We start from the raw sequence: 144,179 nt of genomic DNA, 5'->3' as shown, positions 1-144,179 counted from the left end.
CTGCCCTGAACTTTGGGAATGATATGCACAATGGAGTTTCCAATCTGTCCCCAGAAACTTCCCCATTCCCTGGCTTAATTGAGAAATTAAGTCTGGCCTGTTATCTGAGCCGATGGTTTTAAGCACACCAAATTGAGGAAATATTTCCTCAAGTATTTTCTTCATTACCACCTGAGCAGTTTCTTTCTTGCTGGGGTAGGCTTCTACCCATTCAAAACGTATCTACAAAGATTAGAAAGTACTTATATCTGTATTTTCCTGGTCTAACTTTAGTAAAATCAACTTCCCAAAATACTCTAAGACTTTAGCCTTTTGTCTGATGGTGACTTAGTGGGATAGGCATTTACGTTCTGACAAGCTTCACAATTTCTAGCTGTCATGTCTGCTAATTTCCCTAGATTTAAAATAACTACACCCAGCCACGTGATCGCCTGTTCTAGTTTTCTACTACCAAGGTGGGTCTATCTGTATTTTTGTAAGCAGTTCAAAGGCCTGCTGTTATTGTAGGATTGTTTCTCCCTCCAGTGTCTTCCAATGTCCACTTTTGTCCAAATAGTTGGTGGGACACCCTATAATCAGCTAAGCTCATTATCAGTATACACAGGTGGCTAACCATTTCTCAAGTTCCAGTCTGGGCTCTCTCCTCCTGGGTGGTGGTTTGTCAAGAGGATAGTCTTTATTTAACTCTTCAATACTTTGTTTGCCACCCAGTCTGCTAGGTGGTTCCCACTAGCTATGGGATCCTCACCAACACAGGATTAGCCAGAGTCTTAAGCTCCGCATACACAGGGGCTTGCAGACACATATGTCCTAGGCCAGCCATTTTAGCCCAAGCAAGAGGAAACTTTTCCAGCCAACAAGCAGTATTCTCTGTCTTTTGGGTTTTGGTCTCAATTTGTATTCATCCTCCAGCCTAATAGTAAGGACATGAACAGGTTCTCCAGTGGGCTCCCTCAATTGAGGGCCCTCGGGAAGGACGTGGATCTGAGCCTCCTTCTTGGAGAGCAAATCTCTCCTGAGCGAGGGATAGGAGCAGCCAGGGATGACCATGAACGAGTGGGATACCTGACTTACGCTCAGGTCCACCATTTTTCCGGTAGTCTGTGAATATTGTTTAGTCCCAGTAAAACCTTGGACCCACATTTTTTTTCTGGAGACTGGCCCATGAGTTTGAAGGAGGGCTGAATATTAGGCCCCAGTATCCACCAAGAATTGGGTGGGTTTCCCCTCCACTTTCAAGGTTACCCTGGGCTTGGGAAGAGGGTCCTAACCCCATCATCCCTAGTAACTGTCTTCCTGCAAGGCTAACACTGTCACCATTTGGGGGTGCTTTTCCCAAGTCCTGGGATTTCCCACCCCCAGCTTCCATTTGTTGGGGAACTCTATTTGCAATATACACACTGGTGCTTTTCCAGGGTTTTTCTGTCTCTCTTTGGTTGGAGTCAGTCTTTTCTGCTTTCCCTAAGTACTGTAGCTAATATTCTCTATAAATTCCTTACCTTTTGCTTTTCCTTCTTCATCTCCCTTTCATCTTCTTCCTTTCTCTTTCTCTGCTTTCTCCTGCCTCCCTGTTATGGTAGACTTTCTCAGCAACCTGCACTAAATCCTTCAATGACTTACCTTGTAGTGCCTCTAGCTTCTGAAGCTTTTTCCTGATATACCTACTAACCTGGTCTATAAAAGCCATAGTCACAGTAGCTTTGTGCTCCTTGCTGCTTGGTTTCATAAGTTATATATTGGTAAAATGCCTTCATGAGCCACTCTAGAAAGGCAGATTATCCCTGTCTAACCTCACATACCTTGGTCAAATTCGTGGGCTGTCAGGTGGCTGCCTTGAGACTTGCCAACAGAGCCTGGGAGTAGACCTTAAGGTTCTCCTTACCTTTAAATTAAAGTCCCAATCAGGTTGGGTTAAAGAAAATTCTGTGTCCAAGGGTACATTTTTGGGGGGGGGCTCATTAAGGATCCCTTCTCTCTCCTCAGTGGTAAAGAGGACCTTTACAAGCTGTTGTATGTCATCCCAGGTGGGCTGATGGGTAAACAGGACAGTTTCAAAGAGATTAATCAAAGCCTTGGGATTGTCTGAGAAAGGGGATGCTGAGACTTCCAATTGTACAGGTCAGAGATGAGAACGGCCAATACTGCACAGCCTGATTGCCCTCATCATCTAGAGGCCCACATGCCCTCAGCAGGAGAACCACTGTGGTATCAGGGGAGGTGGCTCTCTGACTTCAGGTCCCTATGGCAGGACATGGAAGTTAGGGGTCTCTTTCTGCTCCTCCCTCTGTTAAAGGGGGCTACAATGGACCCAGTCCCATATGGGCTGAGGATCCTGGGTCAGGTGCTACATTAGTGAGACCATGGGGGCAAGGGTGGGGGGATATGAAGGAGGAGGGTCTTGGATGATCGACTTCTTCTCAGGCCCGGATCCCTCCTCTTGTGTTTCCTTTTTCCTGACTGCCAGAACCTTCGAGGTGGGTCTTGGGAAAAGAAAGGCTTTTTTTCATGGTGGGGGAGGTGGGTTCTCCACTAGATTCTTCCAAGTTATTATACAGGATACCTGGTCAGAGTAACCATGCAGTTCCTCTCTAAAAATCTTCCCTTCAACTGCCCTGGTGACAGACAAGTCGAAGGTTCCTGTGTGGGGTCAACCTACACCAAAGCATGCCACTCTGAGAAAAATAGGGTGACTAATTTGCCCCCCCTTTTTTTTAACTACAACAGACAGGTTCTCTCCTCTTTCCTTAACTTCCTTCCATGTGTCATTAATATATTCAGTGGAGTAAATTCAGTCTCTCCCGTGTCCAAAAATAATGTCAGTCTAAATCCACAGGCACAGAAACCAAGTTATAGCAATACTTGGTCGGCTCTGTAGATACTGTGTCTTGCTGTTTCCAAAAGGACTGAAGTCCTTCTGACCCCCTCTGGGGACCTGAAGCATCCTCCAGATTCCCCATGGTCATGGTGTCAAGGCACAAACGGACAGCTGCCTGCCACAATTGACCACACTGGACCAGAGGCTTTCCAGCAGACACTCTGTTCATGAGCCAATAGTGAAAGCAAAAGACAGAGAACACCTCTCAGTAGGCACCGTTGTCAAGCTTGGTCTATTCCCCTCTGATTAGTCTAGTCGGTGGTCACTCAGGGGGTCTCCTCGAATCCCGGATGAGCCCCCAAATATAAGCCTCCCCCCCGCCCTTCCCCCTCAGTTCAGTGGTACTTGCTTTGAGACACCCTCGAATAAGACACTGAGACACTGAAACTCTTGCAAAAGCAACAAATTTATTTTTCTGACGGTCCAGGATCAACCTTCAGCAGTCTCTCAAGCAAGAGACCAAAGGTGATTTGGATTCTAACTTACAAGCACCTTTTATACATTTTTAGATGGCAGATTACAGTAACAGGAATCACCCAGGGAGGGTATCTTCCCTCCCTAAAGGGCCCAGGTGGATTTCAGCTAGTACATTTTATGGTTTTTCTGAGAAGTGTTCTGTTAGAGTCGTTTCTAGGAAATTGTCCTGGGGCCAGGAGTATGAAACTGTCTCTTGGCACCTAACGCTTTTTCCTGGAGCTATCTCAGAGTTGGGTCAGAGTACCTTAATCTTATCAGCACCTGGAATGCTAGTATTGTAGGAATGTGTGCGGGTAAAACACCCATACATTTAAAATAAAAAAGAATTAAAAATAAAATAATTTTTTAAAATTAATCAGAAAGCAGCAGCTAAATGGCTGTTGTCTTAGAGGTGGGATATTCAAGGGAGCTTGGAACTGTTAAGGGGATGAATAGGAGCATACATGCTTTACATGGTGCCCTATAGTGCTTCACATGGAAGGCACTATGACGTTATCCAATGGTTGACACATTGAAAGCCCTATTTGAGGCAAATCTCTTGCATCTGTTTTCACATCTGCATCATCTTTCCTCCTCAGTGCCACCATAGAATGGAGGTTGTCTCTGTTCCTTTCCCTGAGCAGCTATTAAATCGGGGAGGTGCAAGGCACATCAGGGACTGACCCTACTGCCACAATACCATGCACTGCCTGTTGTGCTGCTGCTACTAAGCCAATGCTGGGCTCACGCGTACGAGCTATGAAAGGACCGTCTTGTGGCTCTAAGGTCTAGAAAGGTATGATGGACCAGATTGGATTTAGACTCAACCTGGAAATATTGCTCAGGGTGTGTCTATCAGGGTGTTTCCATAAAGTGCAATTGAAGAGGAAAGGCATACTGTGACATGGGCTGCACTCTCTCAAGGGCTGAGGTCCAAGACAGAATAAAAATCAGGAAATGAGTTGAGCACCTGTATCCCCGTCTCTGCCTCCTGACTGCAGATGCAATGTCACCAGCTGCCTCATGCTCCTGCTGTCCTGCCTTCCCCGACTGGTGAGCTGTTGTCTCAAACTAAGCCAAAACACACCCACCTTTCCATACGTTGCTTCAGTCGGGTGTTTTTGTCACAGCAACAAGAACAGTGACAAATGTAGAGGGTAGCTCTTTCTTGTGAGACAGATGTCCTTCTCCATGGCAACCGGGAAGACTTGGTTTATCTTATCAGTGCCAGAGAGGGAGACTAAGGAACAAGATGGGCCTACCCGTTTCTTTGCCCACACAGCATGGTGACAACTATCTGGAGTCTGAATCAAAGAGAAACAGTAGAGGCTGGTCACTCCTAGAATAGTAATAGGTACTAGAGCATTGGGGTATTGCCCTGAATCATCCAGGAATCAACTATTGTTAGTTGACACATAGGGGTCAAACTGAGTCATATTACAGCCATGCTATTAGGTAATTATGAAGACAAAGTACCCCTTTGCAGTGATATATAGTTAAGTACCCACACACATGCACAGTATCACTTAAATCATTCACACACTGAGACTTTGATGTACTGAGGATGGGGCGATACACTCACTTTTCACAAAAGAGGAGAAAGCAGCAGAAACCCCACTGTGTGAGTTCTCAGTGAACAGAGCTCGGGACTTCGATGTGTTGCTGAGCAAACTGTGGGATCCTAGCAGCTTGGCTGCTTTAATGTGAAGATAATTTGAATACAGAGTGAGATAGCCCAGGCTATGCCACACCACCCATGAACTCTGAGGGATGCTCTCAGCAAGGAGAGATAAAGGAATCTCATGTGGAGCGCAGGTAGAGTAGGGGTTATGTGGAAACTTGAGGGTTCTTTGGAAAGTCATTTGTGCTGGTGTTTTGCTGAGGCTCATGGGAGAAGGAATATTTCACTGAAGCAGACACAGGAGAGAGGATGATATGCTAAAGCAAGCACATGAAAGGGGATGAGGTGAAGGATTCTTTGCTAACTAGATGCATAGTTGAGCTATATTTGTTGGGACTCCATAGAGAGAAACGCACCAAAAACTTCTGATGATGTCCTGCAGTTTCTTTCCACTTCTGTGGACTTGGGCTGATTGGCAGAGTGATGTCAGCTGAGACAGATGCATGTGCTGAGGCTAGACCCATGGAGGACCGGTGATCTTGGAGGGTATAAATAGGACTCCGTGGACAGTGATGGGGATAAAGCTTGGCTTGCTGGTATGGCTATCTGTGCAAGGATTGTGGGTCTCGAGTCTTCACTGTTCTTCACTTCCCTGTGAGAGGCACAACTGAGAACTTCTCCTGACTTCCTTCCTGGTCCCTCCTGCTGACTCAAGTGAAGGCTGAGGCCTGGCTGTCTCTGCTAGGTCATGTCACCACTGTTGCTAACTGGACTCTACTGAACCAGACTGCTGGTGTGTCCATAAAGTGTTTGTGAGTAGATCTCTACTAACCTGTGAACTGAACTGCTGATTTCCAGACAACACAGAACCATTTCTAAACAGGTCCACTTCCCCCCATATTCTTTCTTTCCCACTTCCTCTGTTGGGTGGTGGGCTAAAAGGGAGGTGAAAGCTTTTCAGAACTATCATTAAAAATAGGTTTTAGAAAACAGTTAAAGTTACATAGGGGCCGTGGAGGTAGGACTAGACCAGGCTGCTTTCCATACCATCCATCGGTACAGGAGCACTCCCTCCTCTTACCCACCAGAGAAGGAAGGAAGTTGGTGATGGGCCGCCTCTATGGGATGCTGTGAAAGAAGTCAGGAAAAGGAACCCCCACCCTCCCAATCTTACACACTGACTAGGGAGGTGCAGCAGGTCTGAGCTGTTTCACAGGGACATGGGCTTTCACTGAATCCTACAATCAAGGAAGGGTGGGAAACAGCAAGCAAGATGCCGAGCAAGGTCTTTGCCTTAAAAGCTGGGTTGATTTTGGCATCATGAAAGAATGCAGGAGAGACCTGAAGGGAGAAGGAAATGCATTGGGCTGTGCCTGTCAAGTTCATTGTGCTGGAGAACAGGAACATACAGGCGTGAGCAGACTGGCATGGAATGCGGAGACACACCAGAACCCAAGGCAGACACGTGAGCGCAGATACATGTGGCGCCACAAGTGGGAAAGGCTATTAAGGAGAAAATGCAGATGGCAGATGTGGGATGTGCACATCCTTACCCTCCTGTGCTTGTGGAAGACGCTACTAAAAAATCACAGTGTTCTTTCTTTCAGAACCCAGCGCAGTTCAAGTCAAAGGCTTGTACAAGTCACTCCAGCTTGATGATGTGCCAAGTGTTGCAGTAAGAGCCTACAGCATCAAGTCTTAGGTAGGAGCCTACAGCATCAAGTCTTAGGTAGGAGCCTGCAGGATCAAGTCTTAGGTAGGAGCCTGCAGCATCAAGTCTTAGGTGGAGCCTGCAGGATCAAGTCATCTGGGGAGTCACCGGTCATTTTTGGGCAGGAGTGCACATTGTATGTGGAGGCCAGAGGCTGATGTCAGCTAACCTCCTCAATCGCTTTTGTTTATTTGAGACAAGATCTCTCACCGTTTCTGGATCCAGCTTTGTTATGAAGGCACATGTCACAATGCCTGCCTGGGATGGAACTTGGGTCCCTGTGCTCAGCAAACACTTTACCAACTGAGCCATCTCCCCAACCCCTAGAAACTATTGTCTTTAATGTTACATTTTTAATGTTAAAAAAATTTTTTTTTGTTCTTGTTTTGTTTTGAGACAGGGTTCCTCTGAGTAGCCCTGGCTTTCTGGAACTCTCTCTATAGACCAGGCTTCAAATTCATAGACTGCCTCTGCCTCTCTGCCCCTCTCTGTCCCTCTCTGCCCCTCTCTGCCCCTCTCTGCCTCTCTCTGTCCCTCTCTGCCCCTCTCTGTCCCTCTCTGCCCCTCTCTGCCTCTCTCTGTCCCTCTCTGCCCCTCTCTGTCCCTCTCTGCCCCTCTCTGCCCCTCTCTGCCTCTCTCTGTCCCTCTCTGCCCTTCTCTGTCCCTCTCTGCCCCTCTCTGCCCCTCTCTGCCTCTCTCTGTCCCTCTCTGCCCCTCTCTGCCCCTCTCTGCCCCTCTCTGCCCCTCTCTGCCTCTCTCTGCCTCTCTGCCTCTCTGCCTCTGTCTCTGCCCCCCATGTGCTGGAATTAAAGGTGTGTGCCATACTGCCCAGCCCTATTTTTTTTTAATGTTTAAACCATTTGTTTTAACATTTCATCTATATTTTCTTTTATAGACATAAGCATGCGAAATTGTACTGAATTACACAAAGCAAATGAGTCCCTACTAACTTACTATCGCTGGTGATAGTTCGATGTTCCTTTCCAAAGACAAACACCAGCACATAGCTGAGAATGTGTTAGATGCACACTCTACATATTGAGTTTTCAATTAGCACATCATTTCTGGTACCTGCCTCTCTTCACAGCTGGATGTGTGGGTAGCTTTTAAATTTATCAAAATAATAGCTACTAGAAGCAGTTTTAAAACATAATTTCCATTTAGATCTGAATGTTTATTTAGAATTTATTACTAGAAGTGATCAAAATGCTTAAGCAGTTTAAATCTCTTGATATAATAAAATGCATTTCTAAACTATTATGCTAATTGGCGCTTCCAACAGAATATATAAAGTATTTATACTTCACAGGTTTTAACTATGTCATGTTTTTCACCCTTAGGCGGATCGGATCTTCTTTTTCCATATTTTTTTTAGATGAGTACATGATATAATAAATGGAATGTTTATCAGCATATTCACACCCATGCATACATTTGTATGTATTAATGCGTACACAAATGGATATATATTATGTTTATCCAAATAACCTTAATGATCTGGGCACCAGCATCCATGCTAGTGGTCAGTATGGTGGTGGGCACCCGGGAAGCTTCCGGAGGAGAAGGCAGAAGCACCAGCGGGTCAAAGTCATTGTCAGATACGTAGTGAATTGGAGCCCAGCCTGAGCTATATGAACTCTTGTCTCAAAAGAAAACTTACACAAAGATTATTCCTCATAAAGGCAGCAGGGTTTTTATAACCCCTTCCACAAGATCTTGATGGTACAGCTAATGCCTTCATCAAAGAAAACCAACATTTACAAAGCAAACTACTGACCTGCTAGCCAGAGTTTTTATAAACAAGTCAATGAGTGAGATTCTGCCAGCACTGATTTCATTCTTACAGCAACTAGCCCATTATATTAAGTAATGTGAGCCTCTCTCATCGAGGAAGAAAACACACTGAATGATGTTAGCTAGCTTGCCCATGGCCTTGCTATCAGGAAGAAACCACACCCGTTTCTATTGTAGCTGAAAATCTCATGGGTAGAGGTCTGAGTCAGGCGGCACCTTCTGCCTCGTTTGGGGTCTTACTGTCATTTGCCATTGCTTACCCTGGCTAGCTGGCCGGGAAGCTCCCAGGAGTTCTCACGTCTCTGCTCCCTGATCTCTCTGTAGAGCACTGAGGACAGACACATGGCTGTACCACACATGTCCCATATCGGCCTTCTCATGTGAACTCAAGACTTCATGCTTGTGCATCAAGTATGGCCACACCCCTAGCCTCACCATCCTACTTTCTGCTGCTATGACTTTGATCATGTGGGCACCTCGTAGATGTGGAGGCTACCTGCTCCCACGGGGCTGAGTGTGGGAGAGTAGGTCCTGTCTTGTTTGCTGAGCAGCGGGAAATATGGCCTCCTCCCTTCCTTGTTCTCCACATCTATAGCAGGCAGGAGAGATGGCCCCATGGTCATAAGAGTGGGAAAACTGGAACTGTCTCACCTGCTACAACTCTCAGGAGAGAGGGCCCTGCACCTCACCTGGGCACAGGGTAGAGCTGGCTCAGGTAGCAGGGGTTGCTGGTGAGCCAACCCTGAGGGCATGAGAGTGGGGGAACCTGTGGGCTGACCAGCTCAGATACCTCTCAGACCCAGATTCAGGACTTTGATTTGGCACACCCCAACATCTACCGCATTGATGAACTTCCGGACTGCACAAAGGGGCCGGTCCTACCGATCCAAAACCACTGGATCTCCATGACATGGGGAAACAAGAAGATATACAAGAGGAGCCCCAGTGATGTTCAGTGTCTAGTGTGGCAGAAGCCAGAGGCCTCGAACCAGACCAATGACTCACGGCAATTGAACATTTGCAAGCAAAGAAGTGTGGACAAAAGGGTGGGACACACTGTGACACATTACAGCTTTCACAACAAGATCTTTTTCTCTATTGGGGGAAAAGTTGCAAGGATGGAGGGTGGGTATGAGGGAAGGAAAGATGAGTGGGATTGGGGTGCTTGACATGATTGACAAAGAATCAGTAAAAAGGAGAAGCAGCAGCAGAGGAAGGGGAGGAGGAAGAGGAGGAGGAGAAAGAAAAGGAGGAGGTGATAGTGGTGGTAGAAGTTACACATAGGCTTTGTCCTTTGGGGACTGGAACATTTCACCAAACATAATGTCCTTAGGGCTCACCTTGGCTGTAGTACGGGTCAGAAGCTCTTCTATCGCAATTGTGTGGATACACCATAGTTTGCTTATCCAGTAATCTCCTGTGGACTCTGGTCATTAATTTAACAAACATTCTTTGTGCCAATGATGAGGCATGTGCAGCATTTGCCGCTGGCCACATGATTGCTGCAGACAAAGCCTGGACTTCAGAGGTGAAGCGGTATTGAGTAATCATGTCGGAGAGTGGTTCTTTCTTGTTTGAAGAAATCATTAGTGCACAGATTGCTCTCAACTCACATATCTGCACCATTAAAAAAAATTCATCACATTGGTACAGAACTGAATTGATGAATTGTGGGAACCGTCATGGAAAAGCTTGAAAACTATTGTGTGTGGCATGAGTCTTATGGAAGGTGAGAAGGAGACCTGAGAACTCTGCCTGTCTCTGGTCCTGTTGTTTCTGGTTCCAGCAGCAGGCATAGCTGCAGGAGCATCCCTGAGTCTGGAGGGCAAGGGCAGAAACCCTAGCACTTTGCCCATACTCAGAGGCAATGACTCCTATGCCAGGACAGGTGCCAGCCTGCCCCTTTCCTCTGGCTGATATTTATTATGACCTCTGCAAACAGTTAACAGTTTTGTTGTTTTGCCTTCTGAAACAGGGTCTCAGTATGCACAGGCTGGCCGTCAATTCCTTATAAAGGCCAAGATGGCCTTACTCTCATCATCCCTCTGCCTCAATTTCTTAGTTTCTAAGATTTGGCTAGTTAGATTGTTTCTTGTTTGTTTTAAATTCCTTCCTCTTCTTTGAGAAACAGAAATCCACGTATTCCTGGCTAGCTATGTAGCTAAGAATGGCCTTGAACTCTGGTCATCCTGTCTCTGCCTTTTGAGAACTGGGGTTCTAGTCACGCTCTACGTGTCCGCTTCATCCGGTGCTGGCGATTGAACTCGAAGCTTCCTGCACGTCAGACAAACTCTCCACCAACCAAGATACACCTTTAGTCCTAATCTGAATTTCCCTAGAAGCATCTTCAGTTTACCAAGGGCTCTGTGGTCAATTCTGGAATTTGTAGTAAGAGAAGATGCTTCTGCAGCAGAGGACTGTGGTTGGTATCCCCACCTGCCTCTCAGAACCCCAGCAGCATCACAGGTGCTGTTTTTCTCACCTGTGCTTCATTACTGAGTTATTCTAGATCTCCCTCTTGTGGGCCATCCGTGAAGTGAAACACACCAGTTCTAATAAATGTGATAACGAGTACTCTTGGTTGCTAATCAATTGCTGTGGATTCTGTAAATCAGTCAAGACCTTTAAAGGTTTTCAAATGTCGGCTGGAACTTAAGTTCGCTTGTCATAGGACAGTGGTTCTCAACCTTCCTAATGCTGCGGCCCTTTAATACGGTTCCTCATGTTATGGCAATCCCCAACCACAAAATTATTTACATTGTTACTTCATAGCTGTAATTTTGCTAGTTATGAATTATAATAATGCCTGATATGCAAGGTATCTGACATGTGACCCCTGTGACACTGTCATTCAGCCTGTCATGACCCACAGGTTGAGAACCACTGCCATAGTCCTTTGGGATTTTCTACTCTTCCTCTAAAGCTCCTTTTACAAGCCGTGTTTTGTCTGTCATGCAGCTGGCCTCCACACTTAATGCAAATGGCTCGGCTCTCTTTCTCCTAAGAATTTATAATAAACGTCTCTCTGAAACTCAAAAAAGAAAGACAAAAGAATTACAAAAAAAAAAAACTTTCCTCTTTCAATGGCTTGAGCATTACTGTGAACTTTTGTAATAGTGGATTTATTTTATTATATGAAGTAATAGTTGTTTCAGAGGCTCACTGCTAACTCAGGCCTAGTCCTAGAAACTCCCAGCCTCCGTACAATCTAATATAGACCTAGAACATTTTCAGCCTCTGAGATTTACTGCTGAATGTGCTCACTCTTTCTAGTTCTTTCTGATCTCTGGCTGGCTGGTTCAACTCAGCTGTTCTGGTTGAAGATCCTCTCCTAGTTGACTGATTCAGTTTGGCTCCTCTCAGCTTCTCCTGAGTTGTTCTGCTTGGCTTCATACTAACTTTGGCAAACTGTCCTAATCTTCTAGCTCCACACTCTCTGGCTTGTTCTGTCTTTACCTGTGTCATTTGTTCTCTTTATCTTGTCTCTATAAAAGTTTTCTCTCTTCACTGCTTTCTTAAGTAGCTTCTTTGTCCTCTCCTCGTGAGAGTTGGGTGTATCCTACTCTGTCAAATCTTTCTCTGATTCGTCACTTTGTCTGCCACTCAGCTGGACATCACTTTCAAACATGGCTGCTTCCTTCTACAGACCAACTTAACCTTCATTGTTTGAGATTAAACAATGTTTAATTAATTAAAGGTGTGTGCTAAGGGCATGTCTGTGTTCAGGCCAGAGGGATTTAAAGCTGTGCCAAGTGCTAAGCGACAACACAACTAGAAACAGATTAGTTTTCAGTAAATAACACAATATCAGGGTTCACACGCAGTGCGATAAAATATCCTGCAACAGATTTTTTTTCTGTATTTAGGGAAGGACCTATCTCACCACTTGTTGCCAAGTGGCATTAGTTAATTCAACCAGAAAGCACCGAGAAGGTGCTTAAGGATTAAAAATCTCCCCCTTCCAAATATCCATACCTTGCTACTGTGCAAACACTCTTTTCTTGCCCCAAGAGTTGCAGTCTGTATCATATAAACAAAAGTCTGATTTCAGATAGAAGCCATCACTACATGGTTTCTCAGTTATCCTTCTTGGGTTTCAATAGTAACTTTTCTCATTGTACTGACCAAATACCTGATAAGAAGTAATGTAAGGGAGGGATGATTGGGCTCCTGGTTTGGGAGTGTGGCTCACATAGTAGGGAAGGCGGTGTGGCAGCAAGGCTGTGGCAGCAGAAGTACCAAGCTGCTTGTTCACATCTCTGTATGAAGCCAGGGCAAACACAGGAAAGGAAGCCAGGGCAGAGACAGGACAGGAAGCAAGGCCAGGCTTGAGTATAAATCTCAATGTCCACTGTACTGGTTTGAAAATGCTTGGCCCCAGGGAGTGGCACTGTTTGAAGTAGATGTGGCCTTGTTGGAGGAAGTGTGTTACTTTGGGAGTGGCCTTCGAGACCCTTCTTCTAGCTGCCTGGAAGCCAATCTTCTATTTGCCTCTGCAACAAGATGTAGAACTCTTAGCTCCTCCAGCACCATGCCTGCCTGGATGCTGCCATGCCATTATTATAGCAGTATAACAATGGACTGAACCTTAGATCCTATACGACATCCCAATTAAATGTTGTTCTTCATAAGAGTTGCTTTGGTTATGGTGTCTCTTCACAGCAATAAAATCCCTAAGACACCCACCTACCACAGAATCATTTGTTCTAACAGTAACTAAGCCTCCCAAAGGTTTCACCACCTCCCAAAACACCACCACCAAGTATGACCAAGTGTTAGACATGAGCCCATAGAGGTGTTTTACCTCTAAGCCATAACAAATAGTGTTGATTTATCCCAACTCAGGAGCTTCAAAAGTAAAATGACTTAACTGAGTCTTAGGAGCTATAGTTTAGAGTCCATGGTTCTGAACTGGTGATCTGAGGAAGGCCGGGGAGTGAGAGCTGATGTAGGCTTCTGAATGCTGAGAAAGAGCAAGGGGTGTGTAGTGACCGAAGTATAACAGAAATGTTCAGACAGCAGAAGTCCAACAACCTCCTAATGTGAATCTTGTCCAGTTGTTCTGGTCACTCCAGATGTCTTTAGTCAAAGTGTGGAAGTGAGCAAAGTTCATGCCTCACCCAGCAGCTGGAACCCTGCATCAGTACTGGCCTTTTTCTGACATCCACTGTGCAAAGTTTTATCAGTAATAGCTTTGTTTTGGCTTCTTTCTGCCTGAGATTTATCACTATACTCTCTTTCCCATCCCCACCCAACCCCAGTCATGAGCCCACTCTTGAGGACTAGAACCCATCGATATCAGGGAATGCCTTTTATGTTATATGTGTGAGTGTGAGTTTCCTGAAATACCAGCCAATTTTGTGGGAAAGGCTCACTACATGGTTAAAAGGGACAGACTTGTACCCCAAATGACCAGCTCCTAAGTGATGGGTGGCAATAGAGATTCTCCATAGAGCTTCCCCCAAATATGTTACTATTTTATGTGTGGGGGTGTTTGGATGCATGTGTGTATGTGCACTACACGTGTCTAGTTCCCACAGAGGCCAAAAGAGGGCATTGGATGATCTCAAAATAAAGTTACAAATGGTTGTGAGCCAGCATATGTGTGCCGAGATTCAAACCCAGGTCCTCTAGAACAGCAACCAGTGCTATGAACCACTGACCTTCACCTCTTCAGCTCCTTCATGGGGTTTTTAAGACAGGCAAGAGTGCAGGTTTGTAAAGCTAGCATTTGGGGAGCCTTGGAAGTGAGAAGGAAAAGTGGAAATGCAAGATCTGCACACTTTTGTCTTCAATACAATGTGCCTGACAGAAGCCCAGTTGAGCTGACTGGACCAAGACAGCACTAAAATAAAGTCACTTGATTGACTTCTAACATTTTCCCCAAAGATTTATTTTTATTTATGTGTATGTATAGCATGTGTGTGCAAGTGTATTTGGAGACCAGAAGGGGGTATCAGATCCACTTGGGCTGGATTTGTGAACTGTTTGACATGGGGGAGTGGGAATTTCTGTTTTGTTGAAGACTCGGTTGTGCCATGCGATATTTTCCTGAAAGCTGTCTTATGAGAGGATGTTTTGCTGAGATCAGACGTGTGGTGTTTTTCTGGAAGTGGCCTGGTAAAAGGGCATGTGATGCTTTGCTGGAGTGTATGTTTGAGAGGACATGTGATGTTTGGAAAGAGTATAATTATAACCCAACAGACAGTGGACAGTGCTCTGGCTTTGGTTCACCTTGCTTTCTGTGCTGAAGTTCGCTTGTTGTTACTTCTTAGAGAGAAATGCACCAAATAACTTCTGGATGTGTTCTGGCTGCTTCCTGCTGCTTTGGTAAACTTATGCTGATTGGTGGAGCCTCAAGGATTTTTCTGGATCAAGCTGCTGCTGCTGAATCAAGTGGACTGGACAGCTGACAATGAATACTGGAATTGTTCCAAAGATTTACTTCTAAACAGGTTCATGTCCCCCTGTTCTATTAACCATCTTCCTTGTCTATCTTTGGTTGGTGGGCTATAAGGGAGGTTGAAGCATTTAAGAGCTCTTATTAAAGTAGATTTTGAAAACTCTAAGCCTACACATAAGTGCTGAGAATTTCACTTGGGTCCTCTAGAAGAGCAGTGAGCAAACCCTGATGAGCCATCTCTCCAGGGCCCCCTCCCCTACTCTCCACACACTCCTGTAGTTGTTGTGACAGGGTCTCACTATGTGCCCAGTCTGGCTTCAAACTCACAGAGACCCACATGCCTCTGTTTCCTGAGAGCTGAAATTAAAGGTGTGTGCCACCATTTCCGGATGATACCCCCTCCCCGCTGTGGAACAGGTTCTTATGTAGCTTAGGCTGGCCTCAAACACACTATATCCTTAGTGAAGGATAACGCTGCACTTCTCTACTTCCTGCATGCTGCGATACCACGTGTGCACTACCACACCCACTCCTGAGATAACAGCCATCCACCTCTCTGGGAAAGGCTTACTACATTCTTGGGTTTATTTTGCATCTTAGAACTGGCCAACACTTTATCCCACAAACACAGTGTAAGTGTTCCCACGGGCAGAGCAGAGGCTGGTTTTACAGACAGGAAAGGACTGACAAAAGCAGCATCAAAGAAAAACAAAGCAAGTTTTTAATCTCAAAAGTACTTTCTTCATAAGATGGGGCAGATAGGAAGAACAAGAAGATAATGGGTTAAAGACAGGTTACTTTTAGGGCTGGAGAGATGGCTCAGTGGTTAGGAGCACTGACTACTCTTCCAGAGGTCCTGAGTTTAAATCCCAGCAAACACATGGTGGCTCACAATCATCTGTAATGAGATCTGATGCCCTCTTCTGATGTGTCTGAAGACAGAGACAGTGTACTTATATAAGTAAATAAATAAATCTTAAAAAGAAAGAAAGAAAAGACAGGTTACTTTTAAAGATAAGGATGAAGACAGATCTCAGGTGAATCAAATCTGGCAAAAGCTTGATCCTGGATTTCTGGCTGCTGGAAAAAAACTGAACAATTAGTTCATGTGGTTTGGTGTCTTATTGTGGCATAATGTGGTGTCCATCAACAAAACAACTAGCTGATATATAAAACAAGAGTAAACCTCAGAAAAATTCTGAAGGGAAAGTAAGTTTCCACAGAATGCTGCACGTCTCGTGCCTCTATTCAGATAAGCCCCAACAGACAATCTGAACGTCAAAAGTTGGTAAAGATTGACCAAAAAAAAAAGAAAAAGGCATGTTCGATGGAATGATTCTCAGTCAAGATAAAGGGACGGCAGGAGCTTCCCTTAGGAAGATCAGGCCCCCCTCACGAAGCTACAGTCCCCCCCTCAGGCCCCTCTAGCAAGGTCTGAGTCACGTAGGTCACACCCCAAGACCCTCCTCCGCAGGTGAGGGCATGACCACACTTAGGACAGAATCAGGACCACACCCCCAAATATGTAGACACGGGTTTTCTCAAGCACTCAGGCCAAGCCAATGGGAAGCTCTGTTGTCAGACTCTGAAACCATCCCAAAAGAGTATATATGAGGCCTGTCCGAAATGAAAGATGTGCAGGAATTACTCCATTGTCTGAGAGCTTCTGTCATAAGAGCTGTAACACTGCTGCTTGGGAAGAGATCTGCTCTCCTGAAGCTCCCCTGCATCCTGCGCTGGAGTCTCCCGACCAGCGGAGCGGTGGAAATGGAGACAGTGCAGCACCAGCAGCAGAGGCAATGGAAGCCTCTTCCACGCCCCCCCCCAAACACACCCCAGAGTCCCTCTCCCCCTCGTCTGAACCCACGCACCTAGCCAGACCCAGCAGCAGAGGTGGCAGAAGCCATTTCCCCTCCCTGACCAGAGATCTCCGTGTGGGGCCTCCAGTACCCAGCCCCACAATGTGGAAACTTTTGGGGCTCTATATTTTAAAATGAAGGTTGCACAGATATATGCATTTGTGGTTCTGAGAACTATAAGTCTAAACAGTATATAAGAAATAAACTGCCAAGAATCAGCCCTGCATGCAGTGGTAGGGACTGGCAAGTCAAGTCTGAAATATGCAGGCAAGCTTAAGAAAGGATTGTTAATAAATCAGTCCCCTCTCAGAAATTAAAGAACACCAGGCAGAGGTGGTACATGCCTTTAACCCCAGCACTTGGGAGGCAGAGGATCTGTGTTGCCAGGGCCACACAGAGAAACCCTGTCTCAAAAAAACAGGAGAAAGAGGGGTGGAGAGGGAGGGGGAGAAAATTAACCAGCATTACCACGTGCAATTTTACTCATAGCTCTATACTCAGAAGATCTGAAAGCACATATCCACCACAAAATAAATGCATGGGTATCATGACAGCATCACTTTTTAAGGCCAAAACACAAGTGATCAAAATGCTTACCAACCAAACAATTGATTGCTAAATTGTAATGTGTTTATGTAATTTATTCAGCCGTGAAGTTTATGCTGCAGTGTGGATTGGCCAGAGAGGTGACTCACGGGGAAAGTGACATTGTAGAGCCCACCCAGCCTGACTACCTGATTTCAATCCCTGGGACCCACGAAATGCCATACACTGCATGGTTCACGACGGAGAGAGTGAATCCACAGAGGCTGAGGGTGGGTGGATCGGTGGCTGGTGGGCAGGGACTGCTAGAAGATTCTTTCGGTGTGTGGGGCTGTTGTGTTGAGAGAGTGTGTGTGTGTGTGTGTGTGTGTGTGTGTGGTTTATGTACTTCTTAGTGTAGCCGTGTGGACTTATGGGTGTGGGTACACATACACAATCATGGAAGCTAGAGCTGGCACTGGTTTTCCTTCCTTAATTGCTTCTCACCATTAGTTTTTTTGACAAGGTCTCTCACTGAGCCAGAAGCTCACCGGTTTGGATAGGCCGAATGAACTTCAAGTGTCTGCTGTCTCTGCTCCCTGCCCCCTCTGCTGGTCCAAGTGCTAGAGTCACAGGCATGTGCCACCATCTCAGCTTTGTATGTGTGTTCATGGGCTCTGAACACAGCTCTCCATGCCTCAGGGCAGGCACTTTACTGACAGAGCCACGTCTTTGGCCCAAGATTGCTACTCTTACGGAGATTCTTTCTGAGCTGATGAAATGAGCCAGTTTTGTGACTTTTGTGAATATACCTACTCCCCTGCTTCTGAGGGTGAGTTTAACGGCATCTGAGTTTTTCTCAACACAAAATCCCATCTATTGCCCTTGACCTAGTTCAGTGCCTTGTCCTTTCTCAGAAAGACTTTACTTATTAAACCAAACCATAACCTAGGAGGACTTTTCCTCATTAACTCGTTGAGTGAACCGTGAAAACCTTTAGTGAGCAGCCCATGGGTATCCAGATGTCTAGGCTCACAAAGCGTAGTCCCAACAGCCCAGCCCTCACAGAGTACCTAGTGCCTGTTTATCAAATGAGTTTCTCAAATGAGCCATCTCCCCAGTCCATTCAAAGTTTCTGCATTAATATCATTGATACATGACAAAGAAGTACCTTTCCATCTAACCTGTGCATGCAGGCTCCAGGGAAGGGTCTAGAAGAGCCCAGCCCACCCCTTCCTCTATTGAGCTGATACAGGGTGTGGTTCCAAGCCTCCAGAGGGAGGGGGGTCCAATCTGCTCTGACTCCCACAGAAGGAATCTCACAAGTCCTTAGTTGATCTTGTGTAAAGCCGTCTAAATGTTGAGCAATAGATTAGAAAGTAAAAGTTAAAGGCATTCAGGCAGCTTTTGGTCTCATATTTCAGTTTCTTGAGGTATTCTGGCAGCCATTTTTAAAATCCTGTTTCACAAGAGCTAAATATTAGGTCAAGCCTACATACCCTGGGTTTTGACCTTGACTCTCATGTGGCTTTCTGTTCCCTCAGCTGAGGAGGAAATAACATTCAGAGAGTAGTTATGCCAGGCCCCTTTGAGTTCCGGCTTCCTAGGTTCTAACTGCTTGCTAGGCTTCCAGACAGAGGCCTCTGTGGGCTAACAATGCCCTGTGATGTCACTGGGCTCTGAGAGCCAGCCTGTGGTGGCCTGTTGAACACTCTGATGCTGAAAGGCAACCCAGCATGATCTAGTACCATCTAGAAAATTACATCTTTCCACCATTCACAGACCCAACTTCACATATGACTCTGGTTGTCAAATAACTTTCAAAGGTGCCAGAGTGGCAGCCTCATTGACAGGTAAGGAGCTAGGCCAGAGTTAGAGACTCAGGAAGTCCAGACACCTAGGCCAATGCGAGCAGCGGTCTGCTGGACATGGTCTAATGTGGACTCTGGGGAGCAGTGCCAGGACTGATTTACCACAAGAAAAGGTGGTCACTAGTCTGGCTATGCCTCACTTCTGGAAAAAAGATACTGTGTGGCTCCAGCTCCTGAAAAAGGGAATCTGTGACACACTCGTGTGTGTTCCTAACATTTATTTAAAAGTTAATAGAGGGAAAGCCTTTGAGGTGTGAGGCTACAGGTCCCAACTGGTGAGCAGTGTGGGGAAGATAAAGCATTACAAAAGGCTGTTTTCAGAAAAATTAGTGGCGACATTGCTCAAGAGCAACGTCACACTCTCCTGACTCTAAAGTCTCACACTTTTTTTTAAAAAAAGATTTTATTTTACTTATACGAGTACATTGTAGCTGTCTTCAGACACACCAGAAGAGAGCATCATATTTTATTATAGATGTTGTGAGCCACCATGCAGTTGCTGGGATTTGAACTCAGGACCTCTGGAAGAGCAGTCAGTGCTCTTAACCACTGAGCCATCTCTCCAGCCCCCAAGCTCTCACACTTATGCAGGGAGGACGAGCGCCCATGTGGATCTTCACATTCATGTCTCAATCACTTCGTCATACTTTTTACATTTTTTTTAAAATTTCTTTTTAAAGGAGTGATAGCTTCGGTGATCCAGTGATCCTAGATCCTGTAGTTAACAATATTAACCAATGCAGGGACACTGACAAGGCCCCTGTAATAAGATATGCTGATGGCCAGGTAGTTAATCCCAGCACTGTCTCCAGCTGTGGTATTTCAAATGTGTGCTATACCCAACCCCCCTTCCTCTCCCTCTCTTCTCTCTTCCCCCTTCCTTCCTCCCATCTTTCTTTTGTCTTTTTTTAGATCCATTTTATGCATGTGAGTGTTTTGCCTGCATGTATGCACATTAATTATGCATAGTGCCCTCCAAGGCCAGAAGAAGGCATTGGGCCCCTGGAACTGGGACTACAGATGACTATGATCTGCGGTGTGTGTGCCTGGACCAAATCCAGGTCCAGAGCACGTGCTCCTAATGACTGAGCCAACTACTCTCCAGCCCTGATGTACCTGCCTTTTTCTTCTATTTTTTGTTTTGTTTTGTTTTGTTTTTGCACCTGGCTTTTATGTGGGTACTTGGGATGGAGCATGCAAAGCAAGCATGTGCCCAATAAGTCACCTCCCTAGCTCTAAAGCGTGTGTGTGTGTGTGTGTGTGTGTGTGTGTGTGTGTGTGTGTGTGTCCGTCCTTTGACTGTCTGCCTTGTTGGCATTTATAATTCACATGCATTCTCACTGCAGGAGGAAAAGGAAGCCATGCATTTCTGAGATGATCATCTGGAAGTATGCTTGTTTTGCTCTGAAGCTCATTTAGATTTTGACAAGCTGTAGAAAACTGGATTTGATATCTAATTTCGAATTTGTAGTCATTTATCTGTGATCTTTCTGAATGTGGTGTTGCCACTGAGGAGTTTAGGGTTGTCCTCTCCTGGGAAGTCCCCGCTGCCGCTTTGGCACTCTGGTTCTTTATTGTGTGGTCCTCTCTCCTCCATTCCTCCCACAGCTTCCTGGAATTCACTGCTATTTAGATGCTCCTGGAAGAACGCCCCACTTTCTCTGAGGTCATTCCTCACTCTGTCATTTTGCTGTGATTTCCAGAAAATTCTCTTCTATCTTACAGTCTTCCCCTGATTTTGCTGTGGTAGGCATACTTTAAGTTTCAACGGTCCCTTTTTGTTCTCTGATGTCCTTTCTTTGCTTCTTTGACTGCGCCAGCCTTTTGGTTTCAGTATTTTGCAAGTTATGGGTTGTTCCTCTTTTGTGGTTCTCCACACATTTTTTTTTTCTTTCTGGAGGTTTTGCTCAAATGTCCTGGTCAAACCTTGGCATGAAAATAATATTTGAGACCAACATTGTAGAGCGACTGGCTAACACTAGGAATTTATTTTTCTCAAAGCTACAAGGTCAAGGTGTTGGCAGGGTGGCTTCCACTTAAAAGCTCGACTCACTTAAGGTCCCTTTCCACACACGTCATGTGTCCTTCTCTCTGTGCATTGTTACTGACTTTTCCTAAGGTGACTAGCTCTACAGGATCAGGCCGAGCCTGGAGTTCATTTAACTGTCAGCACATCTGTAAAGGCTCGTCCACAAATGCCGTCACGTTGGCGTTTGATACCTTGACGTCATTCTGGAGAGTCGTGATTTAGTCCTTATCACCCCATTCCAACGAAAAGGCAGGACAAACAAGCTGTAGAGAATGTGATGTTGGAGCAACTTCGGTCATGAGGCCATCTTCAGGGTATCTGCAGAGGAGCTAGCATTTGTGGGAAGCTCTGGAAAAGCTGTTCTCAGCCTTGTCCTGACTGGGCTTTTCTGGGCTCTGGGAATGAAGAGAGCCAGTCTCTGATTACCTGTCTAGCCTTGCCAAGGCCCAGCTCACTCCTAGCCCTGAGCTGCTGCAGCCGCAGCTCAGCCAGATTTTGCCTCATGAACCTCTCCCTTCCTGCTCAGGTGTGACCTCCTCTCTCCTTCCGAATTGTGACACACGGACAATAACTTTGTCTTAAAACTATGTGTTACAATCTCATGTGCCTTAGCTGCAAATGTGGCTCAGATAGTATTTTTCTAGCATACACAAGCCCCTGGATTTGGCCCCCAGTACCTCCCCAAATCAGGTATGTTGACCTATACCTGTAATTTCAACACTCAGGAGGTAGAGGCAAAAAAATTATAAGTTCAAAGTCATCCTTGGCTAGTGAGTGAGTTTGAGGTCAACCTGGCCTACATGAGACCTTGTCTTAAAAAGTAAAAATAAAAACACCTAAACGAAGCACAAACTGACTTGCATTCATGGTGCCCCGTCTGTTCCCACAAGAGTGTTTAGCTTTGTTTTTATTCACAGTTGAGTCAAAGCAAGGATACAAATACATGCACGAGATATGTATATCTCTCAATGTACTGTATCCCAAATGCATCAGCAGGCTCTGCTGATTGAGTATTTTCACCACACATACTGCAGAGCTTTTCAGGAGCCAGCATTGAGAATTCAGCAGGCTCTTTTCCTCCTGGCAGGCCGGAGCTGCTGGGCACCGCACATCGTTTGCTAGAGGTTTTTCCCACACATCTCCTGCACATGAGCAGCTATGATCAGGACCACGACTCACCTTGTTCTGCAAATTATACTATGCTCTGCTTGCTTCTCTCTGTGTGCTGTGCACGCGCACGTCTTCAGCATGACTGCATGCTTTTCCATTTCAGTCTGGCTTGTGTCTGGTCAGGGTTGAGAGGTCTATACGCTCTCTCCAAGTGGGTTGGGCATAGATAAGAGATGACAGCCTGTGCTCCTCTGTGTTACCTCCTCCTCTCCTTGACCTGTTTGCTCAAGGGGTAGGGCAAGGAGTTTAAATTTTGCTGCCTGTTTCATTCTAACCTGGCTAGATGCTGATCCCATGTATGTGTGAAGAATTCTTGTGACAGAAGAGATAATTTTTATTGGATATTTTCTTTACTTACATTTCAAATGTTATTATCCCCTTTCCTGGTTCCCCTCTAGAATGTCCCATCCCCCATCCTCCTGACTCAATGAGTGTCTCCCACCCACTGACTCCCTCCAATCTCCCGCCCTAGCATTCCTCTAAACTGGGGTATTGAGCCATCACAGGACCAAGGGCTTCTCTCTTTGATGCCCGATAAGGCCGTCCTCTGCTACATATGCTGCTAAGCCATGGGTCCCTCCATGTGTACTCTTTGGTTGGTGGTTTAGTCTTTGGGAGCTCTGGTTGGTTGATATTTTTGTTCTTTCTATGAGGTTGAAAACCTCTTCAGCTCCTTCAGCCTTTTTTCTAACCCCTCCATTGGGGACCTTGTTCTTGGTCTAATGGTTGGTTGAGAGCATCCGACTCTGTATTTGTCAGGCTCTGGCAGAGCATCTCAGGAGACAGCTATTATCAGGCAGCTGTCAGCAAGCACTTCTTGGCATCCACAATATTGTCTGGGTTTGGTGACTGTATATGGGATGGATCCCTGGGTGACACAGTCTCTAGATGGCCTTTTTCTCAGTCTCTGCTCCATACTTTTTCTCTGTATTACCCCCTATTAAGAAGGGCTGAAGCATCCACCCTTTGGTCTTCCACCATCTTGAGCTTCATGTGGTCTGTGAATTGTATCTTGGGCATGCCAAGCTTTTGGGCTAATAACCCACTTATCAGTGAGTGTATACCATGCATGTTCTTTTGTGATTGGGTTACCTTACTCAGGATGATAGTCTCTAGTTCCATCTATTTGCCTAAGAATTTCAGGAAGTCATTGTTTTTAATAACTGAGTAATACTCCATTGTGTAAATGTATCACATTTTCTGTACCCATTTCTCTGTTGAAGGACATCAGTTCTCTCCAGCATCTGGCAATTAAAAAAAAAAAAAAAAAAAGGCTGCTATGAACATATCGGAGCATGTGTCCCTGTTATATGTTGGGGCATCTTTTGGGTATATGCCCAGGTGTGGTATAACTGGGTCCTCAGGTAGTACTATGTTGAAATTTCTGAGGAACCACCAGACTGATTTCCATAGTGGTCTTACCAGTTTGCACTCCTACCAACAATGGAGGAGTGTTCCTCTTTCTCCACTTCCTCGCCAGCATCTGCTGTCACCTGAGTTTTTTTAATCTTAGCCGTTCCAACTGGTGTGAGGTGGAATCTCAGGTTTGTTTTGTTTTGCATTTTCCTGATGACTAAGGATGTACAACATTTCTTTAGGTGCTTCTTAGCCATTCAATATTCTTCAGTTGAGAATTCTTTGTTTAGCTCTGTACCACATTTTAAGATAGTATTATTTGGTTCTCTGGAGTCTAACTTTTTGAGTTCTTTGTGTATGTTAGATATTAGCCCTCTAAAGAATATAGGGTTAGTAAATATTTGTTTCCAATCTGCTAATAGTGATATTTGATTTCTTCCTTTTCAGTTTGTATTCCCTTGACCTCTTTTTGTTGTCTAATTCCTCTGACTAGAATTTCAAGTACTATATTGAATAAGTAGGGAGAGAGTAGGCACCCTTGTCTAGTTCCTGATTTTAGTGGGATTGCTTCAAGTTTCTCTCCATTTAGTTTGATATTGGATACTGGTTTGCTGTATATTGCTTTACTATCTTTCCAAAACTTTTAACATGAAGAGGCGTTGAATTTTGTCAAATGCTTTCTCAACATCTAATGAGATGACCATGTGGTTTTTTTCTTTGAGTTTGTTTATATAGTGGATTACACTGATGGATTTCTGTATATTGAATTATCCTAGCATCCCTGGGATGAAGCCTACTTGATCATAATGGATGATCATTTTGATGTGTTCTTGAATTCAGTTTATGAGAATTTTATTGAGTATTTTTGCATTGATGTTCATAAGATTGATCTGAAGTTCTTTTTGTTTGTTGTGTCTTTATGTGGTTTAGGTATAAGAGTAATTGTGGCTTCATAGAACAAATTGGGTAGTGTTTGTTCTGTTTCTATTTTGACCAGTATTGGTATTAAGTCTTCTTTGAAGGTCTGATAAAATTCTGCACTAAATCCATCCAGTCCTGGGCTTTTTTTTTTTTTTTCTTTTTTTTTTTTCTTTTTTTTTTTTCTTTTTTTGGTTTAGAGGCTTTTGATGAATGCTTCTATATCTTTAGGGGCTATGGAGTGTTTAGATGATTTATCTGATACTTATTTAACTTAGGTGCCTGGTATCTGTCTAGAAATTTGTTCATTTCCTCTAGATTTTTCAGTTTTGTTGAATATAGACTTTTGTAGTAGGATCTAATGATCTTTTGAATTTCCTGTTTCTGTTGTTATGTCTCCCCTTTCATTTCTGATTTTATTAATTTGGATACTGTCCCTGTGCCCTCTCATTAGTCTGGCTAGGGGTTTATCTATCTTGTTGATTTTTTCAAAGAACCAGCTCCCTGGTTTTGTTGATTCTTTGTATAGTTCTTTTTGTTTCTACTTGGTTGATTTCAGCCCTGAGTTCATTTCCTGCCTTCTACTCCGCTTGGGTGTATTTGGTTCTTTTTGTTCTAGAGCTTTCAGGTGTGCTGTCAAGCTGCTAGTGTATGCTTTCTCCAGTTTTTTTTTTTTTTTTTTTTTTTGAGGCACTCAGAACTACAAGTTATAGTACTGCTTTCATTGTGTCCCGTAAGTTTGAGTATGTTGTACCTTCATTTTCATTAAATTCTATAAAGTCTTTAATTTCTTTCTTTCTTTCTCTCTTTTTTTTTCTTTTTTCTTCCATCCTTCCTTCTTTCCTTTCTTTCTTTTTTTCCTCTCATTCTTTGTTTCTTTCTTTTTATTCCTTGACCAAATTGTCATTGAGCAGAGTATTGTTGAGCTTCCATATGCATGTGGCCTTCCTGTTGTTTTTGTTGTTATTGAAGATCAGCCTTAATCCATGGTGGTCTGATAGGATGCATGGGATTATTTCAGTCTCCTTGCATCTGTTGAGGCCTGTTTTGTGACCAATTTATGTGGTCAGTTTTGGAGAATGTACCATAAGGTGCTGAGAAGGTATATATATAAAACAATATATATATAGTTTTAGGATGAAATGTCCTATAGATATCTGTCAATTCCATTTGGTTCATAACTTCTGTTGGTTTCATTGTGTCTCTATTCAGGTTTTGTTTCTATGATCTGTCCATTAATGAGAGTGTGGTGTTGAAGTCTCCCACTATTATTGTGTGTGGTGCAATGTATGCTTTGAGATGTAGTAAAGTTTCTTTTATGAATGTGAGTGCCCATGCATTTGGAGCATAGATGTTCAGGATTAAGAGTTCATCTTGGTAGACTTTTCCTCTGATTATTATGAAGTGCCCTTCCTTATCTTTTTTGATAACTTTGGTTAAAATTCAATTTTATTCAATATTAGAAAAGCTATTCCAGCTTGTTTCTTGGGATCATTTGCTTGAAAAGTTGTTTTCCAGCCTTTCACTTTGAGATAGTGTCTATCTTTGTCACTGAGATGTGTTTCCTGCATGTAGCTCCTGTTTACATATCCAATCTGTTAGTATATGTCTTTTTGTTGGAGGAATTGAGTCCATTGATGTTAAGCGATATTAAGGAATAGTGATCGTTGTTTCCTGTTATTTTTATTGTTAGAGGTAGAATTATGTTTGTGTGGGTATCTACTTTTGGGTCCCTTGCAAGATTATTTTCTCACTTTTCCTAGCATGTAGTTTCTCTCCTTGTGTTGGAGATTTCCATCTAGTATCCTTTGTAGAGCTGGATTTGTAGACAGATATTGTGTAAATTTATTTTTGTTATGGAATATCTTGGTTTCTCCATTTATGGTAACTGAGAGTTTTGCTGGGTATAGTAGCCTTGGCTACCATTTGTGTTCTCTTAGGGTCTGAATGACATATGTCCAGGATTTTCTAGCTTTCATGGTCTCTGTTGAAGAGTCTGGTGAAATTCTGATAGGTCTGCCCTTATATGTTACTTTATCTTTTCCCTTACTGTTTTTAATATTCTTTCTTTGTTTTGTACATTTGGTGTTTTGACTATTATGTGACAGAAAGAATTTTTTTATGGTCCAGTCTATTTGGAGTTTTGTAGGCTTCTTTTATGTTCATAGTCATCTCTTTCTTTAGGTTAGGGAAGTTTTCTTTTATAATTTTGTTGAATATATTTACTGGTCCTTTAAGTGGGAATCTTCGCTCTCTTCAATACCTATTATTCTTAGGTTTGGTCTTCTCATTGTGTCCTGTATTTCCTGGATGTTTTGGGTTAGGAATTTTTTGCATTTTGCATTTTCTTTGTCAGTTGTATCAATGTTTTCTATGTATCTTCTGCCCCTGAGATTCTCTCTTCTATCTCTTGTATTCTGTTGATGATGCTTGCATCTATGACTATTTGATTTCTTTCCTAGGTTTTCTATCTCCAGGCTGTCTTCCTTTGTGATTTCTTTATTGTTTCTATTTCTATTTTTTAGATCCTGAATGGTTTAGTTCAATTCCTTATTCCTTTGGTAGTGTTCTCCTGTACCTCTTTAAGGGGGTTATTCATATTCTTCCTCAAGTCCTCTATTATCATCATAAAATAGGATTTTAAATCTGAATCTTGCTTTTCAGGTGTGATGGGATATCCAGAACTATCTGTAGTGGGAGAACTGGGTTCTGATGATGCCAAGTAACCTTGGTTTCTGTTGCTTATGTTACTGAGCTTGCCTCTTGCCATCTGCTTATCTCTAGTGCTACCTGCCCTAGCTACTCTGACTGGAGCCTGTCCTTCTTGGAATCCTGATTGTGTTAGAACTCCTCAAAGTCCAGGTGTCTCTGTGATCCTGTGATCTTGAGTGTGTCAGAGCTCCTGGGGGTCAAGCTGCCTCTGAGATACTTAAGTTCCGGTGTGACCAAACTCCTAATGTCCTTGAGTGTGGTAGAGCTCCAGTGCTTCTGGGTGTGTCCAATCTATTGGAATTCTAGCTTTCTCTGTGATCCTGAGCCTGTTAGCACACCTGTGGTCCTGTGTGTGTTAGAGCACCTGGGTGATGGGCTTCCTCTGGGTGTTGTGGTATTGGGTGTAGAACCAGTGCCCACAGTCTGCTCAGCACTCAAGTTCAGACAGGAAGGGCAAGAGATAATTTTTTTGTATTCAAAAGTATCAAAATAATTGTTTTCAGAACACTGAAAACAGAATTTAATCCAAGTGAAAAATTTCAAAACCAGAATTATCTAATTCAGTTCTCTTACAATGATCTTGCCTAGGAATCTGGAATTTAAAAATGTGAAAGCCACAATGAAAAATATCATAATTCAATGTGTATTCTGTGGATCCCTAGCCTTTGGGCTCTGGATGACTATGTTACTTTTGTTTCGGCACCTTGAACAAGACACACTGGAGAAGGAAGCTGAGGTTAGGTCACCCAGAAAATTCGTGTTCCATCACTCAGAGGAAACTCAGAGACAGAGCATTGTTAATGGTAAGTGTGATGCAGATGAACCTGGAATTATATCTAGGAACAAATTGTGATGTTTCTGTTAACTGATTTCAAGGGAAAACATCAGAAAATCAGTGTTTAAAAGAATAAGAGAATGATCTCCTTCAGGCAATTTAACTTTCAAACTATAGCATACCTCATATATGGTTATATTATAACTAGAACTCAGTAGCACGTATGCACATCCATTTACCACCTATATTTCTTATTTTTATGTAGTTTGCTGAATTTGCTTCAAGCAGTCTTCTGTCTTCCATAAAAATGAATTTCAATAGGTACTATAGAAATATAACCCTGGTCCTTTTCCACCTGCCAACTTCAAAGGCCTCCCGAGCAGGCTATTGCTCAACTGTTCTCTACTGCAGCTTAACCTATCCATGGACAGTCTCTGTCAATATCCTCTTGGGATTTGCTCTCCTCCAAAAATACACTGTTGTAAGATTTGTGTTCCATGCTTACTCAGGATGACCTGGTCTAAAAATCCCCCCTCCCCAAAGATAAAGAGAACAATAAAGATACAATTAAATGCTTAAAAGTCAGATCTGTGTTCTGGGCTCTGTGCTGCTCTGAAGCAGTGCAGTCAACCCATGCAGAGAGTAAGACGCTGGGCAGTCCTCTATAGCATCCTACACTTGCTCGTATGTCATCTCTGTCCCCTGCTTTCTCTTCCCCTCCTGTCACTCCTGTGATACAGAGTTAGCTTTTTAGTTACACTATGGGTTCCTTCCTGAGGACCCCATCCTTTCTAGTCTATCCCTCTGTTGTTTATAGCACACCAATACAATTGACTTGACCTCAAGTCTACAAGTTCTGTCTTCTGAGTAGTTTAACTTGTACTTAATAGTTACCTGAACTCTACTTAGGGTAACTGACACTCCTATAACTTCCTTTTGGTTATTTTTGTAACTCCTGTCCCTTAGCTGAGCCCCCCTTTCTATCTGCCTCTGGTGCTGCTGAAGTGGTTGCTTTAACATTCTAGTGAGTTTGGTCCAACTGCTTCAGCACAGTGTTGGCGTTTGTTGGCTGTCCTTTTAAATTCCATTTGGGACGTTCCTGGTTCTTGGTATGCCATTATTTTCTATTGAACCCTGGACATTAAAACTATTGAGAGCTGCCATAGAATGATCCCAAGCAGGTCCCTTCACTAAGGGGTAGTACAAGTATAAGCAAAACCAGATTATAGTATCTGTGACTCACAAAAGCCAGTGAGTCTTAAAACTCCACTTTATTCAGAAACCAGTGATCTGAGAGGGGAGAGGATTTAGTCTAAAGGCCTGTCTTCCATCATATCTCAGGTTCACAGATCACGTTGGTGGAGGAACGGAGACTACCAGTCATTTGGAGTACAGTCTTCGAATTCTGGTTGAGGTGGTTGACCACATTTTTGAGATTTTATGTCTGTTTCTCATGGTCACTTCTTGCACACACATTCCTCCCACCCCCACCTCCCATATGCACATGCATTCTGTGGATGCCTGGGTTTGAGTCAACAGTGGAGATAGTTGATGCTGATATCCATCTTATACTCCTCCAGGAGCATTTGGACTAGCACAAAATTACCTCAGAACAAACTGACCATAAACAGTATTACCTGCTAAGCTAGTAATATGTTAGTGTTGATTCCTTTAGCAATATTAAGTGTGGCATACAGTACGGAATCCAAGAATGTTCCTATTGGTCCCTTCTGCCCTCTATTAGAAGGAACAGGTAAGAATGTATGTTCTGCCCATTCCATGAAAGATACCCCTCTCTGCTCCACCTGCTTAAGTGGGATCTTGTAGTAGACACATGGCACAAGAATTCAGCTTCCTTGAGAGTTTGTTGGGAGGTTCTAGCAGGGGAATGTATCTACTCATATACCCTTGACCAAAGACCCATCATCCTTTATTTAAGGAAAGTCATGGCTTCTAGAAGGATGCAAATGGAAGGAGGCAAGTTAGCCAGACCAGATGAATCAAACCTGGTGCTCAGTGGGGTGACGATGTTGTAGCAGCAGAATCTCCCTTACATTCACTCGTGAGAATGGGAGACCTGTCCTTGTCCCTGTCCCTCACCAGCTGCAGCACTTGGGCTTGGGAAAGCAGGTCCCACAGCTCACTGGGCAGCACAGTAGAGCTGGCCCTGGTGACCCTGAGGGCACAAGAGCGGGAGAGCTGCCTGCCCCTTGCCAGTTGTGGCTTTGGGTGAGTTAGCCAGGGCAGTGCTGGAGATAGCCCTGGTGGTGTGGGTGCAGGAGAGTTAGTGGTCTGACCAATTCAGATGATCCAGGACTACCCCAACATCCATCCCATCTGTGATCCGCTGGAGTGTGTAAAGGGGCTGATTCTGAAGACCCAAAGCTACAGGATCTCCATGACACTGGGTAACAACCGGGTAAGTCCAGTATTGACAGCATAGCAGAAGCCAGAGGCCTTCAACCAGATCAGTGACTCATTGCATTGAACATTTGCAAGTAAAGAAATGTAGACAAAAGGGAGTACTGTGGGAACTTGGTGACACACTACAGATGCCACAACAAGGCTTTTGTGTTTTGTTTCTTTTTCTTTTGTTAGGGAGGTTGCCAGGGTGCAGGGCAGATACAAAGGGGCAGGGAGATGAGAGGGATTGAGGTGCATGGTGTGAAATTCACAAGGAATCAATAAAAGGTTTTCTTTTAAAAAAAGAATTCAGCTCCTCATTAGTTCCCATTGAAATGGAGTGCAAACTTTAACAAGCTTGTCACTAGGCCCAGTATCCTGCTTGTCCTGTCTCTCCTCTCCTCCTGGACCCCTTTGACACCAAAGTTGAAAGGTTCAGCTGTGTCCTGGCACCAGCTTCAGAGAGAAACAAAATATCAGCATTATGGTTTACACTGCCATGCGTTTGAGCCTTTGCCGCCAGATGACGGTAGACACGTAGTTCCCACTGGACCCCATGTGAGGCAAGGGTAAGTGGAGGTCTATCTGGCTCTCCATCTTGCTACTGAGAGCAGAGAGTTCTACATCAGGCAGACTCAGCTTCCCCTGCTTCCAGGAGATAAGGTTAGAGCTCCTCCCTGATCCGTATCCCTACACCACCCAGGAGTGTGAGTACAGCTAGTCTACTGCTGACCACTGGAATATTGGGCTCTGCTTGGTCTCACTGACAACACCAGGCAGGGCAAGAAGAATACTGCTGTTTGCTTCCTTAGGCTGAGGGTTCAAGACTTGGGGCAGGTATTGCAAAGGCTCGTCCTGCTTTGTCATTTGACTGCCTTTCCCCAAGCTCTTTCTTGGGCTGGGGGGGGATGAGTTTATTCTCTTAGAGGTTTGCTGCCGATGTTTTATCTGTGGCTACTTGTGTTCCAGCCCAGAGCCTTTGTAGCTCCTGTCTGGCATTTATGTATGTATGTATGTATGTACATATGTATGCATGAATGAATGTATGTATGTGTATGTATATTATGTGTGTATATATACATTGTAAGTGTGTATTGTGATACCATTCCCTAGACTGCATAAGAAGGAGAAAGTAAGTGCATAAGGATTCCCTTTGCTCTTTATGCAAACTGAGAATACAAGGTGTCTAAGCACTTTAGGCATTTACCACAGTGCCTTCCCTCTACAATGGCCTTCTAGAACTGTGGGTCAAAAGAACCCTCACTACTTAGGTTGCTTTTGTGGAAGTGTTTAGCATAGCAGCAGGCTAAGTAACTATTTCAGGGCTCAGTGTCTTTCTTTCATCTAAAATTAATGACAAGACTTTACTAAAGAGTCTTTGGTTTATGTAAATGCTTTGGGCTTTCACCTTTAACCTTGTCATCTGGGGTTAGTTTAGAGTCCAAGAAAATAACTGTTTCAGAAAAAAAATCAGGACACTGTTGCTCTTGTTATATGCATCTGCATGACAGCACTAAGTCTTTACTAAATGTAACTCAAATTTCCTTTTCTTGCAGAAGGGGATAACTTTTCAAATCCAGAACTTATCCAAGGATTGAGACAATACGGATTAAATGTCATTATCAGTAGAAAATTGGGCATTGAAAGAGAGGTGCCAGATTCCAGGGATAAAATGTATGTTTTCCCACTAATCAGACTTTAATCTTAGCATAATAGAGATCCTGTAATATAGATTCCTCTTCTTAAGTCTCTAAGTTGGGCAATGTCAAGACTCTGATGGTGGTGTAAACACCACCTTCCTCATTGGTTGAATATGTCTTTGAGGTTTTGAGAAATTAAATAAGTCCCCTGAGAGTTTTTACTCAGTTCTGTCCAAAGCATTCATTCCCAACAGACAGTGCTTTGGATATCTACCTATCTTTTTCTTCAAGGTCTGCTCCATTTTCTGTGTGCCTTCAGTTAGCTGTGTAAGGTTCTTTGTGGTAAAATGCACATAAAATTGCTAGCTTAGCAATTCTCTAGCAGACAATTAAGCACAGCCACAGTGGTGAGTAACCACAGCACTACCTGAATGAAACTTTACACCCTCCTTTCCCCCAGCCAACCCATTCTACATCTGTGAAGTTGGCCACTCCAGAGACCTCAGATTAGTAGAAGCATATGAAAATTGGAGAATTGGCTTATTTCACTTAGCACAGTGCTCTTGAGGTTCAGATTATATTTGTTGATGCCTTTTAAATATCATTTAATAATTCAATAATATCCTGGAAAAGAATATCAAGCTAAAAGGAAAATGTTCAAGCTGAGGGAAACCTGCACTTTCCAGGAATTCCACATTTCATGGCACTGGAGAGTGGGCTGACTGTCATACAGCCATATTTGGTGATATTGTGCAACACAAATATCATGATTGGGCACACTCAAGAGACAGAGTATTTGCACATAACGAAATAGTATAACAAACTTGGGCTAGGGATGGAGTTTGGTTGGCCTGGCATATACAAGTCACAGAGTTTGCTCCCAGTAGTGCTTAAAGGTGGAGACAGGAGTGTCAGAAGTTCAAGGTCATCCTCAGCTGCATGTCTCCCTTCCCCCCATTAAAACTAAAAATAAAAAGAATAAATTTAAATCTGTTTAAACTATAAACATGGTATGAATTTAATTTGGAGGACAATCTTTAAATAAAGTTAAGATTTAACTACCACAAAGACCAATATTTGAATTTCAGTAAGTTGTGTATTTCTCTGTATGCTATTATTTCCCCCAAATCTGATCTAAAAATAGTGCAACTGCCTCACTTCCTTTCTTCCATCACACAATTACATGTTAGAGAAAAAAAGTTGAATTATGGCTGCCTAAACAAGACCTGACAAAGACAAACATCAGTTGGATGCCGACATGGATAGGGAAAATCACAACTGACCTTACCCCTAGATAAGAGCTACAGGAACCCAGCCACTACTATGAGAGAATTATTGTTCTCCAGAGATAGGCACCCCAAATGGTTATCAAACCCTAAGTGGTGAATCCCGTATATGTATATGTATTGTATATGTACATTTATATGTAATATACCTTATATGCATTGTCTTAGGGTTTTATTACTATGAAGACACACCATAACCAAAGGCAAACATTTAATTGGGGCTGGCTTACAGTTTAGAAGTTGAGTCCATTATTTTCATGGCAGGAAGGATGGTGGTGTGCAAGAAAACATAGTGCTGGAGAGGTAGCAACATGTAGATCAGCAGGCAGCATGAAGTGACTACTACATTGGGCATGTATTGAGCATCTGAGACCTCAAAGCCTGTCCGCAGCTACCATTTCCTCCAACAAGGCCACATCTTCTAACAGTGCTACTCTCTATGAGCCCACAGGGGCCATTTTTATTAAGCCACCACATTTTACGCCCCAGGCCTCAGAAGCTTGTAGCCACATCATAATGCAAAATGCATTTAATCCAACTTCAAATATCCCCATAGTCTGTAACAGTTTCAAACTCATTTGAAAGTCTGAAGTCTCTTTTGAGAGTCATGTAATCTCTTAATATGCTATAATATACTATTGCTATAATTTCCCTATAAAATCAAAACCAAAAAGCAGATCACGAGGGCCAGAGAGATGGCTCAGTGGTTAAGAGCACTGACTGCTGTTCCAGAGGTCCTGAGTTCAATTCCCAGCAACCACATGGTGGCTCACAACCATCTATAGTGGGATCCAATGCCCACTTCTGGTGTGCCTGACAGCTACACTGTACTCATATAAATAGAATAAAATAAATATTAAAAAAAAGCACAGATCACGTACTTGCAACATAATGGCACAGGACATGCATTACCATTTCAAAATGGAGGAATAGGAGCACAGTGAAGAACTAGCGGACCAAAGCAAGACTGAAAACCAGTTGGACAAACTCTAAACTCTGCATCATCATGTCTGACGTCAAATGTTCTTCTGATCCCCAACTCCTATCAGCTTTGTTGAGTGTAAAACACTTTTCTTACTTGGGTTGGTTCCCTCCCTGTTAGCAGCTCTCCTCAGCAGGTATCCCACGGCTCAGGCTTCTCCAACATTTTGGGGTCTCCAAAGCAATCCATGTTTCCCCTTTTCAGCTTCACACAATGGCCTCTCTAGGCCTCCATGCAGAGACACTCCTGCCATACACCTGGCCTCAGGGGCTTTCCTCAGTCATTGAGGGAGATTCCATAATTCCTTTCTTGTATCTTTGACTCTAAAGCCAGAACCACATGGTCAAATCTGCCAAGTTCTGCTGTTTGTTAGAGCTGGAACATGGCCCCTCTTGTTCAATTACATTTTCACCAGCTTTCTGTTTTCAGTGGTTTCTTTCACTGCTTAAGCTTGGATTTCTTGGAACTCACTCCACAGACCAGGCTTGTCTTGAACACAGGGATGTACCTGCCTCTGGAGTGCTGAGATTAAAGGCATGCTCATACCCACTGACTGATCACTTGGGCTTGGACAACCATTTGGGGCACACATCCCTGGAAGACTAACTCTCCCTCCTGTGTTATTTTTTTATTCCATCTCCTCTAAATCTACCCAACTGTGGCAAATAACTGAATTTCCTATCTTAAAGTTTTGTATTTTCTTAATTTGTATGTGTGTGCAGGAGGTATACATATGATCTAGTCAGATGCACAGTTTGCAAGTGTTTTCGCTTATTCTGAGCATCATCTCGTCCTGTTGGTTTGTCGCAGAAAGCTTTCATTTTGATGCCACCCCACTTGTTTATCTAGACCTCTGCTGCTGTGCTCTTGGGTCACATCCACTTGAATGCACACTGTATGCTTGCCTAACCACTCAAACTGTTCAGGTTTGGCCTGGTTGTCACCTCCCATGGTTTCTATTCCTTTGCCCGTGGTGCTAGCTTCCATTCAGCAGCTGAACACTCTATAGTACCCGTTCAATAGGCTAACAATGTTGGTCAGGATAAACCGTCAACTTTCAAGACGCCTTCAGTCCATGTCTATCTGTAGGTACACACACCGAGAAGTCTCTTGGCTCTGCCAGGTTTCCCCTGTCCTGGAATATTGTCTGGGAAATATTTCCTTTCACATCATTGCAGTGAAAATTATGATTTTGGTTTTTGACCTTACTTGTCTGGCCCTTAGTTAATTAGCTCCAGAGTGGCCACAGAACCAATATGAGCTAATGAGTTTTTCTCCTAGAAATTTCTGTAGATGGAAAAAAGAACATCCTTCTAATTTATCCTTGGATGCAGGACAGGTGCGGTTTTACACACTTTTAATCTCAGCACTCAGAAAGCAGTGGCTGGCAGATCTGTGAGTTTTAAAGGTCAGCCTGGTCAACAACATAGCAAGTTCCCGAACAGTCTTAGCTACACACTTAGATATCCAGGCCAGCCTAGGCTACATACTTAGATATGTTTAAAAACCAAAAACAAAACGCCATAGATTGGCTGATAGCCTTCACGTCTCCCACTCTGTGGCATTAGGAAATAGAAACAAGCCAGTTGCAGGCTGAGTCTTGTGTGGAATAGTTCCTATACGCCAGGCACTGTTCTGAGCTTCTGAGTTCACAACCTGGAGTAGGCTGGAGGTGCTGTTAGCCATCATTCAGACAAGGACTGCCACTGTGCTCTCTGGGATGCAACTTGTGAGACTGAGGAGAGCAAGGAGGACCACCTGGTGTTCATCTTCTGGGCCCCTGAGAGTGCACCCCTTAAGAGCAAAATGATCTATGCCAGCTCCAAGGATGCCATCAAGAAGAAGCCCACAGGAATCAAGCATGAATTACAAGCTAATTGAGGTCAAGGACTGCTGCACCCTGGCAGAGAAACTAGGTGGCAGCGCTGTCATTTCCCTGGAGGACAAGCCTTTGTGAGCCACCTCCAGCCCCTTGCCTGGAGCATCTAGCAGCCCTGGACCTGCTCTTGGGTGATGCAGGCTTCCCCTTTCCTGCCAGACCGGAGGGGCTGGGGGGATCCCAGCATAGGGAAGGCTATCCCTTCACCCTAGTTACCAAACATCCCTCCCACCCCCTGGACCATCCTTTTCCTTCATCCCTGACTGTCCTGGACTTCCCAGACTGCTTTTGATCTTCTGATTCCTCTTGGGTTGAAGCAGACCAAGTCCTGTCCTAGGCACCCAGTTTGCAGGGATTCTGTATTTTTCTAATGACACCCCTACTCCTCATCCTTCCCCATCCCATGCTGCCAACTTCTAACCACAATAGTGACTCTGTGCTTGTCTGTTTAGTTCTGTGTGTAAATGAAGTGTGGAAATGACCCTCCTGCACCAGCCGGTTTCCCTCTCCTTTCCCTTGATCTTGGTCACTCATGGAAGCAGGATCAGTAAGGGACCTTCGATTTAAAACAAACAAACAAAAACAGGAAAAAGGCTAATTAACAAAGAAAGAAAGAAAGAAAGGAAGGAAGAAAGAAAGAAAGAAAAAAAGAAAAAGGGAAAGAAAAGAAAAAGCACGGAGTACAGCACAGAGAATTTACTTTGAAGTTATCTTTCCATGAATTTAAACTGCCACCATTTATAACAGACACCAACATATGGCTATAATTACTGATTTTTGTAATCTTTAGAGTAGACCTTTATGAAAATAGAATGTCAAGAAAGTAATTATAAAGGGGAAAGTAATTCCAAGTTGTGAGAGGGAATAGCGTTAGAATTTAAGTGGGGCCACCGAGGTGGGATCTGCACACCTGATATTGCTCCCCACGTGAGACTGAAGCCCACACGGTGGAAGGAGAGGGCTGACTTCTGTACTTGCCCCTCCACATGCCCAGCACACCACACGCATGTATCCACTTTCCCACACACAAAGCGAAATAAATGAAGGTTAAAAAATTACAGAATTTAAGGACAGGCTAAAGGGTGATTACTGCTCTTCCAGAGGACCAGAGTTTGATTCCCAGCACCTACATCAGGCAGCTCACAACTGCCTCCAACTAGCTCAAGAGGATCTGATGCCCTCTTCTAGCCTCTACAGGTACTTGCATGCACATGTGTATGTACACATAAGTGCCAACAAATGCACATAAGTATTTTTTAATTTAAGAACATTTTGCTTGCTAATTTTGTACTTTTGACTGTATTGTCATTATACTGTCCTAATTAGTTCATGAAAGGAAAGAAAGTGGAAGTAAAGGCTGGCATTTGAAGAAGGTTCAGAACACTTGAGGCCCTTGGATGACCGATTCTCTCCCTATTTGTCTTGCAGATGTCAGAAGAAACGCTACCCATTCGATCTACCCACTGCCAGCGTCATCATATGCTTCTATAATGAAGAGTTTAACACCTTGCTTCGAACAGTGTCGAGCGTGGTGAACCTCAGTCCGAAGCATCTCCTGGAAGAGATAATTCTGGTGGATGACATGAGTAAATTTGGTGAGCAGACACTGTCTGTCTGTCTGTCTGGAAGGCAGTGTTATCGTCTAGTGATTCTTGACATTTGGTTTTGTTTGCTCTCATGTAGCCCAGGCTAGCCTCACCTTGAACTTTTGACCCTCTTGCCTCCACCTTCAAAGTGCTGGACTTATGAGCATGCACACCATGCATGCCTCGGAACAGGTATGTTTTATACGGATGTTTCTGGTGGGTGTTGAGGAGGGTACTGTCCCTGATCACTCACTGCATGGAGTAGGTAAGACTGATCCAGACCCTATCGTGATGGGTCTATGGTGTCAGCACAGGGGCTAGCCTTGGCTTTAGAGATTATTTCAGAAAGAAGTGGCATCTAAATGGAAGAGGCACCGATGATTTGGGGCTTCCCAGATGGACATGAAGGAAATAGATTTTAGGTGACAGAAATAGATCTTCAAAGGTCCAAGCTGAGATAAAACAGGGTGAGCGTGGAACACTTCTGCATTGTGTGAGGTTTATGCCTGAATGTAGGGTTGGAAGGACACAGTTGAAAGGCATAAAGCATCCTTATTTCAAGGAGGCTACTTGGGCTGGAGAGATGGCTCAGAGGTTAAAAGCACTGACTGTTCTTCCAGAGGTCCTGAGTTCAATTCCCAGAAACCACATGGTGGCTCACAACCATCTGTAATGATATCTAATGCCCTCTTCTGGTGTGTCTGAAGACAGCTACAGTGTACTTATATATAATAAATCTTTAATAAAAATAAAGGGGGCTACTTGTGAAAGGCATTTTTGGAATTTTGTCCCAAGAACATAGAGAGCTAAGGATGGGAGTATAGTTCAGTTGGTAAAGTATTTGCTGAGCATTCACAAAGCCTCAGATTCAATCCTCAACTCTATGTGAGCTGGGTGTGGTGATGTATATCTGCAGTCCTAGCATCAGGAACAGAGGTTATCCTTGGCTATAAAGCAAATTCAAAGCCAATCTGAGCTACTTGAGAACTCTGTTCAAAAATAAGTAAGGAAGGAAGGAAGGAAAGAAAAAAAGAAAGAAAGAAAGAAAGAGAAAGAAAGAAAGAGAGAAAGAAAGAAAGAAAGAAAGAAAGAGAGAAAGAAAGAATATGGAGAGCAAGTTAGGGCTTGACACAAGGAGAGGACCTAACCCAGGTACTTTACAGAAAGAACTTGACCAAACTAACTACAAGTGTGTGCTGACTCCACTGTGTTTACTTTCAAGATAGAATAATGATTCCTGAATGTAAGTTAAGTTACAGGCGTAGACTTTTACATTGGTTGTCTGTTTACCTCAGGCAAGCAGGTGTGTCAGGATACTGATGTCAACTTTGGATAGACTGACCCAAACTCTATCATGATTTTAGGCCTGAAAAGTCACCTAATCTACTGAAAAGTGAGTCCATAATGAATTTAAAAGGGAAAAGATATGCTGAGAAGAAAATGCATTCCAGGCTGCCCATCCTGTATATAACCCAAGCTCGTGTTACTGTCTGAAAGTTATATTGGCCAGGTGCCTATCATATAACATTCCCATAGGAGTCACCACCACCTGAGTTTTGTAGATGGATGTGAGCTTCTTCCTTCATCCATACTGCCTTGTCTGCTCAGTAGAGCTGAGATGTCTGCAGCTTACTGGACAGGAAATCTCATTCAAGTTGGGTGCAGGGTGCAGATGTACCTCCTGGCCGGAGGAACTATGCTTTCTTTATCAGAAGTTCACGAATCCTATAGTGGGCACACCGTTCCAGGAGTGATCATATCTTCCAGGCTTTCAGCACAGCACCAAGAGTCTGGAGACATATGGGTCCCTTGTCTGTTTGACGAGGTTCCTTGAGCAACAAGCACTGATCTGACACCAAGGTGCCAATCAGACCACGCTGTTGGTAAAGGTGTTTTTCCTGGTTTCTCCATCCTCCTCTGACGCCTCTTCCTATGAGTCCAATCACAGGGACTTCATCCTCATGATCTAATTAATGCCTCCAAAGTCCCTACTCCTAACCACCATTGCATTTTTGGTTTTGATATGTGCGTTTGGGGCTGGTGGACACGAGCACTCAGTTATCCCTATCGACCTGCTTATATATACAACTTGCATTTTTGTCCCTTTCATAAGAGATCAAGAGGGTCATTTCTGATGGCCAAGACCTGAGTGTGCTGCCAGACCAGCCATCCCTACCACTCCTTGACTTTAGCCTTGGGCTCATGTAGACAGAACACAGGACACAGGATCAATGTATTCCTTATTTTAATTCAGAATGACTTGATCATGAATTGTGTAACAAATTTTGAACTGAAGCCTGTCCTTCCTGGACATGCCTCCAAAGAGTGCCCGTGGACTTCTGCAGCTGAGGGGTGGGGGAGGGACTCTCGAACTTGACTGGGTTCATGATTCACCTTCAAGCCACCAAAGACTAGAAGCAAAGCTGATCACAGCAAAAGGAGGTTAAACCTTATAACCTATATTTTTTCTACAAAATATTAACAATGATGTAGTAAGACAAAGAAATGTCACCAGAAGCACAAAACTGTACAGTTTATGAACCACTCCTCTTAGTGTTTTGGTTTTGTTTTATTTTGGTTTGGTTTTTGTAGAAATTGGCCACAATTAATGATAATGGTTTGAATTTCTATAGATACAGTTTATAAATTGCCAAGTATCAACTATTTTTTCCAGATGATTTGAAAGACAAACTGAACTATCATCTGGAGACTTTTCGTGGAAAAATTAAATTAGTAAGAAACAAAAAGAGAGAGGGTCTCATCAGATCAAGGATGATTGGTGCCTCCCGTGCTTCAGGTATGAGCCAGTGTGGTAATTACCTTTGTTGTTATTGTCACTGGAAATGGGCTCAAGTGGCTCACCACATGAGGGTACACAGCCTGTCTTTGCAAGGAAGACTCTGTAGTAGGAAGGATTGGGCACAGTGTGTCTGCAGTCAGGATGAACAGAAAGTGGGCTGAGCTACAAAACCTCAAGGAGCAACCCCAGTGCCTCATTTTCTCTAGCAAGGCTGCACCTCTTAAGGGTTCCGTGACTTTCCCCAACTTGGAGCCTGTAGAGACATTTCACATTCAAGCTACAACCATCACGACACGGGGACTCGTCCTTTCTGCATAGGAACAGTCCTGGAGACCTCCACATCACAACAGGCTTAAATCTCTGATCTTCCATTGCCTCCAAAATCCTCATCCAAAATGTCATTTCGTATGGAAGGCAGTCTTCTACAAAGTCCATGGCGTCAGTCCCATCACCAACCGAGTGTCCCTAAGGAGACTCCAAAACGGAGCTTCATATGTATTTTAAAAGATATCAAGATGGGCTCCATGGAAGGTCCTTCAGAAAAACTCCATCAGGGAAGCTACAGTATGAGCATCTACAGCAAGGGGACCCCCAACAGCTGATGGCCTTCCATTCCAGAAAACAAAGGGGACCTCTTGCTGTTAACCGTTGCCTAGGGTAGATGGCTTCCAGACAGCATCATCTAGCCCACATGCTAGGAGGCAGGAAAGTAATCTTTCGAGCTTGCCTTGCACTCCAGAAGCTGCAAGAGGAGGGAGAAGGCTCTGTCTGAGGGGGCCACAGAGGGCAGAGCTGGATCTGTGAGGCTGAAGCTCCTGATCTAACCTGAGCAGGAGACCCGAGAGTCCACATCTGTGCAGGATAAGGAGAACAGACACAGCGGGTCAGGCAGGCTGTGGTACTTACTCACAGGGAGCTCTTGGCAGCAGGATGGGGCCAGTTCTGGGCTCATGGAGTCTCCAGATGTTCATGTCTCAACACCCACCTATTTCACATCTTCCCCTCTTTCCATACCTCCACGCTAACTGCATCTACATTCAAATGAAACATTGACTCATAATTTTCTTTTTCTGTTTTATTTTCTTATGTTTTGCTTTATTGGATTCATAGAATGGATAATATTGTTTGGTTCTGTTTTATTTTAAAAAATCAATGTAAAACAGATTATCTATGTTAAGGAAACTATGCAAAATTGTTCTACATGTTATTTAGTCACTTTTTAAAAAAAAATCTAGATTTATGGGATTGTGTATTTGGAGAAAAAAATTGCAAACTTTAAAGCACTCTTTAAAAATGTAACACTTTGTGGTGGTTTCGATGAGATTTCCCCTTAAAGTTCCAGGAATGTGAATATTTGATCCCCGGTTGGTGGCTGTTTGGAAAGAATTAGGAAGCATCTAGGTTTGGCCCTGATAGAGGAGGGGGAGGCTTTGATCCTCCCACCATCCCCACTGTGCCCTCTGCTTCCTGTCTGTGGATCGGGATGTGCTGTCTCGGCAGCTGCTCCAGCACCACACTTGCCTACCTCAGCCATGTTCCTTCCGTGATGAATAATGGGCTTATCCCTCTGGAACTGGACACCCCAACGAAATGTTTTCTTCTACAAGTTACCTTCTACAAGTTACCTTGGTTATGGTTTCTTTTATCACAGCAACAGCAAAATAACTGACACACACTTATTCTCAGCTTAGCTGTTTGATGGTTATGAGTAACTGTGCTGTCATTAGAAGTTGGGTATTTGTGGGGGTTTATCACTCAGCTCTCTGAAAGGACAGTGTTAGCTGGCTGCCCCGCCCCCTCCTTTCTACCATTCTGTCCCTGACACAATGTGCTGTGCCCATCTGTAAGCCAAACAAGTCCTCTCCTCACAAAGGAACAAAGAAGGAAAGAAATTTTGCTTGAAGTGAATTTGAGTTAAAAAGAGACTATATTTCAAAGCGTCTAAGAGTTTAAATGACTGTGATAATTTTCTCCATCTCTCCTTTCTCTGTCCCTTCCTGTCCCTCCTTGCTCACCCTCTCTTAATGGCACTTCCCTTGCTTTTCTTCAGACATACCAGGTCTGTTCCTGTCTCAGAGCCTCTGCACATGGCCTCCTGGAATATCTTCCCAGTGTAGGGCGTGTGGGGCCTTGTTACCAGACAGGCACAGGAATGGTAAGGTTGAATGAGCTCAAACCCCAGGAATCTCAGAATGGAGAACAGCAGGAATGGAGCCATTCCCTTCCTGCCTCTCCCTGCTCTGGATCACATGACCACACTAACCCTTGGGCACTCAGTTGTGTATCCTAACACCTGGAGTTCTTCTCCATACTAATGAGTTATCTAGATAGGCCCCAGGCATTCAACCAGCAAGCTTCCTTTCCTGCACATTCACTTCCCACAAAAGGTATTTAATCCCTGGTTCACCAGCACATAAGACAGTATGAACAAGCAAGGATTACCTCTTCATTAAGGATTATAGTGAGGAAGACCTTTGTCTTAAGGAGCCGCACCTAAATTCTGGAGGAAGGCCTTTTCTCTTCCATCCCCTCTGTACCCTTGGAACTCTGAACTAGACCAGATTCTGCCTATCCCAGGCCCCGCCCTTCTCTTCCCTGGAACACAGATGCCTGGAGGGAAAGGTAGACCCATGGACACTATACTGACAGCACCCAACTATTATGAACTCTCAGTTTCAGACTTTGTCCTGCCTTCTCCCCGTGGCATGAGACAGGCACCCCAGTGGAGAGACAGGGCATGGTACAGCATCCCAGGGTCTGTATGACTTTATTTTGTTCAGTTCTTTGCTTAAAGGGACCTTTAGAAGGTCTCTCACCTGATCAGGAGTAGCTTTTTCAACCAACCTGGACAGTCACCCCCTTTTATGGTGACATACACAATACTCTCAGGAGATGTCTAATGTACTGATGTTAAGTGTATGGTGCCAGAGTCCTGCCAACTGATGTATGAGATAGCCTGTCCTGTGTCTTATATCTTCTGCTGGATCACTATTCTTGAGCATGGTAGCAGCCATTTCCAATGCAAATACTCCCCACCCATCTCAAGTCCATCTGAAATCCAAGACAGCCAAGCCACTGATTGGCATGTGGTATATTCAGTATAGACATATTGAATGAGGGATGATGTATGTGTCCTGTAGAGCCAAATGGGACGATGTGAAATTCTATCACACTGGTCAGAGAAGCATGTAGCATAAAAGCTAATTTGCCCTTGATATTTTCAGACTTCAGTTGATCCCAACTGAAACCAGGGATCTGAAACCATGCCAAGCAGAACTTGGAATCTGAGGTGTGGCTGTATAAAATACCATGTTCCTGAACCTCCCTGGCCTCCTGTTATAGATGTGGACTAAAGTCCAGATGGCATCCTCTGAGATTTCCAGGTTCTTTTTTTTTTTTTTTAACGACTTTATTTTGCAAAACAAAGATAATTGTAAAGATTTTAAACATTTTTTGCTTAAAATTATACATTTTTGTCAGTACTGTTTTTTCAGACATTAAAATAAATTTTACATAAAACCGTGTGAATATGTTTTTTAGTCAGTACTTGATTTTTTTCAAGGGCTTGACAGTATGCATTGAAAACGTACTAGTTGCAATAAGCGTAAAGTACATGCAAAACAAAACGCAACATGGAAATAGTCAAAGTCTTCTTGTTTTGTGAATATATGTATATTTTTTGTTTTCTTTATTTCTTGGACTTCATACAGTCTGTGAGTTGTTTCTGGGGGAGTGCAAGCCTCTGGGGTTAGCATCCCACTATCAGTGACTGCATATTATGTCTGTTCTTTTGTGACTGGGTTATCTCACTCAGGATGATCTTCTCTAGATGCAGCCATTTTCTTAAGAATTTGGTTAAGTCATTGTTTCTGGTGGCTGAGTAGTATTCCATTGTGTATATGTACCACAATTTTTGTATCCATTCGTCTTCTGAAGGACATCTGGGTTCCTTCAAGCTTCTGGCTATTATAAATAGAGCCGCTATGAACATTGTGGTGCATATATTTTTGTTGTGTATTAAAGTGTCTCTGGGGTATATGCCCAGAAGTGGAATAGCTGGGTCTTCAGGTAGTACTATATCCAATTTTCTGAGGTATCGCCAGACAGATTTCCAGAGTGGTTGTATTAGCTTGCAACCCCACCAACAGTGGAGAAGTGTTCCTATTTCTCCGCAGCCTCGCCAGCATCTGCTGTCATCTGAGTTTTGGATCTTGGCCAATCTGACTGGTGTGAGGTGGAATCTTAGGGTTGTTTTGATTTGCATTTCCCTGATGGCTAAGGATGTCGAGCACTTCCTCAGATGTTTTTCGGCCATTCGGTGTTCCTCAACTGAAAATGATTTGTTTAGCTCTGTACCCCATTTTTTAATAGGGTTATTTGATTCTCTGGTGTCTAGCTTTTTGAGTTCCTTGTACACCTTGGATATTAGGCCTCTATCTGATGTGGTGTTGGTAAAGATCTTTTCCCATTCTGTTGGTTGCCGTTTTGTTTTCTTGACGATGTCCTTAGCCTTACAGAAACTTTGCAATCTCATTAAGTCCCATTTGTTAATCTTTGACCTTAGAGCTTGAGCCATTGGTGTTTTGTTCAGGAAATTTTCTCCTGTGCCTATGTGTTCTAAGGTTTTCCCTACTTTCTCATCTAATAGTTCCAGTGTATCTGGTTTAATGTGGAGATCTTTAATCCACTTACACTTGAGCTTTGTACAAGGAGATAAGAACGGGTCTATTTTCATTCTTTTGCATGTTGAGTGCCAGTTGGACCAGCACCATTTGTTGAATAGGCTGTCCTTTTTCCATTGAATGTTTACTGCTCCTTTGTCAAAAATCAGGTGACCATATACATGAGGGCTCATTTCTGGATCTTCTATTCTATTCCATTGATCCACTTGCCTATTTCTGTACCAGTACCATGCAGTTTTCAGCACAATTGCCTTGTAATATAGCTTGAGGTCAGGGATAGTGATTTCCGCAGATGTTTTTTTGTTGTTGAGGATGGATTTCGCTATTCTAGGTCTTTTGTTATTCCATATGAAATTGCACATTGATCTTTCCAATTCCATGAAGAACTGGGTTGGAATTTTGATGGGGATTGCATTGAATCTGTAGATTGCTTTTGGTAGGATGGCCATTTTTAAGATGTTGATCTTTCCAATCCATGAGCATGGGAGATCTTTCCATTTTCTGAGATCCTCCTCAATTTCTTTCTTTAGAGGTTTGAAGTTCTTGTCATACAGGTCCTTCACTTCCTTAGTTAGAGTCACACCAAGGTATTTCATAGTTTTTGTAACTATTGTGAAGGGTACCTTTTCCCTAATTTCTTTCTCCACATGTTTGTCCTTTGAGTATAGGAAGGCTACTGATTTGTTTGAGTTAATTTTGTATCCGGCCACTTTGCTGAACTTGTTTATCAGCTGTAGGAATTCTCTGGTGGAATTTTTGGGGTCACTCAAGTACACTATCATGTCATCAGCAAAGAGTGATGTTTTTATCTCTTCCTTTCCGATTTGTATCCCCTTGATCTCCTTTTGCTGTCTAATTGCTCCAGCCAGGACTTCCAGTACTATGTTGAATAGGTAGGGAGAGAGTGGGCAGCCTTGTCGAGTCCCTAATTTTAGTGGGATTGCTTCAAGTTTCTCGCCATTAAGTTTGATGTTGGCTGTTGGTTTGCTGTATATTGCTTTTATTATGTTTAAATATGGGCCTTGGATTCCTGTTCTTTCCAGGACTTTTAACATGAAGGGGTGTTGGATTTTGTCGAATGCTTTCTCAGCGTCTAGTGAGATGACCATGTGATTTTGGTCTTTAAGTTTGTTTATATGGTGGATTACATTGATGGATTTCCTTATGTTAAACCATCCCTGCATCCCAGGGATGAAGCCTACTTGGTCATGATGAATGATGGTTTTGATGTGTTCTTGGATTCGGTTTGCAAGGATTTTGTTGAGTATTTTTGCATCAATGTTCATAAGTGAGATTGGTCTGAAGTTCTCTTTCCTTGTAGGGTCTTTGTGTGGCTTAGGTACGAGGGTTATTGTAGCCTCAAAAAATGAGTTGGGTAATATTCCATCTGATTCTATCTTTTGGAATAGTTTGGCGAATATTGGTGTTATATCCCCAATAAATGTCTGATAAAATTCTGCACTGAACCCGTCTGGACCTGGGCTTTTTTTTGTTGGGAGGCTTTTGATGACTTCTTCTATTTCTTTAGGTGTTATAGGGTTATTTAGATGGTTTACTTGGTCCTGGTTAAACTTTGGGGCCTTGTATCTGTCTAGGAATTCGTCCATTTCCTCCAGATTTTCCAATTTTGTGGAGTATAAGTTTTTGTAGTAGGATCTGATGATTTCTTGAATTTCGTTAGTTTCAGTTGTTATGTCACCACTTTCCTTTCTGATTTTGTTAATTTGGATACACTCTCTTTGCCCTTTAGTTAGTCTGGCTAGGGGTTTATCAATCTTGTTGATTTTCTCAAAGAACCAACTCTTTGTTTTGTTGATTTTTTCAATGGTTTTTTTTGTTTCTATTTGGTCTATTTCTGCCCTAATTTTGATTATTTCTTGCCGTCTACTCTTTTTGGGTATATCTGCTTTTTTTTTGTTCTAGGGCTTTTAGCTATGCTGTCAGGTTGCTGATGTGACCTCTCTCCAGTTTCTTCTTGGAAGCACTTAGGGCAATGAGTTTTCCTCTCAATACTGCTTTCATTGCATCCCATAGGTTTGGGTATGTTGTGTTATCATTTTCGTTGAATTCTAGAAAGTCCTTAATTTCTTTCTTTATTTCTTCTTTGACCCTGCTATCCTTTAACAGAGCGTTGTTTAGTTTCCATGTGTATGTGGGCATTTTGTTGTCTTTGTTGTTGTTAAAGACCAGCCGTAGACCATGGTGATCTGAGAGGATGCATGGGAGTATTTCAATCTTCTTATATCGATGAAGGCTCGTTCTGTGTCCAATTATGTGGTCAATTTTCGAGAAGGTCCCATGGGGTGGTGAGAAGAAGGTGTATTCTTTTACTTTAGGATAGTATGTTCTGTATATATCTATTAATTATAGTTGGTTCAAAGTCTCTGCTAGTTTTGCAGTGTCCTTGTTCAGTTTCTGTTTCCCTGATCTGTCCATTGGTGAGAGTGGGGTGTTAAAGTCTCCCACTATTATTGTGTGGGGTGAAATGTATTTTTTGAGCTTTAGTAGAGTTTCTTTTATGAATGTGGGTGATTTTTTATTTGGAGCATATATGTTAAGGATTGAGAGTTCCTCCTGACAGATTTCCCCGGTAATGAGTTAAAAAGTGTCCTTCTTTATCTTTTTTGATAACTTTTGATTGGAAATTTACTTTATTCGATATTAGAATAGCCACTCCAGCTTGCTTCTTGGAGCTGTTTGCTTGGAAGTTTTTTTTCCACCCTTTTACTCTGAGATAGTGTCTGTCTCTGTCTCTGAGATGAGTTTCCTGTATGCAGCAAAAGGCTGGATTTTGTTTATGTATCCAGTCTGATAGTCTATGTCTCTTTATTGGGGAGTTGAGACCATTTATGTTAATAGATATCAAGGAATAATTGTTTCTGTTTCCTGCCATTTTTGCTTTTTTGGGTTGAGTTGTGTCTGTGTTTTTTTCTTCTTTTAGTTTTCTTGTTTAGGAGTTTTCTTGTTTTTACTAGGCTGTATTTTCCCTCCTTGTATTGGGTTTTCCACCTATAATTCGTTGTAGTGCTGGGTTTGTGGTCAGATATTGTGTGAATTTTGATTTGTCTTGAAATATCTTTGTCTCTCCATCGATGGTGATTGATAGTTTTGCTGGGTATAGCAGCTTGGGCTGGCACTTGTGCTCTCTTAAGGAGTGCATGATGTCTGTCCAGGCTCTTCTAGCTTTCATAGTCTCTGTTGAGAAATCGGGTGTGAGTCTGATTGGTCTGCCTTTATATGTTACCTGACCTTTTTCCCTTACTGCTTTTAGTATTCTTTCTTTACTTTGGGCACTTGATGTTTTTACTATTATGTGTCGGGAGGTATTTCTTTTCTGGTCCAACCTATTTGGAGTTCTGAAGGCTTCTTTTATGCTCGTGGTCATCTCATTCTTGAGGGTAGGGAAGTTTTCTTCTATGATTTTGTTGAAGATATTTACTGTGCCTCTTAGTTGATACTCTTCTCCCTCTTCTATTCCTATTATCCTTAGGTTCGGTTTTCTCATTGTGTCTTGTATTTCCTGGACATTTTGGGTTAGGAGCTTTTTGTTTTTTACATCTTCTCTGGCTGTTTTGTCTATGTTTGCAATGTTGTCTTCTGCCCCCGAGATTCTCTCCTCGATCTCTTGTAATCTGTTGGAAATGCTTGCTTCTGTGACTCCTGATTTCTTTTTTTGGTGTTCTGACTCTAGGGTTATCTCTTTTAGCGCTTTCTTTATTGTGTCAATTTCTGTTTTAATTTCCCTCTTCCATTCCTTTATTTCTTTGTTTCTGTTTTCGTCTCATTCTTTGAGTTCTTTGAGTGTTTTTCTTGTTTCTTCTTTAAAAGCTTCTGAATCTTTTTGCTTTTCCTCCCTTTCTTGTTTAAGTAACTCTATCAGCATCTTGAGGCATGATTTCAGGTCTGTGTCTTCTTTCTCTGGAGTGTTTGGAATTCCGATGTTTGCTACTATCGGAGAGCTGGGTTCTGGTGTTGCTAGATTGTCTTGGTTTCCTTGGGATATACTCTTTCTCTTTCCTCTTGCCATTTTGTTGTCAGTGATATGTTCTTGCCTTTCCCTTGTATCTGGTCTGTGTCCCTGGTACACTTTTCGTGTGCACTCTGCAGAGATCTCTCTACTCCCCGGCAGCCCAGGTTCCGGGTGACAGCTGGGCCAGGCCCTGCTCTGCGTACTGAAGTCGCCTCCGGGTGGGAACAGAAGTTCCTAAGATCTGTTCCCGGTCACTGGATCGGGGAGGACAGGGCAGGTCAGGGCAGGGGGTGCCCTTTCCATGTGCACTCCGCAGAAATCCCTCTGCTCCCCCGCAGCCTAGGTCTCCCACTCACCAGTTGATCAGCCTGTACGAGCCGCCGTTCCGGCTGGCAGTTGGGCCAGGCTCCGCTCTGCGTCCTGAAGTCATCTCCGGGTGGGAACAGAAGTTCCTAAGATCTGTTCCAGGTCACAGTTGCTCAGCCTGTACGAGCCGCCTTTCCGGCTGGCGGTTGGGCCAGGCTCCGCTCTGCGTCCTGAAGTCGTCTCCGGGTGGGAACAGAAGTTCCTAAGATCTGTTCCAGGTCGCAGTTGCTCAGCCTGTACGAGCCGCCTTTCCGGCTGGCAGTTGGGCCAGGCTCCGCTCTGCGTCCTGAAGTCGTCTCCTCATCTCCGGGTGGGAACAGAAGTTCCTAAGATCTGTTCCCGGTCACAGTTGCTCAGCCTGTACGAGCCGCCTTTCCGGCTGGCTGTTGGGCCAGGCTCTGCTCTCGAGATTTCCAGGTTCTTGTGTCTTGAAACAAAGAGTTAGAGGTCAACTATAAGCACCACTTCTCAGGTTCCATCACCATTGCTTTGTTTGAGGCAGGTTCTCTCACAGACCTGGAGCTCATCAAGTAAGTGAGGCTGGCTGACGAGTATACCTCAGGGATTACCTCGTTCCAACTCCCCAGAGCTAGTGCTGTCTGAACAGTCACCAAGCCCACATTGTTTTTGGTTTTTAAATGCAGGTGACAGGGGTTGAACTTAGTGGTCTCATGCCTGTAAGGCGAGCATTTAATGGCTGAGCCTCCCCATGTGGCCTCCTAAAAAGATCTTTGAAAACTGAAGCTCTTTTCAGTTCTATGTACCGCTCTAGGCTCTAGGGTTTTCTCCAGGTCGTTATCTAACCTGCAGCTCCCCAGTCTCCTCTGAATGTTCACCATACACGGAGTCTCACCTTTTAGGACGTAATAAAACATGTATTCCCCATTTCCCTTAATGCACCCAAGGAACCAAGTATGTAGGAAGTATTCAATGAATACTCACTGCATCCTACTTGCATTTGGGTTGAATATCTTCCCTCCATGGGGCTGTGCTGGTTAGTTTTGTCCACTTGACAAAATTCATTAGAGAGGAGGGAACCTCAGTTGAGAAAAATGTCCCCATGAGGGCTCTAGGCAAGATGGTAGAGCATTTTCTTAATTGGGATTGATGTGAGACCACTTAACCTCTTGTAAATGGCACTACCTCGGGGCTGGTAGTCCCGGGTTCTATATGAGAACAGTCTAGGCAAGCCATGAAAACAAGCCAGTGTCCTGATTCCTATCCTGTTTGTCCTGAATTCCTTCAGAGATAGATGATGTGTAAGTATAAGCCAAATAAACCCTTTCCTCCCCAAGTTGCTTGGTAATGCTTTTCATCACAGCAACACAAACTCTAAGATAGGGATCAGTGTTGGTCTGCTCTTGCCTTCACAGGGGATGTCCTGGTGTTCTTGGATAGCCACTGTGAGGTGAACAGAGTCTGGCTGGAACCCTTGCTGCATGCCATTGCCAAGAACCACAAAATGGTGGTGTGCCCTATTATTGATGTCATTAATGAGATAACCTTGGATTACACGGCGTCACCTATTGTAAGGGGAGTTTTTGACTGGAATCTGAATTTCAGATGGGACAATGTTTTCTCATATGAAATGGATGGCCCAGAAGGACCAAGTAAGCCTGTCCGGTAAGATTCTCCTTGTTTGGGGGACTGTAGTTAAAAAAAAAAAAAAAATCAGTATTTTCTTTTGTGACTTCTACCCCTCTTTCTTTTTTCTTCTTTCCTTTCTTTTGTTCTGTTTCTTTTTCTTTTTTTCCTTTCTTTTTTCTTTTTCCTTTTTTTTTTTTTTTTTTTTTTTTGAGACAGGGTTTCTCTCTCTACTTAGCCCTGGCTGGATCACTCTACACCAGGCTGGCCTCAAACTCACAGAGATCTGCTTGTCTCTATCTCTTCAGTGCTGGAAGTAAAAGGTGTGTGACACTATGCCCAGCTTGCCATTTGTTTCCTAATGCCAGATCTGGTAGATGTTAAATTTGTTCAAGGGGCATTGTGCCTTGTGCCCCACCTCATCCAGGAAGCTACCATGGCTAGTGAATGCTGCCCTGATTTCCAATACCAACTGCATGAGGTGTGTGTGTATGTGTGTGTTGTACAAAGTGTGCCACATATCTTTGTGTACATGCGGAGATTAAGCTTGGGTATCCTTTCTCAGGAACTGTCTACTCTGGTTTTTGAGACAGACCCCCTTACTGACCTGGAACTCACCAAGTATCCCAGGATGGCTGGCCAGCAGACCTCAGGAATCTACCTGTCTCGCTATGATTTCAAGTGCACGCCACCATGCCCAGATATTTTTCAAAAGGGTTCTGGGGATTAAATTCATGTCCTTGTGATTGCAAAGCAGGCCCTGCACTGACTAAGCTATCTCTCTAGCCCCGAGCATCTATCTTTAAGTTGCAGGAGGGAGTTTTCTGATGACTAAGGGACAAACTGCCCTGGTGAGGAAGTGTGGACGTCAAATTCACACAGAAAACCTGGACTCCAGTGTTTCTAGGTGTAGCTTCCTAGGTTGGGAGGAACAGGACACTCCTAGCTCGTGTGTCTGGGAAGCTATAGTTGTAACTGTGAACACAAGATGATCACATCTTGCAGGTAGGTCTGTTGCTTGGAAACTCTGATGTGGCTGTACCCCTTTTCTCACTACTGACCCTTTTGCACCCCCAGACCAACTAGCTGCTTTTCCTAATCCTAGAGTCAAGCTGTGCAGTCTTACAGTCAGGACCTGGCCATACTTCCTCACCTGTAAGTTCTAGAGGACAATACTCTCACAGGGTGGTGAGAACTGAATGTCTATAAAATTAGCCACTTCATGTGTATCTCTCTTGGATCTCTCATCTTGGTACTGCTGAACATGACAACCTGTCTAGAAACACATCCCAGAAGCTTTCTGTCCCCTGCTCTGCTCCTCAGACACCATCCCTGAAGAGACAGCTACTCACCCTTTCCCCTCCCCATTGTCTTTCCTCTAGCTGACACCTCAGTGGCTACACCTCACCACACCACAACCACACACACACAGGTCTTTGAAGGCACTAAACTATTCCCACCCTCTGCACTCCTTGTCCCTTCCCAGTGCTGATGTATTCTGCCGAAGTTGAGCAGACAGGAGTCAGTGCCAAGTCTCATGCATGGGCCACAGACCATGGCCTCACAGTCTGTCCTCACTTACCCTGTCCTCCTTAATCCAAACCTTGACTGCACCCCTTACAGTGCTGCCTGGCCACATCTGGACAAGTCATCAGTGTCTGTCTGTCTTCAATGTCTGTCTGTCATCACTGTCTGTCTGTCATCACTGTCTGTCTGTCATCTGTGTCCGTCTGTCATCAGTGTCCATCTGCCATCAGTGTCCGTTTGTCTTGATCAGTGTCTGTCTGTCATCTGTGTCCTTCTGTCATCAGTGTCTGTCTGTCATCTGTGTCCGTCTGTCATTAGTGTCCATCTGTCATCAGTGTCTGTCTGTCATCAGCATCCGTCTGTCTTCAGTGTCTGTCTGTTATCTCTGTCTGTCTGTCATCTGTGTCTGTCTGTCATCAGTGTCCATCTGTCATCTGTGTTCATCTGTCATCAGTGTCCGTCTTTATCAGTGTCCAACTGTCATCAGCATCCGTCTGTCTTCAGTGTCTGTCATTTGTGTCTGTCTTCAGTTTCTGTCTGTCATTAGTGTCCGTCTGTCATCAGTGTCTGTCTGTCATCAGCATCCGTCTGTCTTCAGTGTCTGTCTGTCATCAGCATCCGTCTGTCTTCAGTGTCTGTCTGTCATCAGCATCTGTCTTCAGTGTCTGTTGTCAGTGTCTGTCTTCAGTGTCTGTCATCTGTGTCTGTCTTCAGTTTCTGTCTGTCATTAGTGTCTGTCTGTCATCAGTGTCTGTCTGTCATCAGCATCCGTCTGTCTTCAGTGTCTGTCTGTCATCTGTGTCTGTCTTCAGTGTCTGTCATCAGTGTCCATCTGTCATCTGTGTTTATCTGTCATCAGTGTCCAACTGTCATCAGCATCCGTCTTCAGTGTCTGTCGTCAGTGTCTGTCTGTCATCTGTGTCTGTCTTCAGTGTCTGTCTGTCATCAGTGTCCATCTGTCATCTGTGTTTATCTGTCATCAGTGTCCAACTGTCATCAGCATCCGTCTGTCTTCAGTGTCTGTTGTCAGTGTCCATTTGTCATCAGTGTCCGTCTTCATCAGTGTCCATCATCAGTGTCTGTCTGTTATCAGCATCCATCTGTCTTCAGTGTCTGTTGTTAGTGTCTGTCTTCAATGTTGGTCTGTCATCACTGTCCATCTGTCATCAGTGTCCATCTGTCATCAGCGTCTGTCTGTCTTCAGTGTCTGTCTGTCATCAGTATCTGTCTGTCATCTGTGTCTGTCTGTAGTCAGTGTTTGTCTATCATCCGTGTCCGTCTGTCATCTGTGTCCATCTGTCATCAGCGTCCATCTGTCTTTGGTGTCTGTCATCAGTGTCCATCTGTCATCAGTGTCCATCTGTCATCAGTGTCCATCTGTCTTCAGTGTCTGTCGTCTGTGTCTGTCTGTCATCTGTGTCCGTCTGTCATCTGTGTCCATCTGTCATCAGTGGAACATGCAGATCTTTTGTCATTCATATGCATGAGCCTCTTCCCTCTCTAGAGGCCCACATCACTATACAGAGCTCTCACAATTGCTTTTTAAATGCTTTCATTTGTGAGGGCAGAAAGCCAGCTCATGAAGAGAAGGTGCCATCCAATAAGCTTGACTACCCAAATTAGATTCCTGTGACCCACATGGTGGAAGAATTGACCCCTCTGAGTTTTCCTGTGACTTTCACACACACGTGCTACAGCACACAAGCACCTGCAAAATCCTCTGTTTTGCATCTGTATAGCTTTAAAACTCCCTTCTCTGTTACATTAAAATATACACACAAGTTAATTAATAATAAAAATATTGACTATGAACATAACAGGATCTAGAGTCACCAAAGAGACAACTGTTATGGTAAATCTCCAACCCAAATAAGCCCTTGCAGGGAGAATACAACTCAATTAATATGGATACAAGCTGCGCACCTAGATTGGGCAGATCTACCACTATACTACTCTATTCCCAAGCTATGGGATCCCTTGTAACTTATGGTTTCTAGAGGCCACATGCTTGTGTTCCATTTTCCTTCCACCTCCTCCTCTTCTGTCTTCACTCTTCATCTTCCCTCTTCCTTTCTCTCCTCTCTCTAAAACTTTCAGCTCCACCTTTCTCTTCTACTGGCCAATCGCTGGCTCTAGACTTTATCTTACAAGATAAAATGGGGAAAAGGTTCCCATGAAGTCAACCCTGAGTCTGGGATTCACTTACTCCCAGAAGGAGAATTAACATCAAAATACAAACAGCACCAGGGCAGCCCAGGACTCTGAATATGCCTATGAAGGAGGTCCTGACTGTTAATTGGGGGTAAAAGCCCTCTGTGCTTGTGACTGGCATCATCCCAGGGCTGGGATCCTGGACTGAGTAGAAAGCCAGGTGAGCACCAGCACCTCCTCTACTCATAAAGGTGCACTGAGAGCACTGCCTCATGCTCCTGATACGTGACTCCTCCTGGACCTGTAAGCTGAAAGGACCCTTCCTAGGTGGCTTTTGCTGGTAGTCTGTCAAGGCAACTGATACAACTGACACAACTCCCAAACCCATGTCTCCATCAACAGCCTCCAGGCTCACACATCCGATCACACTGGCTGCCTGCTTGGCTTTCTTCCCACTGAGAAGCTGACCACACACTTCACATTGGCCCGAATGTCAAGTTTCCTATGTAGCCAGGACTTCCTATCTCTTTGGACAGCAACTCCATCTGCCATGTAGAGATTCCCGAGTGTCAGTCCAGATTCCTGTCATCTTCCCATATTCTTGTCCTACTCATCGGCAAATCTTTTAGGTCCATCTTTAAACTAAACCAGTACCTGGACATCTTGTTTACTCTCATCAGATTACTCGCTTGGCCAGGGTAAAATCCCCATTCGCTGGACCTGGTGGTGGTGACTCACACCTTTAATACCAGCCCTTGGGAGGCAGAGGCAGGAAGATCTCTGAGTTTGAGGCCAGACTAGGTTACAGCGCGATTTCTTAGGATAGCTAGGGATACACAGAGAAACCATGTCTTGAAAGGCTCAAGTAGAACCAAAAAAAAAAAAAAAAACCCAATCCTCATTCATCATTTTCCTCCAAAATTACTGTGGTTACTTCTAACTGGCAGCACTTAGGAGTCAGAGGTAGGCAGATCTCTGTGAGGTCCAGCCAGCCTAGTGAGGCCTTGTTTCAGTGAACCAAGCAGTGTACAGTCTCTGTTTGCAGACTGTGGATATGTGGATATAATGTGACTAGCTCCTCCAGGCTTCCTCTGCCTTGATCTTCTCACCACAATAAACTCTATCCTTCAAAATGAACCTCTCCTCCCTGTAGGGAGTGAGTGAAAGTTGTGTGTGTCCTGCTGACCTGAGACATCTATGTCAAAGCCTAGACAGCCTCAGCCATGGGAGTGGTAGCTCCACCCCCTTCTCAATGAGGCTTACATGGCTGATGAAGTCCCTCCTTCGGTTCAAGTGTGAATATTGACCGTGTGCAGCAGATGTCTACCACAGCCCTTGCCCATGTTTAAGGCCTGAAGAGACTCCCCTACAAAGACCGTGCTGAGTGAGATTAGCTAAACCAGAGTGCCATGATTACTCTGTCAGAGCTACCGATTTAGGTTGATCCTGATCCCACTCAAAGGGCAGGAAATCCAGATCAAAGAGTAAATCTAAGCCTAAGTCTGATGGGGTCCCCATTCACACTCAGGAAGTAAGGATAAGTATGGGAAGTCACGAAGTAAGTCACATGCTCGGTCCCCCAAAGAAAATGGAAAAGGAGATAGAAAGTCAAATGCCAGGTCCCGAAGCCAGTCTCGATTCCGTTCACTGCCTACTCCACCCTCAAAGGCTCGTTCCATGTCCCCTCCACCAAAAAGAGCTTCAAGGTCCCATTCTAGATCTTATTCAAGGTCCAGATCAAGTTCCAGAGATTAACCCTGAACTCTACATTCTTTGCACACATAATGGAACACTTTCCTACTCACTTAGGCAGTTACTCTTCCGAGTTTGTACTAGGCCTCTTCTTCAAGAGGATTTCCTGAAAAGGGAACACAGGAATATTTGATTTGTGGCCAAATTTAATGAGAAAAAGATGAGGTTCTAAAATGGTTGTATGAAGCCCTCTCCCTTCTTTGTAGAATTAAGATAATTTTGATTATTAGCCTTTGAGCTAAAATAACTTTTGTAACGATTAAGCTCATTTATATTTTTTAAAAAAGTATTGCAGCAGGATCTGCTGCAGGATTCTGTTGTTTTGTTTTGCTTACTTTTAAATGAACTGTTCAAGCTTTGGATACTGCAGGCTTTAGAGGGAGAACCCAGATTTTCAATTATGTTGGCTTTTTATAAAGCTTGAGTTATGTCAGATTTAAATAAAAGTTTGCTACCAAGAAAAAAAAAGTTAGAATCAAAAATAGGATGCATCCCCTTTTTATAGAACAGCAAGTAAAGGCTACATGACAAGGAAGAGAATGAGCCTTCACAATTGCACTAAGAAGAGGAATAAACTTGGACAGGGTTTTGGTCAAGCTATGATAAAGCAAGGCCATGTGAAATTGTTGCTTTGAACTTATAATGAGCTTATAGAAAGAAACACTGCTTTGAACTTACTATCAACATCCTTCTATAACTCCCCTTTGTGTAACATTTTATCTACGAGGGAATTTTTTTCTTCCATAGAAAACGTTCTTTCTAAAAGGCTATAAAGAACTGAAAGCAATAATAACTTCAGTGTAGCCTTTTTTGCTTCACCCACTGAGCATATGTCTATGTATGTGTCTGACATTTACGTTCTTTTCTCTTTCCCTTTTTTTCTGGCTCAGGAAGAGTTAATAAACCCTGAATCTCTTACCTAACCAGCAGGAAGCCCCCTGAGTAAAAGAGTAAAGAGACCAAATAGCTAAATTTCTTTTCTTATCCACAACCACTATCAGCAGGAGCCTATTGTTAAAATCTTGTCAGCTTTTGGCCTCGGGAGAGTAAAAGAGAATTAATTGCTTCTGGCCCCAGAATAATGAGAGAGGGTTAAACTACCAGAAGATATCAGCTTCTTCAGAGAGAATTAAAGGTCAGAGGTCATCAGCCTTTGGCCTTCGGGTGAAGCTGTGTCCCACCTCAGTACCTGACCTTGTTTGGGCAGCCCCCTGCCACCCCCAGCAATAACTCATGACCAGCAATCCCATCACTGACAACATGCCTAAAGGAAATGAAGTCAGTATGTTGAAGAGACATATGTACTCTCATTCTTACTCTAACATTGACAAATCTGTGAATCAACCTGTCTATTACAGTTGAACGGATAATGAAAATATAGTGCATGACCGCAGGAGAATGATGTCCAGTGAATAAAAGAGGAAATCTCAGCATTTGCAAACAACATGGATGAACCTAGAGGCCACTGTGCTAACTGAAACGAACCAGTCACAGACAGGCAGGCATCACACCATCTCACATAGGTGGGATCGAAGAGTTGGTCTGGAAGTGCAGGTTGAAATGAACTACAAGAGGCACAGAGGCCAGAGAGGGCACAAGTGCGTGTGAGCTGCCTGGCCTGGGTGCAGAGAACCAAACAGGTCCTCTGGAAGAGCAGAAAGGATTCCTAACCGATGAGCCAACAGTAGCATTTCATATGCTTTTAGGAAAATTAGAGATCACTATTTCTCTCTAGTTTATTTACTATTTTTAACTTTTTTCTAGGTCACCTGCAATGTCGGGAGGGATTTTTGCCATACACAGACATTATTTTAATGAACTCGGGCAGTATGACAAAAATATGGACATTTGGGGAGGAGAAAATGTGGAACTCTCACTAAGAGTAAGTCAGACTTCCTGGTTTCCCCCATGTGTGTACACAGAGAGACGTGATGGTTCACTTGGTTGTGGAGAATGGAACCTAGTTTGCGCCTACCGGGCAGAGAGCCCTTTCCTGAGCAAGAGTGCAATCTGACTTTCATATGATTACGTGTTTTCTCCATGAACAATCAAACTGTTTGATGACACACGGAAGGGCATACAGCAGATGGCAGGGCTCCGGACAACATTGACAAGACCATATGCACGGTGCAGAAAACAAATATGATATTTTAAATCTATGTGGGCCCTCTTCTGATAGTTTTATTCCCCCTTTCCTGTTTTATATTTTATTTTCTCTCTTCTCTTCCTCTCTTTCCCCTTCCTTCCTTTTCCTTTCTTTCTGGTAGCTGGCCATTTTAGTCACTGTGTGCACGAAGAGACCTGAGCTCAACCTCAGGTATCATTCCTTAGGTTTCGGCTACCTTACTTTTTGAGAAAGTTTCTCATTAGACTAGAACTTGCTTGTTAGGCTAAGGTCAACGAGCCCTAGGAATCCTCCAAAACCACCCAGGTTCTTCTTTTTAAAGTGGGCTTGATGTTTGGAGCCCCTAGCCCATGTTTTTGTGGCAAGTGTTTTAGTGACTGAGCCCTCTCGCCAGCCCCATTTTATTCATTTTTGTCCTTTTCAGCCCAGACTTCATAGACTTACTCCATATACATAGATATCTCAGCAATGGTGTCCTTCAGGCTCCTCCTTGGAATCCTGCAGGGCAGTGGACTATGAGAGGAAGCTGATCAGGTTGGGCTAAGGCTAGAAGCCCTAGAGACCCTGAAGGGACAGTAGGAGCTTCACCTGCTTCTGGCACCAGGCCCCTGTCACTAGCCACTCCCCTCCCAGAGATTTGTGGCTATCAGTCACCAAGCCCTTCCACATGTAGACGAGGCAGCCCTAACATCTCAGACCAAGCCAATAGGAAGCACCTACTGTCAGACCACAACCCACCCCAAAACTGTATATAAGGTCCTATCCATAAGGAATAAAAGTGTGTAAGAGTTACTGTCATCCGAGAGCATCTGTCACAAGAGCTGTCACATTGCCAGGGAAGAGAACTGCTCTCCTGAAGCTGTTGCCACCAGAAGCTCCCCTGTACTCCACTTGCTGGCTAGCCAGCCTTCTGCTCGCTCACCAGACTCTGCTCAGCTCAGTGCAGTGTCTCAGAGCAACAGCAGTGACAGCAGACATGGCGGAGGCACTGCCTCCTCCCTGCTCACCCCCTTTCCCCTTAGCTTCAACCCTCCCACCTGGCCCAGCAAAAGATCTGGATAGCAGGCCTACAGAATCCTCCAACACATTTGTTAGTTTCATTATTCGCTCTCAGTTTCATGCATTTCCTTCTGACCAGATAGTATTTTATAGCACCCAGGCCTCTGGGTTCAATTCCAGGGAATCCTGTGGTGAAAGACAATTTCTAATAGTTGTCCTCTGACTTCCACATGTGAGCTGGGCCACCCACTATATGTACATGTGGACACATACATGAACAGGCATCCATGCCCCTTCCCCAAATACAACATAAAATGTAATGAAAGGCAAGTGTGTCCCTTTTCTGGCCATACAGTCCTCACAGACAGCAAATGACAGCTAACTTCCTGTTCAAATTATCAATTATCCCCAGTCCAATATCCTAATGATTCTATTCCTAGTGGCTACTTTGAATCTTTGTAGTATGCTTGGGTTGCTCTTTGCATAGACAAATACTTGAGTTAGTAACTTTAAATACTCTCTTGACAACAAAGTAAAACTTTAAACTGATATGGTGGTGCACGCCTTTAATCCCAGCCCTGGGAAGACAGGTGGATCTACAGAATGAATTCCAGGACAGCCAGGGATACACAGAGAAACCTGGAACCCCATCTTTAAAAACTGAAAAACAAAAAAAACCAAACCAAAACAAAAACCCCAAACAAAACAACAACAGCAAACTGAAAGATCATGCCCACAGATGGCTCCCATGGCTGACAGCTGACAGTAATACTGAAGTCTGCAGTCACCTGGAGACTATCACTTGCGGGGTCTGTTTAAACTCGATTTGGCCAGCCATAGAAGAGTTTGCCTTCCCAGACAAGCAGTGTAGCAGGTCAGTTGTTCAGAAGAAATCACAGCCCTACCCTTTCTTCCTACAACAGTGTTTCCTGGGGACTGTAGCAGTCTCCCATTCTATGACAAGACACTTGACAGACCGACTTCGAGGAGTTATCTAGGCTCATGGTGTAAGCACACATGTCCATCATAGTGGGGAAGAACTTGCCCTGGCTGGTCATTCTGTATCCATCCTCAGAGAGCAGAGACAGATGAACTACAGCTTAGCACACTGTTTTCTGTGCTGTCCAGGGCCCCATGGAATCATGCTGCCCACTGTCAGTAAGGGTCTTCCCACCTCAATGAATCCAATCTAGACACTCCCCACAGACGCGCCTACAAGATTTTAGATCCTGCCAAGTTCACAACTAAATTAATCAGAAGGACACCGAACAGTGTTAGAATACAGCAGCACTAGGTGTAAAAGTGACTTATGATGTCATGGCCTTCCGTTCTGCTGGGGTACAGGTATTGAATTTTCCTTTGATAAACACAGTGGAGAAACGCAGAGTACTCTGTGGTCGTATTAAAAGGGAACTGAGCCGTCTTTCTGTTGGCATGGCTCCCGGAGTAGCTTTACTCCCATCTCAAGGATTTGAAGGGTTAAATTTGTGTGGTTTATTGGATGGGTTCTTACATGTACTCACGTTGCCCAAACCTTTTATAGGTATTAACTCAATCCTTACAGGCCTGTAAGACAGGTACTGCCATTATATCTTACTTTTAATGAGAAAACAAAGACACAGAACTCACACTACTTCCCAGGTTCTCAAAAACAGTAAGTACTCTGCTCCAAACCTACTGCTGCCAGTCTCACATAAACTCAGTTTCTAGTCTTGGGCATCTGCTAGCACATCTCTACTGTTCTCAGTTCTAGCAAGCCATGCTTCACACCCGGCCCTAATGGTTCCCATAATCAGATCCCTATTGTTTTTTATAAGTTGACTTCTGTTTACTGTTCTGTACATATAGCCATAGTCTCTTGAAACCAATGAATGTCTCAAACAGATAGAAAAGGGGCTGGATAGAAGGCTCAGCAGTTAAGAGCCCTGGCTGCTCTTCCAGAGGACTAGGATTCAATTCCCAGCACCCATCTGGCAGCTCACTACTCACTGTAATTCTAGTTCCAGGGGATCCAGTGCCCTCTTCCGGCCTTTGCAGACACTGATACATATGAAAAAAAAAAAAAGCCCAGTATATATGATGGGAAAAATGGTATTCATGGTAATTATAAAAATGTCAGTGTTTACCACTTTAACAACGTAACAGCTTTTCAAAATTTCTTAGTTTTCTTTTAAAAAGAGAATGAAACACAATCACTTTTGTCCATGAGAATCACAGAAAGAAAACAAAGCAGAAGGCTGGACCCAACCCGCTTGTGGGCTTCTAACCAAGTTAGGCAATGCTAGTGTTACTGGAGTCCAGGAAACAAAATGACTCCAGCAAATATACCATTAACGGACAACTTATATCCACACGATTTATATTAGAACCCCATTCTTAATATGTGGAACTGGTAAGATAGCTCAGTGGGTTAAGGCATTCGCCACCAAACCTGATGACCATAGTTAGATAGACCCCTGAGATCCACATGGCAGAGAGAACTGAGTTTTTCAAAGTTGTCCTCTGACCACCACATGCATAGTGTGGCATGTATACCATCCCAAATAAATAGATGCAAAATGTTCTTGACAATTAATGTATATAAGTGTGTACGTGGAGGGGAGGTATGCACTGCCACAGCATATGTATGGTTAGAGAAAAACCTCCGAGAGCCTCTCTCCTCTGGGGGTCCTCAGGCGATTAGGCCTGGTGGCAGGCACCTCTGTTCACTGCTGCTCACCCCTACTCACCCCTGCTCACCCTTACTCGCCCCTGCTCACCTCTATTCACCTCTATCACTTCTGCTCATGTCTATCCACCTCTACTCACCTCTGCTCACCACTGCTTACCTCTATTCACCTCTACTCACTTCTGCTCACATATATCCACCTCTACTCACCTCTGCTCACCCCTACTCACCCCTGCTCACCTCTATCACTTCTGCTTACATCTATCCACCTCTGCTCACCTCTACTCACCTCTGCTCACCTCTACTCACCTCTGCTCACCTCTACTCACCTCTGCTCACCCCTGCTCACCTCTGCTCACCCCTGCTCACCTCTATCCACCTCTACTTACCTCTGCTCACCTCTGCTCACCCCTGCTCACCTCTATCCACCTCTACTCACCTCTGCTCACCTCTGCTCACCCCTACTCACCCCTGCTCACCTCTATTCACCTCTACTCACTTCTGCTCACATCTATCCACCTCTGCTCACCTCTGCTCACCCCTGCTCCCCCTTACTCACCTCTGCTTACCTCTGCTCACCTCCACTCACTTCTATTCACCTCTGTTCACCTCTATTCATCTCTGCTCTGTTATCTTTTATAGTAACAAAATAGAAACTTCTAAAAATTTCCAAATGCGACTTTTAGTTTTGATGTGTGCATGCATTAATCAGGGGTTCTCCTCTATCCTGCTTTATTTGCCCACCTTTATTCCCTTGAGACAGGATTTCTTAGTGAATCACGTTCACTTTGTTTCTGCCGTGCTGGTATCCAGTCAACCCCAGTGAGCATTCCTGTCTCCATCCGCAATCCCTTCAGACTGGGCTAGCAGGCGGGTGTAGCAATGCCCAGCTTTTTGCATGGATACAGGAATCCAGCCCAGATCCTTGTTCTTGTGGGAAGTCCTTTTAAGCCATCAAGCTATGTTTCCCAATTTGCATAACTCACAAAGTAAGTTATCTTAATGTGAGTTTGCGTGTCCACACATATACTTGAATTATATTGACTAACCTCAAGTCTTAGGGTGTACATAGTTTCCCTATATTTAACAATTTTGAATGGCTGTATCTTGCTTTTACCTGGTGAATGAGGCTATTATAACATGTGCTGTGAAGTGTTTATATATATAAACCACAAGTAACTGAGTCCAGCCAGAACTTGGCATGGTATTGCTCACACCTAGAAACATGCAGAATTCAAGTTCTTGGGTTGGACTTCCTGAATTTGAACCTGAGCTCTGCCACTCAATTTTTCCACATCACTGGGCAAACTTCTTACTCAACCTACACGCTATTTTTCTTCTTTGTAAATGGGGAGTGTACAATCATAGCACCCACGCATAAGACTTTGATGAACGTATTAAATTTAATACATGAAATAAAATAAATGGAATAAGTATTAGAGATTGGGGCTGGGAGTGTGGTTGCCCAGTGTGAACAAAGCCCTGAACCCCAGCATGGTGTAATCCAAGTGAGGTGTGGCACCATTGTAATCCCGACTCTAGGGAGGTAGAGGCAAGCAAGCAAGTAACCAAATATTAGGTGTGTGTGTGTGTGTGTGTGTGTGTGTGTGTGTGTGTGTGTGTGCTTGCACACCAAAGCAAATAATCAGTTATGGTCTTGTTTAGATTTGGATGTGTGGAGGCCAGCTCTTTATTCTCCCTTGCTCTCGGGTTGGACATAACAATAAGGCACTGATTCGAGACCGTCTCATAAACCAGACTGCCTTGTCACAGAATTTACTGCGAGTGGTTCACGTCTGGCTGGATGAATACAAGGTGAGAAAACCTCTGACTGGGGACAGCAGGTTCTGGGCTGTTCTCAAGACTCTTCTACCTTTCAGATACAAACTGCATTCATGTGTGGAGCCCTTCAGTCTCTCACATACAAACTGCATACATGTCTGGAGCCCTTCAGTCTCTCACATACAAACTGCATACATGTGTGGAGCCCTTCAGTCTCTCACATACAAACTGCATACATGTGTGGAGTCCCTCAGTCTCTCACATACAAACTGCATACATGTGTGGAGCCCTTCAGTCTCTCACATACAAACTGCATACATGTATGGAGTACCTCAGTCTCTCACATACAAACTGCATACATGTATGGAGTCCTTCAGTCTCTCACATACAAACTGCATACATGTATGGAGTACCTCAGTCTCTCACATACAAACTGCATTCATGTGTGGAGCCCTTCAGTCTCTCACATACAAACTGCATGCATGTGTGGAGCCCTTCAGTCTCTCACATACAAACTGCATACATGTGTGGAGCCCTTCAGTCTCTCACATACAAACTGCATACATGTGTGGAGTCCCTTCAGTCTCTCACATACAAACTGCATACATGTGTGGAGTCCCTCAGTCTCTCACATACAAACTGCATGCATGTGTGGAGTCCCTCAGTCTCTCACCAGTCACCCCGTCCTGCTCTCAACTGCTCAGTCTGAAGTAGTTGTTCTTGCAATTAATTTTCTAAGGTTTAGTTTTAGTGAAATTCAAGTTTCTCGGAAGTAAATCAACCTGCAGAGTCTTTCTTCCACAGTTAGATCTATTGATACACCGGGGAATTCTTCCTCCCCACCACTGTCAAAGAAAGCATCCCCTTCCTGCTGCAGCATCGGGAGCTGGTTTCTACAGGGTTTCTTATCAAGGCACTCTCAGAGTCCCAGGAAACGTGCCTGGTATAGGTCTCGTGCCCACATGTGAACTCCTTTTTTACCAACAGTCAAAGATTTCTATGTGCAAGCCATGCCCTTGATTATGGCTGTCCCAACGGTTAAACCCTTGCTGTGTTTTCCAAGAGCACATTTCTGTGCCGTACATGAAGAAATAAGGACAGACCTCCTTACACACAGATGCACAGTGGGTCTCTGACATTGTGTCTTGGTCTTCATGTTAGGTTTCTGTCCTGGTTTGCTTTCCTGCTGCTGAGATAAGACACTGGCCAAATGCACCTTAGATGAGGAAAGTTATTTTTCTTACACTTCACATCACAGACCATCATCCACAGACGCCAAGGCCGGAACTCAAGCAGAGGCAACTGCTTACTATTTTGCTCTCCATGGCTTCTTCAACCTGTTTTCTTATACAACTCAGGACCACCTGCCCGGGGATGGCATCACCACAGGGGTTGGACCTTCCTGTAACAGTTAGCAATCAAGAAAATGCTCCACATTGCCAATCTGATGGAGGCAATTCCTGTCTGAAGTCCCTCTTCCCTGGTGGCTACAGTTTGTGTCAAGGGGGAAAAATTGAATCAGCAGTTGCTATAATCCAAGCTTTTAAATTATGAAAGTAAAAATAAGATTTCTTTTATAATCATGGAGCTGTCAGAGAATTCCTGCTGAGGCAGGATTGCAAGTTCAAACTAGCCAGGGCAATATAGTAAGACCCTGTCTCAAAAACCAAGGAGAATGAGATGGGCTGGAGGTTAAGAGCATATACTGCTCCAGGAGACAACCTGAGTTCAGTTCCCAGCACCCACACCCAGGTAGTTCACAGCTACTGTTAAGTCCAGCTCCAGGACATCGGACCCCACTTCTGTCTCTGCAGGCACCTGCACTCAGGTATGCGTACCTCCACAAAGACTCACACACATGAAGCAAATGTCTTGGCATGGTGGTGCACACCTTTGATCAGGAATAGAGGCAGGTCTGTGTGAGTTCAAGGCCAGCCAAGGCCACAGAATGAGAACCCTGCCTTAAAAAAATAAAAATTTAAAAACAAGGGAAAGGAATAGGATGGATGTGTGCAATATATTTAGAAGCTCTAGTTCTACCCAGCACTGCAAACCTGTACGTTACAGATACACAACTACCACGCTGTAAAGCATAGTGGTGAATAAATTATATACTGTATATGGGGTGAAGATAAATGGTGAATAAATTATATACTGTACTCTCTTCCTATGAAATGAGCAAAATTAACCCTTGACATTAATACCTGGGAGGCAGAGGAAGATAGATTTCTATGAGTTCCAGGCTAGTCTGGTCTACACATGGTCTACACAGTGAGTCCTAAGCCTGCTAGAGCTACACAATGAGACCCCTTCTCAAAAAAAAAAAAAAAAAAAAAGTGGATTGTCTTGAGATGGCTCACTGATTATATTCATCTGTGTATTCTCTGGATGAACAGAATTGATAGGCTGAATATATATTCATTTTATATATATATATATATATCATTGATATCTACATCAATGATCTATCTATCTATCTATCTATCTATCTATCTATCTATCTATCTATCTATATCTATCAATTAGAATAGGTTACAAGCTGTGGAACAGCTAGTCCAACACTGGCTATCTACCAATGGAAAGTCCAAGAATCCAGTAGTTGTTCAGTCCACGAGGCTGGTATCTCAGCAGGTCTTCAGTGTACACTGGGATCCTGAAGAAGTGGGTTCTAAGGGCAGTGAAGGAATAGACTTGCCAGAAAGAGTGAGAACAAGCAGGCAGAGAATGTTTTAAGCTTCCTTCTTTTGTAATCTTTATACAGGCTGTCATCAGAAGTTATAACCCAGATTAAAGGTGAATCTTCTCACCTCAAAAAACCTGGATTAAAAGTGGGCCCTCCTACTTAAAGTGATGTATTTTAAAAAGTCCCTCACAGGTGAACCGAGCCACTCGGGTTTTAGTTAACTTGTCTTAAAATATCACCTCCTTTAAAGTATCTTGTGTCTTACCAAGCTTTCCTAGAAGATCAAAGATTTTAATCTCACAGAAAACTGTTATACCATAGGAGGAAAGGGAAATTTTATTCCAGTAACGAAACCATGTCCTGATGTTTGCTATCGGGATCTGATCACCAAAGATTTGTTTAGTAAAATGACTCTTTGTTTTCATCTAGGAAAACTTTTTTCTTCAAAGACCTTCTCTGACGCACGTGTCCTACGGAAACATTAGTGCTCGTGTTGAATTAAGGCAACGACTGGGTTGCAAGTCGTTCCAGTGGTACCTGGACAACATCTTCCCAGAGCTGGAGCCACTGCACATACAAAGGAAAGGGTGAAAATGTCCCCTGATTGCTCAACATAGTCATACTACAGGACAAATTTGGAACATCATACAGTTACGTAAAATGCAATGAAAAATACGATCCAAACGGCCAGTCTCTCAGGAGTACCTCTCTTTACCTCTAGCAACAATTCTTCCTTTGTTGCTCATCTGCCACTCGAGTTCTGGGCATAGGGACCTCGGCAGTAGAGAAGTAAGCTGTCTCAGAGATGCTGGTGTGTGACTGACCCTGACCAAGTGTATCGGCTGTGACTATGCGACCAGTTCACTTGGCTGTGATGGTGCACTGGGACCTGCTCTCTGCTCTTGGAGCTTCCCCCAGCCTGATGGGCTGACATGGTTGCCTTGACAAAGTGAACAGAGAGGCATGATTGGTGTACAGTGACTGAGTTGGGTCAAACTCCTTTCTTGCGCTCAGTGTAGAGTCGGGCTTCCTCCTGGCTTGGCTAGGTTCCTAATTACTGCTGTTCATGCTACCATGGCTGGGTATCTCAGTCCCTGTGTACCCCAGGCAGGTTCCCCATTGGCCTTTCTATCCTGAGCTACTCTTTTCTGCTTCTTTCTATTTTCATATCTGTGCCCTCTGTCCTCTGACCTGGGATCCACAGAGTTCCCAATGCTTCTCGAGTTACGCCCTGTTATTCTCTAACCAGCTCTCTGCTGTGCAGGCTGGGACAGAAGCAGCTAGCCCCTGCCTGCCATACCCACAGAGTCCCCAATGCCTAAGAAACTTCTATGGGGCTTGGAGAATGCTATAGTGTTTACCCTAGTGAAGGTGAGTTTAAGAAGCTCAAAAAGGAGTAATTCACAAATTCTACAAAGAAAATTCTGGAAGAAACACACTGAAGGGACAAAAAAGGAGACACCTGACAGGGCTACCAAATATAGCCCCTGCAAACACAATCTTCCTGTTCACTTGTCACCAGAATGACATTTCTGAGGGGTTTTTAGAAGAACTGGGCATCCAGAATGCTGGCCTGTATTTTGTAAGCTTCACCCATTTGAGGATACTAGGTGAAATTTGGAATCACCTTGGAAACATTCATGTTCTTTTTCGTTTTGTTTTTCGAGACAGGGTTAATCTGTGTAGCCTTGGCTGTCCTGGAACTAGCTCTGTAGACCAGACTGGCCCCAAACTCAGATGTCTGCTTGTCTCTGTTGTCCTCCCCAGTGCTGGGATAAAAGATGTATGCTCTGGCCATGCCATGCCTTTGTGTTTTCTTGAGAGGTTTAGCAGAGGAGGGAAAACCCAAGTGGAATGTGGGTGGCCATAACACATAAAGGAGGGATCAAATAAAATAAGAAGAAGAAGAAGAAGAAGAAGAAGAAGAAGAAGAAGAAGAAGAAGAAGAAGAAGAAGAAGAAGAAGACGACGACGACGAGATTGTAAGATGAGTGCCAGCCCCTCTCTGCCTCTTGAGGATGAACTGTCACAAGTTGCCTTATGTTTCTGCTTACCCGCTGTAATGGAGGCTGTACCCTCAAACTGTGACCAAAATAAAACCTTAAGTAGTTTTGGTCAGGAACATGTTTACACATACAAGAGAAGTAACAGGCACATGGTGATGGTATACAAATACACCCTGCACTATTACCCTTGCAAGGCAGAGCCAGCCCCTTAATAACCACTGGTTCCAGTTGGGATGAATTGCTGTGTGGAAAAAAAATGGAAACTATGAAAGATACTCTTTTTGGCATCGAGCAGCAACTGTTTGACTGAGGGCAGTGGCCGTGGAAGGACACAGGTAAGGGTCATCAGGACAGCCCTGTGGCGAGACCTAGGTAACCTCACACAGCAGCATCCAACAGCCTGACATAGTAGGTATTTGGTAGGACCAAGTATGAGTTAATTTTGTGCCACTGTGTGACAAGTTAAAGGGAAAAGATTTATTTTGGCTCATGGCTGCTGACAGCTCATTGCATGGATGCTTGGCCATCCCACTTGGGCAGAACTCCAGGATGACAGCAATATATGGGGTAGGTTATTTACTTCTTGATGGGCAGGAAGCCCAGGAGACTTGGACCACTGGACCAGGTAAGACCCTCAAAGGGATCCTCCTTCCTCTAGATTGGCCCCGCCTCTAATAAGTTTCCAGAATCCTTGGAAATTGCACCACCAGCAGTCACCAAGCTCCATACATAAGCCTGTGTGGGACACTTCATGTCACCAGAGCCAGTTAATGAAGGAGGAAAGTATCCTGGCTTTGCAATTTATTGGTTCCGGAGATGCTGTTCTCTTAGAAACAAGGGACACCGAATTTTCTCCTTACATATGTCCTGTTGCTCTACCAGACATTGCAGGGTTTTTTTTTATTTAAGACTTCTCTGAACAGCAAGCTGAGATGACAGGATTAAGTATATCGCTATCCAGCAATGTAATACAGCATTACTGGACCAACTACCCAAACCTTGCCATTCTGTTAGAGTTGCTAAATTCGCTCACATTCTTCCCGTGAAAAAGTTGTCATCCATGGATCTCTGTTTCTTTCTCACTGAGGCTCTAGCGACAGAGCTCGGCACCACGCTGGGTGGGGAGGAGCCCGGGCCTCGTGACGCCAGGCCGCGGGCGGTGACGTCATCCTCGGAGGCGGGGGCGTGCGTTCGGCGACGCGAGCCGTGGAGCGCGGCTCCGCAAGGCTGCGTGTCGTGGGCCGCGTCGCGCGCCGCGGCTCGTGCGGCTCGGCCCGGGCTGTGGCGGGAGCGAAGATGCCACAGCCCGTGCCCCGGAGCGCCGCCATCCCGGCCTGCGGGTGTCGCGGTGAGTAGCCGGTCCGCGGCGCTTGACCCCGCGCGGCCTACGTCGGCGCCTGAGCGTGGGCTGCGGCCTGAAGGGACGCGGCGGCTGTAGCAGGCTCGGTGGCCTGTGAGGCCCGAGTTGCTTCCGGCTTCAGCAGCGGGGGTGTGCGCTGCGCGGGGCCGAGCTCTTGGTGGCCGTAGCCTCCAGCTGGTGTTGTGATTTAACAGAAAAACAAACAAAAACCCCATTTTATCTTTATTGCAGTTATTACGGTCCGTCTGTGCGGGTCAGGATTTGGACCGTGTCCATACAGGAGGCTGGACAACAGGAAGGATGCATGTTTCTTTTTTCTTTACAATATGGGTGTTAAATTACCGTGTGTCGTCTCCATACACCCCAAGCTCTAGATATAAAAATAGAAAGACCCGCCACCCATTTAGATCGTTCTCTTTGGTGAATATTAGCATGCTTAGGATTGATTAGCTTCATTTTCACATCAAAGAGGTGGTCCACCCCTTTAATGAGAGCCATCAATGATCATGTTGGTTGGTTACTATATATCGTCAGATATAAAATGAGACCCTGGAGACACTTTCTAGTCTGTGCACCCAACAAAATAGAATTACTTATGTCTTCTTTAATTTGAAATACTGCTTTAAGAAAAATAGGAAGTAAGCCTTTCTTACCCTCAGAATGTGTCTGTCACAATGCTCTGCAACGGAAATGTCAGCACAACATACTTTACATTTGATTAACCTGCAGTTTTGTCCCTAACATTTCTGTACTGTTTCTTGCCAGTTTTTCTTCACAGTTTCATATTATCATTTTTCTTATAAAGCATACATAGCATGAGGTTTAAGTGGCATCAGGTACATTCACAATGTTGCCTTACAGTGGGCGCCATATTTCCAGACCATAATACTCAGGACAAACACATGGGGCAGGGACCCCTGCTCCTTCTGTTCCTTAAGTCTCTATGAATTTACCCGGTTTATATATTTCATTTTAAGTGGAATTCATGGTCTTCCCTTTCATCATCTTTATTTGAATCTGTCTGATTCTCTATGATGACCATTCTTGGTAACTAACTTTACTACATCTGGAATTAACTAAAACCCAAAAAATGGCTGGGCACAGCTGTGAGAGATTTGGGGGGGGGGGGGAGATGGGAGCCGTGTCCACCTGCTTGCAGCCATTATGAAGGATATGGAAGATGAAAGGCCTCTCTTCACCTGCTTGCTCTCACCTGTACTGTCCTCCACTGGCATTAGGGGCTGTTTGTTCAGGATTCCAGTGTACACTGAAGACAAGCTGAGCTGTGTGGACTGAGCAACCACAGATTCATGGACTCTCCATCAGTAGACAGCATTGTTGGACTAGCTGGACTACTCTGATAAGTGCCCCCTCTCAAGATATTAGATATGCACAAATCCATTTTATAGTTTCTGTCACTCTAGAGAATCCTGGCAAATGGTCTCTGCTTGCATTCTTTGGAGTGTATATGTAAGGTTTGAATTGCTTAGTTTGTATTTGATCCCTGTCTCCCTAACCTCTGGCAATCTCTATCATCTGTACAGTTTTGTTATATCAAGAGTGTTATATAGTGATAATCATCAAGTATATAATCTTGTGGGGTTGGACCTGTTCATTTGGCCAGCCCAATCTTTTAGTTGAAAGATGCCCTTTAGAGTTTAGCATCACCAACTAGAAAAGGATAACTTGTTGAGGACTGACTTGTGCCTTACTAGGGAGGAATACATAGTCTCCCTGGGTTTTGTCAACCAAAAATTGTTCCCAGGTATTGCAAAAGTCCCTAGGAGTGCCACATTGCTTTTCAGATGCTGTGTGTTTCCCTCGCCCTTGGCTGCAGGATCACTGGCCTATTGAGAGTAGACTGAGGTCCTTTCTGCTGCACTGTGCACACTCTTCCACACATCTGAGTATCCTGCTTCAGGTCCACACTGTAAAGGTACAGTGACACCTGCATGACTGTTTGTGGAAAAGTTAGTAGTGAGGAAGACATTGAGACACACAGTCATAAGATGGATAGAATCTGTGCTCTCTTACTCCATGGACAAGAGTTAGCTAAAGGCCAGATTGTTTACCTTGTATATACCTCCCCTCTGAGTCAAGGAGTTCCGCTGTGCACACTTGAAAATGACCATTCCATCCCCTCACAGAGGGGCAGTAGGAACAGTCAGGAGACTGTCACCGGAGTTTCTGGTTGCTACAAACGATTGTAAGGGAGGGGACTCCATCTCTGCAGCAGTGGGAAAGCCATCACACTTAGTAACCCTTATCTGTGCTCTGTAAGGAACCCTAACAGACTCACCTGCTCCCAAGAGTGTGGGTGGATCATGCCTCAGTTTGCCTTTGGGACCTTAGGAGGGAGGGCTAGACATTGCTTACATCCCCCCAGGAAGTGATTTTAGCTGTAGTATTTATGTAACAACCCCTAGAAACTAAAATCCATAAGAGCCCATCTTATTGCAAGTAATAAATATTATATTAAAATAAGTTTTTTGGCTCATATTTTCTTTTTAAAAAGTATTTTATTATGGAAAGCTCTAGACACTAACAACAGTTTGAAATCTTTTGATGGTCCTTTTCATCTCAGGTATTCAGTTGCTTAACTGAGCAATTTCAGATAGCATATGATTTTAACAGGATAAAATCATCTCTACTTTTATGCTCTCCATTCTTAAACTATTGTTCAATTTTGGACTAGCTTTAGACTTACAGAAGTTGTGATAATACGAAGCATTTCTGTGTGCTGTCATCATTACAATGACACTGTGTTGCTCACAGGTAGCTGTGACTCCCTCCTGCTGTTTGAACCTCAGGCTGCAGCACTTTCTTACTGTTCCTGCCTGTCTGTGTGACTGGGGGCTGCTGTTGCTGAGCAGAAGAGCCATTGCTCAGAGGATGCACTAGCAGTGACCCAGCTCTGACTGCCCTGGCTCACTGCCCTGCTGGGGGTCCTGAGCTTTGTGCTTTAAGGTGTTTTGCTGGCTCTGGTTTCCTGGTTTTTTGTTTGTTTTGCTTTAGTTTTGGTGTAAAGAAATAAGTTTGCTTATCTCTCTCAGCAGCATTGCTTAGTATATTTCTTCTGCATCTGAGCTATGTTCGTACTGTAGTATTTGTATTCCTTCTGGCTTTAGGGAATGTTGTTTTTAATAAGCTGAGTTGCCCAAGCTAGCTTGAACTCCTCTATTCTACCACTACGATGACTATTTCTGGTTGTCAACTTGACTTTATCTGGGGAATGAACTACAATCCAGAAATGGAGGGCATACTTGTGATCCAGATCTTGAGGCTGAAAGACACAGGCTTTTTCTGACCTAGATCTTGACACGGAGATCTTGAGGCATAGTGGCCATGAAAAGTTTAGGCCTAGGCAAGGTAGTACAGGCCTTTAATCCTAGGAACTGAGGCAAGCAGATCTCTGAGTTTAAGGGCAGCCTAGGACAAAGCAACTTTCAGATCTAGGTATGGTGGTACACACCTTTAATCTGGGCCACACCTTCTGTTGGAGTTCTGCATACATTGGATGCAGGAAGACTCACTCTTGGACTGCTTGCACCTGTCAGCCATCTGCTGGACTTTACTTCAGGATTCTAGCTCAGGAGACCAGCTGAAACAGTTATAGTTAGCCTTGTGGGACTGAGCAACTACTAGATTCTTGGGCTGCTCATTGCTGGATTAGTTGTACTGTAAGTCATTCCCTTAGTATATAGAGACATTTCATAAGTTGTGTGACTCTAGAGAACCCTGACTAAACAACTGCATTAGACTTCTAAATGCTGGAACTGTCAGCAGAAGCAGGGACGGAGGAATCATTTGAGAGACTTTTGCGAATGCTGAAGTATTTTACATTGAAGAAGAGAATTCTAAGACAAATGAACATGAAGCGTAGGTAGGGTTTATTAAAATTTATAATCATTTGTTTATTCTCTTTTTAAAAAACAATTTATTTATTATTATGTGTATGAGTACACTATGGCTGTCTTCAGACACACCAGAAGAGGGGACCAAATACCATTACAAATGGTTGTGAGTCACCATGTGGTTGCTGGGAATTGAACTCAGGACCTCTGGAAGAGCAGTCAGTGCTCTTAACCACTGAGCCATCTCTCCAGTCCTTCTCAGTTTTTCTTTCTGAGACAGGTTGGTCTTAGAAAGTTTTAAGCCTATAGCCTAGGTTGGTCTCAAACCTGCTGTGTAGCCAAGGATGATCTTTAACCTTTGGTTCTCTTGTCTCTACCTCCCATGATACAATGATAGGTATACACTTCTGTCTCTGATACAGACTTTTAATGTAGAAGCATGGGCCTTAAGGGAAACAGGGTTCTTCAGAAAGGATAGCAGCCATATATGGGTGTGGGCTTCTTATGGGAGAACCCCATTTGAATGTCTTATTTATTTATTTATTTATTTATTTATTTATTTAGTTAGTTAGTTAGTTAGTTAGTTTTCCCCTTTTTTGTATTTCTTTTTTATTAGATTCTCTATATTTACATTTGAGATGTTATCCTTTTCCCCCACCCCACTCCCCTCCCTCCTCCCTCTCCATTTGCCTTCACAAAAGTCCACTCCCTCCTAATCACCCTCTCAACCCCATTGCCTTGGCATTCCCCTACATTGGGAAAACATGCCCTCCCTGGACCAAAGGCCTCTTCTCACATTGATGCCAGACACTGCTATCTTCAGCCACATATGCAATTGGATCAATAGGTCCCTTAATGTGTGCTCAAAGGTTGGTATTTTAGTCCATGGGAGTTTTGGAGGGTTTGGTTGGTTAATAATGTTGTTTTTCCCATGAGGTTGCAACCCATTTCAGCTCCTTCAGTCCTTTCTTTAGCATCTTCATTGGGGTCCAGTGTTTAGTCCAATGGTTAGCTGCAAGCATGCTCAGCTGTATCTATATAACTCTTGACAGAGTCTCTGAGGAGGCATCTCTCTCTGGTTCCTACCAGTAAGTATCATGGCATCAGCTATAGTGCTTGGATTTGGTGAGGCAGCCTCTGAGTGATCTTTTCTTCAGTCCCTTTTCCTCTATTTGACCTTGCATTTCCTCCTGAGTGTTTTGTTCTCCCTTCTAAGAAAGACTGAGATATTCCCATTTTGGCTTTCCTTCTTTTTTTTGAGCTTCATAATATCTGTGAATTGTTTCTTGGGTATTCAGAGCTTTCTGGGGCTAGTGCCCACTTATCAGTGAGTACATACCATGTGTGTTCTTTTGTGACCGTGTAACCTCACTCAGGATGATACTTTCTAGTTCCATCCATTTGCCTACAAATTTCATGATGTCATTGTTTCTAATAGCTGAGAAGTACTCCATTGTGTATATGTACCACACTTTCTGTATCCATTCCTCTGTTGAAGGACGTCTGGGTTCTTTCCAGCTTCTGACTATTATAAATAAGGCTGCTATAAACACGGTGGAGCATGTGTCCTTGTTATATATTGGAGCACCTTTGGGATATGCCCAGGAGGATTGGTGCTTTTTTTTTTTTTTTTTTTTTTTTTGCTTTTCCATAGGTGTAGTTCCCTTCCTTGTGTTGGATTTTTCCATCTATTATCCTTTGTAGGGCTGGATTTGTGGACAGATATTGTGTAAATTTGCTTTTGTCCTAGAATATCTTGGTTTCTCCATATATGGTAATTGAGAGTTTTGCTGGATATAGTAACCTGGGTTGGTATTTGTTTTCTCTTCGGGTCTGTATGACGTCTATCCAGGATCTTCTAGCTTTCATAGTCTCTGTTGAGAAGTCTGGTGTAATTCTGATTGGTCTGCCTTTATATGTTACTTGTCCTTTTTCCCTTACAGTTTTTAGGATTCTTTCTTTGTTTTAAACATTCAGTGTTTTGACTATTATGTGTCTGGAGGAGTTTCTTTTCTCGTCCAATCTATTTGGAGCTATGTAGGCTTCTAGTATGTTCATGGTCATCTTGTTCTTAAGGGTAGGGAAGTTTTCTTCTATGATTTCATTAAAGATATTTACTGTGCCTTTTAGTTGGGAGTCTTTGCCCTCTTCACATGTACTTTGGTTGCAAACATGATCTCTTGTTATTGTAACACTTTTTAAAATAAAATTATTATTTGTTTGGTAAAATTAGTTGAATTTTTACTTTAAAAACATTTATTTTTTACTATTTTTAATTATGTGTTTCTCCAGTGAATGTGAGTGCAGGTGCTGAGGAGAGCAGAGATGTTAGATCTATTAGAACTGTCTGACATTGGTCTTGGGAATCAAATCCGGGTCCTCTGGAAGAACAGCAAATGTTCTTCTTAACTGCTGAACTTGTCCTTTGGCCCTTAACATTCTTTTCTTTTCTTCTTTAAGACTTATTTTTCTTTTATGTGTATGAGTATTTCACCTGCATGTATGTTGGCATACCGCATGTGTACAATTCCTATAAAGACCAAAAAGATGTGGAACCCCTGGAACAGGAGCTAGAGATGGTTGTCAGCCGTTATATGGGTGCTGGGAATTAAACCCAGTTTCTCTGCAAGAGCAGCAAGTTGCTCTCGACTGCTGATCCATTTCTTCGACCCCTATTTTGACATTCTACTTGAAATGTCTCGTTTAAAAAGGATAATTATTGATTATGCAGCTTTCACAGCTGTGTCAAAGACGTTGCCTCTTAGTAGATAAAAGGCTTCAGGTAGACAGAGGTGAGGGGCTGCTCTGCCCTCCATGTCTTTTCATGGCCTCCATCTTTACCTTCTTGCCTCAGCATCACAAAGGTGTTTGCCATCATGCCCTGCTTGTTTTCTGTAGAGAAGAAATTCTTAAATACTAGAGGGCTGTCAGAAGCTCTTTCCTAGGGAGCAGTTGACGTCTGGAGTTGAGGTGCTTGGAACCTTTTCCATCCGGTACTCTCCTTACTGCAACTGTAGCTGTTGCCGGTGCTCCATGTACTCGTTCTTTCAGTTTTCCAGCGTGGGTCAGGGTGCAGGAAATTCTGTGTGTGTTCCTGCTGTCATCACTTGGCAATTTCACAGGCCGAGAGGCACAGCACAGCTGCAAAGCAGTAATTGTACTCACAGGAATAGCTGAGCTCAGTTGGGGCATGTCCCTTTAATGGAAAAGGTGGACAAATGCGTGCTCTCTGACAGTTTGTATAGCACATACACGGACACAGAAAACAGCAGGGACTACTAAAAGGTAAGCTCTTAACACTTAAAGAAACACTTCAAACTTCATTAAGCATTATCAGAATTTTTGTACTGAGAAAATGAAAGGCTTATCTTAGGTTCATCTCATTTGCCCTGTGCTACAGGCTGTAGGTTGTACAGCTGTGGATTCAGCCAGACTTAGAGGAGACTCGCTCTCTGATCCTCCACTTACAGAGTGTTTGCTTAGTGTTTGCATTTTCTCAGACCTTACAAACGAATGGGAATAAAATATCTATCTTTCCCTTCAGGGTGCCTGTTTTCTTTGCACATTGTGGGGTTGGTGCTTCCCACATTTCTTTCAGAAACGTTCACTATGTTTGCAGGAGCACTATTATCTCAGGGAAGAAAAAGGACGTTAGGTTATTTAGTATGTTATTATGTGGTGAACTCACATAGTTGACAGTTTAACAGGCAGATTCAGGTATATATACTTAAATTGTCATTTTATTAAGACAAATTTTTCTCACTTCTGGGATTCTACAGTATTCCAAGCCAGGGAAGATGGTGTCTAGCTTCTCAGCCCTCTGCTGCCTAAGTCTGCGTTCCTTTCTTCCTTTCATCATGGGAAGTGAGTGAACTTTTTTCTCCATGGCTTATGAGAAAGGCTAGAAACAACTTAGTCACTCCGTTTGTAGCTTACTGTACCTTGCTTTCTTCCTTGTTTCTTTACTCTTCCCCAGTTGGTCTTGCTTTTTTTCCTGAAGAATTTGATTACAGCTTTATTTTTCTCCTACAATGATTTCTGTGTTTGAATATTTTTGTTTTGTTTATTGAGACAGGGTTTCTCTGTGTAGCCCTGGCTGTCCTGGAACTCGGAGATCTGCCTCTGCCTCCTGAGTGCTGGGATTAAAGACATGTACTGTCACACCCAGCTTCATGTTTGACTTTATTGGAACTTGGGTTAGTTACATTATATTTTCATTCTGGTAGCAGGAGAGAACAGATTCCCCCAAGTTGTCCTCTAACTTGTCATGTCATGCTATATCATGTGAGAGCACATGTACACTTAACATTTGTGGGATTCACCTATTTTTGCTAAAAAGAAAGAACAAAAGAAAACTGAACTACTAATCTCTATATAAACTTTCAACCTGAAAAGTTACGGAGAAAAACTGCCCTTTGAAGCAATGTGACGGTATGTTTTAAAAATTATAAACAGATGTGTGTATGTACTGTGTTATAGGCTGACACGTGTGTCTTATGCACATGGGGGCCATTTGGTGTTATTTTTAATTTCTCTCCATCTTAATTTTGGAGACGTAGTCCTCGAGAAACCTGGAGCTCTCTGATTGGCTGGGCACCAGGGAGTTCCAAGGATCTACTGCCTTTCTCTGCTTTACCTAGCACAGTGCCAAGGATACAAACTCTGGTCTGCATGCCTTCTCAGTGAACATTGATTTTCATTACCCCACGTGACCTTTGCTCACATTCTGCTGGTGTCTAAGATTTCTCATTGATCACAATCTAAATGTTCCTTAACTTTTTGAGCAGAAATATGCTTTTAAAAACTATCCAAGCAAGTAGTTATTGTTAACACAAAGCACTGATCAGCATTTGGGTTTGAGAAGAGGGAAGGATCCCTCTGTTCTGGGGTCTTACTTACGCTTCTGTGGGCAAAGATCTCTGGGTGAGGTCTTTATAACAACCTTGCTTATATTGTGGATATATTTATTGAAGTGCTGTCAGCTCACAGATCTGGAGTTACTGCTCTGTTTACAGAAGTTCAGCTCATTTCCCAACCACTTTCTTCACACTCAGCCACTCAGGCAGCTTGACTCACCAGCCTGGTCACATGGTTTATCCTAGGTCTTCTCACCTCACACCTTTCTTTCTGCCGGGCTTTAATTTGTGTTCTTTCCACCGTAATGGCCGTGCTCTGTGCACTTTACTCACTTCCTCCTCTTCTGTCTGAAAGCAGCCACCAAACCAGTGAAAGAGAATGCAGAGTCAAACTGACTTCACGCTGAGTCTGTCATTTCTTCAACATGGACATCCAGTTGTGACAGTTGTGGCTTTATTAACCATTCACGTTTTTCACTGAAGTTTTTCACTGGTTGTTTGGCTTGGCATTAATTGGCCTTACATATCTTTGACCTTCCTTTTAAATATCTTCAGCCTTGGACATTGAAGCCAGTAGAAAAAACAACAAAGATACAAGGCAAAGACTGTTATGTGTTGGTTGGACTTGTCATTTGTCAGAATAAGTTAGATTAGAATTTCAGGTTTTGATTTCTGTTTGGTTGCTTTAGTGTTTAATAGCAGGAATGCGTTTGCTCCGTACCTTTTCATATTTGACTGTTGATCTGTCTAAAACTGATATCTTTTAAGCACTGCTATAGCTAATTATAGAAATGATTAATTTTATAAATGTCTCTCATTTGCCACCTAAAATATATTCTCAATAATAACATGCTAAGGGAAATAGCAGCTACTTTCTAGAGTAAATGTAGAGACATTTTGGTGTCTGTGATTTAGGCTGGTGTGGCTGTGAGGATGGTGTTCCATGAAGACTCTAGACAGATTTCAACAGGTCCTATGGGTGGGCCCTTTGGATGGAAAACCTCATTTTTCAGGCAACCAAGAAGGGGGAAAAAAGAATCAAAAATGAGATTGTGAATAAAATGGAAAAAACTTTCCTGTTTTCACCAGAGACTGTTATTTAATATTAAAAATTTGGCAGGTTCCTTGAGTTGTCTCTTGTACTTTGCCAGTAATAAATATGGCTGTTGATCCAGAGTCTTTTTTTTTTACTGTTGTTGAATAAGGTGGTCATGACTTCAAGCAGAGTATTAGGTAATGCTTGACCCAAATAAGTTATTAGTGATATGTTTAGAAATTCCTAGCATTTTGGCAAGCATCCTGATAGTTGTCTTACAGTCTTTCTTTCATTTCAACAAATATTTATTAAGTACTTTCTGTATGCCAGATGCTGCTCAGGAGACACTAACAGGAATCAAGCACATCAAAGGCTCTTGCTCTAATCTTTCTTGTCTTCCAATATAGAAGAGCTAACTAGATGAAGAAGTAGCACTGTGCATGTATAAGGAAGAGCAGGTTTGCTACTTAGTGTCTGAGTTGTGTTTTAAGGTATATATATATATATATGTTCTAGGGATAGGGCCTTGTTGAGAAGGCCATACTGAATAGGGAATAAACAGGTAAAGGAGGCAGCTGTGCAGTTACCTAAGGAAAAGAATTCTAGACAGAGGGAAGAGCAAGTGCACAGACCTTAAGAGTGTCATTGAGTGTTACTGAGACATATGGAGATTTGTATCTAGGCCAAAACAAATGTCAGCTGTCCTGGTTTTGATATCAGGTTGTTAAAAGCCTCTAAAAGTGAATGGAAAATGTTCCTTCTTTCCTGTTCTCTAAAGACAACCACATCACACTAAGGCCATCTTTATCAAAGGGTAGGTTTTTGCAAATGCAAAACTATCTAAATTTTGTTTGTTTTTATGAAGGCTTAACATTTAAAAGAACTGTAAGCCATCTAGGCTGCCTGATTTTCCAGAGCCAGTGTTCTTCCAAGAACTAACCTATTGCATCTGAATTCACAGACAATACATTCTCTCTCCTCTCCTCTCCCCTCTCACCTCCACCTCTCTCCCTCAATCCATCCCTCTATTCTCCAAAAAGCCACAAAAAACCTACAACTGTAGAAGTTTTAAAGTTACATGTATAGAGGTGCAGTGGCACATGTCTTTAATCAGCACTCTAGACATAGCAGCAGGTGGATCTCTGTGAGTTTAAGGTCATCATGCTTTATATAGTGAGTTCCAGGACAGCCAGGGGCATGTAGAGAGACCACATCTTATACAAACAAAAATGTATCTATAGAGATGCAACAATACACCTACTAGAGGCTCACATAAGAGCCAGGAATGTTTTCCTTCTTTTGAAGTTGGAGGTTCCAGAGACCCCAAACATTACAAGTCATTGTCATTGTTCCTGGTTAACTTCTAGAACCTGAGTGATACCCTTCGCTCAGGACAGCACATAGTAGAGTCATAAGACATGGAGAAATCAGCTGATACTGACCTGGAAACTTTATCCCAACTGGCTAGCTTTCATACAAGTATTGAAGCTGCTTTATGTGCTATTGGGAAAGAAAAGGGAGGCCTGGAGTGGCTTGAGGAGAGCCATCTTTAAATGTCAGCGTGGCTATGTAGCTGGTGTCGGTCAAAGCAACATGCCTGTGGCCTGACTTCAGCATCCCATGGCCTTCTGAACACGTTGTACTTTTGTTTTTATTGCTGTTTGCTTGTTAGTTGCCTGCCCCTGAGCCAAAATATTAGGCAGTTAAAATGTCTTTCTTAGTTGAAACTCTGTGTGTGTCTTAAAGGTCCACTATTCTGCCTTCCCATGTTGCAAATCTGTGACTTGTTTTTCCTGGTAAAGCCTTCTTGAATCTTTCTTCCAGAATTTTTTCTTGCACTTGCATTTTTCACCTGTGTATTTAGTTTAAAAGGTTCTCCTGGTCAACAGGGTGACTCACTGGAGTCTGAGCCCTTCAAGTTCGCTCAGTTTTGGCATCTTCTTCTTAGTGTTGCCATTTTACTTTAACTTTGAACTACTTTTGTTTTTAAGTTGATTTGAGAACTGTCTAGTAGTTCTTGGTTTGTTAATAATTAAAAAACAGAGCTGTTTACTATCTAGGTTGAGGGCATAATCCTGTTCAAGAAATTTAATGTTTAAAGTGAGGTTTACTCATTAATTTGCTTTGTCTGTATTTTTTTGGGGGGGTGATTTTGATTGGCTATAGAAATATGTAATTTCTATATGTATAAGGAGTATCTCATGCAGATTCCCTAAAATCTTTTGTGGAATTTTTTTAGGTAGCATTTCCTTGGCCTTAGCTCTCTGGGACTATTATCTGTGTGCTGCTGTTTGATGTGATACTGTGTTCTGATGTTGTTTTACATTATATCCTAAGGAGAGGGAAAATAGAGCTCTGTTTGACAGTGACTGTTAGAACTAGAACAGGCTCTGGGAAAGGTGAATAGAAAGTAGAAAGTAACTATCTTTTTCAAGTTGTTTATGGGCATTTTTTGGCTTGTGTTTGAGGTTTTTGAGGGAGTACATTTGCTTTTAGTACTGAACTAAGGTCTCGGTTTATATTGTAAGCCAGTCTTGGAATTCACTGGTTGTAGCCTAGGTTGGGTCATCTTGCCTTAGCTTCTCAAGTGTTGAGATTATAGATCTGAGACAACGTTCCTGTGTCTGGAATACATGTCCTGTGATGGGACATGCAGTACTTGTACTCTGTTCTTGAAAGTCAGAGCTCAAAACAGTTACCAAACTGAAAGCAGTCCGGAGCAAAGGTGAAGGAGTGTTCACTAACGCAGGCATGCGTTGTTTCTTCTAAACGTTAACACATTGTGTATTTTTCTAATCTCTGTTAACAATGGGTGGGTGGGGTGGTTTGGGAATGGGTGAGTGCATTCAGTAGCTGATTGAGGTGTGTTCTAGGGTCTAACATGGGTATCTTTCTTTTTTAGGAAACTGAAAATGGCCTTTGAGCTATGCTAGGTCTATAATGGGAAGCGTCACAGTTCGATATTTCTGTTATGGCTGCCTTTTCACATCTGCTACCTGGACAGCTCTGCTTTTCATTTATTTTAACTTCAGTGAAGTGACTCAGCCCCTGAGGAATGTGCCCATCAAGGGGTCTGGGCCCCACGGGCCAGTTCCCAAAAAATTCTACCCACGTTTCACTCGAGGTCCTGGTCGAGTATTAGATCCGCAGTTCAAAGCAAACAGAATCGACGATTTGGTGAATAATCACATTGAAGATCCAGATAAAGGCCTCTCAAAGTCTTCCTCTGAACTAGGTAAGTAGTCAGTTCTGTACTTTTAAGTTGTGTGAGTAGAAGTGCCTCATTTTCCCATAGACAACAGAATTGTAATTAAGGCTGTGGGGCTGCCGACAGGGATGATGATCGAACTCTGAACCCAGAGATCATAGATGACCCCACAACCCCAGGTTTTTGAGACTGGGTTTCTCTGTGTAGCCTTGGCGGTCCTGGAACTTACTCTGTAGACCAGAGTGGTCTCAAACTCAGAGGTCTGTCTGCTTCTGCCTCCCCAGAGCTGTAATAAAAGGCATGGGCCACCACCGCCTGGCATAGGAGCCTTCTTTATATAAAAGCTTATGTGTAAATTTTTGTGGGGCATGGGTATAAAAGCCTATGAGACTGGAGCCTACTGTGGTCAGTTGGGATGCACTAATCTGTTGCTTTTATGGAATGTTATCAGGATACTTTCTCTGGTCACAGATAAATTTGTCCTGTGATTATAAGAAGATGTATTTTTTTGTTAGTTCATTTATTTGCGGCCCCCCCCCCTTTTGAGATAGGGTCTATACTTAGTTGTCCTGAAACTCACTATATAGTCTAGAACAGTAATCTGCCTGCCTCTGTCTCCCAAGAGCTGAGATTAAAGGTATATGTGCCAACACATAATAAAATGTTCTTAACATAATGACTTTGAGCAGGTATTCATGGTTCAGGCACACTTGGCTTGCATTACATTGATAAGAATCTGAGGTGGACCTCAGCATAGTCATTTAAAACCTGAAACCACAGTCAGTTGCAAACTGTGGTGGTGTAATCTGATCATAATGGTGAAGCCAAGGCTCCAGGGAGGCCATCCCATCACAGTGGTTGTAGTGATCATATTTTTCATAGTGGGTAACTTCACTCTCTTTCAGGTATGATTTTCAATGAACGTGATCAGGAATTGAGAGACCTGGGCTACCAGAAACACGCCTTTAACATGCTTATTAGTAACCGCTTGGGGTACCACAGAGCCGTGCCAGACACCAGGAATGCAGAGTACGCTCCTCATTTGTTTCTTCTTACATTTGTTTGCTTGAGTTTAGAGACCTGGTTTCTCTGTATTGTCTTGGTTTTCCTAGAACTTGCTAGTAGATTAAGATTATTATTTTTCTGTATATATTAATACTGGAAATTAATACAACAGCAATTATTTCTTAACCAGCTTTCCCCCAAATAACCATATAGAGTTCTTCTCATATTTCAGAGCCTTGAGCCTTAGCTGGACAGACATTCAACTAGCTCATCTGTTATCCTGACTGCCTAGTTCCATCCAACCACATGGCTATACCTTTCAGGCCTGTGATTATGCCCATCTCCTCCTATGGCTCTTGGCAAAAGGCCTTCCTTCTTATTCTCAGAGTTCCTTTCTCTCCTTTAGAAAGTCCTACCTTCTACTTTCTGCCCAGCTAATTGGCCATCAGATTTATTACAGTTTTTTTTATTCAAACCAATTAAAGAATGCGTTCGGTAGGTTAGAAAGAACAGAGACAATTTTACACAGTGTACTCCAACACTTGCTCTATAGACCAGGCTGGCCTGGAACATAGAGATCTACCTGCCTCTGTCTCCTGAGGGCTGGGATTAAAGGCCTGCACCACCACTGCCAGGCTGGAGTTTATTCTTTAAGTTGATAACTGTTGTTGCTCAAAGCTACCCATCAAGTAGTTACTATGTCCATGAAAGCTAAGAATTCAGTTTACTTAAATCTTTTTTACGTTATTGGGTAAAACTAAAAATGTTGTCGAAAACAGAGTTTTATTATTGTGTTTCCATTTAAAACCTCTTTGAGAAGCTGGATTAACCTGTAGAGCTTCACATGCAGTAACTTCACCACCACAACTCATTAACTTCTCTGCCAAAAGAAACTAAGTTTAAAGGTAAAATCATTAACATGATGTAAAGCAAAGAGTAAACCACAGTGTCTTCATAAATGCTTATACGTCACTATAATGTAAGAAAGAAGCTGAGCAAGGTGGCAAGAAATAACCCAAGACATTTGAGCCTCTTAAGTACCAGGTTTTTTGTTTTGATTGCTAAAGGTGTAGGGGGAAGTCCTACCCGACTGACCTGCCAACTGCTAGCGTTGTTATCTGTTTCTACAACGAAGCCTTTTCTGCCTTGTTGCGGACTGTGCACAGTGTTGTGGAGCGCACACCGGCACACCTTCTTCATGAGGTCATCCTTGTGGATGACAGCAGTGACTTTGGTAAGTGATGCTACGAGTGGTCACAGTTCATCAGCTCTTACTGTGTGATGGCGCCCCAGTGGGGCTTACAGCCTATCCATTGACTATAGGATGGTTTTCTGAAGTTCTTTACCTTTGTAATCTGTCCACAGTGTTATCCAAATATGCCCAAGGGGAATTCCCCTTTGGCTTGCTTTAAAAAAAAAAAGTCCATTATGAATTAAGCTCCAGTTCATAGGTGCTTAAGAAGCCTTCTGCTTGCCTTTCAACCAATTTTCCATGTTGGTTGTCTTTCATACTTACAGTACATGTAGAAAGCAGAATTCCACAGTGGAGGATTTCTGTCAGCACCAGAACAACACTGCATCATCTAGCAGCCCCTGGTGTTCCCTTTAGAGCTATACTCTACCTTTGTGTCCCTGAAGTTCTTCCCTGGCATCTGGTAACCTCTGGTTTTTGTCATTTCAAAAGTGTGATGCAAATTAATATGCAGCATGTCGCCTTTTGAGATTGGCACTTTTTACATGGAACAGTGTGGTGGACCGTGCTCATGGATTAAGTCTGCTATACCAGTTATTTCCAGAATAGAGTGAGCTGCATTCAGAAAGCTATTGCGTATTATCTGAGAATCATTATATATTTTAGGCACCTTTCTAAGGCACCTTTCTAACTGTAGATTGTATGCAGAGAAAAGTTCTACACTGTTTAACTCCTGTTCATCTCTCAGCTTCCTCCAATGTGGGTGGATCCATTTCTTACCTAGACGGAGATAGAAAAGTAAGTGACCTAGCTGGGTGAGGTGGTGCACATCTTTAATCCCAGGACTCAGGGGAGGCAGGTGGATCCCTCAGTTCAGGGCCAGCCTGGTTTACTAAGTGAGTTCCAGGACAGCCAGGGCTACACAGAGCAATCCTGTCTCAAAAACAAAAAGAAAGAAAAGAAAGAAAGAATAAAAGAAAGAGGCTTTTCCCAGAACCTAGTTTGAGTAGTAGAGTTGAAGTTCTGCCTGGTCTTCTTGGCTTTCAGCTTCTCCCTTTAGCACAGCACTGCAGACCCAGTGATGGGTGGCCGGGGCATTTTCCATGCACTCAGCATCTCCTTAGACCAGCAGAGCCGTACAACAGTATACCTAGGGACCGACAGATGAACACAGACCCGTGAGACCTGGGCAAATATAGAAAGTTTATGGGAGAAATTTTAGAGATGTTCATAGGCACCAAAACTTACAATTTTTGTTTTTGTTTTGGAGGCAGTCTCTCTACATAGTCCTGGCTGTCCTAGAACTTGCTACATAGACCAGGCTGGCCTCGAACTTAGAGTTCTGTTTGCCTCTGCAACCCTAGTGCAAGGGTTAATGGTATGCACCAGCATACTCACCTTGGACTTCTTGTTTCAAGACAAGAGCATCTCTTTTGTAGTCTAGGTGGCCGTAAGTGACTTTAAAGCCACTTGAACTTACAGCAGTCCTCCTGTTTCATTGTTGAGTGCTAGGATTGCAGGCAAGAACCTTCACACTTGACTTTATTTCAGACACTGTATGGAAATATACATCTAAGGCAGCAATACCTCATGGCTGGGTTCCAACTTTGCTCAGTGTTTTTCTTCTACAGAGGGTACTAGAATGCTTTATAATGAGGCCGTCTAACACATTTCTTTGGTCACTTGCAGATTTTGGCACACATGGCAGATACGTTAGAAATAGTTATAAGATGCTTTGCTGTATGGTGTGAGTAATTATGGAACTATTCTTTTTAGATGATTTAAAAGGAGAACTAGATGAGTACATCCAAAGATATCTGCCTGCAAAAGTCAAGGTCATAAGAAATCTGAAGCGTGAGGGATTGATTCGAGGAAGAATGATCGGAGCAGCCCACGCTACAGGTATATTCACGCTGTGGCTCTGTGGTGCTAGACACCTACAGAGGTCTACAAAAAACCATACATCTTAGTTACTGTTTGGTTGCTTTGAAGAGACACCATGCTCAAGGCATTTCGTTTAGGGACTGTGGTTGTAGAGGTAGTCCATGCATGGCAGCAAGCAGGCAGATATGGAACTGCAATAGGAGCGGAGAGCTTACATCTGATCCTCAAGAAAGGCAAAGACACAGCTAATTAGGCCTTCCTCCAATAACACACCTCCTCTGACAAAGCCATACCCCCTAATCCTTCCTACACAGTTCTATCCATTGGGGACCATTCTTATTTATACCCCTATACCATGTTTTCATTGGCTATTGCCCAAAGGAATGAAGAAGCTAGTCCTGCTTGAAAAGATTTTATAACTGACTTGCTGCCCCAAAGCACAGAATACAGAAATTGCTGCTAGAGCCCTCACTGGCCTATTTCTGTAGTGGCTGCTCAGTTAATTATTGACCTCTCAAACAGGTTTTTTATCTTGGTTGCTTACATAAGTAGAAAAGTCCAAGCCAATATGGAACTGAACTTACAAAAATCTAATATAGAGATCCCTAACATAAAAACTACTTGACTTGAATTATGCAAATAATTGTTAGTGTGGACTGCACATCTCTAGAGTCAGTATCAGGATTTCATTTGGTAAATAAGATGGATTTCTACACTGTTACTGGGAAGGTTTCAAGCCTCCATCATCCACCGTATGCTAATCTCCTGAAAAGCAAAGAGCAGGTGCCAGGTGCAGCCTTCTGCAGGAGTCACACTTCAGTGCCTGCCTTCCATTCCTTTGCTTCATTCTTGGTATGTAGCTGAGGATGATCAGGTAGGCCCTGCTTCTTCCAGTGCTGGGGTTACAGCCATGCACCAGCACACCTGGCTGCATTTCTTTCTGTGCTTACCTAGAAAGACGGGTGTAAGCTTGGCATTTCTCACTTTCTTCTAGTGATCATGACTAAAGTATTTTCCTTTAAACATACAGACTAGTGACTTTGGTTAGAGCAGCTCGTGGACATGCCAGAAATGATGAGGGCGGTTTCACAAGTCCTGACTGGAGTGGGACCCTCTTAGTGGTGTCGCCTACTTCCCTGCTGTAAGCTTCTATTTCAGAGCCCCTGCCCCCAGCCAGTGATGTTGAGTACCGGGCACTGTCAGGCCACTGTAGCATGACCTGTTGTACTTGCTGTGCTTAGCTGGTACTTCACCTTTGGAATTTTGTCTTTCTCTAAAAACCTACCATGACCCGAAGCAGTGGACAGAAAGGAGAGCAGCCCTTCTGCATTCAGTCAGAGCCAGTGCCTTGAGGTCTGCATCTCCAGGCCTTTAGCCTAGGACTAAGGAAGTTGGCCTTGATGGGTCATTGGAGATGGTGAGCTAGAGACAGCTGAGGAGCCTTGAGGGTTGTGCAGTGCACACTCACTGTTATTTTATGATCTGGTTGTCACCAATCAGCTATGACATAGGATTTGTCAGGTTCAAGCCAGTGTGAGGTCACCATGGCCTGTTTGGTGTAGCCAGATGGAATCTGCAGTCGATTAATTAACTTGTCCTCATTTGAAGAAAGCAGTCCTCCCAGCATAGGAAAGTGATTAAAACATTTCTTCTCCCAGAAACCTTGACCTCATTCCCTGTTGAGCATGGGTGTACTGAGGAGTATGCGTTCTCTTACATTAGGTAGCAGCTGGATGCTATATGTCCTCATTTAACTTGAACAAACGGAACTAACTGCGTGACTAATCTGCTGTCAGTACTGACAACTTGTGGCATTTTGTCAGTAATCAATGTTTTAAGAAGTTCTGTCAAATCTATTTTGATGCTGCGCTCTAGTAACATTCCAGTTTCTTAAGGAAATTCAGAGTTATCAGAACCAACAGTTTTTAATCTTGCTTGTATTTATCAAAACTCAAAGACAATAGGATGAAGCTTTTGTCATTTGTATCTTACTTGTATCTTGCTAATTAAAGTCCTGTGGGAAATGGTAGGAAGTGTGAGTTGGAAGTAGCACAGTGGAGAACCCAGGGGAGAAGGTGACATGTGTGGACGGACAGTATCCCACTGTGGCCGGCACAGCAGTATGGATTCCTCTTTCCAGAAACCAGACTGTGGTGGTCACCAGTTCTCAGTGATGCTGAGCCATCGGTGACAGTAATTGTCTCTGAGTGTACTAAATAGATACTTGGAGTAAATTACTAATAAAAGTGTCCCTGCACCAGAACACGTTGGGTCTGGCTGTCAGTGGAAGAGGAGGAGTCTCTTGAGTCACCTGACAGCTTGTTAGGGCCATGCTTGTACTTTGTACCCTCTCTGAGAAAAGTGTACATTTTAGAAAAGAACTCCTGGCCAGAGGACTTTCCTGAGCCCAGTTGGCAGAGCAGAGGGTAGTTTCTTGATGGTCATGGTGGCCATCCAAAGCCTGTATAAAACATCACTCACATTGGTCAGCTGTACTTTGGTCAAATGTGAAGCACCACCTGCCCATCTTCTCCCTTTACCTCTGCAGGAGAAGTCCTGGTGTTCCTGGACAGCCACTGTGAGGTGAATGTGATGTGGTTACAGCCCCTGCTGGCCATCATCCATGAAGACCCACACACAGTGGTGTGCCCCGTGATTGACATCATCAGTGCTGACACACTTGCTTACAGCTCATCCCCAGTGGTTCGGGGAGGTTTCAACTGGGGGCTGCACTTCAAGTGGGATCTGGTTCCCGTGTCTGAGCTGGGAGGTTCTGATGGTGCCACGGCCCCAATAAGGTAAGAGAGGTTGGAAGAGTCCCACTGGCCTTTCTTTAGAAAAAGATGATATATTAAAGAAAATTGATTCTTTGTAAGGGGCAAAGGTGTTGACTAAACTTACCCAGCAAAAACATTTTTAAGTCTAGTAGATGACACACACCTTTAACCCCAACACTTAGGAGGCAGAGGCAGTCAAATCTCTGAGTTTGAGGCCAGCCCGGTGTATACAGCATTAAAAAAGAGACCCTGTCTCAAAACCACAACAAATTTTGGTTTTGGTTTTTTGTTTGTTTGATGCCTGGTTTCTCTATGTAGCTCTGGCTGACCTGGAACTCACTCTGTAGAGCAGGCTTGCCTCAAACTCTGAGATCATCTTCCCCTGCCTCCCGAGTGCTGGGTTTAAAGGTGTGCACCACCGTACCTGGCCCACTGAGGATTCTTAAGTGGTGTAGTTTTGTATAAACCCAGCCAAGAGTTAAGAGTAAGAAACTGTCAGTTGCCCATAATTGCGGTGTAGCTTCTAAAAGGTGTGAATAGGTAGCTGCTTCCTGAGGTAGTGTGGGCTCCCGTGTGCTGTGGTCTCATCAGACGCATCTCCAGCTCATCACAGGCTGCAGACATTTTCATCTGAGACCAGAAGTGTATTAGATTCTAAAGTTTTGTTGCATTTTAGAATATTTGCATATCTGTGATTGGATATTTTCGGATGAGACCCAAGGCCAACTGCAGTTGTGTTTCCATACACTTTCTCAGTAAGAAATCACATCAGGTTTTTGTTTTGTTTTGTTTTGTTTTGTTTTTTAGTGTTTTTCAAATTTTTTTCTACAATATATTTTGGTTATATTGTTTTTCTTCACTAACTCCTCCCAGAATTCTCCTCCCTACCCACCCAACTTCATATTCCTTTATAAAAGATAAACACAAACAAAGAAAAGCACACATGACAACACACACACACACCCAAAGAGTCTGTTTTGTGTTGGCCAACTAGTCTAGTGCGTGGGGCCTGCTTTGGGTGTGACTGACATACCAAATGTCACTCATTGAAGAAAACTGTTTTCCCTTCCCTGGCAGCTACCAGTTACACTGTCTTAGCTGCTCTATTTTTTATTCCTTTGAAAATATTTTTTAAAAAGTGCTTTTCAGACATTTCTAAATAGGTTTTGTTGTTTTAAAGACAGATGGGGCTCTTGTTATGTAACTGCCATACCTGGTTTATGCAATATTGGAGATTGAAATTAGAGATTTTTGCCTTCTAGACAACCCCCCTTACCATACTGAGCCACATCCCTAGTCCATGTATAAAGCCTTGAGTATCTACTTTCCTCCCAAACTTCCAGTCTTGTCTTTTGTCTTGAAGTCTGTTTGGTACCTTCATAATTAAAACTTCTTTACATGTCTACATTATTGTGGATTGTTCTCTTTTCTGCGATTTATCTCCTGCCTGATAATTTATCTGTCTGTTCTTTTGCTAGACATTCTAGAGTCTTTGTGGAGTTTTCTGCCTCTCTTCTATAGGCAGTTCAGCCAGTAGAGCCCACCCGTGACCCCCGTAACTCTTGATCAAGGGTCAGAAGCCTGGAAGTTGGGATTAAGCCTTTGGGTAGTGTCTGCTGCAGCTTTTCTGATTGCAAGACAGCTGCAGTGTAAGCTTTAATGGCATTGCCCTGTGTCGGCAGGCTGCTGTGGGGGACGGAGGAACCCTCATGTACTTGAGCAGTTATCAGCATCCGTGGCCTCACAGCAGATGCTGGTAGTGGCCCCTCCACCCTACACACAAGCCGAGCACAGTGAGGTCTGAAAATGCTCTTCACAGTACGGGTGTCACTGCTGGCACAGTCGTCCACTCTGAGAGCCACTGATTGTCTGTTACACAGTAGGCCTGGCTTCAGGTCTGTTCCTCTTACCAGGCCATCAAAAGGAATTATAGTCATTACCTCCGGGTTCCTGTCAAACTAATTACAATAAGAAAAGTACCATGATACTTAGAATGTAACCTTATGCCAGATACCTCAGCAATCCAGAAAATTCTAGCATGTGACCTAGCTTGTCTCCTATTAGATGAACATGTTTCTTCCTTTTCTGTTCTCCTTTATTGTTACCTCTTCTTTAATGACAGCTAATCTGTGTCCCAGAGTCACAGGGACTTTGTAAACTATAGGGACCTGGTTCTATTGAATGAGCACAGGCTGTGGTCCTTTTCTAGGTCACCTACGATGGCTGGAGGGTTGTTTGCCATGAACAGGCAGTATTTCAATGACCTTGGACAGTATGACAGCGGCATGGATGTCTGGGGAGGAGAGAATCTGGAAATCTCATTTCGGGTAATTTTGATTTTGTGCCTGTTCTGTTACTAAACTGGATCATAAAATATAATTGCAGTTTAAGGGCAGAGAGAGCCTCCTGAGCAGGTGGGCCCAGCCTACCACTCTGAATCTGTCTGCAGTCTGCCGTCCACAGCACAGGACTGAAGTGTGTCTGTTTATAATTTAGAACCAGAGCTCATCGCTTTGAGGGTTTTCTTCATAACCTTTCAGGTTGAAAGTTTATATAGAGATCAGGTAGTTCATTTTTCTTTTGTTCTCTTTTTAGCAAAAGTAAGTGAATCCCACAAATGTTAAGTGTATATGCACATGGCATGGCATGCAGATGGAGATCAGAGGACAGTTTGCAGGAAATGGTTCTCTGCTTCTACCATGTAGGTCTTGGGGATTGAGTCCAAGTTGTAAGACATTTTGGCAAGTGCCATTATCTTGTCAGCCCTGGAACCAAGTTCTCGTGTGTGCTCTGGTGCTTGTGTGGAAACACAGCTTGCAGGAGCTGCCCTCGCCTTCTGCCGTGTGGGTCCTTGGGACTGAATAAGTCCTTAGCCCTGGTGGCAAGCAGATTTACTCACTGAGCCATCTTACCAGCCCTAGAATTAAGTTCTTTTGAATCTGAATCACTCAGTGTAATTTTTTTTTTTTTTTTTTTTTTTTAAAAATGCTTTTTGGAGCTGGAGAGATGGCTCAGTGGTCAAAGCACTTGCCCTACTAGCAAGCATAAGGACTACGGAACCCCAAAGCCAGTGTAGGCACCAGGTCAGCATGGCTGCTCACCTGTGATTGTAGCCTTGGAAAGCAGACACAGATCCCCAGAGCAAGCTGGCTAGTGAGACTAGCTGTATGTGAGCTCTGGGTGTGAGGCAGAAGACTGACACAGGAGCACCCTCTCCCTCAAGATTCAATTTTCATGTAGTTTTTATACATGGGTGTTCTGTCTGCATGTATATCTGCACACCAGAAGAGTGTGTCAGTTCCCATTAAAGGTTGTGCGGCACCCATATGGTTGCTGGAAATTGAACTTAAGACCTAGAAGAGCAGCCAGTGCTCTGAACCACTAAACTACCTCTCCATCCCCAAGATTCCCAGGATTAACCCCAGGCCTCAGTGTTCACTCTAATGTATATGCATGTATATTTGTATGTTCATATGTGCCCACAAACAGGCAGGGACAACACATAAATACATAAGACAAACAGATTTTCTTAGAAACAAATGTAAGTTCTAAGAAAGGACATGAGAACAGAAGAATAAATGACTCTGTCCTTAACTCTTAAGAGCAAGCCCATTAATGCAACCGCCGATGAGAACATGGGTTACGTGTTTAATTTCGGAAGGACCTAAGTTTTAAATGCCCCACTTTCTTCCGAGTTCACTCGTAAGAGAAGCATAAAGGGTCACTCATGAAGACGTGCGCTGCTTCAGTCTGATGCCCATCCTGTCTGCTTCTGGTAGATCTGGATGTGTGGCGGCAAGCTCTTCATCATCCCTTGCTCAAGAGTAGGACACATTTTCCGAAAAAGGCGACCCTATGGCTCTCCTGAGGGCCAGGACACCATGACACACAACTCCCTGAGACTGGCACATGTCTGGCTGGATGAGTACAAGGTGAGTGTCGCCTGGCCATGGCTTTGGTGGTCCCTTCCGAGCCTTTCTTGCCTGCTATGCCGTTCTTCTCTGAGCTTCTCACCAGGGTTCACTCACTTGTTCCTCAGTGTGATGTCACAAGCATGGGAAGCTGCTCTGTCTCGTGTGCTGGACCTCACTGACCGCTCGGCATTGCTTTCCCGTTTCTGCGCCGCCTTCTGCAGCTCTGTTCTCTGCAGCCTCCTCATGTAGGATGGACATGTCACTTCTGGAGCATTGTGTCACATTAGAAAGAACACCATACCCTTTAGATGTCACCTCTGTCAACAAGCCCTAGACAGCGGCTTGTCTGTTCTTGCCCGACAGTCTGCAGTAGGGCTTTCACGCATGTGCCCTGTCCTGTGGCTTTCACTGGGCATTTGTTTACACTGTGCTGAAGCTGTTCTCAGCACTGCACTGCTCCTGTTGCTCAGGGAGACTGTTCATCATTTGATGCGAATTTGGGTGGTTCTCTCTCTCTCTCTCTTTCTTTCTCTCTCTCTCTCTCTCTCTCTCTCTTTCTTTATTTTCTCTCTCTCATTCATTCATTCATTCATTCATTTATTCATTCTCTCTTTGGTGTTTAGAAATAGTTTCTCTGTGGAGCCTTGGTTGTCCTAAAAGTTGCTATGTAGACCAAGCTAGCCTCAAACTCACAAGAGACTGACCTGCTTTTGCTTCCTGAGTGCTGGGATGTACATGTGAATTCTATGGAAAGGTTGTGTGATTACTTGTGTCCATCCTTCTGCCATCACATTCTGGGGTCACAGGCACATGCACAAGCACCTGGGGATGGAATCTGCAGCCCTGTAAGGGAAATGTAAGCAGACGCCCAGGCCTTGAAGTTGTCTGTGTCCTCCCTTGCCTCACCCAGAGCTCTGTGTATCATTATCATTCCCTTGTGGGAGTTGCCAAAATGGAGAGGAGAAGGCACGTGGGCTTGAGCAGGGGGACCTTGAGAGGTCTGTCACTGGGTCCATGATCAGTGCCTGGGGCTCAGCCACGTTTCCAGTGGGCACTCCAGTGAGTTCTTCGGGTGGCTCCTTTTTCACTGATGCTGCTTCCCCAGGAAGTCACATGAAGGCTGCTTGCTGTGGCGTAGTGTGAGCACAGTGCCGAGTGGACTGTGCTCCAGGAGCGCTTGCATGTGGCACTGGGCAGCATCTTTCAGATTGACCCAAGGCTTGTAAATGGTAAAATCACCTCTTAAGTAAAAGGTCATCAGGACTGGCAGCCCACACCTCTAATCCCTGCAGGGACAGATGATGTTAAGACCAGCCTTGTCTAGGTAGTGCGTTTTAGGTCAGCCAGGGAATACACAGTGAGACCCTGTTTCAAAAACAACACAAGAACAAAAAACATTATAAACTTGTGAGTCTGCCACACAGGGAAGTGCTGCAGGGTCTGGAAGAACTGCACAGCATAGGCCAGTGTTTTTTAAGTGACTGGACATGTTCTGAAAGTCCTGCGTGTGCAAAAAGATCATTCAGAGGGGACACGGAGCCAAATGTGTACCTCACTAATGTTGTTCTTCTTTATCATGGTAATTAAGGTCAGAGTTACTGAGTCATCAGCTAGGCGTGCTGCTGAGTAGTGGTGATCTTGCACTGGTGAGGACGAGGCAGGACTGTTTATCCGAGGCCAGTCTGAGCTGCGTGTTTGCACTGTCTCAGACCTGTATTAAATAACGAATACAAGAATAACGGTAATTAATTGTAATAGGAATTTTAAAATATTTCTCCTGTTCCAGCTACAGTTTTTTATGAGCTTGTGTCCATAAGACAGTGAGGTGGCTCAGTGGGTAAAGTGCAGGCTGCACAAGTTCTGAGTCCTTCCTGGAGACGGAGCCAACCCATAGAATTGTACTGACTGCCACATATTCACCAAGGCATGTACCTCATCGTAATAGTAAAGTTTTCTAATTACAACAATATACAGCAACAGGGCAATATACATATGAGCCACCTAATAAAAACTACAAGTTTTTGTATTGAGAATGAGTTTCTGTTAATTAAAAAAAGTAAAACTATGTTGAGGTCTTTTGTTGTTTGTTTTTGTTAGTGGTGATGTTTTTTGAGAGCTAGACTGGCCTGCAGCTCCCTAAGGAGACCAGGTTGGTTTTGAACTCACAGAGATATGCTTACCTGTGCCTCTCTAGTGCTGAGGTTAAGGGTGCGTGCAACCATGCCTGGCTCAGTTTAATTTTTAACAAGGTCAGTATCCATAGCTAAGAATCCTGGATCAGTTCAAGTTGAGAATAGAAGGTTAGAAGCTAGAGTTTCAGAGTCAATCTGCTGATTTAAGAGTGAGTTTATGTTATGTGGGCATGTGGAAAGTTCCCATCGATGTTTTTTGACATTAAGAATACTTAGAACTCTGTTTTCCTCACAGAATATATATTCCAGCAACTTTCATTCTTTTTTAAACTTAGGAGCAATATTTTTCCTTAAGACCTGATTTGAAGACCAAAAGCTTTGGGAATATCACTGAGCGTGTTGAATTGAGGAAGAAATTGGGCTGTCAATCATTCAAGTGGTATTTGGATAATATTTACCCTGAGATGCAGATACTTGGCCCGAATGCCAAACCTCAGCAACCTGTTTTCATCAACAGAGGACCCAAGCGCCCCAGAGTCCTGCTGCGTGGAAGGGTGAGGTGGCAGTCCTGAGGGCTTCACTGGGAGGGGTGGAGCAGGACGAGTTTTTGAGGTGCTATAATAGAAATTGAGCCGTTCTCTTTTGGGACTTCTCTCTATTCAGGTAGAAAAGCTTAGAAATCTTCAATAAGTTTGCTGTTTTCACCAAGGTCAAAACCCCTACTTACTGTACTGACTGCCTTGGAGTGACTTTGGTCTTCTGTAGGCTGTTATCTTCCGGAGCAGGGACACAGGCAGAGCGAGCCTGAAAGGGGCCCTCAGAGGGATGAGCAGGGATGCAGCAGCTGCTCTTGTTTAGACTTAGCTCTTAACCAACTTCAGACAGTTAATCCGTGTAACATGCAGTAAGATTTCACCAACACCCTGGCACTCCTGAGATTAGCAGAAGGCACACTGGACCCTTTTCAGTCACACTTAAGCCTTAGGGGGTCTGCCCAGAAGTTATGTTGTTCGAAGTAATGTCTAAAACTGTCCTTTTGGGGGTTGGGGAGATGGCTCGGTTGATAAAGCAACTTTGCAGCTCAGTGTGGGGACGAGCGTTTTGGATCCTTAGAATCAATGTAGACACAATGTAGGGCAGGTGTGGAGGCCTACTTGTAATTCTAGTGCTTGGAACAAACCCTGCCCATGAACTCTGGGTCTGGGAGATAGATCCTGCACCTCAGTAACAAGGGGGAAGTCTTACACTCAAAGGTGTGCCCACCTACACCGGTGCAGACACCACACATAACCAGAAAACTGCTGTTCCTACATCCCTCTCTAGCTTCCTAAGGGCATATTTGCCAACTTTTATATTTCAGGAGAATTGAGCCTACTACTTTTCTTCTTGTCTCTAAACCCCTAGGCAGCTAGCTAGGTGTTTACTGGGTGTTCTTAAGTAAAGGCAGATAATTTGTGCCCTTATAGTTGATATCCCTTCCAGTATAGATCTTTCCAGATTAGCGTATACATAGGTTCTTGTTCTTTAGCCCAGGCTGTCCGCATGTTCATGATCTTCTGTCTCAGCTCCATGACTGCTTGAATGAAAGGCCCAAGACACTGTGCCTGGTTTTATTTCCTCATCTTCGCCTTGGCTTGTGGCTGCTTCTTGGGACTTTGGGCAGCACTTGCCACTGTGTGCACATGCCCCAAGCACCAAGGTGTCTGCATGGGAGTCTCAAGAGGACTGTCTTCTTTTGCAGCTCTACCACTTGCAGACCAACAAATGCCTGGTGGCCCAGGGCCGGTCCAGCCAGAAAGGAGGCCTGGTGCTGCTTAAGGCCTGTGACTATGGAGACCCAGCTCAGGTGGGTTACGCCTCTCAGTGCAAAGTCACCCTGGGGAAGTCTTAGGTTGCAAGTGAACTTCAGAGATCATTGACAATCTGCTTTGTGTTCTCTGTTTCTGTCTTTGCTCATTGCCGGTTGTTTAGTTGTTGTGTGTGGTAAGGCATGGCGAATGCTCCTCTCCTGCACACCTTAAAGACCTTAGATGAACCACAGTCAGATTTTCGGGCCAGTTGTCTTGGCTCATTAGGGACACCACAACAGAATTTTGGTTCATTTCATCCACTTAATTTTAGTTAGTCTGTCTTTTCAACATTAAGATGTGAGCAGATGCTTTGTTTTGGTTTGTTACTGTTCTGCTGACAGCATGACCCAACAGTGATTTAGACTGGAGGCTGTCAGGACTGGCCTGTGATGGCCCATCCATTAGAGTTAGTATCGGCATCACATAGGAACAGAAAGAACACTTGGCCTTTTGATAAACAGAATGTACATGAGTGTACACATATGGAGGTCAGAGCACACATTGCAGCAGTTCTGGGATCCTGTGGGGACAAGATTGGAACTGAGGTCATCAGTCTTGCATGAAAGGGAGAGGAGGACACTCTGCAGTGACCCAGATACAGGAGGCCCCCCTGACTTCCCAGGTGCCTGTTTCAGGTGGCTGAAGAGACGGTGCTGGGACAGGGCTCTGCTTGTGGGGACTACATGGAACACACTGAAGCCTTATCCAGGCCTCCACTCCAGTACCAGCACTTGTTTTTAAAAATAATTTTTGCTTTTGTTATTAGGTCTGGATTTATAATGAAGAGCATGAATTGATCTTAAACAACCTCCTTTGCCTCGATATGTCAGAAACTCGCTCATCAGACCCACCCCGACTCATGAAGTGCCACGGGTCAGGAGGATCCCAGCAGTGGACCTTTGGGGTGAGGAACTTGCTTATAAACCAGGTTCCTTGTGGGAGGACAGGAACCTGGGCTCTGTCTAGTCCTGATGCTTCTGCATCTTCCCTGCATGCTGCAAAAATGCCTGTTGTTAAATAAAATAAGTTCTTTCCTTGCCTTTTTTCAGAAGAACAATCGGCTATACCAAGTGTCTGTTGGGCAGTGCCTAAGAGTTGTGGACCTGATGGATCAGAAGGGCTACGTTGGCATGGCAATCTGCGATGGCTCCTCCTCTCAACAGTGGCGCCTAGAAGGCTAAAGGTGGGCCCAGGCTGGAGACACCATAACTCACCTGGTTTTTCACGCCTGCCATAAATCAAGGTGCTTTATGAAGGACGTTGCTGACCGCACAAGGCAAGGACCTTGGTGGAGGGTGACCATCTCGGGAGCTTCACTGGGATTTGGGTTCTTTCTGAGCTGCTGCTAAGGGATTCTTGTTTATCCGGGGAAAACAGAAAATAATTCTAAAGAGTTGGGTCTGCACAGTATAAACCCAGGAAATAGGCATTTCTATTCATATTTATGTTTTCACTCTCCCTTGGAGATGGAGTGGTTTCTGTCTAATCAGGAACTTGCAACAATTTCCTTTCATAGAGGACTTCATAAGAGTTTTTTTTCTTTCTATTTTTATCATGTTTAATGTTCCAAATAGATTATAAAAACTGGTTGAATGCATATTACTTTTAGCTTCAGAAGATATCATGTATATTTAAGAGGCATTTAACCGTTATAAATTATTTTGATGACTTAATAGGCTGTCTACAGTGAATAAAGGATCTTTCTGATCATTTAACTAGGATGTTTGTCTCTTCCATCTTCTGTCTTGCTTTGGGGCCAGCCTGTGGTGTGGATGACTTGGGACTACTGACAGCCTTTGAACTAGACTGCAGTGCAGATTCAGACTTCAGGAGGTGGCAGTTCCTTACTTGGCTGAGTGAATTTGGATAAATCAGTTTGCCTGAGAAACTGCTAAGTAGAAGGATCTTAGAGAAAAAAATCTTCCTGTTGTAGATGTCAAAGGTCAGCTAGTCCATTTGGGAAGCAAAAGGCAAGAAGTGGATTTAAACCCAGTGACAGCAATGAGCACACTGAATAAAGGGTGGGTTCCTTTAGAGGACTAGATTGGATAGGAATGCAAAAGCAGCTGCAGCTTTTTTATGTGTGTAGAGATTTCAGCAGCGAGCGCTACCAGAGGTAGAAAGAGGGTACTTTGCCTATGACAAAAGGTTCAATTCATCCACAAGAACTTAATCCTAAACATTTCTCTAGCTGACAACTTCCAAACACTAGCTGCCAGAACTAGACCAGCAAACATGTCTGTCTACCTCACGGTGAGGCAGCTCAGCCTTTTAGAACCTGAAGAAGGCGGCATTGCTAAGCTGACCTGGCTGGGAAACACCCCACCCAGCAGCACGCATGTTCTCACGCAGCCAGGACCATGTGTGGCTACGTCAGGTAAGCTACAGTCCAAGGTATCAAATGAACAACTACAAAACCTCTAGGTAGTTTGAAAGTCACACACTTCCACTTGTGGCTAGAAGACGAAATGAAAACAATGGTGACATAGCCAGGTGTATGTGTGGTACGCTGCCAGATTCCTTGGACAGTAGATATTAAATCTTCAAATCCTATCTTAGGAGAAAGGACATTTCGTGAAGCTCAAGATGTAGAAGTAAATATGAAGTGTCAGAACAGAAATAGGAAACAAAATTATTCATACAAGAAGCAGGCTTGTTACTGCATCTGGTAAACATCTAAAGTGAGAGAACTTGGCAGCATCAGGAATCAGAGTGCTCAACTGCCCACAGACGCTGCCGAGTGGGGGCATAGCACAGTACAGTCCTGGAGAGGTGGGCAGGTCTTAAAAATCACACTTCTTGATGGTCAGCCAAGGAGCCCAGAAACTATCCACACTGAGGGCACACTCAGGTGTCCAGTCCTGGAGAATGAAGACAGGAAGTGAGCCAGATGGAACCTGTTTAGTCATCAAGCCCCTTAACCAGGAAGAACACCGTCTTAGTCCAGGTTTCTATTCCTGCACAAAATATCATGACCAAGAAGCAAGTTGGGGAGGAAAGGGTTTATTCAGCTTACACTTCCACATTGCTGTTCATCACCAAAGGAAACCAGGACTGGAACTCAAGCAGGTCAGGAAGCAGGAGCTGATGCAGAGGCCATGGAGAGATGTCACTTACTGGCTTGCTTCCCCTGGCTTGTTCAGCCTGCTTTCTTATAGGACCCGGTCTACCAGCCCAGGGATGGCTCCACCCACAATGGGCTGGGCCCTCCCCCTTGATCACTAGTTGAGAAAATGCCTTACAGCTGGATCTCATGGAGGCATTTCCCCAACTGAGGCTCCTTTCTCTGTGATAACTGCAGCTTGTGTCAAGTTGACACAAAAGCAGCCAGTACAAACAGCATACAGCATCTGCCCACTAAAGGTTTCGTGAGTCCCTCTGAAGACTGTTGAAAACAATCCAAGGGCCACAGTTATGAATCCCCTAAGAAAACAAGGTTTACAGGTCCCTCACCAGATGACAGCATCTGTGTGAGGCTCAGTCAAGGCTTCCCGAGCATGAGTGGGACACATGATTTACCAGCCACCAACTTATAAAGTACATCTCAGCATGTTCATCTGTGCAGAATTCTGGCAACCAGATTACTTGTTGTACAAGGGGCCAACCATTACCTCTGATGATTTAAAGTTTAGTCTACATAAAAATGTTGGTAGGGAGGAGGGGGGAGAGTGGAAGGAAAAGCCTTCAGCCTAAGAAAGGACATTTATAGGTAACCTCATTAATGTGAAAGTTTTGTACAAAAGGCAAGATTCCTGTGTTCTCTTTCAACTCAGGAGCCTTTGGCTTAGAACCCTAGCCAGGGCAGTTCAGCAAGAAGTCAGGCAATGACTTGAGAAATGAAGCAAGAAAAATGTCTTCATCTGCAGAATGTGACCAAGTATGGAGAAAAATAGGAAACTTTCAAAAATACTTCCACCAACTGTCCCTGGTCACAGTGCTGCAACCCCATTACATGTCAAACCCAACAAAACAAGAATGCACACCCAGCCAACTATTTTGTGATTTTCAAGAGAAGTATATAGGTCAGGCGGCATGGTAGCATTCATCTTTAATTCCAGCTCTGGGGATGCAGAGGCCAGCAGAGGTGTTCACCACTGCCCTGTCCACATAGTAAGTTTCAGGCTAGCTAGTAAAATGAGACAATATATAAAGATACAGATTCCTCCATCCTCCCCTCCACCAACATAAACTCCCCAACCAATGTTTAATACACTACTTGAAATAATACATTATTATAAAATGAGCTTGCTCTTTCAGAGATTTTGCCCAACTGTAGCCTGATGTGGTACCTGGTATGTGGTTTCTAGAGCAGGCCTCCAAAATCTACACTCACAAAAGCTCAAGGGCTTCCCCCTCCACACAATGGGGGCACACACAGGCCACTGCACTCACCTGCACACTGATGCCAAGCACCGTGCCTGCCGAGCCATCTCCCTGATCCCAAATCTGGAAGAGCTGGTTCCATCTGAACAAAACTGGACCTTAATTCCCTCCATCCTCAACTGAACTTGAACTTAGTCAAGACTGATCTGAACATAAAGGCTAAAATGAAGAATAAAGGAGGAAAATGCAGAGGACTGTCATGACTTAGGAGCACACGATGATTTGCCAAACAATGCAAAATAGTAATGCAATGGGACTTCATTAGAATTAAGTACTTGTTGAAGACAGAATGAAAGTAAAAAAGCTTGAGACTTGTATTCCGTGTATATACAGTATTTGACAGTTAACAGTCCAGTCCCCAGTTTTGTATATACAGTTCATTGTATGAAAAGGTGCTCAGAGTCAGTGGCTGATGAAATGCAGCTCAACCACTTTAGATGCCACTTTACATGCATTGACATGAAACACAGCCCCTGGAGTTTGGACAGTGAGAGACTGTCAGAAAGGCAACAGAGGACCAGTAAATGTAAGGAAAGAACTTAACAGGAAGTTAACTACACCCGAGGTGAGGCAGAAGCATACCACAGCTAAACTATTCAACCATGTCTAGAAAGAGCTGGAATGAGTTCTCACAGCCTGCCTCAAGCATAGACCCACTGACCAGAAGACCATCTAGTGGCACCTAATTTTCTAACTACATTCCCAGAAACACGAGACTAGGCCAGAGCTTCCTACACATGGGTCCAGGCAGCAGCTCTGCAGACACAGGGTCTTGGGGACCGAAGGACAGCAATTCTAAGAGACATAATTCAGCTCAAGCCTAGGGGCAGACGGGTAGGATGGCTTTGAGGAAAGGGAGTCCTGGATGTGGCTTCCACAGGGACACTGGGTTAGTACAGTGCTAGCCTCCTGTGCGCCAGCCTTAGAAGCAATGTTTGCGAAACGGTCATCATATTGGGTGGTTTGTAAGAGCTCAGGAGGACCAGGAGAGGTGGTGGCCCAGAGTTAGTGACTGAGGCTAGGCACACCTCCCAAGGGGAATTTAAGACTGTTGGTAGAAGTTCTACTGGGGGAAAGGAAGCAGGGTACTTTCTGTATCTTTGTGGTTAGCATTAAACAGAGTTTGAAGAATTCTCTAGAAAATAGTTTTCAAAACTTGAATTCAGTTCAGGGAAAAAAAAAAAACTTTAAAACAATCAACCCAAGGATGCAGCACAACCATGCAGACATGTACAGATCTGGTAAGACCTGCATACTACATACATGTTTAACAATCAAGATGGGACAGCAGACAGGGCTGGCAACAGACCAGAGAAGTAGATGAAGTGCTGAGGAGCCAGGTTCTGTAAGGGAAATCTCAAGGCACCTTTAGTAGTGACAGGCGACAGTTTACCATGGTGCTAGGCTCCCCAGCTGATGGCAGGCTTGGGTGTCCAGAACATAGAGAAAGAAGCAAGCAATGCCAGTCTGCTCACTTGGTGAAGGGATTCCGCTTCCCATAGGTCTGGTGTCCTTAGTATGCAGCAAAAACTTTTAGTATGTCCGATGGGGGAGGTTCATCCCAGGAAAGCAAGGGTTAGAGACACATTTAAAGGAACAGTGGCCAACACTCATTCAGTATAAGGAACTTAAAAAGTGAACCAAAGTGAAACTAAATTTTTTCAGTAGAGACAGATGCTAGGCACATTGTGCCCTAATGCCTTTGTATTCAGCACAAGGTACCAAGTGTGTAGCCAAAGTTACATGTAGCTGATGCTGTTGAGAAGCCTGGGCCAGCAGGGAGCTGCGGTCTTAGGGATGCTCCTGTTTTCACGCTTAGGAGTCACTGTGAGGGTTCAAAGCTGGAACTCAGGTGGCCATGGAGGGCGCCAATGCTACCCGGTGGACAGATGCTGCCACTGTACAGTCTTCTGCAGTCTCCTGGACACATCCTCTTCCAGGCTCTCACTGCCCCTGGGAGAGTGTTTCTTTCCCTTCCTATCTGTATGCAGTGAGGAGCCAGCATTGCTCTAATAAAACAAAGGAATTTCCTTCCCTCAGCATCTGATGTGTGTTTGGAGACAGAACGGCTATATGGCACCAGGCAGCTCTGAAACCCCCCAAATTAGGGAAACAAGGGGCTTCTGTGGGTCTTTTTTTTTTTTTTGAGACATGGTTTCTCTGTGTAGCTATTGGCTGTACTGGAACTCACTCTGTAGACCAGACTGACCTTGAACTGAGATCCACCTGCCTCTGTCTCCCAAGTGCTGGGATTAAAGGAGTTTTGGTTAATAGCTTTCTTCTTCATTCCTGAGAGATGGTCTTGTTTACATTTATATAGCCTTAAACTCAAAATCCCCCTGCTTTATTCGGATTCAAGGTGTGTGCCACAATGCTTGCCTCTTGCAGATATATTAAGTTAAATGTTCTGTCCAGTCAGTCTGACAGATCCCTACCACAGAGGAAAACTGAAAAGTGGCCTGAAGGAGGGAAAATGAAACAAAACCAACTCCATCTAAGTGACGCCGCAGCAGCAGCAGCACACAGACAGACGAGGGGAGAAGGCTGCTTGAGCTCAGGCAGCCCAGGAAGACTTCATCTCAGACACAAACCAATGAACAGAAACAAGAACAGGCTTTAAGCAAGCAAATAGCATGAAGAATGATCTTTAATCTGCTGTGGTGCAACCCTGAGTTCTCTCATATCTGACTGAGGGAGGGGAGCCCACAGGGAGCATGCTGGGTTTCCATCCACACATCCAGGTTAGCCCTTCTGACAGATAACCATGACCACAGCCCTCAGAGAACACAGTGCACATTCCGTAGATGTAAAATATTTTATTTGTAAATGGTGATCTTCTAAATCTGTGTCCACAAATTCCAAAACCCATAACACTCTGTATACTTCAAAAAATTCAATTTTTGCCAACATTAGATACTATTATACAGAACAGAAAACAACAAAACTCGGCAGGACAAATACTGGTAGGATGTCAGAGTATTGTACAAGAGAAGAAAAATATTCAGGAAACAAATTTCATACAGCTATTTATCAAGAGAAAAATATATACAATTGATTTATTCTGTAAGATAAAAATACATCATGCCATATACATTACAAGCTGAGAGCCAAGTCACTGAATGTCCCACAGCTCACAGTCCACCCCAATTGTGCACACAAACTTCATTTTATACTTAGCCTGTGAAGTGTCAGTACCAGAATTTTAAGTACAAAATAAAAAGCTAACCTGGTTCAAATGCTGATTAAGTTTCTACAAGCAAACACAAAACAGTGTGTTTTTTATTAAAGAAATGTAAACAAATAGGTTCATACAAACACATTTTAAAATTACATCTTCGAAAAACCCTATTGCCAGAGTCCTGCAGCTGGAGCATAATCACATCTCTCACTCTCTCCATCTCTTTTTTCCCCCATTTTTATGTTAAATAGAAGGCTAAGGAGTTGGTTAGGTCCCTGCTACATGACTATGTTTACATGATTCTGTGAGGTTGGAAACAAAGTTCTAATCAAAACTACTTTTTTGCTGAAGAAAAAATTCAGCCTCCATTTGGGTTTGTGTTTAAGCCGTTATTCACAGTTATCACAAATTGTAAGCACAAAAAAACCTGACTGAAGAAGTAGGGATGCAACAATATAATATGAAACGTTAGTCTGAATCACCAACAGCTATAAAGTTGTAGGTGTAGCACACGCACTGCTGTCAGCAGTCAGGTGTAGAAAACAAGCACTAAGACAGTTTCCAAAAAGCCCGGGCAGATGGGCAAAATTTTGGTTGTTACATAATTATAATGGCATATTTAATAACACAAAATTATATTGTAACATCCCTACCACGGTTATAAGCACCCGAGCTGCTGCAGCGCCTGGTAGCATTTGGTCAATAACTATTTTTATACTGTTTTTCTCAAAATATTTACATATTTGTACAAAGTAACAGGGTTTGTTAGTTCTGCAGGTAACAGCAGCAGCTTGGCTTTCTTCTAACTTTTATTTAAAAATAGCTTCATTCACTTATTCAATAATAAATACAAAAAGGTTCTCTTATTTTACAGAAATCAAAAACTACAATAAACTGACTCATGGAATCAAGTATTCAAATGTATTTAGTGCAAGTTATTATCCCTTAGCTCTATCCCTAAGGAAGTCATCTCAGTACATTCCTTGATCAGTGGTGTCCACTTTAGTTAAACTGAGGGCCTGCCCCTGTCAGTAAGGCGTGGCCAGCACTCTGGACAGCCCCCTTCGCTGGTGATTTCAGTCTTACATTCATAGGAAGGCCCCCACCCTGGGGCAGGGCAGCCATCGGCTCTTTGCCCCAGTATAAGTTTCTCCTTAGTGAGACTAAACAAAACAAAACAAAACAAAACCCACCCACAAGGAAACAAAAGAAATAAAAAGGAAAAAAAAGAAAAAAAAAGTGCTGGACCATTCTGTGACTCTGCTGACCTCAGTGTACAGCAAGGCAGCCTAGCTGGCTCCTCTGTGCTGTGCTACCTTCAGACAAGGGCTGAGGAATCAGAGCTCCCAGAAGCTGTTTCTCAAAAAGTCAGAAAACAAAAATATCTTTCTGTCTGCAAAATCCAATGAAGTGTTGAGTCGCCTCTTCCTAGGGACGAGCCACCCGGTGAGATAGCAAGGAATGCATTCAGTTCATCCACTTCCGGCAGTTCACCGCTCCACAGTGACATGGGATCTTGTGCTGGTCATCTTCAAAGTCAAACTTATAATCATAGCAGAGCTGTCCATGGCAAAGAGACAGTGTGAGGCAGGGCAGTGCCATTCTCTCCCTCTCCCTCTCTCTGGTCTGTTTAGGTTCCATCAGACCTTGGGGCGTGGGGTAGTTTTGAGGGAAGGTGATCTGGATGTGCTGAGCATGACTTCTAAGTGTTCTCTCCACCACTCTGGGTGAGATGAGGACCAATACTCCCTCACACCAGAGATGGCTCCCTGGTTTGGACAGATGAACTGGCCCTTGTCAACATCATGGCTTTCCCCTTCTTTTCCTCATGCAGACAGAAGCCATTAAAGAAGCTACCTCTACTCAAAGGTCCTCCATGTCACCATGGAGAGATGGAACACTGCGAATCTATCATAAAAATGATCAAAATCCCCGCCATTGCTTTTACTACCAACAACTGTACCTGGCCTAACATCCTTGTGACTCTAGCATGGAGTTTCAATGTTTATCTCCACCAATCCCAAACCCCTCTTTAGGCAGCATCTGGAACTACTGAATGCACAGACCAAGAACATTCTTTGGTCCTGTGATGGCAAAAGTCGACCCCATCTTCCCACTGTGGGTATTTTGCATCTGCATCTCAAACATGGCCATGCATACTTGGCTCAAGGAAGCTAGCTAGTGCTCTCCTTAGAGAAAAAGCTGTTTTTGGATCAACATGCAAAGGCCAAGCAACTGGGTGGTTGGAAAGAAGCATGACTCCCACCAAGTAAGCATTACACCTCTGTCCCCTCAACCCCATAAAGCCAAGTGGGGGAACAGTATTCTCTTGGATCTTTCCTAACTCATCTCAGGGACTGCACAGGAAGGAAAAAATTGGACCTGTTGTGGAGCAGCTGCACTGGGAAAAGAAGGCACCTCTTCTGTCAGGTGTTTACTGAGTTAACAGTATTGGCAATACTGAAGGATGTATACAAGACACACACAGGGCAGTTACTAGACTGCTCTGCAAGGCATGTCCTACGAGTCATATAAGTATGTTCCTAATCCTAAAGACAAGTTCTACAAAGACCAAGTAAATAGATGTGATCTCACACTGCCTACAGAAGCATGGGGCTTCATCACAGTGAACACACGTGACTTCCCAAGAGCTTTGAACTGGATACTAATTCCAGATTTAGAGCACTAAATTCAAGGTGCTGATGCCATGTGTCAAAGCCAGGGTGAGACATATAAATGGGACAATTAAGGATAATAATCATTAGGGTCAGTGAAGAGCTAGACCAAAGTTATCTCTGTGAGCTACTAAGAAACATGTCTCATCCTACACAAAACATTTTAAAGACATAACAAATACACACACACATTATATATATATGATATGAAATTTTCTAAGTGTGCATATGAGCAGTTGGGAACATATGGCTTCCCAAACTTGTACCTATAGCCCTTACAATAATGTATTATGTGAATTATCAAGTCCCCGTGACTGCCAGTGACAGGCATCATCTTGAAAAGGGGGTTGTCAGACTGTCCAGATTAAGGGACAAAGAAAGGAAGATCCTAAGCCACATGGAAAAAGCTAGCATTTGAATGTCTGAAATATTAACAGATGCAAAGTTCTGGGCTGAAGAGAAGTTCCTAATCGTGACGTGGTGACAGCTGCAGGCCAGAAACTGCTACACCAGCACAGACAACAGCACGCCCTTCCTCCACTTACCTCTTCTCCTTTCTGGATCCTCCTGTTGGAGCTGATGATAATCTTGTGTCCTCTCTCAAAGGTCACAACTTCAGCCACACAGTTAGGGGCACAGGAGTGGTTGATGTATCTGCAGGACACATCAGAAGACTCAGTGTGACAACGATGAAGAGCTTCCCACACAGAGGAAACTGACTGTTTCTATGGCTGTGGTAACAAAGCTCCGCTGCCCAGCCGCAGTGGGAATACTCCTACCCTAGCAGAGCCCTCTGGGCCATGGTCTTCCTGCCTCACCTTGCAGGCCCTCCTGTAAGTGTGGCGTCAATCACGTGGTCATTGTCCATGCGGAACATGTACACACCTCGGTTCTAAAGAGAAGGCAGGTAGTCATCAGGGTGATCTGAATCTCCCTCCCCTCACACTCAGTCTGTGCTGGAAGCACCCTGGTCACATTCTTGTAACCGACAGACACACCTGATGCATTTATAATGAACTAGGGGCAGTAATCTGTAGTTACATATGAGCAAGTAACAGTAGCTGCAGAAAGATGGTGGTGAAGCAAAGAAAGGGGCTATAGAGACTGCAGGGTGGCTTCTGTTCATACTGAGCACACGGCTGTGCTCTTCAGAGGTCGGCCTGTGGTCAGTTTATACCTGAGACTCGTAAAGCTTCTCTTTCCGGTTTGCAACTTCATTTCGAATAATCGTTCCAATGTACTCAATGACCATGGTGTGTTTTTCAATGTCTCTAGCAGCATACAGGCCCAGGCCCTAAGTGGAAGAAAAAGGGATCGTAAGCAAACATTTCAATATACCTGGCAGACCTTTATTTTCTTCATCAAAATGCACTGCCCTTGGAGTCTTATGAAAAGCCATATTTAGGGTTTAGTGCTCCTTTCAACTCTAGCACCATTACACTGCTCCGGTGTCCTTTTCCACTGTCCTTAGGCCTGGCTTATTGGGACGAAGGTGAGAGTGTTGACTGTCTTTGAATGACTGCCCTCCCAGGAAGGTGACCTTCTCTCCGTTCCTCCTTTCACTCTGTATACCACCACAGGAAGGACCTCACCACATGTGGCTGCTCAGCACTGGTCACTGCACCACCAGTACAGTGAGCCAAGTAAACAAGCTGCCCACTTGCAATAGCCTACACCAGCAACACCAAATGGATTAAGACAATCTATAAATGCTACTGTGGTCCGGCTGGCTGCATTTTCCACTGTGGTTGCTGAAATACCATCAAGCAGTAAGCAGTACCTTCTGTATAAAGTTAGCCCCAACATTCAACAGGAAGAGGGAGAACTGTAAGGAGTTATGACTACCACAAAGTTGTTTTAGATCTGACTGAGTTTCCTAGAAGTAATAGAATATAGCACTATAGCAAAACAGAAGACATTACTTTGTTCTAGTATCCGGAAAGGTGGAAACAATTCAGTTTTTGGAATTTTTCCCAATAAAAAAATTCTGAGGATGCCGACCACTAGCAAGCTATTGATTGATTCTAGGGCTTCTCATGTGCTAGTAAAGCCTTGAAAATATATTCCCAGCTCTTAGTGGTTTGGAATAAGATCTTACTAAGTTGGTCACACAGTCCTTGAACTTGTGATCCTTCTGCCTCAGCATCCTGAATGGCTGGATGACAGAAAACCTGAACTGGCTAACACATTGAAGCCTTATTTGGCAGCTCATGCTGTCTATACCAGTGCCGGGCAAGTCTTGTACTATCTTAGAGGTGGCAGTAAACAAAGGTGTGGGGAAATATCATACTTAAGTAAATAAATACAATGTTTATAGATGATCTGCATTTTATTAGCCCCAGTTTGGGTTTGTGTTTTTAATTCTGTCCAGGGGAGAAACTATGGGGAAAAGGAGAAATGAAAATCAAGTCTTCCCTGTGGACTCTGCCAGAGGCTCCTTACTGGAGCTCATAGTAAGGAGTTGTCAAGTCAACAATACAAGCATATTGTTGACTTCAGTTTGGTTGGTTCCAGGTGTGACTAAGATGTGAACAAACCAGAAGATAAGAAGAGTGTGAGTGCACATCAGTGCCATTTGGGTCAGCATAAGCAAGCACTCCAAACTGTGCACGAGAACCTACAGTATGGTGATAGCAATGGCTACAAGATTCAGCTTAGCAAAGTGTATTGTATGCTAAATAGCATTATAATTATTGACTATACAACAAAAGAGCGTTAAAAAATTGAAGTTGTTTGTATAGATAAAATACTAGAAGAATACAACCTAAGTGTGTATACAGAGATGATATAAACTTGTATGCTTGTCTATATAAAAAACAAAGCAAAAAAAAAAAAAAAAAAAAAAAAAAAAGCTTTGTAAAAATAAAAGATACTGGAGTTCTGGTATGCCTAACCCTACAAGCCAGTATAAACTAAAAAACAGACAAAGGTCATAAAACACATAATTCTCAAAAAGGCAAGTCCAAAAGCCAGTCATGAGAAGATGCCGGAAGTCAGGAGCTGTTAATTATGCTCAGTGTCAAGAGGCTGGAGAGATGGCTCTGTGGTTACAACACTTCTTTCTGTTCCAGGGGAACTGAGTTCAGTCAGCTCCCAGTACCCACAAAGCAGCTTACAAAAGCCTTTAATTCCAGCTCCAGGGACCCAATGCCCTCTCCTGAGCTCTGTGGACACGCATTCTTACACAGCGAGCGTACTCACATGCAGACATAAATAAAAATGAGATATATTCTTTAGACAAATCTCAGTGTCAGTGTATGCCTGCTGAGCTGATAAAATGTGAAAAGGAGAGAGCACCTACTACACAAGAGGAAATCAGAATAGAGTCACAGACTTCACGAGGAAACCAGCAACTAGGGCCTTCTGGGGAAATATGTTAACAGGATGGCACAGTGTTTGTTATGAGGTAGAGACCCAGTCAGTGGCTGTGCAATGTGCAATCACACTTCATCACTGTGAAGCATCACACAACTTCCTGAGAATGTGACAGAGACTCAGTTAATGTAGAGAGCTCTGTGTCAGTGGGAAAGGTGAGTACAGATAATATGATTCTATTTCTATAAATGTGTCCCTAAGATATTAGCACTACTGCCATTGTCACAGTCACTGCAGAAGTGAGCAGACAGGAATGGTGAGAAACCAGGGCAGTTACTGCACCTCAGAACCAGGAAAGCACTGCCTCCTGGAACTACCTCCACCCTATGCATGCGTGTGTGTACAGTGACAAACAACATTTAAAAATGACTGAGGTATAAATTGAAGATACAGTCAAGATCCCACTAAGAGCATTCCTTAAGAGTGGTAACAGGCACAGAATGAGCACTCTTTAATATCTAAAACTGCAAGTGAGGAGAGAAGCAATTGGAAGCTGCAGAGACAGGGCACTAACATGTCAATAGAATCTGACAGAGGGTCACAGCAGAGAAAAAAGGCCATGAAACAAGAGGAATCAAAATGATCAGGAGTGAAGAGCTCATAGCTGGTTGCTAAAAAGTAAAGATCAGCAGGTAAAGTAGAAGACATTTCAGAAGAGCAAAAACCAAGGAAACCAAAATCAGAAGTAGGAAAGGAACCATAAAGAAGGCAGCTGTCAATCTAGGTCAAGACACAGGCCTGTCAACATCAGGACTCACAGCTGATGCTGAGAGTCTGGAGAGTTACACCTGTAGTCATAGTTTCAAACTATTCTGTGTCTACCACATGGATCATTACCTCTCCTTCAGTCCCAACATGCTTCTTCCTCAGTGTTTCCCCAGCATCTCACTCAACTCTCTTTGGAATCTCTCCCTGCATCTCCTTTTATTCACTGACTACTTGCCAGAATCCTCTCCCTTCCTGCCTCAGCTCATTGGCCATCAGCTTTTTTATTGACAGGTGACGTTCAGCCTGATGGTCACAGCGCTCCAGACTTAAAGGACTCATCAAGAGAAAAAAGTATAAAGAGCCTTCTGCTAGGCACATTTGCAAAATGTCTAAGAACAAGAAGATTTTAAAAGATTTTAAAAACTACTAGTTAGGAGGAAAGCACCTGCACTAAACTTGGAGGAAATCTCTACTGTACATACAAACTGGTTTCCAGGAAGAGGCTGAAACTTGGAGAAGGATGGGTGAAGTAACAGAATTTTATGGGTAAGTGGATCTGAAATACTGAGGCCGACTTAGGCATGGATAGACACTACTTAACAATATGAGTTCAGGGACTGCAGAATTTGACAAAAGTTTCAATCTGTGACAAGAGAGTTGCTGATTAGACACATCAACATTCAGACCATAGTTGAAGACTATAGGTTAATTTCCAATGCTTTGTCAAAGGGCAGCATTACAGGAGTATCTACTCCTGGCACTGTACCAGAAATGTACAATGAGTTTACAAAAAGTCAGTGCTAAAATGATATAGCTTCCAAATCTGCAATGTCACATGAATTTAGCCAGTATTGCTGACGACAGAGCAGCCCTGATCTCCTGATCTACCTGGCTCTATCTTCTAGTGCTGGCGCTTAGTTATTTTACACCTGTGCTAGTGAATAATTCTCAAAAATAATGCAAAATCCGGTGCAACATGTCTCTCACAGCCTTTAACAAGATATTAAGATGTGGATTCACAAGGCCTGCTTTCTAATTGAGGTCCAGGACCAAGTTCTAAGGCTACAAACCAGAGTCTTCCTGTTAAAAACTGACAGGGCGGAACACAACTCTCAAAGCATGATTCCAGGGTTGGGATTAGCTTAGTGGTAAAGCACTGGCTTAGTACATACAAGATGCTAGGTTCAAATCACAGTACCACACAACAAACAAACAAACAAGCAGACCTGATTCTATCTCTGTACCCAATGTGCAGTAGCTTTTCCTACTGGACATCTGCATCTTGAGATCTGACTCGACTTCATTCCTTACCTGGATCCGAGACCGGGCCAGATACACATTAGATTTCCATTCAGTCTTCATTCTCCGGTACTGTGATGACTTGGAGTGGACGAACTGCTTACTGTAGGGAGCATTCAGCTCTCCAGTGACTGTGCTCTGAAACGACTTTGAAGTGCTGGTGCTATTCAAGGTGTGAGGCCTACAGATGATGATGCAGCAACAGGACAATAAAAAAGGACAACTGAAGACACCTCTGATTAATGTGAAAGCCATGCCAATTAAAAGTTTTACTGACAGACACAGAAAGCTGCCTAGCAGAGACACAGAGCATCTTCTGAAGTTGTCAGGCACATACACAGCCAGAGACAGCAGGGTTTGTAAGCAGCAGACAAATCAAGCACAAATCCCACTACGGTGCCTAGAAACCCTGGGCTGTACTATGTGAAGATGAAACAAGATACCTTAACACAAACCTCTTGACATGGGCGCTCATTTTAGGTTCAGAACGGGCACAACCTGTGGGGTTAACGGCAAGGGGAAGCTCCATGAGAGGATTACGGCCATATCGGAAGGTGTAGTTTTCACATGCCTCAACCCCAGGGAGCTAAAAAAGAAAGAGAAATACACAAAAGGGTAACTCATCTGATCAAAGATATAATCTCCAGCCAGGACCGGGGTGAAAACAATCGAGATAGGGTTTTTGTGTTTTCCTCCCAGTCAGTGTCCTTTTTAATAATGAGGCTACAATCATAACTATTTGATAGATGTATAAATCCAATATCAAAACAAAACTTGGTAAGCCCAGACCCCTTTATCTTGTGAAGAAGATTAACTCCAGAACTAATACACCAGCCAAAGCTGCTGTATGTGACAGATCGGATGCTTCAGTTTAGAGTGAGGAAGAAGCAGTCACAACGCAATGAATGTGTTTGTCTGGATGCTAAGAACTCAGAGCAGCGGGAGGTCATCTCTGGGGTTTAGTTTCTGGATCTCCTCTCACTTCTGTCCAATGTGATCACGACACAAGGCTGTCACTCACTGTTCTAGCAGTTTTGGTGGTAAATTGAGATCTACTTGAAAGTAATTGATATTTCAAAGTTTCCTCTGAATTTTTTCATTTTTCCAATTTTCCATTTATTCCTGTATATGTTTATACAGAGAAAGGAGAGTGTGCCAAGTGCTGTGGTGACTTGGAGGTAAGAGGTGAGTTATGGGAGTTGAGCTATATTGGGCTGAGGTTGTCAGGCTTATGACAGTGCCTCTGAATGATGAGCCAGCTTCTCTTCAGTTCTACAGTTTTTTGTTTTTTTCCCTTTCTTTTGTAGTCTGGAGAATCCCACCTAGCCTTCAAGCTTTCAAGGCCAGCACTGCACTACTGACCTAGAGCCTTAATGCTCTTCTTACTTTTTAAAAGTTCTGTGACAGGGTCTCAGTAGGTTGCCCAGGCTGATCTTCAACTTCTACACCTACTTCAGCATCCTAAGTGTGTGGGATTATAGGTCTGGCTCTAGAACACAGTTCTAGTGACATGCATTTCTCTATTGGTATACTGACAAACACACCTACGTTCAGAGAAGACTGAGTCAGTGCTGCTGCACTCTATAGCTCTCTGGGACCACACAGTAGGACAAGGGAAAGAGAATGTCAGGAAAAGAGGGTAAAATCTGTAACGGGACAGATGACACAAGCTGCTCCTCTGAGAAATTTGATACTAAGCTCACCAACTGACCACCCACACTCAAGTTCCATGTCCTGAGAGTAGGAAGGGCTCTGTAGGCAGTACTGTGGACATGCTGGATTGGAAACAAGCCCATGTTCACACATGACAGGACTTACTGATTCAGCTATTCGTGCTACTGCAGAGACTGTCAGGCCAAACAGGTCTTCTCCTTTCAAATACGCCGGGAAAAGCTGCAGCATTTCAGACTTTTTTCTCACACATGCCACAGGCTCCAAAATTTTATCCCAAACATCTATATATGAACAAAAAAATTTTTATGATTAATTTTCTTTTAGCTAAACAAACAAAGAACTAGACACAGTATAAAACCAAGAGAGGATAAAGAAGAGTCACTCATAAAGACCTATTAATTAATTTTCAAATAAAATCTGGGCAGCAATATAACAAATGTGTTTGTCAAATGGCAGCAACTTATTTCAAAGATTCAACAATATCTGGAGGAAAATAATGCCACCATAAGGACAAACAGTGAACATGAAAGAAATTAGTGAATTCAATTGGATATAAAACAAAAAAATACACTATTAAAAAGGAATAATTCAATTAGCAATGGCTACAGATAGGCATTCCCTCATATGAGAATTAAAACACAGAATGGATCAGTTTTTCAAAATACTTTTGGACTGCTCTAGTTTTTAAAAGCTATGAAAACATTTGCAAAGTTCTTTAGTACTTTCTACATCACTAAAACTGAAAATAAAAATGCCCAGTAATACAAAATGAAGTTTGTAATTCCCAGCTTTAAATCTGAAGCTGAGATAGGACTAAATCATAACAATGCTTTACGATATGGTCCCTGCTTTCTTGTTCTGACCTTGACTGGGGTCCAAGGTGCCACCTCTTCTGCTCAAACCTGTATAAACTACAGAGCAAACTAGGTGCACTAACCCAGCATCCAACAAAGAGGCTTAATATCTGCACTGACAAGTAAAGGATCTTCATGAAACCATCACAGACAAAACAGAGACACTGACATGGAGAGCCACTGGCCCGACAATAGCACATAAGTAGATCCTACCTTTTGGTGATGAATCACTTAAGACCAGGTCCTCATGGCCTTGCTCTACAATCTTGATGACAAACACGGGCCGCCCATCTTTCTCCTCAATGGAGCACAAGTACCGGCAGCGACGGTTGGCGTAGCGAGTGCTCCAATATAAGCGGCTGGCTTCATAGCCCACTGGGAAGAGTGCTTTTGGAGAGTGGAATGCTTGCATCTGTTGTGGAAGCAGCTGACCAATGGTGTGGAAGATGAGGCTCCCAACACGAAAGGTATGGTCCCGCTCTCCCCGCTGCACGATGCTAGCAATCTGCCGTACCTCATCTCGCTGCACATAGACCCTCCTGAAGACTGCAAAGTAACTTAACTCTTGCTCGTGGATTCCCTTTGGTTTGTGCATGGGACAAAGCATTGTTTTGTCCTTAAAAAACATGCATTGTGCTTTAGTAGCGCAAGTAAAATGATAAATATTGGTACACCGAAATCTGTGGCATCCACTGGTGGCACCTGTCTTATGACAGAAGACACATTTCATTTGTAGTCCTCTCCTCAGCGCTAGTTCTACGTTTATTAAGGCACCAGCCTGTGTCTCATAGACCTCTGTGGACCACAGAGCACAATTCAAGTGGACCCAGAGGTCCAAGTCAAGGTTGAGCAGTCTTGCTGGTCCATCTGTTAGTCCATCACCTTCTTCGTGACAAAAGCAACACTTTCGATAGTCTTTGGGTACAGGGTCAGGTTTAAGAGAAGTGCCCAATTTCTTTAGAAACTCATCTATTTCATCCTCACAAGGTGGTTTAAAGGTCCCCTTGGGGATGACAATATGAATGCTCCATTTTTTCCACTTCATTCCTCTCCACTTTTTATTCAGTGGTCTACAGTCTTCAAGCCCGACAGGAACAGTCCTCAGCCGAGGCTTTAACTTGACCGTCACCTTGAGCTCATCAGGCTTGGACTCTACTTTGGCTGCTTCAAAGGCTGGAGGGAAGGTTATGGGAGGTGATGCAGGAGGGGAAACCTTTTCCTGGAACTGAGGGAGACAGTGCACATCCAACGTAGAGATGTTGTTGCTATACTGGTGGAACGCTTTGGAAGGCTCCTTCAGAGGGGACTGTGGCAGTGACGGAAGGGATTCCTGGGCAACAAAAAGAAACTTGTGAGAAATAGGAGGTATTCACCTGCCCATAAAGCAAATCTACTGATGGTGAGAAGTTTAATGGTCTAAGGGGGCAGGCAAAGATAAGTAAGTTTTTAAGCACAACAATTTGACCTTAATACTGAGGATGATTATGTAGGAGTAACAGAAGCTGATGAAGGTAAAAGGCAAGGGGCCCCATGCCTTTCCTACAGTCATAATCTGGACTATTCTCCAGACTTTCTCGGGAGGACACACACACACACACACACACACACACACCCCAAATCAATGATCAGTTGCCATGAGAAACAGAAGAGAGGACCACCCTGACAGCAAGTGAGTCACCTGAACACTCAGCCTCTCAGCTACTCAAGGAGTCGGGCTAGGAGAAAAGTACCAGCACCTCTCAGCTACGGAACAGAGTGTCATGCCCTCTGCTCATATCCTCCTCCTGAAGGTGGCTCAGGGTTAAATCCAGAGTAGACCACCCCATGTATCACTACATGATGAAAACCCATTCCTATTCTCTAAGAATTAATTTCAATTAAAAGCCTAAATTTGTCAATTTGAATTTTAATATACCAGGGACTGATACATGTTAAAAAGTAGTTTGTTTGGTGAGTACTCTTTGGTGAAAGGCATATTAATGAAATCATATTGAAGCAGCTTTACAGGAAAAATTTTCCTTCAAATAACTGTATCATTGGGGGTTGGAGAGACGGCTCAGTGGTTAAGAGCACCAACTGCTCTTCCAGAGGTCCTGAGTTCAAATCTCAGCAACCACATAGTGGTTCACAACCATCTGTAATGAGATCTGATGCCCTCTTCTGGTGTGTCTGAAGACAGCTACTGTGTACTCATATATAATAAATATATAAATTTTTTAAAAAAATCACAACACTCTGAAGTCCGAGACAATTTTTTAAAAAAATTTTCTCAAAATAAAAACAAGATAGAAATGCAGACATGTGTTTGTGTGTATGCTTGTGTGTGTGCGCACATGTGTGTGTTGGTGGAGTGTCACACCAGACTAAGGCAGAAGGACTACGAATGAAGCTCAATAGTAAACATTAAAAGAGGCACAGGATATAATGTAGTGGCAAAGCAGGTGGCTATCACGGATAGGCCTACATTCAACCCTCAATGCCACTAGATAAAGAAATGGGTGCTAAAATGTAATTTGAACCTTTTTACTTTTGTCAAATAGGGTATTGAATAGGGAAAAAATAGAGCTGAAGGCTATTTCAGGCATGTCTGTCATGAAGCACCATCTTACTAGGATTCGCTATAGGCACTCTCTTGAGGGGTCTGTACCCCCAAAGCAGAAATCCTTATATACTCTCTTCACTTTACCTTGTTATCTGAATTTTTTGCTTGTGCAGTTGATGAATAAAGAATAAAGCAGTTATTACTACAAAAGACAATATCCTTTTCCATCCTTTTGGTGTTCTCTCGGGAACCCTGAAAAGCAAAAGGAAATGTGTGGGACCACAGCAAGACACAATCTAATGAAACCAGCACCCCACAAACTACTATCTCAGGTGATATTCAAAGTGAGTGTTCTCTATCTTCCAACTGTGATGACACTGTCCCAATATTCACCCTAAAAACTACTGCAGAGCTGGACATGGTGGTACATGGCTTTAATCCCAGCACTTTGGAGGCAAAGAGAGGTAGATCTCTGTGAGTTCAAAGTCAGCCTGGCCTAGGACAGCCAGGGCTAGATAGAGAAACAGAGTTTGAAAGGAAAAAAAAAAAAAAAAGCAGAAACTACACTGTCCATATTCCACTGTATTCTATAAATGTGCTCCTTGTAAATAATTTAACCATCTGATATAGCTATTTGGTTAGAGGATGAGCTCATCTACTATATGACTGTCTATCATATGCCATGAATCACTTTGTCCTGATGCAGAAGTCACTGGCAAAAACAGAGTCAGGGCTGGGTCATGAGAAGAACAGTAAAGTACCTTGCTCACAAAGGTCAGATCCTTGGATGACTTCCGTACACCACTTCCAAGAATAACCACTTTACAATGACAACACCACTGTGGTCGGAGTGATGCACCTTCTGCTATACCATGACTAGAATCTTTATATCCAGAAAGACCTAAGGAATGGACTTTTGTTAGCGATTAAAAATGACCAAAAATACAGGTAGCACACAATAGAAAATTAAACAATGTCAATCGATTACAACATGAATCACTGACTTACTTTCTATTATGCTCTAATAAAAATTTTCTAAGCTCTGGTGGCAGGGCATCTAATATTTGACAATGAAGTACAAATAAAACACCTACTCCCAAATAGCTGAAAAAGGAAGCTAACAAAGAAGAATCAATAAGCAAGCGCCAAGATCCTCAACTGTCTACAGTGCATCAGGAGGGCACAGGTGAGGTGACACTGCAAGGTCTATCGGAAATAAAGAGCAACAGATGACTCGTGATTTACAGCCTCAGAGAGTGACAGACAAGGTGTCCTGTGAACAAGGCCCGAGAGCTCAGAAGAGCAAGTTACACTTGAGGGAATCTCCTGGGGTAGAGGATTGGAAGTCAAGGCAGAAAATGGCAGGAAAACCAAGAAAGAAGCAGCCAGCAGCTAAGATTGCAAGGAGGTAATTTTCAAAAAGAGTTCAAAAGACGAGAAACAGCCAGATTCTAGTATAAGTTTAGGGAAGACAAAAAATAAGGAATCCAGGGGATGAGAAGGTGGTGAGGATTGGGGCTGGCATGCAAGATGCCAGTGTTCGGAAGGAAAGCAATTTCATGGCAAGCATAAGGAAGATGTGCTGCTTCTTAGGAATGGGGACCCAGGCATTTCTGTGGGAAGAAATATGCCCTACAGAGGGTGTGCAAAGGCACGCAGAGGTACTGACAGCAATAGCAGCCCAGAAGAGAAAAGCAAGGCACTATCTATGGCTTCATCTGCACCACATGGAGCAGGCCAACTGCAGCAAGTGGCTCAGGGATTCCAAGAACAGAATTTGATAAAGGGTCAGCAAGCTGAGTCTTTGAGCAGCTTGAACAGAGAGTTAGAGTCAGTCTTATTGCCATAGGCCAGAGCATAAAAATTCACATCACACCACAGAAAACAAGTCAGAGGTTATCTTATCAAAGACTACACACCAACACATCACCTATTACTTGTTAAAAAGTAAATCAAAATTTCAAAATGAGCAGGAATAACTTTTTAACCGAGAATGGATTGGGAGTTAACAAAAAGCTCACTAGCTCACCATTGCTTGTTGGAGGAAATGGTACATTAGGCTGCTTCAGCCGGTAAGAGGTTGCTAATCTGGGAGGATTTGCAGATCCTGGTGGAGGCCCACGAAGAAGCAAATGCTGCCGATACTCCAAACCTGGGTTTACTCTGTGGCTACTGACCAAACCCATGGATGGAACATCTGGAGCATTACTAACCTCATAGCTATTAGGAATTCGCACGTGAAGAAGGTCGGAAAACGCAGCCACAACACTGCTAATGTTCTAAAACAAAAGGTAAACACTGTGTCACTCACCTAGAAGAGTGAGTCACTGAGGAGAAACAAGTACTTAGGATAAGCCATCTTCATGATACAGTACAAAAGAAACCAAATACTTTTATTTAAACTACAGTAAATTTATTTTCATGAATTAATATTCAAAGCCTTCATAACTATAGATCTTCAGAGTTCCAACTGGCACTGAGATCTACACACAAGAAGCTTGTGTATATCTTGGTATCTGATAGGCCTAGCTCTAGCAAGAAGGGCAACACAGTCCTCAGCAGTACAGAGCTAAGGCTCTACTTGGTGACCACTAAAAGATTATATATATATTATACTCTAAGTTTGATCTCCAATAAATATCTTTATAAAACTTGGAAGTTTTAAAAACAAATACATCCTTGATAGATCATTAGTGCTGTTGGCACAAGCTGCCTGTAGAAAGCTTCTAATGCTTTTATTGACTATGGTTTTCTAATGGTTAACTTTTATAACATGCACAGTTATGGGAATTTTTTTTTCTAAAGTTCTCCAAAGCAAACATTCTTTTACAGGAGCACATAAACTCTCAGCTCCAGTCTTTTGCTTAGCTTAGGTCCAAATTAGCCTCATACTGAATAGTACTCAAGATCAGCCTGGATGCCTGGAGCAACTCCCCTCTCTTCTGTTCTGCTACCCTCATTGTTTCCTTTCAAATCACTGACAGAAGTTTATAATGGCACGCACTGCACAGCATAAATGATGTCATCCTTTACCTCAGCAGCTGTAGGATGCAGGGTGATTGCTACAGATATAAGACCCGATCTGGAACCATTTGGGGATGAACCAAAAGGTGAAGTAAAAAATAAAGTGCCTGGCTCAGTTTTTATGTCATTTCTTCTTGATTCAGAATCTAAATAAAGGGGGAGAAAAGAATATTCATAGCTTCCAAAGTCAAAATATTTACAATAGTAACTTGGTAGACTAAGCTAAACATACTTTTCCCGGATATGCTCGGAAGAATTGGAATGATGGGGGATGGCACAGGTTCTGGAGGCTCCTCTTTCACCAATGACAGATCTGGGTACTTGTTCACCTCTACACCAACCACACTCTCAGGAGAAGATGAGGGGACAAAACTATCTGGAGTGTCCCGGTCACCATAGTGGTCCTGAATCCTGAAAGAGGAACATATACATCACAATGTGCAACTCCACTGGGATTTCTCACCTACCACAGGTAAGTACTCTTAATAACAGCAACAACAAAGCAGCAACTGGATCTATTATTACACCACTATGAAAACACAGTAAACAGGTTTACCTAAAAAAAAAAAAAACCAGTACAAATGGCTATTCTTTTGAGAAAGCTGTAGATTGACATCTTTGAGACTAAGGGAGGCTGTGTTGAACTGTACAAGTCAGCCTCCATGGAACCACAGATACACATGCTGAGTACAGTGGCAGGATGAGAGAAAACAGTGACTGTGGTGTGGTTGGCACTCAATTCTCTTAATTAATAAAACAGTGAAAAACAAAGCCAAGGCTCTAGCACACCAGGGAGTGCTAGATGATGGTGAGGCCTCAAGTGTGGAGCATGGCTAAGGACCTTCCATCTCTCACTCCTCCCACTCACACAGAAGGAGACCTTGAAAAGCTGTGGGCAGTCATGTAAAGGATTAACAGACACCTGTGCCAGATTACCACATGCACTCACAGGCTGGAAAGAGATTCATCTATTGACACAGCTAGGGATTCTTGGTTCTAAGGTAAGAGAGAAAGGAGACCCTACATTCCAAACCTGAGTGATACTTCCATGTAGCTACAGAAACATCTCTCCTGTTGCTGCTCTGTACAGTGAGTGACATGTTTTCTCATTAATAAATTAAGAGATTTAGATTAAATGGACATCTCAGAACACAGGGATTCATTAGATTTCCCACAAAGAAATAAAATTCTAAATAAGTTCACATATACCATTAACTGGTTGGATAGTAAATTTATCTACTAAGGGAAGCTGATTGTCCAAGTAAGACTCTTGGGGGCAAAGAACTAATAGAAATTGGTGATAAGTTTCCTGTAGCTTAGAGCTACCCTTTTCAATGATGCCTCTGGTATCTATGATGGTTGATTGATCTCTCATTTTGGATATCTGCACGTATCAAGAAATCCAAGAAATCACATGAAGAGTTTAAAAAAAAAAACCCTCTGAAATATTTTGTGTAGAAGTTTTCCCATAATCATTAATGTCTATTTAGTTATTATGATGTGTATGCTGCTTAAATTATATAAGACTTAAACTAATTTCACTTCAGTAGTAACAATGCATTGGACAGTTTATATTTAAAAGTACTTTATACCTTAAATGCCTTTATATGCTATTGCCAAATCCTAAGCACATTTTTAAAAGAAGCAACCAATTTTTAAAAAGTAGTTTCTGATGCTGGGAGAAATGGCTTAGTGGTTAAAAGCATTGGCTGCTCTTCCAGAGGACCTAGGTTTAATTGTAGTGTACAGAGTGCTTACAACCCGGAAATTCAGTTCCAGAAACCCATTGCTCTACAGTATAGGCCTCTGCGGACACCAGGTATATATGTGGAATTCAGATATATATGCAGGCAACACACACACACACACCCCACACTTAAAAAAGTGGATTCTACCTTAATTCTTCATGATTATTATGAGGTGGTGTTGGAAGTGAGGCAGGAACATCTACTGTCTTGGGACCTTGAGCAATAGTTCGAGCCAGCAAGTCATCCTGAGGTCTGAAAGGCAGCTGAAAAGGCTTCGCTCCTAAAGCTCTGGTGACTGCAGAAGCAAACAAACAGAGTCAAAGTCTGTAGAACAAAGTAGATGCAGATGGAACTGTTCAGTTCTGCAGACTTGTCAGTATACACAGCTTTCAAAGGCAGACCCTTCAGCGGGGTAAAATTTGGATGCTATTGCCGTACCTTCATGGCTCACCAACACGCCAGCTTTCCCAGCAAGTTCTTCAGTCGTTGCAAAACCATTTGCCATCTTCTGGCAAGCCATAGGAGGTGGTGTAGGAGGAAGAGAGGCAGGGGGTGTTGGAGGATTACTTAAATTATTCTGCTGCAGGAGACCAAAAAATTTTAAATTATATGCTACTGAGCAAATATGCATTGACCTTGCTAAAACCTAATTCTGTGAATATTTAGCACAAGAAAGCAAGGCTACAAGAAACATAATCCAGAAGCATCTTCAATTCCAAATGTGAGCGCGCGCGCGCGCGCGCGCGCGCGCGCACACACACACACACACACACACACACACACACACACACACACAGCCATGAGATTATCAAAATAGAAAGTTGTTATCCATTTGACTACTTGGCCCAGCTTGAGCATTCAGCTTTGAAATAAAGAACCAAATTTTTGTAATACTTAATTATTTGTAACTATTCTCAGGTTTCATCATCACAACAACCAATAAAAAGCAGTTTTAAAATCGACTAAGTTGCAAAAAGTAGCTAAATGTTCCTCTAATTTTCATTAAAATATGAAGATACAGAATTTCTCTTTAACCTATCTATAATTTCAATTTATGTCTCAGATATGAGAACCTGGACTGTCCAAGATCTCTAAAAGAAGCAAAAAGAGAAAAAATAATAGCAAAGGTACCGAATACACTAACAAACACAGTTCACTTTCAGTTATCTCTCTCAGTCTTACATATGCCACCGACTCGTCATTTACGGCTGAGTCTCCCCAAGGAATGCTGGTGTCACCTGTAATGACTGCACATAATAGTGTAGTGCAAGGGGAGGCCACAAGAGTAATGCTGATGAGCAGCGTGGACTGAGGAAGGCTAACTGAAGGATAGGCCATAAGGACAGCAAAAGAACGTGGAGACAGTTATCTTAATGACAAAAGAAAAGCCACCAGGAAAACAGACACATATTTTTCAAAATAATTCTTTTGTATAGGTCAGATGCAAAGTAAAGTGATCTTATGATGCTATCATACAAATATTTAAAAAGTACCTTGACTGACTTATGCTATTTTGGTAACCTAAGAATTAGTGCATAATTTCAATTAGCATCTAAATTATTTAAGGAAATATATTAAAAACTTTTAAAATTCATTTTCCAAGGTAAAATCTAACCATACTTTTTAGTCCCACTATGTACCGCCAATTCAATTCATTTTAAGAGTTAACAAAGGTTACAAGGAAAAATGTGTTTCCTTTACTATAGAAAGATATAATGGATATTTTCTACCATTTGTATTCTCGTCTCTTAGAAATTCAAAGCATATATGTTAGAAATACTTAACCAGATATATTTTTAATCTTTTAGCTGAACCTAAGTTTCAGTGTATCTTGGAGACTTTATGTAAGCTAGATGCAAAGCTAAGCCACACTCCCCAGTGGTGGGATGCTCTCTAATCTGAGGCAAGGCAGCACCCTGGCAAAGAGACATACCTTGTAGATCAACTGAGAATAGTAGTCTGAGACCCCTTCAAGGGCGGCACTGCCAAAAGTTCCTAGAAGTCGAGTCCCACTATTAAATTGGCCACTGCCATAAGGAAGAAAGTGCGCAAAGTTCACTCCAATGATCGGTTCCATTAGAGGGAGCAGAGAGAGCTGCTATTAAAAAACACATTTAAAAGTAATGTACATGATTAACAAACATGGACTTTTCCTAAGACCTGTTTTCCTAAGACCTGAAGTCAAATAAAGACTGTAAAAAATAAGACTTAAAAAATCTCAAGATTCAAAATGCTGGAAACTACAGAATCTCTGAGATATACGTCAAATACGTTTTATTCCCATCTGTTAAAGAGATGCCATCATGTGCCTCACAAGAAAAGCATGCTCTTTATTTTTGCTCTGCAAGAACCAGGGTAAGAATGGAGGCCAGGTACTGCCAATGGGAACAGAGATGGGGAGGTGTGTCCCTCCCTAATTTTGCTTGCAATGAGAGTTTAAATGAGAGTCCATGTCTGCATTTCTCTGGGTCCAGAGTCACAAGAAATGGGGAATACAAAGGTTCCTGGTGTTGAGGCTGCTCCTTCTGAAGATGGTAAATCTCGACCATCACCTACTTATTAATCCATCTACTAGAATGTGAATCTCAAATGCCAACAGGATAAAGTGTGGTTTGCTAGCAAATAGAGTCTATTAGGTTCCTTGTCCAGATGTCCTTTCTCCCTGTAGCTCTCTATTTTAATTAGAAACTAACTGTAGTAAGGCGAAAGCTTCCATGTCCTAGGACTGAAAAGGCAATACTTGCTCTCTCCCCTCCTGGAAGTGGCAAAGGGCTGTTCTGACAGCTCACCTGTTTCAAGTGGGTGAAGGAGTCAGAGCTGGAGTACACAGCCTGCTTTTCCTCTTCATCCTTCTTCCTTTTCTTTGAGCGAGGTGCTGCTTTTTCCCCCGTCCTCTGAGTCCGTTTGCTTCGCTGTTTCTTGGTTTCACTTCCTCCATCTGTTTTTGGCAACTGGTTGTTGCCACCTCCAAAACCACCTTGCATTTGAGCCCCCAAAGTTTGCTAATGTAATTGGAAAGGTTAAGAAGTAAGTAACTACCCACACGTATGATTCTTTAGTTCATGCTAGACCAGCTCCAACTTGTGACTCATAGTTCTAACCTGGCATCCCAAGTTAAAGAGAGAAGTTACAGAGTGAAGTTGTTTTCTAAAAATAACTGTTCCCTCTTCCCTCTGCAATAAGGTATATTAAAATATGAGAAATAGACAGCCTCAGCAACTTAGGAAATTGCAGAACTCCTACAAATAAGAATGGAGTATGGCTTCTCGCTATTTAAGCTGAGACCAGGGAGGCACCATGCCAGATGAATGGGCAGCTTCTGAGCTGTGTTCTTGACAATTTATTTTCCCCCATAGGAACTAAGAACTGTTGTAATCTGAGATGTGAAGCTAATTCACAGGTTCAGGAACAATTGAAGTTCACACACCAGAGGTAAGAGAACAGTGCTAGAAAGCAGTAAGCTGCCATACTGGTCCCTCAAACTAGTGTCAAAATCTACATGTGAATGAAAAACATAATGGATGTGTACTAATATAGCCAAAACAAGAGAACACAGAGAACAAAGTTAATCTTTCCTATGCTTGTAAGAAAAGATCTATTTTATTCAATGTGTTTAAATACCGTGGCTATATGTATACAATGCATAGACACCATATGCATGCCTGGTGCCTGTGAAAATCAGAAAAGAACATTGAATCTTCTCTAACTGGAGCTACAAATGGTTATAAGCCACCATATGAGTGCCAGAGCCAAACCCAGGTCCTCTGCAAGAATCATAAGCCATCTCTGTCTCTAACCCCCTTTCTTTCCTTTAGCTTTCATGCTCACAAAGATGTGAGAGTAATACAGGCCTTGAGACAAGTCTTTATCTAAGTCTGTGGGTACCAATATCAAAACATAGGAACATTTTTTGTGCTTTCTAATTTCTAAAACTAATACAATGGTTTTCTATACATAAAGTGATAATTTTAGCCTGTAGCCATGTGGTCTGGGTAAACTATGGGCTTTGATATAGTCCTGCAAAAGCCACTGTATGGTTTTTATAAATGAGTTGGCCATGATTCAACTTTTAAATTTTATGAACAAATTTAAATTTCATATAATTTCATTTACTACAAATTACTACTTTTTCTTCTTAGCTCATACAAAGGTAGGAAAAAGGTTGAAGCAGGTTTATATTACTTATGCCTGGGTAAATCCCTGCTTCTCCAAGAGCAGTGTCAGAGAAACAAAGCAACTCCTGGGACTGATTCTCTGGTCTAGCCTACACCAAACGAACCATACCAGATGTTTATATAATCAGGCCTGCAGCACTGGATCATCAGGGGAATCTTGCTGAACAGTGCATTCTGATTTAGGAACATAGTAGCACACACAAATCTGGTATGCTCTCAAACCACCCCAAGTAACATGGGTGCCGAAGTCCTTGAAGACCTATGAATTTTCTAATTGGCTTATGGATGACTGAGAAGGCAAGCATGTTAAGTTTGCGTAACTCAGCCACTTTAGATGGTCTACAGATATCTCTCATTTTTACAATTATCCTACATAGCAAATTCAACTATATTTCAAAAGACAAGTATAAAAGATCACAAAAGATTCTGAATTTTTTGTATAGTAATTTGTGTGAGAGTTTCATTTTGTAGCTTAAACTGCCTCGAACTTGAAGCAATCTTCATACCTCAACTTCCTGAGTGCTGAGATTACAGGCAGGTACCACTATGTAGAGCTTCTTTATGGTTTCTGTTGTTTTAATCACAAGAACCAAGAGCATATACACCTCATGTTCATTCTATAGTTTAGTTTCTGCTTTTTATAGCTGACATGTGCCTGCTTCCCTGTGCCATTAAACCTTTGTGTATGGCACAAATTTTGGTATGAACATGCTGATGGTAGTTTCCATGTGAGTAAAGCCCCAGCAAGTATGAGGTGAAGGAATGGGTATCCACACATCTGTGGTTGGTCAAGTTCAGAAAGCTTGTTACAAGATTTCAGAACTAAGTTTCATAAAAGAAAAAGATATTAGAAAAGGAAAGGAGAAAAGAGGGAGTTGCAGCACATGGGGCAGAGAGCATTCAGTATTTCCAGACACAAAACATCCTGGAGTTGGCAGCCAAGGATTGGACCTGGGGAGCATATTTCAACAACCAGAAAAACACAACCACAAGATGAACTGTTTGCACACGAGACTCTCAAAGAATAAAGAGAAAGAAGAGACCATAACTGCCAATTAGACGAAGATGACAACTGTTGGAATGTCCAATCTCTACTGAACAACCGGAGACAACAGAAAAGAGGAGAGCCAATACTTGTAAAACGACAAGTCTCATTACTCTTAAAATTGATAACTCAGACAACTCAAAACACTAATGCACTTCAATTAAATGAAAAAATTATAAAAATCAAACTGAGCTGCACCCCAGGGAAGCTGTGTGAATACACTAATAACCACTGCTACTTATGAAAGACAAGGAGCAAAGCAACAAACAGACCTATTCCAAAGACAGAGAAACTCGTTTGTGGAGCCTCTTAATGAAGTTCATTGAAATGAGGTCACTCTGTATTCTAAGTGTGTATTTAAAACTGCCTATCATGCAAATGTAAAGGAAATCCAATGTTAACACTTAAAATGGGTAGAATATTGATACATAGAAAGCTACAAAGATGGAAATAGTATCCACATCTAGAATCATGTTATTTTTCTAATAGGATCAATTCCCAATAAGAGATATCCCTGAGAGTACTCAAGGAAAGGAAGACGAGTACAGGAGCTTTCTTCTAAATTTGAAAGGCTAATGGAAATTATGCACTTATTTATAATAAGGATCCTCACATACTTCCTTTGCTATAGTTAGTCCAACTTGGTTATGATAACCAGCTGAAAGGCACACATAATGACACACGTTTGCTTTATATAATAAGCAAATGAGTCACTTATATACCTTGTAAATCTAAGTAAAAACAGAGTTCTGTAGAAAAACAAAAAAATGATTCTTTGAGCAGGAAAGTTACAAAATAGTTTTAAAATTGGCAATTTGTTGACACTAATCTGCTATAATAGCTTTAAAACAAAGGCAGTTGTTCTCACAACTGACACTTACCAATCCTTCTGCTGGATTCTGCTTCTCAACCAGTTTACCATCCTTTGTAGAGCTTTCATCTGAAGATAAAGTGCCCTCAGGTCTCTGAGTTAGAAGGGAAGAGGCCTTCTTGTTTTTTAACAAGTGCTTCAGTAGTTCATTTCCTGTATCTCCTTTGGTAACAGGGGTCCCAGCAGGATGGGAAGGACACTGTATCGAGGAGACAGGACCAGATACAGTGTCTTTGACCTTATTACCAGTTTTCTCTTCCACTTTGGTGTCCTCCTGACTTGGGCATGGCTGTGTCTCAGGCTTTTCTAGCTTTATTTCTTCATTTTTGTTGGGGGTTTCCACGGAAGGCTTGACTGCCTCTGAATTCACATGTGTCTGTTGATTTGAAGTTTCTTTGATGAATTCACTGCTGGGAAGTTTGTTTTCTGACTCTATACAAGGCTGGCCTGTTGCCACATTTGGAGTGGGTACACGAACTGGCTCCACTGCCTCCTGTTGTCTTTGCTGAGGGGGCTCACTGGGTGTGCTCACTGCAGGAGTGAAAGTAGTTTCTGAGAGGCCTGGGGTTAGTGGGGCAGCACAGTCAGAGTGGGGAGTTGATGGTGTTCTGCTGGATTCTGCATCATCTTCTCTTTTCTTTTTTCTTGTTCTTTTCTTTTTCCCCTTTTCTTCTGGGATTATATCAGAATACAACTGAATAAGAGACTGGTTGGATCCTGAATAATTTTGTCCCTGTGTGACAGCATGGTCTTGGCCACATGGGACATTGTTATTAGCTACTGGAGGGGTTCCTGGTAAAATTGGTGTGAAGGGAGGCCTCAGTGGAGATTGCTGAAAGCTGGACCCAGAAAGATTTCCATGTCCTTGCTTAACAGAATGAAAGTTTGGGCTCCCACCAGAAGCAGATGGTGAATCTGGAACAAAGGGGGGAGGTCCTACCTGCCTTCGCTCATTGGTTTGCATGAAAGTTTGGTTTGGGGGTGAATTAACAGACCCTTGTTGGACAGTCTGCTGCTGTAAAACTGGCCCTATTTGCTGCTGATGCTGTGGAGACTGCAGAAAGTCACAAGGTCTGTCAGAACCATAGAATGGCATCTGGGACACAGGTGTCCTGTTGGCCAGCTCAGCACCCATCAGGCCATGCTGCTCCATCTCCATCCGCTGCTGCAGAGCTCTCTGTCTGTCTACTTCCTGCATCAGTTGGACTCGCTGTCTTTCCTGCTGTTCTCGTAAGCGTTCCTTCCTCTCTCGCTCTTGAAAACTTTCACTGAAAGGGTTGTTGTCATCAAATTCTACTCGAGGTGGTGGTCCATTTTGTGCATTTGCACTTGACACTGCCCCTGGGGCTGGTGTACAAGCTTTTAAAGATAGTTGGGTGATTGGGGGCTGAATCCTAGGAGGATTAAGGGGGAGGTGAGCAGGAGCACTGTTAGATTGCCATCCAGGTAAACTGGGCATTCTAGCAGGGCTGGAATGCCCAGAGATGACTGCTGTGTGCTGCTGGTGCTGCAGCTGCTGTGGCACCATGGGAAAGTTGGGCTGGCTCATGGTGAGTGGAGTGGCACCTGGAACTAGAGGTGGCTGGGGCTGAACCCCTGGCATGAGGATGGGAGGGGCTAGGGCACACTGCTGCTGCTGCTGTTGCTGCTGCTGTTTGATCCGATAATCTTCAATTAGTTCAGCATGCTCTTTCTGTTGTTTACGAATCTGAAACAAAGTAATAATTACTCATGCATATACAAGGTAGGTACCACATGGAAACACCGACTATTAATTTTTGGGCTATGAACCCACACAGGAGGCAAATAGCCCACTCCTAAAACTGGTGACCACATGTATTCTATGGTATATCTGAGTATGTGCACACAAAAAAATACTAATTTTTTCCTTGTAAAAGTTCTTTACATATTAAATACCCATAAAAATTCAAAAGGAATTTTCTGAAATAAGCATGAAAATCACATGCCATTTAAACTATAATTAGCAGTAAAATAAAAAAGAAAACAGCTATATGTGATAGCAAAAGGAGTTACATTAATGCACACAAGGTTAGAATAACCGAGATTTGGCTAGAACTGTAAACATTTAGTAAGATTCCATTTAGTAAATCAGAGAATGACACATTTTTTAAAGAAGAATTATTAGCAAACATGACGTTCTCTCTTAGATTAAAAAGACTGACAAAACCCTAAATTTGATTGGTGACACATTCAAATTATAATTTCTGAAAATGCCTAAACTCTAAAGTGAATATTTTAAAGTAGATTCTTTTGCTTGTTTGTTTTTTGAGATAAGGTCTATCTATGTAGCGCTGGCTGTCCTAGAACCTGCTTTGTAGACTAGGCTGGCCTCAAACTAAGAGATCTACCTGGCTCTGCCGCCTGAGTGCTGGGATTAAAAATGTGCACTATCACACCTGATTTTTTTAAGAAAAGGGGTGATGTGGATTCTTAATATATAATTACAAATTCAGGCCATAAGGTTTGGCAGCACACAACTTTACCCACCAATCCATCTTGTCAACCCATTTATCTGCTTAAAGAAACATTTCAGTTATGTATAGTACTCTAGGAAAAGGACAGTCAAGATGTAATGCATATTCTGAGGACCTTTAAAAAGCAGTCACCATCTACATTCATATTAGCATATTTAATCCAGCACTTTTAATAGTAATCACATTATTTTCTTGGATTCCCCAAGTAAGCTAGCATATATTTTTTTCAAAATTGAAAGTGCCTGGATTCTTCTCCAGTACTGCATAACGTCTACCCTTTTCTTTTTTCTTTCGAACTTCTGTTTAAATCTACTGTATGTATGTGGGTACATATATCACTGTATGGGTGTGGGTTTCAGAAGAAAACTTGCAGGAGTTGCTTTCTTCCTTCCACCAAGTGAGGATTATATAACTCAGTGGTAGAGTGTTTCTTTACTATGATAATGGTTAGTGGTGACAATTTAATAATCTAACATCCCTTGGGAGATGAGCCTCTGAGTGTGCCTGTGGGAGATTACCTTTACTATGTTAACAGATAGAGAAAGATCCATTTTAATTTGGACAAGGCTATTGCCTGGATAGGGGATACAAAACTGTATCAACTAGAGAATGAACTGAACAGTGAGGTGCACACCCGGATGACCTGCTCCCTGACTGAGACTGTGGTGTGAGTCCCTTAAGCTTTTGCTGCTGTAACTTCCCCACTGTAATGGACTGTACAACCTGGAACTGTGAGCCCAAATAAATCCTTTCTTCCTTAAGTCATTTTTCAGCAGAAAAGGAAACTAAGATAACCAGTAAGTTTAAAGACTCTCTTGTGTACACATACAAAATCTATAATAAACGACTTTCTTACTGAGATTACAGTATGCTATAGGCAATTGTGTAGTGAGGATGTGCCTGTCTAAGTTTTCAAATAACATATAATATTAGCTCATAAATAGAATTTCATCAATCAATTTGCAAAAAACTAGGCTTTCATCAAAACTATGCTGCTTCTTACTCATCAGGACACTTTTGAAATACAACTCACCAAAGGCAGAAAGATGACTAAAAACACATTATATAAGTATTTGTTTTAAAAAGTATTTACCAACAATAAAGAGTATGAAGAGAATGAATCTAAAGAGAGAAGAAGTTCTCATTCTATAATGGCTCTAGTTTATTAATCAATGAGAATAGTATAATCATCATGTTGCAGGTACGCTGTGTTGTCACCTCAGACTTGAAGTCTAAAGCCCTAATCCAACTGTTAACTAATAAGCAAGCATGCCACATGACCTAGACTAACTTGCTAGTCTCTATAAGTTTCAAGTAGTGATAATAGCAATTCCTTCAAGTTGTAGGCAAGGTCAAATAAAACAAGACAGAGGGTGTTTCCTGGAGTTTTCACCATACATGGAACACTTCTAATTCTATAAACCAATATACTTTGAATCGCTTGTCTACTTCTAGTATTACTATTTGGAGTTCTTTGTAACTTATACCTAAAACAAAGGCAAAGTTTAAATTCTGGTGTACAATTCTATGAATTATTAGCACACAGAGAAATTATAGTCATTTCATAATCAAGAAAATGTTCCCTAAATTTACTTTTTAGAATCAAATTTTCCTGTCTTCCCCATAGTTACTGATAATATACCACTCATCTCTGTAACTGTTATTTCCATGTTATATAAATTGTTGGGAATGACCTCTTTTTGCTCAATGAAATACTCTCAAAATACAAGCTGTATGTATTAGCAGTTTTATTATTTTACCAATCAAAAACAGGTATACCAGACTTTATTTAATTATCCCAAAACTTAGGTGGTGGAATGTGCTATCTTTTTTTTTTTCTTTTTCCCTCCTTAAGATAGAATTTCATTGTGATACGTATGCTGGTACTAAACTCAAGAACCTCAGCTTTTTCTTATAGTTAGGAGAACAGTTATGTGCCTGTTCCCAGCCTATTCTAATTTTGAATGACAATGGATAAAGCCACTATAAACATTAATGAATAAGCATCTAGAAGAGCCCTACATAGGTAAATAACTAGTAAGTGGCTCTGAACTCATCGTGCATACTTCCCTTTTTCACTTAACAGTGATTTTAAAGCTTTACACTTTTTTGGCCTTGCTGGTTTCATTTTTTGGAAATAAGCCCCTTTTGAAGGTATTCCAGTTTTTTTTTCCCCTCCCTCTTTTCTTTTCTGTCACTGTTTTGAAGGCACTCAAGGAACTCAGTATTTCATATATGCTAGGCAAGCTGTGTACCACTGAACTACAGCTCTTACCTTTACTTTAGTGGTGATTCTTAAAAGCAAAATAAAAAATAACATTAAAAAATGCTATGACAAAGAATCACAGAGTCATTCAAATGTTATATCTGAATTTTCATTAAAAATTAGAGACCAAAGATAAACACAGGGGTAACCAAATACTTGCCAGATCTGATTCTTGTTTCAACATATCTTTGTGGGCCTTAGTTTATCAAATGATGTGAGTATGTGTACTGCACAGTGATTTATTTTTTCTTTTGTTCTTAAAAAACAAAAAAGCCAAAAAAGAAAAAAATCCCCCAAACAAAAAAAGACAGGGTCTTTCTAAGTATCTCTAGCTATCCTAGAACACACGGTTTAGGCATGGATAGCATGAGACTCATAGAGGACTCTGCCTCCCAAGTGCTAGGATTAGAGGTGTGTGCCACCACCCCGGTACAGATTAACTAGTACAAAGAAAATACAATCATTACAGGATCACTGAAATATAAAATATAAAATACTTCTGACCCAGAGTTGTAAGAGTCAGTCTCTTCAGTGGCAGCAAGCACTACTCAGTCAGAACTAGGCAGCCACTCCCTCGATTATTAAGAAGTCCTAGAGGAGTGTAATTTGCATGCTATTTAACATTATAACCAAAATCCTGAGCCACTGAATAAATGCCACACTAATACAGCTCCTTAGCTGCAGATGGCTTCCATTTTACAAACCTGTCTATTACCTGATCAAGCTGTTTCTGAACCATAGTCTGCTGCTCAGTAACATGTTTGAGCTGCTCTGCATCCTCTTCTGGAAACTCTCGCCCGGCCTTCTTGGCTGTGCGCTGTTTGGCTGAAAGGGCCTTCTTAGATTTCCTGTGCGCACCAATTTGTTCTTCAAGATACTTCTGCTGCATCTGAAGCAGCTGCTGAGTCTCCTGTAGCCATTCTTCATACTGCTTACGTTGAGAGTCATCTGAGGAAGAATCAAAATTCAAGTGTGTTAATTTTCTAAATAGTCCAAGATTATTAAAAGTTAAGCAAATTCATTTGTAAGAAGACACAATTTTATTGTGAACATTTAAAAGAAAAATAGAGAACAAAATTCTAATTATTAGAGTCCTTTATAACTATGCAGTATCAACTTCTAGAAAATTGTATTTACTCAAGAAAGCCAGACAACACTTGAGTAAAACACTAGTTAATTCTTGTGAGTTCTGCAACTCCAGTCTTCCAAAAGAACCATCAAATTATTTACTCCATAAACCAAACTGTGTATCAGGTTGTATGTGCACTTTGTTAATTCAGTTGTACAGACTGAAGAGGCAAGGAAGATCTATCCCACTAATATCCAGAGCGTGGATTAAGAAGTCAGTTGCCATGCTGATTTCTCTTAAGTTTATAATGTTCCCTGCATCTTAGTAGTGGAGGAAAAATGAGACAGGGGGATAACTTTAAAGAGAAGCACTTTGAAGTCTACATGTTATAACGAAAATATATTAAGTTAAAAACACTGGTAACTTCCATTAATTTTGTAATTTCTATGTCTACAAGGGGAGGTGATAGGTAACCAAGCAAAGCCTTCTCATCTCTCAGGGATGGCTAACGCCTCTCCCAATTGTAACTTATCTTACACTAAGATCCCCTTGTTCTCTCAGAATACATTAGTCCATTGATGCCAAGTCCCCAAAAAAGGTTATCTCATGTAGTAAAAAATTGAGTATTCCTGTTTGACTGACTACAAGACAAAGAAAAACACAAGCCTAGAAGGACATTAGCTGAAAATAACATCAATGATAACAGAATATTGTCATACATTAAGATCCAACCAAATCCAATGGGCACAATACAGCCAGAAAAAGCCAGTTGGTCATAGTAGTTTACTTATTTTTAATACAAATATGTATCAAATTATAATCATAATTGATGCAGGGGAATTTCAAAAGGTCAGACTTTGGGTTTGTTCCTAAACCCAGAAGTTCCAGTATATGTATGAAGGTGCAATCTAGTGCACTAAATTTGAAGGGCTTTTGTCAAGAACAGGCTTTTTCACAAGGTTTCAGAAGTTCTGCTTCTGGTAGAATGAGACCTACCGCAAGGAAAGCCTTTCTGGTTTCTGGAACCAGGAGAGCAGAGGTGAGCAAAATGAAAGATAATGGTGAAAAAAGTTAGCTAAACAGTCTGAAGATTTCAGAAAGGTTCAGTTTGAGGGAACCACCTTGGGACCCCTAAGGACAGTTAGAAGGGTTCAGTGGCATCTTGCACACTTGACCTTCACACCATGCTACAACCCAGCTTCTGTTAAACATATTCCCTTTGTTTTTCCCCATTCAGTGTCCTTGTCATAGGCAGACTGTCATGAAAGCAAACATGGTTTAATGCTATAGATTGGAAAGAGGCAAATCTATTTTAAAAAACAACAATGTTGAAGAAAATAGGGAAGATGGTTTTCCTGCATTAAAGTATTTATTTCTAACTAATTCTTCATGCACAGCGGAAAAAAGCAATGGAAACACATGCCTTGCTGTAAAGATGCCTAGAGGACAGTGCCCTTCATTAGAGGAGGGCACTCAGGTGTACAGTAATACTACACTAATTCCGAGCTTCAAACAACACAAATATAGCCAAACAAGCAATCCCCAGAAACAGGTAACTTATTAGATTTATACTTACTGACAAAGCCTGGACCAAAATTTGGAGGATTAGGCCTAGAAATCTGATGTGTTATACTGCCATCCTAAAATAAGTAAAATTTACAAATATGTTTAATTCCATACTTCAATTTAAGGGGGGAAAAACTTCAAAATGAAAAAAAAAATTTTTAAAGTTTAATTTCTAAAACATCTCTATAAAGTTTTTCTTTTCCCTTATAAGTACTAGAATAAATTAATTGGGCAACAGTTTAATACCTGAACACTTATTTTTTTTTAATCTCTGAACTGTATTTTCCATATTTAGTTGAATAGAAAATAATGAATTATTCATCTGAAATATAATACTAAGGTAAATCAAATCTTGCATAGTTAAGCTAAAAATTCACATGAATCTGATAGGTTTTTTTTGTCAATAAGTTTATAAACAAATGTTCTAGATTCACTAAACCATACTGTATAACAGAAAGCTAATTATAACAAGAATTAATATAGTATACATATAAAAGAAAATGCACCCATTAGAATGTTATCTTGTGTTCTAATAATGCCTTGCTTCTTTTATGGGGTTTGAATAGCATAATTCCTGGCCAGGACCTGATGAATAGAATCTTGGAAAAAAATCTTTACCCTGTTGATTCAAGTTCTGTTAGACATGAGCTATGTTCAAAGTCAGAATACAGCATGTCCAGTCTTATAGTATTGCAGGGAAGCTGATACAACATTTGATAGCACGCAGTAGAAAGGTTCAAGAACTTGCTTAAAGTTTACACTGAATTAATAGTAAAACTGAGAATTTAGAAAACTCAGCTTTCCAGTATTCCAAAGTTTATGCTTTGGAATGGTTTATGCTTTTCATAGGGAAAAGCTCAAATTATCTGTATAATAACTATAACTGATAACTGGCAGAATATAATTCCAAAAGCCCACAGAGCAAGCCCGCCATACCATGCATGTTTTAAAAATCAACATAGAAAATAGCACATGAAAAGAGCTATTGTTTCCAGACTTCATAACATCAACACAGATCAATGTTTAAGCTTCGCATTAACTGTAGATACTCAATATTCAAAAAAGCAAAGTCAAAGTCATCTCAAGGAAAATTATATCTAACAGAATGACTACAGACATTTCCCCTAATGTATCCAACAATTTTACATTTTAAATGTGATGAATTAATTTCAATTAGCAGGATATGAAATGTCTTTCCAGAGTAAGAAATGACTTTCTATCATTAATGTGTGCAAGTCCTTTGCAGAAATTCCAGTTTTTAATTTGTCTTTATTTTACATAGCAACAACACATCTTTATTTCACTGTGTTGCCAGAAGATCAGCTCCTATTCCTTTCTGGGAGGGGCTTCACTATGATTTGGATTTGGTAAGGTCCATGTGTCTTCCCTAAACCAGCAAATCGAGCAGCATTACCTGAGCTACAGCTTGTGGCACTAGGGTCTGGCCTTCATTGTTTTGCGTTCCAGCCACTGATGGGCCCATGAAGGGGAATCTGTAAAGGAAAGCACACAGTATCAACTGCTGAGCTTATAACAAGGTGCACAGGTACCTAATAATGCTGTCTTTCAGGGAAAAGAAGAGTCATGATGATTCCTATTGTAGACTTTAGACAACAATCTTCTGGGTGCTCAACAGATCTCTTCTTAGTATTCACTCAGTACCTTCCTATTTCTAGGGATGATGACGTGGAATGGTTATGCAGCTATCTTCATGGGGACCAGTAAAGCTACATAAAAAGGTACCTAACTACTGCAGAGTTTGGGCCCTCATAGGTTTCACAAAAATATTTTTTATGATACAATTATGGTAAAAATCTAGCTTCAAGATGCAAACTAATAATTTTTTTTTCTAGTTGGAATCTTTATTAAAAATGATAGTTCCTCCTGTCAAAAGGAAATGCAGGAACAAAGAGTGGAACAGAGACTGACAGAAAGGCCACCCAGAGACTGCCTAAGAATCCATCCAATCTGATGACACCAAACCCAGACACTAGTGCTGATGCCAAGAAGTGCTTGCTGAGGGAAGTCAAGTATCACGGCCCCCTGAGAGCCTGTGCCAGAGCCTGACAAATATAGATGCAGATGCATGCAGCCAAACATCAGACTGAGCACGGAGACCTCAATGGAGGAGTTAGGGCAATGAGTGAAGGAGCTGAAGGGGTTTCAACCCCATAGGAAGAACAACAATCAACCAACCAGACCCCTCCTCCCCCAGCGTTCCCAGGAACTAAACCACCACCCAAAGAGTACATTTGGAAGAACCACGGCTCCACTGGATATGGAGCAAAGGATTGCCTTATCAGGCATCAATGAGAGGGGAGGCCCTTGGTCCTGTGGAGGCTCCATGCCCCAGTGTGAGGGAATGTGAGGATGCTGAGGCAGGAGTGGGTGGGCAGGTGGGGGAACATCTTCATAAAAGCAGGGGGAGGAGGAAAGTGATAGGAGACTTCTGGAGGGGAAACCAGGAAAGGAGATAGCATTTGAAATGTAAATAAAACAACCAAAAAAAAAAAAAAAGATAGATTGAGTTTGGTAGTTCATGAGAGGATGAGGGAGGAGGAATACCATAAGATCAGGGCCAGTCTGAGCTATATAAGAGTTTCAAGCCAGCATGGGCTACAGAACATGCTACTTAGCTCTTTTGTAGTCTAAAACAAAAATACCTCAAATAATTTTACAATTCTTGCATGTATTTGTATGTAGTGATTAAATCAAATTAAAAAAATAAAACTAGTAACTAACCTTAACAGTTAAATCCATTTGATGAAACTTTATTTATCCTAATTAAGCCAATAACTGGCATAGGATCATTATGGCTTATTTGAAAACACATCTGTCTTAAAGACACTGAATGCTTTAACAAATTAAGATATAAGTAGAACACAATTTCAAAACACATCCAAAAATACTATAAAAAAGCATTTAAGTGTTATTGGACTTTAGGGTGTATATTTGTGATTCCTTTCTCAGAATTTATCTCTCTTCTCCATACTACGGTTGTGGTACTGAATAATCTCAATCTGATTATCACTTGCTGTCTGCCATCGTCATCTGACACACCACACTACTCTCAGAACAGACTACCTTAGTTCTGCAAAGAACTCAGAATGGTGCCCAACACTTACCACGTGGTTGACAACCACTGCATATCTAAGAGGCACAGATACAATTATGCTGACCACACATGAGATGCTGAGAGTTCTGATTCTGAGGCCCATGTTTTAAATTAAGGGTCAAACAAAAACTAGCATTTCCTTGACGCAGAGTATCAAGTTAATATAGTATTATTTATTAGCAGAACTACACTCTCTCCAGTAGGAAACATAATTTTCCTATCAAGTGTTACACATTCATAATTGGTCATTGCCAATATTTATCTTGTTATAAAATTTACACTAAGTTTGCCAATGTATTATGATATATATTATGAATATATTCAGAGATTATTAACTGTTACAAATGTCTAGTTTTTTCAATTTGTATTTTTATTATCTATATATCTGAGAATTTCAAAGGTTTCAAGGTTTTAAGGTTAAAAAGGCTTATGCAATGAAGATGCCCTGAGAGAGAGGAACAGTGCTAATAACTCCAGCTCAGTAGTAAAAATCTTTACTACTTTGACCTCAAAATGCGTCTTAATGACACTCAATGTTTAGTTTCCCAAAGTAAATGTCTGTATCTTCAATCTATACAAACTCCATATTCAATTCTATAATCATTTACACTCCCTGTTATTTTTCAACAACATCATTAAAATAAATTGAGGATCTGATTACTGTTCTGACAAAAATCAGAAACAGCAATACAACCAAAGAATCACTCAAGGTACTTGTCAAAAATACAGGCATTCAGTCAGACACCATTCCTAGAAAATCCTATTCAGTAGGTCTGTAGAAAGGTAAAGAAACTGCTTTTAAAAGGGTAGTGGTAGGGGTATACAAATAATTCTGAGGATGAACAATGATCAAGATTCAAGAAGCACTCCACTGAGATACACAACCACTGTAACTTAATAATTACTCAACTCTAAAACCCTTTCTTAATAAAGAATTTCTATTTTTTTGTTAGATATTAATTAAAACTATCAAACTACCCCAATCCCAGTATGCAAATGTCCCTTAAACTGCTGTTTTCCCTTTTCTAATTCAAAGTCATTTTGGGAATATTTCATTTCAGAGCTAAATTAATATTTTCCTTTACCACTGAGCTTCTTGAATAAAAATATTAGTGCTTATACTTCTTTAAATAAAAAAATTAAATAAATACACAAAACAGTTTGCATTTCCTCAATGACCAAGTCAGTCTTACTAATGTTTGTGTGATATTTTATTCTGTTTATTCTCCCTAAAATGAATGGAAATTTCCTGCATCCAGATGAATTTAGCCCAGGAAGAAAAAAGTACTTGTACGTACCTGCTCATTACCATTGGTGGCATGCCCAGACTGTTCTGTGCCATCACTTTATTTATGCCTTTAAGGGCTACCATTTTCGCTTTCATTATAGGGTCTGTAATTGCATCAAAATCTAAAGAAGAAATGTATTTGGACATTACTTACTTCATAATTCAAGTTTATGGTACAAGATAAAGAAAGTGGTAAACGTAAGTATCATAACAATTACATAATTTATATATTCTTGTACTTTATCATTTAATAATCATTGTATGTTTCTACACTACACAGGGGAATCTAGAAATGTTAACAACCTAATTTAGGTGTCTCAATCTGAAGCATACTTTAATATATTAGTCCTTCAGAAAGTAGAACAAGTCTGTCAGTCTACAGGTGATCATTACAATGTTCAGCAATGAAATTCTCATTGGTTCCAACAGTGCCAATTAGAATAATATTTTTAAGTAATGAAATAAAAGGAATGAGTTTGCAGTTACTTCCAAATACTAAAGAATTCCACTAAATTAGTTATCAGTTTTTAAAAGAAAGAAAGAAAAAAAAAAACTACCACTATCGCCAGGATATTCCTACAAAATAAAAGCATGAAGAGGATACTAAGAAAGTATCTCTTTGCATATAAGTGGAAAAAAAGAGTCACATAATGGAATTTGTACCACATGTTGATACAAAGTTTTTGGTTATTGTTGTTTAGAAAAAAGTATTCCTCAGACATATGCTTGTTGACTTTTAATTCTTCCAGGCAAGACACTGTGGGCTGCATAGACTTGTATTTTTATTAAAATTAGTAAACAAACAAAAATCAGTTGAAAGAAGTGTCTGTGGGGGATAAAAAACCAAAAGGCAAAAACCTTTACCAAACACTTATACACAAAAGAACAAGAAGCTTTATTTCTATCCTAATTTCCTTACAGTTATGTTCTCATAACAACTGGCAGATAAAACTAAAACCACCATAAACACTAGAAAAATCAAACTGAATGAGGTCACAATTCAAGGTTATTTTCATTTTTACTGACCTGGAAAGAATCTAAAATTTCTGTTTTCAGTTTAAGGACCCAAGAAGACAGAAAATTCTCAGATTACATTGATTCCAAATGTAATCTCAATAATGAAAATTTACTATCATGCTTCATGTACTCAAATGTCCCCAGTAACTTATTTGGAAACAGAAGTAATTTCCTACCAATGTTAGGGAAGAATGGTTCTGACCGCTGACGAATCATGGCTTGCATTTGTCTTTGCTGCTGCTGTTCCTGCCTCTCTTGATCCAAAAGATCTTGTAGAAGCAGAGGCTGTTCCTCTAGAAGGAGGGGCCTCTCTCTGTTCTGCTGGGCTAATGTTTGAGGAATCATTAGCTGCTGCGGTCCAGACATGCCACTGGTGCTGGACTGATTTGTAAGAGGCACAGTTTGATTTGTAGGTTTCCCTGTCCCTAAATGGTTCACTGATGACTGACCCTGAATGAATCCTGAATTTACTGGCACACCCTGAGAAAAAGCATGGTTTACCCTAGGGACCACTGTTACATTAGAATTCATGGTATTATCCAAAAGAGGGCCAGGTGGCATTAAAGTAGGAGGCAAACTTGATCCATGAGTGGATGGCGAGATGGGTAGAGTTGGCGGGGAAGACACCGAAGGCCTAACGTCTGAACTATCACACTTTTCATTAGAAAGTAAACTCGAGAGAACTGGAGTTGATCCTGTTACGTCACAGGAGTTCATAACATCTGGAGCGGGCAAAGGAGTGGCACAAGCACCAGGACCAGAATTCTCCCTACTATTTCTTTTCTCAAGCATATCTTGATCAGCAGTCAACAGAGAAGTCTTTCCTCTGTCACTGTGACTGGTCTGAGCAGAAGCCCGTGAGCACACAGTGTCAGCATCCCCTCTATTGTCATCACAGTTTTTAATTTCACTCTGTGTTTCTTCTTTAGAGTGGGGAGACATGGCTTCTGTCTTTATCTCACTGATACCACTGGACTTTTTCTGTGGCAAATCCTTATCTTCAAGAACCATAGTTTTGTCTCCTTGATCCCTTGTTTTTGGTTCAACAGATACACACTGATTATCTAGCTTATCATCAATTGGGACATTAAGATCTAATTCCTCATTGAACATGCTTTTTTTATCCCCTAAGTCAAGTTCTGGATCTGTGTATGCAATGATATCAAATTCACCTGACCTTAGGAGGTCATCCAGGTTAGGGTCATTGGTTTCCAAATTATCTAAAGTGTCCAGATCATCACCCTTGCCATCCTCTGTGTCTAAATTTAAATTTTCTAGATCTTCATCATCCAAATCTTTGACTTCAACTCCCTCAAGATCTTTCACATCCAGTTCTTTCACAGAAGGATCGTCAGTGTCTAGTTTTTCCTCCAGACCATCAGAAGACTGACCAGCTATCTCTAAGCTATCTGGTGGTGTTTCAGTTGGGGTAGAGGCTGATAAAGGAGCCTCAGAAAATTCACCACTTAAAGGATGAGTTAGGGGCCTCATAACAATAGAAGATTGGTGGGCAGGATGACCTTGATCCTGCTGAGAAGGTTGAACCTGCTCTAAATTTGGATGCACAGGTAGCTGATTAGGTAGACACGGGGGAGGCTGTCTTATGGGGTCTGTGTGTCTAGGGCCAGAAAAATCAGGCTGGGGAAGGAAATTTCCATGTCTGGAATGAGAAGGTGACTCTATACCACTGCCAGGAGAAGCAGCAAACGGCAACCGTGACCTTCCATCGGGAGCTCTATGTCTCAACTCAATGAATGCTTGGCCTAGTATATTATGCTGCTGAACTGGCAAACCCTGTGGT

The 144,179-nt window shown here is 42.8% G+C and overlaps 3 protein-coding genes across 5 annotated transcripts in view; 2 read left to right on the top strand and 1 right to left on the bottom strand.

The window, feature by feature from the left end:
- Window positions 1–27,916: 27,916 nt before the first annotated feature.
- Window positions 27,917–67,528, top strand: GALNTL5 (polypeptide N-acetylgalactosaminyltransferase like 5; the record flags this gene model as incomplete). Its single annotated transcript, XM_080936357.1, has 8 exons — window positions 27,917–28,100; window positions 32,032–32,149; window positions 37,691–37,857; window positions 40,523–40,645; window positions 51,040–51,289; window positions 58,445–58,562; window positions 64,138–64,287; window positions 67,367–67,528. The coding sequence occupies 8 exons, from the start codon at window positions 27,917–27,919 to the stop codon at window positions 67,526–67,528; spliced, it is 1,272 nt and encodes a 423-aa protein (XP_080792483.1).
- Window positions 67,529–70,147: 2,619 nt separating this feature from the next.
- On the top strand, window positions 70,148–99,732 carry GALNT11 (polypeptide N-acetylgalactosaminyltransferase 11). Of its 3 annotated transcripts, XM_080936471.1 has the most exons (13): window positions 70,148–70,291; window positions 72,109–72,239; window positions 82,952–83,284; window positions 84,163–84,286; window positions 85,330–85,496; window positions 87,231–87,356; window positions 89,887–90,136; window positions 92,325–92,442; window positions 93,895–94,047; window positions 96,497–96,715; window positions 97,903–98,007; window positions 98,778–98,915; window positions 99,061–99,732. In XM_080936471.1, the coding sequence occupies exons 3-13, from the start codon at window positions 82,990–82,992 to the stop codon at window positions 99,190–99,192; spliced, it is 1,827 nt and encodes a 608-aa protein (XP_080792597.1). In that variant the 5' UTR covers window positions 70,148–70,291; window positions 72,109–72,239; window positions 82,952–82,989; the 3' UTR covers window positions 99,193–99,732. The 3 variants fall into 3 exon arrangements, with proteins under 3 accessions (XP_080792597.1, XP_080792596.1, XP_080792598.1); XM_080936470.1 differs by lacking the exon at window positions 72,109–72,239; XM_080936472.1 differs by lacking the exons at window positions 72,109–72,239; window positions 96,497–96,715.
- A 5,476-nt stretch (window positions 99,733–105,208) lies between these two features.
- KMT2C (lysine methyltransferase 2C) overlaps window positions 105,209–144,179 on the bottom strand; it is a gene marked incomplete at its 5' end in the record, with an annotated part of 192,527 nt that continues 153,556 nt past the window's right edge. The window contains 22 exons of the mRNA XM_080936200.1: window positions 105,209–107,132; window positions 108,793–108,901; window positions 109,066–109,139; window positions 109,425–109,541; window positions 113,642–113,810; window positions 114,073–114,215; window positions 115,448–115,584; window positions 116,371–117,487; window positions 118,844–118,951; window positions 119,461–119,600; window positions 120,729–120,978; window positions 121,733–121,869; window positions 121,956–122,134; window positions 123,619–123,766; window positions 123,910–124,051; window positions 126,261–126,473; window positions 129,573–131,270; window positions 135,039–135,271; window positions 136,969–137,032; window positions 138,373–138,451; window positions 141,372–141,483; window positions 142,555–144,179. The exon at window positions 142,555–144,179 is cut by the window's right edge and continues 177 nt beyond it. Of these exons, the coding sequence (XP_080792326.1) occupies window positions 107,040–107,132; window positions 108,793–108,901; window positions 109,066–109,139; window positions 109,425–109,541; window positions 113,642–113,810; window positions 114,073–114,215; window positions 115,448–115,584; window positions 116,371–117,487; window positions 118,844–118,951; window positions 119,461–119,600; window positions 120,729–120,978; window positions 121,733–121,869; window positions 121,956–122,134; window positions 123,619–123,766; window positions 123,910–124,051; window positions 126,261–126,473; window positions 129,573–131,270; window positions 135,039–135,271; window positions 136,969–137,032; window positions 138,373–138,451; window positions 141,372–141,483; window positions 142,555–144,179 (7,087 nt within the window). The 3' untranslated portion in view covers window positions 105,209–107,039. The remainder of the gene's footprint in view (window positions 107,133–108,792; window positions 108,902–109,065; window positions 109,140–109,424; window positions 109,542–113,641; window positions 113,811–114,072; window positions 114,216–115,447; window positions 115,585–116,370; window positions 117,488–118,843; window positions 118,952–119,460; window positions 119,601–120,728; window positions 120,979–121,732; window positions 121,870–121,955; window positions 122,135–123,618; window positions 123,767–123,909; window positions 124,052–126,260; window positions 126,474–129,572; window positions 131,271–135,038; window positions 135,272–136,968; window positions 137,033–138,372; window positions 138,452–141,371; window positions 141,484–142,554) is intronic.

This window comes from Micromys minutus (assembly GCF_963924665.1).
Source record: "Micromys minutus genome assembly, chromosome: 23".
Classification (NCBI taxonomy): Eukaryota; Metazoa; Chordata; class Mammalia; order Rodentia; family Muridae; genus Micromys; species Micromys minutus.
Note: the sequence above shows the minus strand (reverse complement) of the source record. Positions and strands in the feature narration are given on the sequence as shown.

Coding starts and splice junctions, on each gene's coding strand:
- GALNT11 (XM_080936470.1), top strand. CDS start 82,990: ATGGGAAGCGTCACAGTTCGATATTTCTGTTATGGCTGCCTTTTCACA. Junction 90,137..92,324: donor GGTGCCACGGCCCCAATAAG/GTAAGAGAGGTT, acceptor GTCCTTTTCTAG/GTCACCTACGATGGCTGGAG. Junction 98,916..99,060: donor CCCAGCAGTGGACCTTTGGG/GTGAGGAACTTG, acceptor GCCTTTTTTCAG/AAGAACAATCGGCTATACCA.